This window comes from Bos grunniens, chromosome 1 (genome assembly GCF_055505025.1).
Source record: "Bos grunniens cultivar Pamir isolate PY7600 chromosome 1, Bosgru_T2T1.0, whole genome shotgun sequence".
Classification (NCBI taxonomy): Eukaryota; Metazoa; Chordata; class Mammalia; order Artiodactyla; family Bovidae; genus Bos; species Bos grunniens.
The window spans coordinates 110,424,133-110,568,311 of record NC_141165.1 but is presented as its reverse complement, the minus strand read 5'-3'; the positions used below and the strand labels follow the sequence as shown (position 1 = coordinate 110,568,311).

The 144,179-nt window shown below is 37.6% G+C and overlaps 1 protein-coding gene and 1 long non-coding RNA gene across 2 annotated transcripts in view; both read left to right on the top strand.

Annotated features, from left to right (window-relative positions):
* Positions 1 to 56,463: 56,463 nt before the first annotated feature.
* Positions 56,464 to 108,104, top strand: ZPLD1 (zona pellucida like domain containing 1). Its single transcript, XM_086408541.1, has 10 exons — positions 56,464 to 56,653; positions 80,361 to 80,581; positions 85,561 to 85,742; positions 88,098 to 88,170; positions 92,629 to 92,726; positions 94,140 to 94,220; positions 97,941 to 98,112; positions 100,096 to 100,204; positions 107,126 to 107,155; positions 107,796 to 108,104. Exons 1-10 carry the CDS (start codon positions 56,518 to 56,520, stop codon positions 107,969 to 107,971), a joined length of 1,278 nt encoding a protein of 425 aa, XP_086264667.1. The 5' UTR covers positions 56,464 to 56,517; the 3' UTR covers positions 107,972 to 108,104.
* A 27,291-nt stretch (positions 108,105 to 135,395) lies between these two features.
* The window catches only part of LOC147380067 (uncharacterized), an 18,048-nt gene continuing 9,264 nt past the window's right edge, over positions 135,396 to 144,179 (top strand). Inside the window, exons 1-2 of the long non-coding RNA XR_015169098.1 lie at positions 135,396 to 135,503; positions 143,209 to 143,284. This is a non-coding gene — a long non-coding RNA (uncharacterized LOC147380067). The remainder of the gene's footprint in view (positions 135,504 to 143,208; positions 143,285 to 144,179) is intronic.

Sequence of the window (144,179 nt, the reverse complement as noted above, 5' to 3'; positions counted from 1 at the left end):
TAATGAGAAGAATAAGAGAAAGAAAATAAGAATAAAACATATTTTCTTCCTAACAATTTCTACCATTTTTCATGGCATAAAATTTTTATCCCCTTCAATTCAGTGATAGCAAATGCATTTTGACCTTTGGCTCTGTGTTAGTTTTACTCTCATCAAAGGAATTAATACTGCTACAGGAATTATAAAGATCCTTTGTAATGGGGAGAGCCCCTGCTGCTGCTGCTGCTAAGTCGCTTCAGTCCTGTCCAGCTCTGTGCGACCCCATAGATGGGAGCCCACCAGGCTCCTATGTCCATGGGATTCTCCAGGCAAGAACACTGGAGTGGGTTGCCATTTCCTCCTCCAATGCATGAAAATGAAAAGTCAAAGTGAAGTCGCTCAGTCATGTCTGACTCTTAGCGACCCCATGGACTGCAGCCTACCAGGCTCCTCTGTCCATGGGATTTTCCAGGCAAGAGTACTGGAGTGGGGTGCCATTGCCTTCTCCAGGATAGCCCCTCCATGTTGTCAAAGAAAAACAGAGCCAGCCACTAGTTAAAGGTGGTAAAGACAGTTTATTCTGTAATTTTGTAATAAAGAAAAAGAGACTTCAGTGTGGCACTGAGCTCAGTTCCTCATACAATAAGTACAAGTGAGGATTTATAGCCAGAGAGCAGAGTGAGCAGGGTCAATGGTGAAAGATTACTAAGAGCAGACATCAAGGGTTGTTGGGGGATTCTTGCTAAACCACTTAATAAGATTCTTACTGAAGGCAAGATGACCAGATATCAAAGTGAGGGATAAGAACTTGATCAGAGCTGAAGAGTGATCACATTAATGATGTAGGAATGACTTAGCAGAGTTCTCGCTAAAATTTGATTTAGCAGGGATGGACATGAAAAGCCAAGGTCAACACCCTCTCAAGAGAAAGGCTAAGTCTAACTAAATTTAGGCAAAGAGAGACTCTTTGTCATGGGCAAATTTAGAAAAGAGTAGGAGAGCTCTAATGAGGTATTTTAAGCATTAAAAGCCTTAACATTTGAAGAGCAGGGATATTTGGTCTTTGTTATGTATGGATGTGAGAGTTGGACTGTGAAGAAGGCTGAGTGACGAAGAATTGATGCTTTTGAACTGTGGTGTTGGAGAAGACTCTTGAGAGTCCCTTGGACTGCAAGGAGACCCAACCTGTCCATCCTAAAGGAGACCAGCCCTGGGACTTCTTTGGAAGGAATGATGCTAAAGCTGAAACTCCAGTACTTTGGCCACCTCATGCGAAGAGTTGACTCATTGAAAAAGACTCTGATGCTGGGAGGGATTGAAGGCAAGAGGAGAAGGGAACAACAGAGGATGAGATGGCTGGATGGCATCACTGACTCGATAGACCTGAGTCTGAGTGAACTCTGGGAGTTGGTGATGGACAGCGAGGCCTGGCGTGCTACTATTCATGGGGGTCGCAAAGAGTCGGACACGACTGAACGACTGATCTGATCTGATCTGATGTAGGTTCCTCTATTCAGTCCCCAAAGGTATGTTTCTAGATCTGGGGTAACACAATTGCATGGAGTAGCTCAGTTGGTAAAGAATCCACCTGCAATGCAGGAGACCCTGGTTTGATTCCTGGGTCAGGAAGATCTGTTGGAGAAGGGATAGGCTACCCACTTCAGTATTCTGGCCTGGAGAATTCCATGGACTGTATAGTCCATGGGGTTGCAAAGAGTCAGACATGACTGAGCGACTTTCATCATCATCATCATGTGAGTTACTACTTCTTAATGCTGAGTGAATCTAGAAGTTGACATTATCTACTACTTATTCTGGATACTACCTCACTCACATTTCCTTGATCTTGAATAGGCACTGTATCTCAGTGAAATTACAGCAAATTTTTACTGAAAAATTTTAAATGATTTTGTATTTTGTTTTTATAAGTTAGGCTGTCCCTTTCACTAAGCAGCAAGGCTTTTAAATTCTCACACTTACTGATTACACTTCCTCTAAAGGTATTTGTTAAACCTTTGAAAGTGAAAGTGTTAGTTGCTCAGTTGTGTCTGACTCTTTGAGACCCTGTGTGTGGACTGTAGCCTCCCAGGTCCTCTGTCCATGGAATTCTCCAGGCAAGAATAATGGAGTGGATGCCATTCCCTTCTCCAGGGGATCTTCCTGACCCAGGGATTGAACCCAAGTCTCCTGCACTGCAGGCAGATTCTTTACCATCTGAGCCATCAGGGAAACCCCCTTAAAACCTTTACTTGTTCCAAAGGTATGGCAAACCAAATGATAATGTCCCTTCAGCATTTTTTGCACAGTTGAGTTAATGATGATGAATCACTTTCACCTTAGAAATAAATGCATGTTTGAATGCACTCACACATGCTTTATAGACACATACACATGTAGGTCCAGCAAGAGCAAAGAGGAATAGTTTGGAGCCATTTAAATAGATGCTTTGACTTTAGAAGAAAATTGGAAATTAGAGACAAATATCAAAGAAGGGAAAAAATGTAGGAACTTGGGAGAAACCACTATTTTCACTATTCTCTGACCTTTGGTACATTATTTATCTAGTAGGTTGCAATGAGCTTTAATATTTGAAAAAGGTCAGATTCATGTACCATATTTGAATAATGTAGGCAGCAGTGGTCTAGAGAATTATCATACTTAGATGAGGAAGTGTGATTTTCCAACCTTCTGCCCCTGATTTGTTTGACCTGAGGTGAGTCATTCTCTTCTTTGTCTGTTCTCATGGTGATAATAAGATCTCTTTTTTTCCCTTTCTAATATAGATGTTGTGAAAAATGCAATAATCTTCTAACTGACCTTTCTCCTTTTACACTGTCTTCTGAAACTACCTATATATGAACTTCTGAAAACACTGCTTTACACTCACTCTTCCTATTCAAAAATCCCCATGTCTTCCCATGGTATGGTATTCAAAGTCCTCCCATTTTTAATACCAAGCAATTGCTGATTATCTTCAATGTGCTGTGCACTATTTATAATTTTAATCTTCAGACTATCATGAGCATAGCTACTAATGCTCACACCCTTTTAAATATAAAGAGACTCTTTAATAACACAAGTCCGAAGACAAGCCCATTGGATTCTTGGCTTTTGCTTTTTCTACATGCTTATTCATGCTGTTGCTGTCTAGCTCTTTACAACCACACACACACACACACACGCACACACACATGATCTTTTCTTTAGAACTTTATATTCCCAAACTACTTTCAAAAAGGATACGAGATGGGACAATAAAATTCAGTTATACAACACCATTACATTATAAATAAACAAAAACTATATAAAGGAAGAGAAAACAGGCATTTTATCTCCATTTACTTACCTGTGTTTGCTCTGGCACCACTCCAAGCCTCTTGCATAGCCTGTAGCCGTGGCAACCGACATTTGTATTCCCCCTCCACTGTTAGCCTATACTATTCAAGTGCCATGCTATTCAAGTGCCATGCATAGGGTAGAGTGACTCTTTTAAAACATAAACCACGGTATCTGGTTAAAATATTCTACTGCTTCCCATTATATTTAGGGTAGGATGGCATGACTTCTCTCACATGTCACACTCAGATCTCAATCTTCATCTCTTTCCTTTCCTCATCCACTTCACTTCAGTCATTAATGACCTTCTTAATAATATATCCAGGGTGTTTTGCTTTCATTGTTGACCAGCCCTGGCATGTTCTAAACCTAGACTTTCATGTGAATAGCTCCTTCTCATTGTTCAGATTTTAGCTTCTAGTTTTCTAGTTCTAGGTCAGTATGTATAGACATACACCATCCTTTTTTTAACGACTGCATGGTATTATTCTCATCAATGCAACTTAATTCAGTTAACCTGTCTTCTACCAGTAGGCATTCAGATTCTGCCCAGTGTCTTCTAACTACAAAAATGAAAAATACATCTGCAGTGTGAATGACTACTTATACATATCAACATAATTAAAGGAGATTATTTATAAAAATAATTGCATGAATTAGAATTACAAAACCAAAGGGTATGGCATGATTATTTTTTATAAATTTTGCCAAGCCAGAAAGTTTAATTTTATTTAATTTTATTTTTTACAGCTTTATTTAGGTAAAATTGACAAATAAAAACTATACATTTAAGGACTACTACATTAATGGTTTGATATATGAATACCATATATGAAAATACATGGTATGAAATAATTATCTCAATCAAATTAATGAACACATCCATCACGTCACCAATTTTTTGTTTGTTTGTTTGTTTGAATGTGGAAGACCTATTCTTTCAGAAAGTTTCAAGCATATAATATAGTATTATTAACCATAATCATCACACTGTATATTGTTGTTCAGTCATATCCAACTCTTTGTGACCCCATGGACTGTAGCATGCTGTGTATCAGATCCCAGAACTCATTCATCTTATAAGTGAAAGCTTGTACATTTGACTAACATCACCCCATTTTTCTCTTCAGCCCTTGGTGACTACTGTTCGACTCAGAGATTTTAATTTTAAAGCATAATTCAGTGAAGGACATTTTTAAAGGCAGCATATTAAAAAGCAGAGACATTATTTTGCCAAAAAAGGTCCATCTAGTCAAAGGTTTGGTTTACCCAGTAGTCATGTATGGATGTGAGAGTTGGACTATAAAGAAAGCTGAGTATCGAAGAATTGATGCTTTTGAACTGTGGTGTTGGAGAAGACTCTTGAGAGTCCCTTGGACTGCAAGGAGATCCAGCCAGTACCTCCTAAAGGAGATCAGTCCTGAATATTCATTGGAAGGACTAATGCTGAAGCTGAAACTCCAATATTTTGGCCACCTGATGCAAAGAACTGACTCATTCGAAAAGACCCTGATGTTGGGAATAATTGAAGGCAGGAGGAGAAGGGGACGACAGAGGATGAGATGATTGGATGTCATCACCAACTCAATGGACATGAGTTTGAATAAGCTCCGGGAGTTGGTGATGGACAGGGAAGCCTGGCTTGCTACAGTCCATGGGGTTGCAAAGAGTTGGCGACTGAACTGAACTGAACTGAAGCTAAGGTACCGATAATGTGTAGCTTTATGAAGCTCTAACTTGATCCAAGGATAGAATTTTGAAAGCCTTCAGGATTGGTTGTCTTAAATGATTTTCCTTGATGTGTACTCTTCTCAGCAGGTTTTTAGATATGAATTATTTTCTGAATGCAACCTTGTACATTCATTGTAATCAACTAAAGAATGAGCCAGAGCCTTAGTGGTATGGGATAAAAAGAAGAGCTGACCCCCTGCTATGCACACTGAAAAGCTTGAGCTATATTTTTGGCTGAATCGAGCATCCCAAGCTTCTCTATGGGAATAAGCCAGACTGTTCTATTGACTGAATACTCACTCTCTGCCTTCTCCATGTTCAGAAGGGCAAGAACCAAGGTTGCCTCCTTGTGTTTCTTCTGACTACAGCAAAAAAGGACCATTTTCCCCTTTTCTTCACTCCTTCCACACTTACTGGCTGCACTATTGACCCAAAAATATTCTGTGTGTGTGTGTGTGTGTGTGTGTGTGCTCTCAGTCATATCTGACTCTTTGCTACCCCATAGATTGTAGCCTGCCAGGCTCTCTGTCCATGGAGTTTTCCAGGAATGTGTTGCTATTTCCTCTCTCGGGGATCTTCTCAATCCAGGGATTGAATCTGTCTCTCTTGTGTCTCCTGCATTGGTAGGCAGATTCTTAACCACTGCACCATCTAAGAATACACTACACCTTATAATTTACTATTTGTCTCTTATATGTCTTCCTTCTCTCACTTGGATTGTATGGTGCTCAAGCATAGAAATGTTGTCACACCCCTCTTCTCATTTCCAAATCTCATTCAGCAACTCACTCATTCTAAAACAAAAAGCAGAATGATTATGTTACTGACTATCCACAACAGCTAATAGGATCTGTTCCTCTCTCCATTCTTTGAATCAGTATCCCTTTAGCCTATGCTATTCCAACAGGAGGCTACTGACCCTTAGCAGGAGCTGATTTCCAGTGTGGAATATTTTACTTCCATATGAATCTCATATCAGGATGAACCTGTGACCTTGGCTTGGTTAGCTGTTTTCTAACCAACTGAACCCATGACTAAACAATTTTAAGGTAATATTTCCATTATAACTCATTGTTAAGCTGACTCTAAGAAGAAAACAAACTATAGCGTTGGAGGAAAAAAGCATCAAAAAGTTGCCAGTAAGAGAAAATTGGGGTTATATGGTCAGTCTATCTGCCGTGTCAGCCTCAGTACGCTTCCTCTGTAATGAGCAATGCAGTGATCCTTTTATATATCACAAAAAACTACTGAATTTAAATTTCTAGATGCAGTCATTATTGATGTTTTCATATCCTGGCACAGTAGCATTTGACAAGCCTGCACATTTTTTTTTTGCTTTTGTTGCTGCAGAGCTAAGTGTTTCAATAGTGCATGTGGTGCTAGGAAGATTTTGTTCTGATATTTTTTGGAAGCTTTGCATCTTATGGACACTCAGTCCATCTAATTGACTGGATGTTTATGTGAGATACCTTAAAAGATTGCAGGTACTTCTTTTGGTCTGGTTCCTAGGGAGAGGGCATTGACTGTATATACTGCTCTTTGAAATGAGGGATTAAGCATTTAGGTACCATTATCCACAACTTTTCCAAAATTAGTTTACTTTGTATAAATTTTAAATTATTAAGTTGGGTCTTTAATATTGGTAGTTATTGTTTTGTTACTCCTTGTTGTAAAAAGATAGTCATTGTGTTAGCACAGATTTGATGTAGCCCTTTGTTTATGAGTGGTTAGAATTATTTGAATTCTCATGCTGTTGCTACTCAATATTGACATACAAGCTAAAGGAAAGGGGCAATAAAAAGTAATTATTCAGGTGATTTAGACTCCACAAACCTTTTTGTCTCATTTTAAGTTTTGAGGTTTAGATCTTTTGTAACCAATTTCATCCAAACTTAAGAACATAAGGTTATCCATGTAATAAATGTATTGTTAGCAAAGATAGTTTTTTCCCTAGACGTTTGACTGCTTCCTTTAGCAGCTCTTAAACCAATAGTCCTCTTTATAAGTAACAAATATGTAATGTTTAAAAGCCTTAGTATATTGTGGCATTTCTTGCCCACAATAACCCCATAAATGCTTTCAAATGAACTTAATTTTTAAAATCTTTACAAATGCTTTTGCTTAAGTATTTTACTACTTTCCTTCATTCCGATCTTTGAAATCCATTAAACAGTTCTTTTAATCATTTAAATATCTCTCTTCCATTTATTCATTCAATTCTTTTTATTGAGCATGAACCCTTTCTCATATAATATGAAAACATGTCTGTTGATAAAGCAGTTTCATCTTTGGTTGGGATGGTACCAATACTTGAAGATAAAATAAACATTTTTAGAAAGATTTCTGTATTTCCATATTGGTACGTCAAATAGGATGTTGTATAATGGTACAGAAATTTAGTGCTCCTAATCAGGAATGTTGGCAATAGTAGAATACATTAAAAGCTACTTAAGTAGTTGAAGGGACTTTGCTAAATCCAGATGTGGTGTAAAGAAGTACATACAACACCACAGACTGAAAACTCTGACCATTTACAATGTTCATTTGATGTCCCTCACTTCCAGAGGCAGTAGACTGTTTGATGATTATGAGCAAGCTTCTTTAATGTCCCATCTTATCCAAGCAAAGATTCAGAACTGAAAAAAAGAAAAACAGATCCAGCTCTTTCCTTCAGGTTGGAGTGTGTGAATGTGTTGTCTTCATCCTGCATTGATAAATGTCAAATGTATGAGTGTGTTTTAATCAGAAGCCTCATATTGATAAAAGTTGGCCTGTGAGTTGGGGATAAAACTGAAACAACATTGTTAACTTTTTATTATGAGAAATTTCAAGCACATACATAATAAATAAAATAGTATAGTGAACTCCTGTGTATCCATCACCCAGCTTAAAATATTATCAATATTCAGCAATTCATCTTTTATTTTTGCTTCCACCCACTTCCCATCCCTACTCAATTATTACTAGTAGTATTTGCAGTTCTTTCTGAGTTATAATATAAAGACATTGAAATGTACAGATTTTAGATGTATAATTTTCACAGATAAATACACTCTTGTAACCCCACCTATACTACGATCAGCAGTGGGATCTGTGTTTATTATTGTGGCTACTGTAATTCTGTAGGTATTCATATGGAAGAGAGGGAAATTCTCCTTCCACCTTTGTCCTGTTGCTCTGACCTGGCAATAGGATCTTATACATGGGCTTAAAGAACATTAGATTAATGGGCTTTTGCTTCCAACCTAAAAGCTTTTAAATACTCTTCTTCATAATAGGTTCTGAAATATCCTCCCCTTGTGTCTCTTCAAGGTACAAAGAAGAGGAAATAGCTATCATGAACTGGAGGAGGGAGGAGAAGTAGAATCACCAAGTCCCTTGTTAATCTTCAAGATTTTCCCTTTGTTAGGAAACTGACTGATATTAAAGTCAGGTGATGTATCTCAGACTTTTACCTAAGTCAGAAAACACTTGTTTTTTATTTGATCCTTTGCTTTAGGATTATAACGTGGTAGCTTCATCCTTCCCTTAGATTTCTGTAGCTTCTTAATGAATCAGGAAATTAATAAAATTATAATTTATCCTGTATATCTTAGCTGTGGTCATTGAAGGGACATAAGTGTTGTTGAGTGGAGGTTGAGACTTAGGTGAATATCTGCGGAAAATATTAGAATACGCTAGAGACAATATGGAGAAGGCAATGGCACCCCACTCCAGTACTCTTGCCTGGAAAATCCCATGGATGGAGGAGCCTACTAGGCTGCTAGTCCGTGGGGTCGCTGAGGGTCGGACATGACTGAGCGACTTCACTTTCACTTTTCACTTTCATGCGTTGGAGAAGGAAATGGCAACCCACTCCAGTGTTCTTGCCTGGAGAATCTCAGGGACGGGGGAGCCTGGTTGGCTGCCGTCTGTGGGGTTGCAGAGTCGGACACGACTGAAGTGACTCAGCAGCAGCAGCAACAGAGACAATAAGTAGTGTTGAAAAAATTCTACTCTGTGTTTCTTCTTTCTGATTTGTTCAGCTCAGCCAGCTCAAAACACAATCACTACTGATGATGAAGCCCTTAATTCTATACATTGAGATACACCAGTAATTTTTTTCTTCTGCTGGCACTGGAAATTACAAAGCAACACAGAAGTATTTTAGAAATGAGGTCAGAATTCTTCACTTGTTGCCAAAATATCATTACTTATTCATAGTCAGTGGCTATTTGCAAGGCTGATTATTATAAATCTACACAAAACTGTCTGTATTCTGTGCCATTCTTCAACAATCAAAATCCAGAGTTTCAATAAGGGTGCTCCTCATTTACAAGGTTAATTCCTCCAATAATGATGTCTACATTCTCACACACATTTCAGAGCTGAGAATTTATTGCATAGGGCACAAACTCATTGGATATGCTGTGTAAATAACCTTATTAAGAATGCAGTGAGAGGATATACATTATATTCCTTTGGGTCAGAAGGGTAAACACAGCAAGAAAATGAGGCATTTACCACTAAGTAGCCAAACTGATTTATTTTACTCTGCCTTTTTCATTTTGAACCTTTTGAAGCACAGATTGCCTGAGTACTCTGCCTTCATATAAGCATTCGGTTAGAAATTCTAGAGGGTGTAGAAACTGTCCCAGAGAACAAAGCCAGAGACTTTGTGTTAACCAAAACTAGGATTGAGATAATGTTTTAGGTAAGGGTGAGTTGATAGTAAATTATTGTTGTTGGACAGTCGCTCAGCCGTGTCTGACTCTTTGTGACCCCATGGACTGCAGCATGCCAGGCATCCCTGTCCTTCACCATCTCCAGGAGTTTGCTCAAACTTATGTTCATTGAGTTGGTGATGCCATCCAACCATCTTGTCCTCTGTCATCCCCTTCTCCTCGTGCCTTTAATCTTTCCCAGAATCAGGGTCTTTTCTAATGAATCAGCTCTATGCATTAGATGCATAGAGTCAAAGTATTGGAGCCTCAGTTCAGCATTGGTCCTTCCAATGAGTATTCAGGATTGATTTCCTTTATGATTGACTGGTTTGATCTCCTTGCAGTCCAAGTGACTCTCAAGAGTCTTCTTCGTCATCACAGTTCAAAAGCACCAATTCTTCGGTGCTCAGCCTTCTTTATGGTCCAACTCTCACATCCATATGTGACTACTGGAAAAACCATAGCTTTGACTAGACAGACCTTTGTTGGCCAAGTAATGTCTCTCTCTTTTTTTAATATACTGTCCAGGTTTGTGCTTCTGCTTTTGTGCTCCAGGAGTTTTTGTTAGGATTCCTTATCACATGACAGAGAATTTCTCCTTGCCTCTGTCATCAAAACTCAACTGATCTAGATTGAAGCAGTGACACAGCTCTAAGTAGAGACCAGACCCAAGACAGAGCATGACACACTAACGCTTCAGTATCTCTTATATGTGATCCATATTCCATTTCAACCACAAATGCCTTGATTAAAACAAGTTTCTCTTTATGTTTCTGCCTAGAGATAGCACCCAGTGTAGTAGTTGCCAGTAGGCAGAACTCTTTCAGCAAGCGGTCTTCTGAGACATGAGGTCATGTTTTATGTAACAGAAGGTGCCAAATCAGAGCTGTAGTCTCAGAGCTCTTCCCTCAAGGGCCACTTAGCTTTAGTAGTATATACTTCTCTTTGTCCTTCAATCAACAAAATATTTTTTTTGGTATTTTTAGGAGGCATCAGTGTCTTTCAAGCTTGTAACACCCTGCTATAATATTTATTTACCTGAAAATGATAATGGCTGTTGATTACTATTTTCTGCATTATGAATGTTGTAACTGGAGTAGACTCATAAGAAAAGCATTTAGTAATATGCATGCATGCTCAGTCAATCAGTTGTGTCTGACTCTGCGATCCCATGGTCTGTGGCCCGCCAGGTGGCTTTCTCCATGGGATTCTCCAGGCAAGAATACTGGGGTGGGTTGCCATTCCCTTCTCCATGGATCTTTTTGACCCAGGGATTGAACCTGGGTGTCCTGCATTGCAAGCAAATTCTTTATCATCTGAATCACTAGGGAATCCTATTTAGTATTATCAGATCAGATCAGATCAGTCACTCAGTCGTGTCTGACTCTTTGCGACCCCATGAATAGCAGCATGCCAGGCCTTCCTGTCCATCGCCAACTCCCGGAGTTCACTCTGACTCACGTCCATCGAGTCAGTGGTGCCATCCAGCCATCTCACCCTCTGTCGTCCCCTTCTCCTCCTGCCCCCAATCCCTCCCAGCATCAGAGTCTTTTTCAATGAGTCAACTCTTCGCATGAGGTGGCCAAAGTACTGGAGTTTCAGCTTTAGCATCATTCCTTCCAAAGAAATCCCAGGGCTGATCTCCTTCACAATGGACTGGTTGGATCTCCTTACAGTCCAAGGGACTCTCAAGAGTCTTCTCCAACACCACAGTTCAAAAGCATCAATTCTTCGGCGCTCAGCCTTCTTCACAGTCCAACTCTCATATCCATACATGACCACAGGAAAAACCATAGCCTTGACTAGATGAACCTTTGTTGGCAAAGTAATGTCTCTGCTTTTGAATAAGCTATCTAGGTTGGTCATAACTTTCCTTTCAAGGAGTAAGCGTCTTTTAATTTCATGGCTGCAGTCACCAGCTGCAGTGATTTTGGAGCCCAGAAAAATAAAGTCTGACACTGTTTCCACTGTTTCCCATCTATTTCCCATGAAGTGATGGGACCCGATGCCATGATCTTCGTTTTCTGAATGTTGAGCCTCAAGCCAACCTTTTCACTCTCCACTTTCACTTTCATCAAGAGGCTTTTTAGTTCCTCTTCACTTCTGCCATAAGGCTGGTGTCATCTGCATATCTGAGGTTACTGATATTTCTCCTGGCAATCTTGATTCCAGCTTGTGTTTCTTCCAGTCCAGCGTTTTTCATGATGTACTCTGTATATAAGTTAAATAAACAGGGTGACAATATACAGCCTTGACGTACTCCTTTTCCTATTTGGAACCAGTCTGTTGTTCCATGTCCAGTTCTAACTGTTGCTTCCTGACCTGCATACAAATTTCTCAAGAGGCAGATCAGGTGGTCTGGTATTCCCATCTCTTTCAGGATTTTCCACAGTTTATTGTGATCCACACAGTCAAAGGCTTTGGCATAGTCAATAAAGCAGAAATAGATGTTTTTCTGGAACTCTCTTGCTTTTTCCATGATCCAGCAGATGTTGGCAATTTGATCTCTGGTTCCTCCGCCTTTTCTAAAGCCATCTTGAACATCAGGAAGTTCGCTTACTTCATTTAGTATTATGGTGATCCCCAAATAGGTGTCATACTTATTTATCTTATAATCTGTCATACTTATTTATCCTATAATAAATAAAATTTATTTAGCCAAAAAACACATTTGTTAAATAAATAACTTGTTAAGATGAATTCATTTGTCTTACTCTCTGGTTTGCAGAGTAAGGATAGAGTACATCTCTCTTTTACCCAGCTCTTCAAGGTTTTTGGCTTACCTGATCCTATTCACCCTTGTCCAAAGATCAAGATGATTCCTCAGTTTTCATTATTACAAACCTCTGCCTTGTGGAAGCAGAATGTTTACTTAAATGTTTAAGTTAAATCAGTTAGCCATGTTGACTATCAATAGCAGGAAGCAAAGAAAAATAACAGAATATTTGGGGTTGTCTAGGTGACAGAAATTTTGGTGAAAGGAACAGGAATTTACAGTTTTAGAACTATGGACACATCTTCTAGGGATCTGTGGACTCAAAGCTAAAATATGTTAAATAAAATCTAAAGCAGTTTTTATCAATGTGTCACCTCCTTATTCACTGGAAACCAAAGACAGTTGACCTTTGAACAATGCAGGGCCTAGGGATACCAGCCCTCTGCTCAGTTGAAAATCTACTCCTTCTTATACATGGTTTGGTTCCCTGTATCCAGATTCTGAATCCACAGATTCAACCAACTGCAGATCCATCAAGCAGTATTTACTACTGGAAAAGAATCTATGTGTAAGTGGATCTAAGCAGTTCAAACCCATGTTGTTCAAGGGTCAGCTGTAATATGATTCACTTCATATGGCTTTTGTGGTTCTGATTTCTTTTCTAAACTTTTACTAGACTGCCCCATCAGTGTGAAAGAATAGATGTTCCCAATTCTGAATATTTTTTTTGAAATCTGAACCATTGGTGAAATAAAGTTTCTCTCTCTTTGTGTCTTGTTCAGCTTCTTTAAAAGAGGACTGGGTTGGCAACAACCCCACTACTGGGCATATACCCTGAGAAAACTATAAGTGAAAAAGACACAAATACCACAGTGTTCACTGCAGCACTATTTGCAATAGCTAGGACATGGAAGCAAACTACATGTGCGTTGACAGATGAATGGATAGAGAAGCTGTGGTACGTATATACAATGGAATATTACTCAGCCATAAAAGTAACACATTTGAGTCAGTTCTAATGAGGTGGATGAACTTAGAGCCTATTATATAGAGTGAAGCCAGGAAAAGAATAATAAATATTGTATACTAATGCATATATATGGAGAAGGCAATGGCAACCCACTCCAGTACTCTTGCCTGGAAAACCCCATGGATGGAGGAGCTTGGTAGGCTGCAGTTCATGAGGTTGTTAAGAGTCGGACACGACTGAGCGACTTCACTTTCACTTTTCACTTTCCTGCATTGGAGAAGGAAATGGCAACCCACTCCAGTATTCTTGCCTGGAGAATCCCAGGGATAGTGGAGCCTGGTAGGCTGCCGTCTATGGGGTTGCACAGAGTTGGACATGACTGAAGCGACTTAGCAGCAGCAGCAATGCATATATATGGAATCTAGAAAGATGGTACTCATGAACCTATTTTCAGGGCAGTAATGGAGATGCAGACATAGAGAAGAGACTTGTGGACACAGCAGGCTGAGGTGAAGGAGAGGGTGGGATGAATAGGTAGAGTAGCTTGGAAACATATACACTACCATATATAAAATAGATTAGGCAGTAGGAATTTGCTGTATGACTCAGGGAGCTCAAACTGGGGCTTTGTGACAACCCAGAGAGGTGGGATCAGAGAAGGCAATGGCACTCCACTCCAGTACTCTTGCCTTGAAAATCCTGTGGATGGAGGAGCCTAGTGGGCTGCCGTCTGTGGGGTCACACAGAGTCAGACACAACTGAAGGGACTTAGCAGCAGCAGCAGCAGCAGCAGACAGGTGGGATTGGGTGGGAGGAAGGAAAAAGAGGGAGGGGGCATATGTATACTTATAACTGACTCATGTTGATGTATGGCAGAAACTAATACAATATTGTAAAGCAATTATCCTTCAATTAAAAATAAATAAATTGAAATGTTAAAAAAAAAAAAAAAAAGAGCTCTGGGTTGGCGATGAGAAGGTGTGGACTCCATTTTTACCCTGGTGTAACTAGTCCAATGGTCATGTTGGGTAGTTATTCCCTGTGGGCCTCAGTTTTCTCTTTGTCAAATTAAAGGGTTAGGCTAATAATTTTTATGATTTCTTCTAACTCTAAATTTCTCTACTCCACACAGTTTTTTAAAAATATTTTAATCCTATATAATTATAAAATACTCATTAATGATGATCAACTGTCCCCTCACTTTAAAAATACTAGAACTGGGGCCTAGAAACCTAAGTCTATAATGGGATCTGACAAAAATACCTAGCTTTCTAACATCCATGGGTTGCTTTTATAATTAATGTAATCAGAGGCAGTAGTCATGGAGTTGTACTCTGTGGATCTCTCCTCAAGAAAGTATTTTCAGTTAGATGAGCACCTCTAGCAGCAGGACCTCAGGAAACCTTTCCGAGTTTGATCTGAGGCACTTCTTTCCTGATGATCCTCTGTACCCCACCAAAGAAAGCTCTCCAAACCACCGTCTTTGCTCTGGACCTCCCCATCACACTCTGAGGCTTTCTTTGCCTATTTCTTCTCTCTCTCTACTTCCTTTTCCTTAGTGTTGGACTTGTGTTGTGCCTGAAAGCTTTTCCTGCTCTCTTCTGCTTCTTCCTCTTGTCTTTCACAGGCAATGCCCACCCTAAGCCTCAACCTCAGTGGACCCCTTGCTCTCCTCACTTCACCTCAGCACCTCCTCCAGAGAATCTGAACTGACACATCAGGAAACCCATGCTGCCTTAGAAGTAATAACATATATACCAAGAGATATATTTTCAGGTTTACTTGAGAAGGGCCTTTTTGGTTTTGCTTATTTTTTATTGAAGTATAGTTGGTTTAAAATATTGTGTTAGTTTCAAGTGTACAGCAAAGTGACATATATATATATGTGTCATATACACACACACACATATTTATATATATATATATGTATCAGATTCTTTTCCATTTTAAGTTATTGTAAGACACTCAATGTAGTTCCCTGTGCTATACAGTTGGTCCTTGTCATTTATATATTATATATTGGGTTGGCCAAAAAGTTTGTTTGAGCTTTTTCTGTAGTATCTTACAGAAAAACCTGAAGAAACTTTTGGGCAAACCCAATGTTTAGGAGTATGTATTTGTTAATCCCACACTCCTAATTTATCCCTCTTCCCCTCCCACCTTAACCCTTTGGTAACCTAAAGTTTATTTTCCATGTCTGTGTCTATTTCTTTTTTGTCGATAAATTCATTTATTTTTTAGATTCCATATATAAGGGATATAGTATAATATTTGTCTTTCTCTGTCTGATTTACTTCACTTAGTATGATAATCTCTAGTTCCATCCATGTTGCTGCAAATGGCATTATTTCATTATTTTTATAGCTGAATTATATTCCATTGTATATATATCGTATCTTTATCCATCCATGATGGACATTTATCTTCTCCTCAAATTCTGGGTAATTTTAGCTGATGTACTTTGATAACAATTTTAAAATACTTATTACATTCAGAAGTGCTTAAAGAAGAAGCAATTTTAACTCTAACCTATGGTTTAAATTATTTAAAGTTTAAAGAGAATGCCTAATTAATTCTAGCCATACTTGAATCCACCACAATAATTCAGAACTCATTTTTCTCTTTGAACAAAAGCTTCAAGAATTACATTTGTCAGATATTTATGCCATCAATATCTTTGTTTTGTTTCTACAATGATATGATGACCTTGAACAAATAGTGCAAGTATTATCAGAAATAAGGGCTCAGTATCAACTCCCCCAAAATAAAAACAATTGTTTTCTGAAGATCTCTTTCAATATTCAAGTGTATGATGCTTACTAAGTCTACTCTTCAGATTCTGCTTAGTGTATTTTTGGAGTAACTCATCTTGCAATGCCATTAAGGTGTAGTCTTCCTCAAATTTAAATTGTTGTCAGCACTCATGATAGAGATTGGGAATTATTAAAGTATACTCTTTTAAAATTTTCCACTTAACTTATGATACATACCTCTGAGAACTAATTGTTTTTGTTCAGAGCTCTGCAAGAACTAAAGTTGCTTTAGTTCAGTCCTTTTCATCTGAACTGCTGTGAAGCTGGGCAGGAATACAGATAAATTATTCAATATTTATATAAAATATAAATTATTCAATCTTTATATAAAATATAAATCTCATTAAGTACACAGCCAGTAGCTAAGTCATAAGGAAATCAGTTTGTTAAGAAAATCCAAAAAGTCTTCATTTCAGACATTTATGAAAAATCTCAATTTTCAAAGATATGTTACATATACTATGCTTTAGCAGGTCATCTGTAAAAAACAATTATTTTTCAAGGTTTTTAATCTCCCCTTCACTTTAAGCCAAATCAGTTGAAAGCTACTCAATCTTGTTCTCCAAAAGTTGTTGTTTCAGTGATTGATTCATTTATTCATTCCTCTAGTACTTATCAATGTCCTATTAAGAGCTCTTTCAGGCATGAGTTATAAACCTAACAAAGATTCTGAACTCTGAGTAATGTGAATACCCAATATCAAATGATGAGAACTGTAAAAGAATAAAGGCAATATTAGGGTTTTTTATACTATATTTATTAATATTACCCTGAAAGCCAGCATAAGGTTTCTGGAGCAGAGATTTATCACTACCTATTTAAAGTGATTAATAATGTGTTGTTTCCCTTGTATTATGTGGCCCTCCCTCCAAGGCAATGCTGTAAGAGCCAGATGCTACTCCACACACACACCGGTTCTGAACTGTAGGTGAGTAAGCCCTCCATTCCCCACCAAAAATAAAAATGAATCTGGCTTTTATATAGGAGAGAGGGGCACCTGTCTTCCTTCCTCTTTTGAGAGAGTTTCCTTGAAAAAGTAATGGGGAGAATCCTAGGCCCTCACTTTTTGAAATGTCTCTATAGTCCTGAGTCTCAACTCCCCTTGAAATGTAAACGTGTTCCTCTGGAAAGTAAATCTCTCTGGAGTTCTTATTATTTATTTAATCATAAATTACCTTCTAAGGGTTGCATTGCAGCCCAGGATCCAAGTTTCAAAAAAGTTGTTTCAGAAATCCCTAGCTGTGCATAAATAAAAGTATTTTCTCAACCACTGTACAAGAGGGTTATGGAATAGAGAGCTTGATGAATTCCTTTAGATAGAGTTCTTCAGCAGTGACTTCTCTGAGGAACTGATCTGAAACGAGATCTGGAAGACCAGAAGTCAGCTGTGTGGATATCTATGGAAATGAAACATCTGGCATAGAGATCTTAGGTGAGAATGAGCTTAGAAGCTTTCAATAACTGAAAGAAAACCAGCATAGTTAGCATATCAGTTCAGTGGCTCAGTCGTGGCTCTTTGCGACCCCATGGACTGCAGCACGTCAGGCCGCCCTGTCCATCACCAACTCCCAGATCTTGCTCAAACTCATGTCCATCGAGTTGGTGATGCCATCCAACCATCTCATCTTCTGTCTCCCCTTCGCCTCCTGCCTTCAATTAGCATATAGTGAAGAAAATTGAATGCGGTTATATCCAGAGTTTCCCAGGTGGCGCTAGTGGTAAAGAACCTGCCTGCCAGTGCAGGAGAGGTAAGAGACATGAGTTCGATCCCTGGGTTGGGAAGATCCCCTGGAGGAGGGCATGGCAATCCACTCCAGTATTCTTGCCTGGAGAATCCCGTGGACAGAGGAGCCTGGTGGTCTAACGTCCATAGGGTCGCAAAGAGTAGGACATGACTGAAGCACCTTAGCATGCATATCCAGAGCTGCAGAGGGAAGCCAGATCATACTAAGCTTCAAAGAATGTGTAAAAGATTAGGATTTAATTATAAACGTAATAGGGAAACTCTGGGAGGATTTTTAAGCAATGGGATGCTGGGAGAACCATGAGGAAGGTACTGCCTCCTAATAGTCTAAGTAAAATGAAGAGTTTTGGATTATTTGTTAGTAGTAGATATAGAAAAACTGGAATTGTACTTAGTCATTTCTTTATCATTTTCCCATCTATCAAATGTATTGGATGCCTACTATGTGCTATGAAGATATGTGCAAAGTTCAAAGGACATCACCAATTAAAAGATAAACATGATTTCTGTCTTCCTGAAATCTATGATGCAGTGAGGGGCAGGAAGTATTGTGTTTGGGATTATAGGCAATACCATGGAAATAAGGAGGAACACCTAAGCCAGAGGGGTGCAGAGACACATAAAGCAAGTCTGAGAGTTAAGGTTGTATTCAACTGGGTCACAAAAACTCAGTTGATGTGCTTATTTTATTTTGCTGTATTTATTTTATTTTTCATGTAACACTGAGTCTGGAGGCAGACAGTAATCCAGGGTTATTGTTATGGTGACATGACAGCATCAGGATCTCAGCCTCTGCAAAGCTTTCAGCGTTGTCATCCTTAGTGCAAGGCCATTCTCATATTTACAAAAAAGTTATTGCCCTTCTGGATATCACTTTTAAATTCTAGGAAGGAAGAAAGAGAAAAGACAAAAGGCACAAGATACATGGACTATCTTGTTTGCTCTGTTAGGAAGACAAGGCTCTGAAAAGCCCAACCCTTAACTGTTATGTACACCTCTTCATCCAGGGGTGGTCACACACTCATCTTCAGATTTATGGGAGTGTGGAAAGCTAAGTATTTTTAAACAGAAACATTGCTCATTTAATTAATGTGTATTCATTTAGAAAGAAAGTGAATAGATATTTGAGTATGATTAAAAATGTCAGGCACAGGGATGATTTCTATAGAAAGCAAGAACTGAGACTTGAAAGAAAAATTCTTAGAAGACCATTGAGATACTTACAGGAAAGAAAAAAACTCCTATCACTTAATCTTTTCTTTTCAACTCTAATTTTTATTTTTAAGAGCAGTGATAAGAAACAGTAGAAAAAAGAATCTCTGTGTTCTTCATTATTCGGTGAAGTTCCTGTTAAAGACAGTTCATATTGAAGACAGTGTGAATGTTCCTTTAAGACTCTTAAACTAAATCCCTCTTTCATTGTTTGACTCTTGTCCTTTATGTTTTTTAGAATAACGTGATTATAAAACAGATATCATCAATATTTGTATCTGTTTCTCTTACTTATCTCTTAAATCAGTTTAAAAGTAGGTAGAAACCACTTACTTCAGCTATGACTGAAAAGAAAACCAAATGTAATAATATAGTGAGCTTGGGATAATGCATTTGATCTTTAAGAGATTTTATTAACTGAATATCTATTACAATAGACCTTGGGGTCAATTCGCAGTGAACAGAGTACATGGCTTTTGACAAGAACAGCCCTACATATATCACTGGTCAGAATATTCCACAGGACTGGAAAAGGTCAGTTTTCACTCCAAACCCAAAGAAAGACAATACTAAAGAATGCTCAAACTACCGCATAATTGCACTCATCTCACACTCTAGTAAAGTAATACTCAAAATTCTCCAAGTCAGGCTTCAGCAATACGTAAACCATGAACTTCCAGATGTTCAAGCTGGATTTTGAAAAGGCAGAGGAATCAGAGATCAAATTGCCAACATCTGCTGGATCATTGAAAAAGCAAGAGAGTTCCAGAAAAACATCTACTTCCGCTTTATTGACTATGCCAAAGCCTTTGACTGTGTGGATCACAGTAAACTGTGGAAAATTCTGAAAGAGATGGGAATACTAGACCACCTGACTTACCTGTTGAGAAACCTCAGATCAGGAAGCAACAGTTAGAACCGGACATGGAACAACAGACTGGTTCCAAATAGGAAAAGGAGTACATCAAGGCTGTATATTGTCACCCTACTTATTTAACTTATATGCAGAGTACATCATGAGAAATGCTGGGCTGGAAGAAGCACAAGCTGGAATCAAGATTGCCAGGAGAAATATCAATAACCTCAGATATGCAGATGACACCATCCTTATGGCAGAAAGTGAAGAAGAACTAAAGGGCCTCCTGATGAAAGTGAAAGAGGAGGGTGAAAAAGTTGGCTTAAAGCTCAACATTCAGAAAACTAAGATGGCATCCGGTCCCATCACTTCATGGCAAATAAATGGGGAAGCAGTGGAAACAGTGGCTGACTTTATTTTTGGGGGCTCCAAAATCACTGCAGATGGTGATTGCAGCCATGAAATTAAAAGACGCTTACCCCTTGGGAGGAAAGTTATGACCAACCTAGACAGCATATTAAAAAGCAGAGACATCACTTTGTCAACAAAGATCTGTCTAGTCAAGGCTATGGTTTTTCCAATAGTCATGTATGGATGTGAGAGTTGGACTATAAAGAAAGCTGAGTGCTGAAAAATTGATTATTTTGAACTGTAGTGTTGGAGAAGACTCTTGAGAGTCCCTTGGACTTCAAGGAGATCCAATCAGTCCATCCTAAAGGAGATCTGTCCTGGGTGTTCACTGGAAGGACTGATGCTGAAGCTGAAACTCCAATCTTTTGGCCCACCTGATGCGAAGAACTGACTCATTTGAAAATACCCTGATGCTGGGAAAGATTGAGGGCAGGAGGAGAAGGGGACGACACAGGATGAGATGGTTGGATGGCATCACTGACTCAGTGGACATGGGTTTGAGTGGACTCCAGGAGTTGGTGATGGACAGGGAGGCCTGGGGTGCTGCGGTTCATGGGGTTGCAAAGAGTCAGACACAACTGAGTGACTGAACTGAACTGAATATAGAAATTATACAAAATAAAATTAATTTTAAAACAGTATAAATTATCAAAAGTATTAATTTGATCCCTTCTACATTTTTAAAATTTGTTTCTTTATAATATTTTTGACTGCAGTGGGTCTTCCTTGCTGAGCTCGAGTTTCTCTAGCTGCAGTGCGGTGAGCGGGGGCTACTCTTTGTTGCAATGTGCAGCCTTCTCATTGTGATCCCTTAATTTCAGATTATATGGAGTATTTGTTTCCTGATCCTTCTCAGACTTTGTAGCTTTCATTTCTTAAAAATGGAGAAAGGCATACCTCCTTGACAAACACGAAAATTACTTAGAATGAATATCAGTAAATAACCCTTGTCTATGGAATTTCCATGTGTTGCCAAAGCAGTGATTATAAAGTGACTCTAGCAAAGTTGTTTATTCCAGCAGTGCTCCTTTTTGATTTCAAGATGAGAGCTCAACTGTGGGTCCAGATAGATAAAGAAATAAAATTAATCTTCACAAATAACCTAGCATGATCATGTGATTCAAATGTGGATATTTGGCAGTCTCATGCTTCAGAGAACACAGGAGATGTTGGGTAATGCCTGTGATGAAAAAATCACTACCAAGATGGCACGAGGCAAGGTTTATACAAGCCTAACACCATGAATTGGACATTGCACAAATTATTCTTGGGAACTCATTACATCTGTATGAAACTAATTTTCCAGATTACTGATTAAATTCTTAAAGGCAATAGTTTTAGTGTTAATTTCATGTTTGATAATTTGTAGAGTTCCTCATTCAGTGTTTCCTTTTTCAACTTGATTGTACACTGACTTTATTGAACATTAGTAGGTGGGACCATTAACACAGTCTGACTTTTGGCATCTATAGGCCAGACATTTACCACTGCATTACCACTGTGAAGACATTTTAATTTTTATGTTCAGATAATGAGTAGATATTTGCTTACAGAGTTGTTGAGAATCAGTATTTAAATACATGCATTTCTTTACTTTTGTCTTTATGTTACCATACAGATTATTATTACAGTTGTAATAATTTTCATCTCACATTCTTCATTTAAAGCTGAAATTCAGAATGTGATGGAACTATCTTCATAAATTAGAGAGATACTCAAAAATGTATATGTGCCTTTAATGTAACAGATTGCTAGGTACTACAATGTTTCATCTGTACACACACAAAATATTATATCACTCAGTCAGCTTCTAAAGCTTATTAGGCTCCTGATGGTAAAAATGAAGTGAGCTTTCAGCAATCTAACACTGAGCTTCAGAAATGGTGAAAGCAGGAAGCCACTTAGAGTGTAATCCCCTCTCTGTTAAGAATTCTTTTGGAGAAACAGGAGTTGCTGTTTGGCATCTACAAGTGCATAGGAAAGCTGTTGAGTGGAAATTGGCCCAGGTTTCTGAGTCCTGAATGGATTCCTTGTTTTGAAAGTCTTGCTGCACATACTTGTTTCAGAAAGAGGGTGGTGATGGGTGGTGGGAAGAGGGGTCAGATAAGACTATGAATAGATTTCCGTGATGTTTCAAAATGTAAGAACTTTCACCTTCCAAAATATTTGTTGGGCAAAAGGGAAAGAATTATTTGAACTAATCATTTTTTTAAATAGAGATTAACATATGTTTTAGGAAATAGTTTTTAAAAGACATCAGATCCTAAGGAAGAATTGTGTTCGTTTGCAAAATACTCTTTCAGTGTCCTTAATACATCCATCTATGTTCTTTGTGGGAAAGGAATACATTGTACGTTGGGTTCAAATAACACAAGTCTAGTTTTACATAGACTACACATTTAACGATGGGATACAAAGATGGGAGCTGGAAGCACATTTGATTAGACTTATCCAAAGCTCAGAGAATAGAAAGAAAGTCTTTGCCCAGAAGAATTAGCAGATGATCTAAATCTCCTTTGGGTATGTGGGCTCAATTCAATACTGGTTTGAGATTATTCATTCAAAGAGTATAGTCTCTCCTGAGAATTTAATAAGCTAGGTAAGAATAATCTGTGTCATTCAACTTGAGCATAATAATTTGTCTAGTGTGATTCAAAAGAGTTATTAAGGTAGCTTTTTATCTTTGGGAAAAACAATAGTAACATGGTGTGCAACATCACAGCAGCTGATGTAGACCATTTCCATAGAAAGCCGAATAATTCTTACATTAATCTGACTTCAAAAACTAGCCTTGATGAAGCAAGCATGATTGTATCCTCTGTATATGAGGTAAATCTGGACAGAGAGTGTTACGCACAGAGTTAAGCCTCCAAAAGAATCATTCAGCCAAGAATAATTAAGTTGACCGTAGTAAGATAAATTTAATTATGAATAAATATAAGTTCCTTTATTTTGAGTGCAGGCAAATAAAAACTTGAGAAAAAACATCTATAAAGTTATGAGATAAGGGAGATACAATTTAGCAGCAATATGTATAAAATTAATTGCTGTGTAAGTCAGGATTCTCTAAAGAAGCAGAACCAAAAGTAAAGTATATACTTTTTCTTTTCCTCAGCTCTCTCTCCCTAAATATATATGCCCAGCAAACATAATGTTTGCTGTATGGAGAGAGGTTAGAAGGTAGAACATTTAAAAGCTTTTTTAAAAAATGCTGAAGAAAAATTGATTATTTTTCCATTTATGAAGTTCATGGAGTGAAGACTTTTCCATATACACTGTTTTTCATCCGTAATTGACATGTTTCTGAAGGTCAAAACCATACATAGGTTTAAAAAAAAGTAGAAAATGCTATTTTTGCTCTCTTTCTCAGCCTCTGTTCTAAGGATAGTGTTACAAAATACCTTCCTGAATGTGACAAAAAAATATGTTATGACCAATCTGTTTTGAAATGATTATCATAAAACTAACATCAAGATAGTGCCTGGGGTGTATCATTTTTCCTCTTCATGATAGTGTGTTTTATATGATAAAAATATGTACATGAAACTGTGATTTTGGACTTCAAGGACATTCAGTATTATGAATGCATAAATGGGTATAGGAAATTCACTCTATGACATGGGAAAATTCCACTACTGCTAATTGGGCACTACCGTCTAAAAAGAACAAGATTTTAACAGGAGAGTGTCTCATATTTTTATAGTAAGAAAGTTGACTCTTCTGACTTCTAGACAAGGTGGCAAACTAGTAGCTCAAAGATTTAAATAAGGAAATATTCAGTACCAATATTTGCAAATGATTTAAAAGCATGAGAAAGCACATAAAATTTAGATATTACTCCTTTCCAGATTTGTAATGGTATTCAACAAACAAAAATATTGATCTACTCTTTTCTTGAAAACACTGGGATGTCTGGCAAAGTTGAGTAATGTATTCCTGTATGGCAAGTTTCCTGAAAGAGTGTAACCATTGCTGCCTTGAGGAGAGCTTTGGGCCCTTTCATTCGACAAAGTTCCAGTTTCCCGCTCAATGTGCCCATGTGCCCATTCACCAAGTGGCTCACGCAGGTAGTCTTTGCGGTTTGTTTCCTGTCTTAGGAAAGCGGTGATGCTCACAGTTTAACTAAAGAGTTAAAAAGAGATTCCCACCATCCTCGAATGTGTATTGAACAATTGCAGTATGTGCCTAGCTTAGACATTTCTTAGAATCCTTGGTTTTAAAAGTAATAGGCCCATCTTGTGACAATAGTGATATGATTAGAACGATTTTTCCTACCATTATGTGGCTTTCAACATAGATTTGCTGGAAATACAAACCACAGTTTCAGTGCTTTTATTGGCAAATAGGGCAATATTGGTGAACTGATACAGTAATTGTACTTTTATAGCCATCAGCACTGCAATTTACAATTATTTTAAATTTAATGCTTTTGGTTAGGCATTTCCAGAAATGAGTGTGCCTAAGTAATCTAAGAATCAAGGAAATGCCTTATAAATCTAAGAATAATTTAAAAGCTTTCCTAAAGTTAATCAGACACCAAGTAAAGCTATTTCTGGATTTGATCATTTGTAAATAAACAACCCAAGAAATTGTAGTACTATAAATATTGTAGTAATTATGAACTCTTAATTGAAAGTGTCTAGAATATATCAGTAAATCTTGTATGTAAGGGGAATCTCTAAAAATACCTGAAAAAACAGAGGTTTAAATATCATGTGATATATGACCAAGAATGTAGTAGTATTTCCACTGATGATCTTAAAATAACCACTTCAACATTCCTTTAATGACATTTTCCCTTTTTGTGGTACAACACAATAAAACTTTAGTGTAGCCTTGTAGCTGCTTGCTAACTTACCAACCAGAAATTTATGTTGATCAAGAAGTAAGGCTAATTTATTTGGCTTTTAGACTTTTGAGATTAGAAATATTTGGTTAAATTACTTGTTGAATTGGGAAATCGATTGCACTTATGGGTAAAGCTTGTTTGGGTCCTCTTTCAAGTGTGACTGAATCTGTATTTATAATTTGTCTATAGTGTTGCATGGCCTGAAATCCCATTAGGACATAGAGCTACAGCGGCTTCTGTTAGTACCTGAGAAGCCTGTTACAACTCCCACAGTCCAGCTCGATAGTAAGAAAACTGCCAGGGTGCATCTCTGAGATGCCTACATGCCAAATGAAAATGAATAGTAAAGGAAATTTGTTCAGGACACTCTCTGATGTCAAAAACTATTTTCTGGCTGCTGGTTTAATTGATTGTATATCAAGAAAAGTTTAAAAATTAATTTGGGGCTTTCTGGTGGTCCAGGGATTAAGACTCTGCACTTCCACTGCAGGGAGCCCAGGTTCCATCCCTGGATGGGTAACTGAGATTCCGCATGCTCTGCCATGCAGCCAAAAAATAAGCAGTCAGTGTGTGTATACACATATTTTTATGAGGGGTCATTTATATGAGATCAAGTCCATCTTAAAACAAAAAATAACTCTGAAAATGAGACTAAACATCAAACTTTATCAAGCACAGAGGTTATCACAATAAAATTCTTACTTTATAATACAGTGCTATAGTGGGAAGCTAGAACTTTAATAGAAAATTATGCTAAAACTAGTCTTTCTTATCTTTTCCTTTAACTTTGAGAAAAACATATTTTTCCTACTTTCAAATACATTTTCTGTAATTCATCACTGTCTTTCTTCATTCATTTGTTTATTCAAAATATATTATTGAGTGCCTCATGTAGGCCAGGCTTTCTTCTGAGTACTAGAGAAGCATTGGGGAACAAGAAGAATCCACAGCAGGGATTGCATTCAGGTATGTGTCTGGAGGGAGAAGACTTATCAATGAATTGTTATGAAGTTATTTTAGAAAATAAGTGCTATAAAACTGGATGAGATAAATCATCCAGGAAGCAATTGTATAATACATAGCGAAGCACAGAGGGCACACAATGAGCCCTGGAGGCAGTTCCATTGCTGAGAGAGAACTCTGTGAGACTACAGCAGAAATCAACCTTTGTCCTTTCCTCAATACACAAAGTGCTGGTGAACGTCATCATTCTAGGTTTGACTCTAGACAAACCTAAGAAGACAAAAATCTCACTTTCATGCCACATATTGGAAAGATGCTTTTATTAAATAACAGGAAGAATGCAGCTCTCCTGAAAGCAAGGTCCTAGAGCATCGACTTACGAACTGGGCTCTGTTATTGCTCCATGTGACAAGGGAGTCATTTTACTTTCATTTTTCAGCTGGAGGAATTCAGTCATTGAGATTTTAGTTACATAATCTTTAAAGGAAGTTGGGAAGGAGCCATCTAATTTAAGGAAACAGTTACAAATCAGGGTGCCTCCATAACCTAAATTCAGCCTTTTTAGGAACTAAAGGGTATTGGTCATGTCCTCTGATTATGAAACATTAAGTAAGTCCTTTTCTGGACAGGATGACAGTCAGATTTCCACTTCTGGTGCTATCAGATACTGATGAATATTTTATAAGGCTAAAATTATTCTTTGATACAAGCATATACTACATGGACAACTAAGTATATTTTCAACCAAGTCTCACAGACTGTAAGACAGGAAATCCTGTTAATAAAAGGCTCAGAGTTTTCAAACAACTGGTAAAAATTTCCCCTTGGAAGTCTGTAGAACATACAACATTGCTGCTCACTGCGTTTTTAAAGCAAAGTAGTAACAAATAATGTCAGCCACTTCATCTTAACTATTTTATATCTTCCTTGCTGAAAGCCTCTAATGGAATTACTATCTTTTTAGCTAACCAACTAATGGTAATGGTATTCAATATTTATGAAATGCTCATTTTCAAATAGGATAGAAGCTACTGGTTTTTTTTTTTTTTTTGCTATAAATGACAGAATTTATTAATTGCTACTTGATGTTGCATTTCTATTTAACTTTTAAAATAGTAGAAACCATGGCAGAAACCATGGCATTCAAGGTAAAACCTGAAACGTTACTTGAAAACATCTAACTGAAAAGTTTCATTATAAAGTAAAATAGCCTCTGGAGAATAAAGCTGCAGTTCTGTCAACATAATTCAGTTCAGTTCAGTTCAGTTCAATTGCTCAGTCATGTCCGACTCTTTGCAACCCCACGAATCACAGCACGCCAGGCCTCCCTGTCCATCACCAACTCCCGGAGTTCACTCAAACTCACATCCATCGAGTCGGTGATGCCATCCAGCCATCTCATCCTCTGTCATCCCCTTCTCCTCCTGCCCCCAATCCCTCCCAGCATCAGGATCTTTTCCAATGAGTCAACTCTTCGCACGAGGTGGCCAAAGTACTGGAGTTTCAGCTTTAGCATCATTCCTTCCAAAGAAATCCCAGGGCTGATCTCCTTCAGAATGGACTGGTTGGATCTCCTTGCAGTCCAAGGGACTCTCAAGAGTCTTCTCCAACACCACAGTTCAACATAATTAGGAAGGCCTAAAAAGAGGTTTCTTAGGATCATTTTTATGTTTTTAACCAAAAAAATACAAGGAATTTTATATTGATGGGATTCAAAAAATTGGTAGATTCATGTACCTCATATTTGCTCATGAGTAGAATAGTATTATAACTATGCTTGTTTATGCAGCTGACACCTCCCTGAAAAACATGAACCTGAATTTGTTAGGTATAGAAAGCACCAAACTCTTTTTCAATACTAAATAGGATATAGAAGGCAATGTGAAAAGCCCCTGGCTATTTTTTTTTTTTTTTTAGTAGTTATATTAGCTTTAAATTCATTCACCATTTAGGGAAAGAGGTTGGTTCAGGGGATTTACTAGAAATCTTAAAAGGCTGAACTCTTGGATTTTAATCTCAGTTCACAGAAGCTATAGGCAACTTGCCTCTATCACAGAGGCAACTGAGAATGTAAATGTTAAAGTACCCTGAGCCAATTGAATAAAGTAAAATTTTATAAAGGTATGAGCTAGTGATATTACTGATAAGATAATGTGATTTTTCAGGATAGCCATTATTATTTAATAGCCTATGGAATAATATAAATCTATACAATGGGCTTCAATCTAGCTCACAGTCATTCCTAAGCACAGTAGTACACGAAGAAAAGCTTTACTCTGATCAGAATATTTCAAAAAACTTTCCCCGTGGCATCCAAGACTCAGGTTCCCACTTTTTACTCAAGGAGAAATATAATAGCTATTGGGGTGAAATAAATGAAGTCCAAACCTATCCCAAGGCTCCAAAGCCTGGTGGAGGCCTCTAATCAAAAGCAGAGAATATGAAGCAGGTTCAGTGTCTGGTTCTTTATTCATAATTGGTTCCTATTGGGTTTTTTGCATTGATGGCTTCTTAGTCATTATTATCCCAATCAAACCAGCTTTCACTATGATATTCCATATCCCATTTTCATCGCTGCATGAAGTATAGTATTGAAAGGAACAGGCATCTTTCACGAAGCACAACAGGACATTGATAACCATGCAGATTAACTCCCAATCCAGTCTCAGGTCTTGTTTCTTACTTTATGATTTTTTTTTCTACACCAGCAGACTTTCCCTCATCAGGCTGATGATGGCTCGCTTCATGCATACCACTCGAGACTTCTCTATAGTATAAAATAGAAGATCAAAAGCAGGTAGGAAAAAAGAGGGAATGAAATGAAAATTGAAAGAGATATAGTTGGAAGGAAACAAAAGTTTATAAAAGATGAGCTCAAGTTTCATGTTGGTGATGATTAGTCTTGTAAAACCTTCTGGGGCCTGTGGAAACATCTGCTTGTCTAAAATCCAGTTTTTTTTTTGTTTTTTTTTTTTTTAGACTTCTCATAATGAGCAGCTCTTCTCCCATTTGAAGGATACAGAATTTTCTGAATAAGTGTGGTAGGGCCAGGGATTTGAGCACTCAGCCACACGCCACAGAGCCAGGCACATGGAAGACAGCTGATTCCACCGATCCGAGGACTTGGGTAAGTGCCCAGCACTTAAGCCACTAATGTGACTGCAAATGTTCCCCTTTTAGTAAGCATGGAAATGCATATTAATTTAATAGTGTTTTATGATGCAAGGAAGCCTCTAGTAAAACTCTTCTGATAGTGTGATTCCAGGGACGTGTAGAAGCTAAACTGGGAATTAAATGTACCAAAAGGAAAAACATCTTCCCATATTTGGGAGCAGAAAGATAGAAACAAAACTTTATTTTGTGAACTGTATTCCCATGCATCCAAAATATTTTGATTAAATTTGTAGAAAGAACTGACCTTTTAGGAAACTTCTTCAATTCTAATGTTAGAGCTTCAGGTCAAATGTTGGACAGGTTTTTCCACACCATTGTTTTCCAGGCTTGAGTCCTATACATGGTCCACCAACAATTGGCTTCGGCCCACAGATGTTCCATTAATAGAAACAAGCAGGCAATTTATATTTGAGATTTCTTATCTGAGTTCTATCATACCATAAAATGTTGGCTGAATATGGCATCATCGCTCACTGCAAAAATGATATGATAGTTAAAAATAATTATAATATATTTTTTTAATGAAAATTATTTTAAAGATGAACCTAGTATTGTTAGAATTGACATGGAATCTCACATAACCTGGGAAAAGTCATCCGTGACTTAGAGGGAATGTTGTGATTTCCATTTCTTGGGTGATGTCTAAGGCTCCTTCTTTCCAAGATTGCCTTTGGTAAAACCGGTTGTTTGGGGTGTTAAGAAAGATACCTCACTTCTTAGATTCCAGTGTTGGAGATAATAATCTTTTTGGTTTTTAGGAGTGTGACATTATTTGTTTTGCTACTGTAAATTGGTTTCTCATAATTCATTTTAAGGGCCAAAGAAAAACAATTCTAAACTGTTTGTTTAAATAAACTTGGTAGCAAAACAAAGGAGTTGATTTTAGTTAAAATCTTAATATTTCTTTTAATACACAGTAGAAAATACTTCTTTATTATGCTTTCTTATAAGGCACGTATTAGAACTATTATTTGAACCATTGCTCCTAGTTATACATTTTTTAATGTCCCTAAATGAATTTTGATTTTTCTTCACTGATAGTTATAATGGTTAGAAGAATACATGTCTCTATGTCCATTTTCTTTAGAGATTTTCAGAAATGTCCTGAAAATCAAATATAGTTATCATTCGGTTCAGTTCAGTTCAGTCGCTCAGTTGTGTCTGACTCTTTGTGACTCCATGGACTGCAGAACACCAGGCTTCAGTTAATAGTCATATAATGTAGTAGCAAGATCATGTAAAATATTAAAACAAATTCTACATTCCTTGTAAGACATTTAAAACTTTTGCCCCCTCTTTAAAGAAGGCCTATAATAATATGAGAAGATAATAAAAATTGAATTTTTCTGCAAGGAAATCTTGTTTTAAAGGTAACTTTTGAACTATGAGCAGATGCTCAGACTATTATCTATTTAGTTAAGGTATCAAAGAGAATTACTGGCAATTTATGCTTCTGTAGCTTTTTCAAAAGCTTGAATAGTGTTAAGTTCATTAGGAGAGAATGATAAATCTTCTGCATCATTTAAACACCTATTAGCAGTATTGCTTCAATGAATTCAACTTTTTGTTTAATTTACCAAATTCATGTGCTTTTTCTTTTCCTGTATTTAAGCTGGAATGTAAACTGAGTCAAGAATAAAAATTAAACTTGATCTGGATTGTTATGTTTTGTCTTCATTACAAAATGATATACCTGGAAACCAGACGTAACAGCTTCACTGCTGCTGCTGCTGCTAAGTCAGTTCAGTCATGTCTGACTCTGTATGACCCCATAGAAGGCAACCCACCAGGCTCCCTTGTCCCTGGGATTCTCCAGGCAAGACCACTGGAGTGGGTTGCCATTTCCTCTCCAATGCATGAAAGTGAAAAGTGAAAGGGAAGTTGCTCAGTCGTGTCCGACTCTTCACAACTTCATGGACTGCAGCCCACCAGGCTCCTCTGTCCATGGGATTTTCCAGGCAAGAGTACTGGAGTGGGGTGCCATCGCCTTCTCCGAACAGCTTCACTAAAATATGATAAAGTTAATATTAGCCTGAGTTTACAGATTCAGAGTCATTGATGATTGTTATTAGATATCTTGTTATTTGACTTCAAGTGAGGAAATATAGAAATTTCAAACTCTAAAGACTTCAGTGATGAGGTAAAAGAAAAAAAAAAAAGTATGCCTCAAAAAAGTAAATGGTCAATTCCCTAGTTCAGTAGTAGTTTTCCAAATATTTTAAGAACATTGTAGTAAGTATTTGGTGGTAAAGAACCCATTTGCAAATTCAGGAGATATAAGAGACTCAGGTTCAATTTCTGGGTCAGGAAGATCCTCTGGAGGAAGAAATGGCAACCCACTCCAGGATTTTGCCCGGAGAATCCCATCGACAGAGTTGCCTGGTTGGCTATAGTCCATGGGGTCACAAAGAGTCCTACACGACTGAAGCCACTTAGCACACAATGGCCTTTAACCAAGGTTTACAGAAAAAATATGTTACTGAGAAAACAATATTGGCTGAAAGAAATCCCCTTAGAAATGTACTGTGTCCTATTTCATAGATTTACATGTTGTATGTATGATATCCATATACTAATTGTTTAAAGCAGGATCTCTAAACTCTGTAAAGGGTAGACAGTGACTATTTTAGTCTTTTTGGTCTCAGTCATGACTACTCAAATTTGATATGGTAGCCTTAGAAAAATACATACACAAGTGAGTGTAGTGATATTTCAATAATATTTCATTTGCAGATAATGGAATTTTAAAAAAGTGGCATTGAAACATGTGAAACGTCATGTATGAAACGAGATGCCAGTCAGGGTTCAGTGCACGATGCTGGATGCTTGGGGCTGGTGCACTGGGACGACCCAGAGGGATGGTGTGGGGAGGGAGGAGGGAGGAGGATTCAGGATGGGGAACACATGTATACTAATTAAATAAAAAAAAATAAAACAAAATAAATATTTAGGTTAGCAGAGTAAAATTTATTTACTTTGTAAATAAATTAATTCATACTCTGGATTATCTCTATAAATTCATGTGACTTGTATTCTAATATGCTTTTCTGAGTAGAAGAGGAATAAATGGAGTTATAAATAGCCACCAAAAAAAAATAAATAAATAAAAATAAAAAAAATTAAAAAGTTTTTTGGCCAAACTCCACCTTTGCTTGGATCTTAGTTCCTTGCTCAGGGATCAAACCCTTGCCTCTTGCAGTGGAAGCACAATCGTAACTACTGGGCAACCAGGGAATTCCAAAAAGTCTAGAATTTTAAAATTTCATATAATTTTGGCTTTTCATGAAATGAAAGAAATGAAAGATTTTTTCAATCATTTAAAAATGTGAAAACTGCTTTTGTTCATGATACATACAAAAATAGAGGATGGGTAGAATTCAGCCTACTGTTTACTGAGCCCTGGTTTAAAGCATTAATTTTCTAGAATTCACAGTAGGCTATATGTAAGGAATATGAAAACCAAAATTAGATACATGTTTATTTATGGGCTTTTTTATTTTTATTTTTTTAAGACTCAATGCAGCCAATAATTTATTTATTTATTTATATTTATAAGTAAATACTTTTTATTTTTTAACATAAATTTATTTATTTTAATTGGAGGCTAATTACTTTACAATATTGTATTGGTTTTGCCATACATTGACATGAATCTGCCACGGATGTACATGTGTTCCCCATCCTGAACCCCCCTCCCACATCCCTCCCCATCTCATCCCTCTGGGTCATCCCAGTGCACCAGCCCCGAGCACCCTGTATCATGCATCAAACCTGGACTGGCGATTCGTTTCACATATAATATACATGTTTTAATGCTGTTCTCCCTAATCATCCCAACCTCTCCCTCTCCCACAGAGTCCAAAAGACTGTTCTATGGGCTTTTTTAAAGTAACAAAGTCATATAGAGAACCAACTCAGCAAAGTTAAATTTAGATTAATATGACATTTTGTTATTTTTATTGCTGTGTATGTGAAAAATTCAGATACTGGATACACAAAAAGTTTTGCTTGTTTAAAAGGTAACTGAGACCAAATGAAAATGTCACTGGCTTTATTTGTTATGTTAAGATTTTCTTTAAAATGAGGTTAACTTTAAACTTTCAATAATATTATAGTCATTTAATATGAAATCAAATCATTAGTATAAGAAGGAAGACCATTTATTGTCAAAATGTAGAATTTAAAATATGATATTTGTTTAAATATGCTTATCTAATAAATAGCCAGTGTTCATATAACTGCACTCTTATTGGAACATACCATCATTAAACCACTGAATGAAAATTTTTTGTACATTACATGAATTATACTTTCAAATTAAGCCATTTTCTTGTAGGTAAGATATACTATGGAATTGGAAAGAAAAAAACTCATGGCTAACTTTTCTTTTTGTTTCAAATGTAATTAATAATACTGGATATAAGAAATTAATATATTTGATAGTTTTTAAAATACTAATCTTCTAGAAATTTTAAGTCATTATCATAGAATACATTTTAAAAACTTACCTTTATTAGTGTACTATGTATATTTGTATTCATATGGTTGAATTCTGGCACAGCAACTCTATTTAAGAACTTATTTTGAATAAGTATTTAAAATTTAAGTATATATATCTGCATTTTAAAATTCCTTACTTTATCAATTCTATCATAGAATGTGTTCCATCAATGATAGTGGAGTGAAAGGAGACTTAGGAAGGGACTATAATTAATTAACTTTTGTGGGTTTTAGTTTGTAAAAAATTTAAGAGCTTGGAAATATTATTTACAGGACATAAAGGTATTAGATGAACTTTTTTTTTTTAAAGTGAAGTAATTAAAGCTATTCAAAGAACATAAAAATGCTAGCTGAATGTTTAAAAAAACTTGGAATCAGGTAACTAAATTCAATCAAGTTTTACTCTAAGTTTTATATATTTAGGTGTAATTTCAAATCAGAGTTCTAGACCTAAAATCTCATTATAACCCTGTATACGAGACAGCAAAAGAGACACTGATGTATAGAACAGGCTTATGGACTCTGTGGGAGAGGGAGAGGGTGGGAAGATTTGGGAGAATGGCATTGAAACATGTGAAATGTCATGTATGAAACGAGATGCCAGTCCAGGTTCAATGCACGATGCTGGATGCTTGGGGCTGGTGCACTGGGACGACCCAGAGGGATGGTATGGGGAGGGAGGAGGGAGGAGGGTTCAGGATGGGGAAAGAAGTAAATAAAAAAATTAAAAAAAAAAATTAAATAAAAGTAACCACAAAAAAAAAAAAAAAATTCAGTTCAGTTGCTGAGTCGTGTTCAACTCTTTGGACTTCAGCATTCCAGACTTCCTTGTCCATTACCAACTCCCAGAGCCTACTCAAACTCATGTCTATTGAGTTGATGATGCCGTACAACCATCTCATCCTCTGTCATTCCCTTCTCCTCTTGCCTTCAATCTTTCCCAGCATCAGGGTCTTTTCTAAAGAGTCAGTTCTTCACATCAGGTGGACAAATTATTGTAGTTTCAGCTTCGACATCAGTCCTTCCAATGAATATTCAAGACTGATTTCCTTTAGAATGGACTGGTTGGGTCTCCTTGCAGTCCAAGGGACTCTCAAGAGTCTTCTCCAACACCACAGTTCAAAAGAATCAATTCTTCGGCGCTCAGCTTTCTTTAGAGTCCAACTCTCACATCCATACATGACCACTGGAAAAACCATAACTTTGACTAGACAGACCTTTGTTGCAAAGTAATGTCTCTGCTTTTTAATATGCTGTCTAAGTTGGTCATAACTTTGCTTCCAAGGAGTAAGCATCTTTCAATTTCATGGCTGCAGTCACCATCTGCAGTGATTTTGGAGCCCCCCAAATAAAATCTGTCACTGTTTCTATTGCTTTCCCATCTATTTGCCATGAAGTAATGGGACTGGATGCCATGATCTTAGTTTTCTGAATGTTGAGTTTTAAGCCAACTTTTTCACTCTCCTCTTTCACTTTCATCAAGAGACTCTGTAGTTCTTCTTCACTTTCTGCCCTAAGGGTGGTGTCATCTGCATATCTGAGATTATTGATATTTCTCCAAGCAATCTTGATTCCAGTTTGTGCTTCATCCATCCCAGCACTTCTCATGATGTACTCTGCATATAAGTTAAATAAGCAGGGTGACAATATACAGCCTTGACGTACTCCTTTGTCCAGTTCTAACTGTTGCTTCCTGACCTGCATACAGATTTCTCAGGAAGCAGGTCAGGTGGTCTGGTATTCCCACCTCTTTCAGAATTTTCCAGTTTGTTTTGATCCACACAGTCAAGGGCTTTAGTGTTATCAATAAAGCAGAAATAGATGTTTTTCTGGAACTCTCTGGCTTTTTCTATGATCCAACACATGTTGGCTACTTGATCTCTGATTCCCCTGCCTTTTCTAAATGCAGCTTGAACATCTGGAAGTCCACAGTTCACGTACTGTTGAAGCCCGGCTTGGAGAATTTTGAGAATTACTTTGCTAGCGTGTGAGATAAGTGCAACTGTGTGGTAGTTTGAATGTCCTTTGCAGTGCCTTTCTTTGATATTGGAATGAAAACTGACCTTTTCCAGTCCTGTGGCCATTGCTGATTTTTCCAATTTTGCTGGCATATTGAGTGCAGCACTTTCACAGCATCGTCTTTTAGGGTTTGAAATACTTCAGGTGGAATTCCATCACCTCCACTAATTTAATTTAAAAATTAAAGCCACATGAAAATTAATACAAATAATTTCTAGTGATGAGTGTGTGAATTTGAGGATTTTAATTTAAGTGACATTTTGATGAAATTAAAAATTTTAACTTCATTAGTGATGTGATTCTTAAATTAAGTATTATCATGGTTCTACATTTTCACAGTGTTTTACTATCAGTAGCACTTTTGTAACAAGATAATCATTCATTGGGAAAAGGCAATGGCACCCCACTCCAGTATTGTTGCCCGGAAAATCCCATGGATGGAGGAGCCTGGTAGGCTGCAATCCATGGGGTTGCTAAGAGTCAGACACGACTGTGCGACTTCACTTTCACTTTCCACTTTCATGCATTGGAGAAGGAAATGGCAACCCACTCCAGTGTTCTTGCCTGGAGAATCCCATGGATGGAGAAGCCTGGTAGGCTGCAGTCCATGGGGTCGCACAGAGTTGGACACGACTGAAGTGACTTAGCAGCAGCAGCAGTAATCATTCATTTAACAAACATATCTTGAGAATCTACAGTGGACCTGGCATTATGCTAAATTCTAAATACAAAGATGAATATAATGTTCTTGCCTTCATGAAATTTACAGGTTTATTAAGGGATATCAATGGAGAAGGCAATGGCACCCAACTCCAGTACTCTTGCCTGGAAAATCCCATGGATGGAGGAGCCTGGTAGGCTGCAGTCCATGGGGTCGCTAAGAGTCAGGCACAACTGAGCGACTTCACTTTCACTTTTCACTTTCATGCATTGGAGAAGGAAATGGCAACCCACTCCAGTGTTCTTGCCTGGAGAATCCCAGGGACGGGGGAGCCTGGTGGGCTGCCATCTATGGGGTCTCACAGAGTTGGACATGACTGAAGTGACTTAGCAGCAGCAGCAGCAGCAAGGGATATCAAAGATGCCAAAATCTGGGATGATTTTGACAGCAGGAGGCATTTGGCAGTGTCTGGGATATGAAGTGCTCATTACTTGAGGGGGAGTTCCGGTAGACAGTTGGTAGAAGCCAGGGATGCCTTTAAACATCCTACAATTCTATTAAAACATCCTACAACAAAGAATTTATCCAGTCTAAAATGTCAATAGTGCTGGCTTTGATAAACCTTGTTCTAAGTGTAACACATTTTTAAAACTATTATAGAATGGTGTAAAGACTCTGATGGTCAATTTGACAACTCAATAAGCAAGAACAGTTGTCATGATAGAGGAATATATTGAAAAAAGACCTGTGTTTGAGCTGATTCTTGAAAGGCTGAATGGAATTGGAAAGAGTTCTCCAAACAAAGTCAGCCAAGTGAGCAAAGCTATAGATGTGTAAAATAACCTCTAATTTTTGGGAACTATGCAAAGTCTAGAGTGGGTTGGTTGGTTGGATGTTGGAGTTTAAAGACCTGAAGTTGGGCAGGTCAGTAGGAAAAGGTATTAGAAATGATGAAGCAATTTGAGCAGGTGCATATGATCAAAGCAGTCCATTTGTAGGATTCATCAGCCATGGTGTGAAGTGTCATGATTATTTGAAGAAACAATAAAATCCTACTTCACTTGACTAGAGAAGAACCACAAGAGGATAAGTCTCCCAGTGGGAAAGAAGATTCCCTACTTCTTTTCCTATAAATGTTTTGCTTCTGATTCAATATCTTTCACTTTATTTGTCAGAACTATATCAAAGCAACCATAGTTGAACCTTAACTCATTTTCTGTAGTTTCATAAATATGTTATGTTGCTGACTGGCTGACTCTTGTGGACAAAAGCTGCATGCTGTAACATCAGGTGGCACTGTCCTTCTTTGGAGGTTCTATTTTCAGACTCCTGTTGCAGAGCCATGGTGAAGAAAAAAAATAATCTGCTTACCAATAAAAAATAGACAACTATAAATGAAATCTTAATTGTATCAAAACCTTATTCTTCTGTCTCAGTGGTTCTCAATTTTGGATGCTGCATGCATGCTAAGTCACTTCATTCGTGTCTGACTCTTTGCAACCCATGGACAATAGCCCGCCAGGCTCCTCTGTCCATGGGATTCTCCAGGCAAGAATACTGGAGTGGATTGCCACGCCCTTCTCCAGGGGATCTTCCCAACCCAGGTATTGAACCCGAGTCTCTTACATCTCCTGCATTGGCTGGTTCTTTACCACTAGCACCATCTGGGAGGGATACGTACTCATTAGAATCACTGGAGGGAGAGATTTAGGTTTCAGTATTTCTTAAAACTCCCGAGGTTAATGCAGACAGCTCTGCTATGGATACAGAAAATTAACCTCATACTTTGGCTTTGCAATGATTTCTTTTTAGATTTTTTTCATTGTAAACACATCTTATTTTCATTAAAAGTTAAAATGACTCTTTTTTTTTTTTTTTTGCATACGCCAACTTTCAAGAGTAGCTTTCTGGTTACAAGTGTAACATAACAAGGGGGAACTAGTCTGTAATTTCTTACATGATTCACAAGTTGAATGAGTCTCATGTATGTCACAGAGCAATAACTAGAGATTTGAACATGAAGCTTTGAACAATGATATTTACATTTTCAAAAAGTCTTATTGTGTGCCCGTTTCTGTGATCATGTGGTTCACATGGCTAGTGAGTGTGGTGCAATGAAGCAGGGCTGAGTTTGATCTTCCTATGGCTCATTCCATCTTCTTTAGCCATAGATTATATTCTCTGGTCTAGACAGCACTTTTGAAATTGTTGAGTTTTCTTGGTAAAATGCTGGAGAAAATTGTACGGTGCTACTGTGGTTGTATTGACATGAATTCATTACTGTAAAGAGTAACTAAAAATACCAGCCCCAGTCTTTTGTTTGGGCTTCCCAGGTGGCTCAGTGGTAAAGAATCCGCCTGCCAGTGCAGGAAACATAAGAGATATGAGTTCAATTCCTGGGTCAGGAAGATCCCTTGGAGAAGGAAATTCTAGTATTCTTGCCTGGGAAATTCCATGGACAGATGAGCCTGGTGGGCTACAGTCGATGGGTTCAGGAAATTAGACACGACTTAGCAACAACAATTTTTTGTTTACTCATCAGATAGATATTAATTATCTAATTCTGTGCAAGAGGCTGCCTTTTTTTTCCTCCCTCTATCAAGAAACAGAATCTAGGCAAAGAGGGTTCAGTCTTCATTCTTTATGGATTTACAACATTGTACCAATGAGCAAAAGAGGAATTTATCATTACAAATTGTCTTCTCTCCAGCCCTCAAGGGGTTTTTCAACTGTATTTCTCTTTTCTAGTATCAGTGATCCCTTTGTGAAAAATTTCCTCTAGATACTAACTGCCCTTTAGCTATCTTCCTCATTTTCTCCTTAAATTCAGAAGATTCCTTATATAAGTATTTATCACCTCTACTTCCTTAATATATATTTATAACATTAATCCTCTAAGACATAAATAATGACTCTATAATCCAGCTTTGAGTCCTTACTCAGAACATGGAATATGTTTTCTTTCATCATTGTTCTTGTGAACAGTTAAGGCTGGGAATGCTGTCTTCCTTTTGCTTGCTTCTTTTGTGTGGCAACATGTTTGTGGGTAGGGACCATGTAACCCATGGGTACCATGTTTCTACATTTAGTCTGTAGTCTCTTATGTTTCCAATTTGAGTACCTTTAGACTCTTACGTTCTAAACTCCTGAGTTTCAAACCTCTGACTATAACTCACAGTAAGATATTTTGCATTGTGGACTAGTAAACACACATCCATCTATACATGTACAGCACATACACGTTTTACAAAAATAGTCTATCCACTCCATCCTATACTATCCCATATATAGTATGGGATATACACTATCTTGTATATAGTATGGGATATATACAGCAACATTGTTGTTGTTCCTGACCCACTAATATACTAGCACAGTAATTATTTCAAAAGGTTTTTCTAATCTAAACCCACCATTTTCATCACAGCCTTTGGGTTATAGCATTCTTCTAAATGGGTCAGATAAACTCAAGGGATATTCAGATAGATTGAAAACAAAGCTGTTCTTTGTTTCATTGTTTTGATTTCTGTTTGTGAAGGGAGTTTATTTATTTAGATTTTCAAATATCACAAGAAGGAGAAAATGAGATTATTTTAATGTTTTTGAAAGATCTAATTCCTCCTTTTCTTTAAATCCCATTTATATTTTATCTTTTTCATGGAGTCCTTTAATGAATGGACCACACAAAACACCCACTGAAATTTACTTAGCATTTACGTACGTATTGCTGGATGACACTTTTTGTGTAATTCTTTGGGTCAGAGACATTTGTCATGATAAGCCTTGGTTTTCATGCTGCTCCTGATAGACTGTTAACCAAAATGATCTTAAGAGGTGTGGTCTCCTCACCTCTGAGGATTTATGTTTAAATTTGCCAAAGGTACTAGCTACAATGAAACACTGTCTGGAATTCATCCACTTAAATAATACATCCTTTTGCTCACCTTTTACCTTTGCTCACCTCCTTCCCCTCACTTACCTTTGCTTGGAGAGTGACCATAAGGGCAGTTCACCTTGTCTCTTGTGACCCACAGCTATCTTTAGAGCTTGCTTGGTGCTTCAGATCCCAGAATCCATTTTGGTTTGTGAGAGAGAGCTGAAAATTGTATTTAAAATTATGTCTTTGTTCCTAATTCTGGATATTGTAGGGATATAATTTTATTGGAATCGTGTTCATCTCATCTGGAATACAAAAGCTCATAAGCTATCTTCTTAAGAAGTGATAATTTTCCTCCCCTTCAAACTCTCATTCTCTAATATCTTGACATCATTGACTCATCCTGTAAATGTAAGGTTGACTTCTGCCTTTTCCCCCACTAACTTTCCTTAATAAAAGATGAAATGTCCTTTTTCAAAGGTTCTATAACCCAGCTTTAGGCCATCACTTAGATCATGTAGGCCCTTATTTTACAGATAACAAGAAAGACCAAGAGAAGCAAAGTGAGTTCCTCCTTATCACAGAGAATAAGCAACCAATAGTTTCCTTAATTTGAGTTTTTATTAAGATAAATTGCAAATAAAAAAGGCAAAACCAATACAATATTGTAAAGTAAAAAAAAATAATAAAAAATATAAAAAAAGATATTGAAATAACAGGATAATCTTTAATATTTTTACTGTATTTCCTACACATACAAACTTTTTTTTTGATGAGTCATTTTAAAACAGAAATACTGCCTTTCCTTGAAAGTCAAGATTAATGCTTAATCTTTTCCCTTAATTATGATTTTCGGAGTAAGAGTTTGATATAATAATCACTTCCAGTGATTCATGACTAACCTTTTACATTCATAAAACAGAAACAATGTGGTGCTTATTGAAATGTTTAAATAGAAAGATTTACGTTCTAGGTTTTCTTGGCTTTAACATCGATTCTTGAGTAATGCTTTTGTGCGTATATGCTACTAGATCCAACTACTAAACCTTTGCTGGATCTCATTTCATTATGTCCCAAGTGTTGTACTTTGTGGATGCAATTTTGTTAGCAGATAACTGAGTTAGAGATATTAGAAGTTATTACTATGAAAGCTGCTTTTAGTTACCTCCTTTTATATTACCTATTACAAGCATGCACTGCCTAGCAAAAAATTTAGCCGTTTGGCATCAATTCCCACGTCTAAAACACAAAAGCAGCTCTGTTCACCTCAATGTATTCCTCAGAGTGATGTCATGAAAGTTAATATTACAATCCCCCCCAAATAGTTCAACATGACAAAAAAATTATGAATGTTAATGAGAACCAGGGTTGAAAATGCATTTGAGGCAGAATAAAGCACTATTATAAATTACCAGCAACCTATTTTATTTTGTGATTATTGCTTCTTAAAAGCTTTTGAGACCTTTGAGAAACAAACAAAGATATAGATGCAAGGAGAAATAAAAGTGTAAAACCAATAGCAACTTATTTTCATGTAGTTTTAATTTTACCACTTTTGTCTGTGGAAGGACAGTGCTGTTCAAAAGGCTATTGCCTTTTTGAAACATTATTGAGATTAGGCTGAGAGACCTCTTATGGTTTTATTTCTTATAAAATGACAAGAGATAGACATGAGGGTGTTATAGATGCAATATTTGCCACCTCATTGATGGCTGTAGACAGAGTGAAAAAGGCAGTAGAGTATCTCTAAATCCTCCTGAAATGGTAAAGCCTAAATTCTGATAAGGGAAGTGATTTTAAAAAGAAGGCTCCAGGGAATTTGTCATATTCTCCTACAGTTGTTAAAACGTCATACATTCATTGGCTCTTTATAACTGGAAGTCATCTCACTCATTTCTACCCAAACACTTCATTTCACACATGAAGTAACTGAGGGTAAGGCACATTAAGTGACTTCCCTGAGACCACAATTAGTGATGAAACGGGAACTGGAGCCCAAGCCTATGGTTATATTTATTCGAAGGTATATTAGTGTAGCATAAATGTCACATTATATGAATTAATGGGTAACGTGAAAACAAAAATATCTCAATAAGCCTCTAGAAGGAAGTTGTTGGGGGGCCCAGCCTATAATTTATGATGATACAACAATGTTTTTTCCTAAGAAAGCTTTCATTGCCCCAAGATCAAAAAGATATTGTCCCAGGTCATGAAGAAATCTTTCATTATCCCAAGGTCGTAAGGATGTTCTACATAAATTAGCCTCCAGAAGTCCTAATGCTGATAATGTAATTTATGAAGCTGAAATGTCTCCCTTTTTATTAGAAACTTTCAGAGGAGAGAAACACATATTCAGAATGCATATTCTGTGTGTTTAGTGAAGTTGCATCAAACCGGCATTTATCATCAACAAATTCAACTATATAATCTTGGAGAAAAAAGAAAGCAGAATTAATTTAGAAAGCATGTGCAGTCTCCCTGTTATTCCAGTCAACATATTTATTTATGATTTTATGTAAGTGTGAGAGAGACAACATCAAACTGATATCCCTCACTTGATCTTAGTTCCCCTGTAACTGAGTGTAAACATCTCAAGGTCTGGTATATGATTTTAGTGTTGTAAAGATATGATTCTATTTTGGCTTTTATCATGGCTTCAGAAGCAAAGCAACCATTTGCTTAGTGTTTAGTGTGAAATTTTCTTGATGTCCTATGAGTAATTGAAAATTATATTCTGAAATTTTTAAGGATTAATAAGTAATTAAAACTATAAATGACCAAACTTAGCTATTCTTGAAGATTTCAAGCTCAAATTCTGACTATTTATCTGTAAGTATAAGCAGACTTTAATAGTCATTTTTAATGGGACTTTGAGTAATATTTGATTTCATATGCAAGTAGTTAATTGGTGTACAAATAAGAGGTTGAATACACTATTTTTTTTATAAAATTCAAGTAAATATGTTTGAAAGAGTTTAATTATCTTCCATAATAATCCATCTATATTTAGTGCTTATAATAGACTTTAAAACTTATTCAATCTTACATTTTCTTAAATATCTCAATAATATATATGATCTTGGTAGCATGTCAATTTTACATTAAAAGTCTAAATTGTTTCCTCAGTTACACATCTCAAAAAAAAAAAAAAAAGACCAACTTATTAGTTACATAGAGCAAATTCTCTAACACATTTGCATTATTAAGAATACCAACATGTATAGATTCTATAGCATGAAAAAAACGATTCTCTATTATCATTTTTAACATTTCTATGCCTATGTAATCCTGGGATTAATAGATTCTAACACACTTGGAAAGCAATTATCTTCTAACTGAAATTGCTTAATAGCCAGAGGCTTTGAATGGGACAAATCACCATACAGCATAACCTTATTTACAGTCTTTACAAGGACTTGATAAATTAGGGAAGAATTGTTGTACTCCACATGACTCATCCATCCCATATAATCCACATTTCTAATGTGCTTTGGAATCATGTTACCTATTACTCAGATTTTCTCTCTACAGTCTCAGTCATGCAGCTCTTTTTTTTTTTTTTTTCTGCAAGGCCCCACTGAAAAATAATTTTTTAAAAATTAATCTTTATTGAAGTATTGTTTTACAATGTGCGTGAGTTTCTACTCATAGCAGAATGAATCAGCCATACATATATGTATCTCCCCTCCCTTTTGGACTCCCTTCCCATTCAAGGGACAGTCTCCACAGTGCACTAAGTAGAGTTCCCTGTGATACACAGTATGTTCTCTATTTTATACACAGTATCAATATTGTATATATTTGATTAACTTTTATACTTACGGACTCAAGCTATTTGAATGAATTTCATCTATTGTATTTCTGACTTGGACACAATCTTGCATTTTCTCACATTGTTTGAACTGGTAGGAATATAGGATTCTTACCAATGTAAAGTGCTGCAAGACAGTCAGATTTTCTATATTACAAGAGACTAAAGGGCTATCATAAACTAAATGCAAAGCATAAACCTTTGCATTTAGTTATATTACCTCTTTCATCTCTTTTTTTGGATCTTGGATAAGGGAAATATAAAAAGTATATTTAGGACCTAAAGTCAGTTATTTAACCGTACTGTACTTCAATTTCCTCACCTTTAAAATGGGGGCAATTATAGTACTTGTTTCATAAGTTTTCAGTGAGAATTTAAATAGTATTTAATAATTATTAAATAATGGTTATCATGAGTTTGGGTGAACTCCGAGAGTTGGTGATGGACAGGGAGGCCTGGCATGCTGCAGTTCATGGTGTTGCAAAGAGTCAGACACAACTGAGCTACTGAACTGAACTGAACTGAATTGTTGTCAATAGTAATTATGTAAACAGATAAATTATAAGAATTGATAAAGAATATGATGAACAATTTCTTGCCTAAGTGGCTTATTAGAGCTTTTGGGGGAAAGCTATCAGAGTGAGATTTGTCAAAGTCAGTTCAGTATTCAGTATTACTAACTACTGGTAGGATTTTAGGCAAACTAAGATCTTCCCTGGTGGCTCAAACAGTAAAGAATCTGCTTGCAATGCAGGGAACCCAGGTTCAATACCTGGGTTGGGAAGATCTCCTGGAGAAGGGAATGGCAACCTACTCCAGTATTCTTGCCTGGCAAATTCCATGGACAGAAGAACCTGGTGGGCTACAGTCCATGGGGTCACACAGAGTCGGATATGACCTAGCATGCACTCATGTAGCAACATAGCAAGACCTCTTTCAGTTCAGTTCAGTTCAGTTCAATTCAGTCGCTCAGTCGTGTCTGACTCTTTGTGACCCCATGAATTGCAGCACGCCAGGCATCCCTGTCCATCACCAACTCCTGGAGTTCACTCAAACTCACGTCCGAGTTGGCAATGCCTTCCAGCCATCTCATCCTCTGTCGTCCCCTTCTCCTCCTGCCCCCAGTCCCTCCCAGCATCAGAGTCTTTTCCAATGAGTCAACTCTGCATGAGGTGGCCAAAGTACTGGAGTTTCAGCTTTAGCATCATTCCTTCCAAAGAACACCCAGGGCTGATCTTTAGAATGGACTAGTTGGATCTCCTTGCAGTCCAAGGGACTCTCAAGAGTTTTCTCCAACACCACAGCTCAAAAACATCAATTCTTCGGCACTCAGCTTTCTTCACAGTGCTAATCTCGCATCCATACATGATCTCTTTGGGTTTTAGTAAATGCAGGTGTCAGAAAAATGATTTCCAAGGAATTTTCCAGCTCTAAGGCTTTATGGTGTTACAGGAGAGATGTAAGTTCCCAATAAATGGATAAATATCAAAGTCAGTTGAACAGCATAATATATTTGATAAATGAATGTTACAAAAATCATCCTGTGAAGTACACTCACAGTGTGCTGAAAGGAACAGAATCCTGGGAGGAGAATGGCCAGAAACATTGCTGCTTGCTGACATCTTTTGCTATTTGGCCTCTGGCATTCAGCCTGCTTAGTCATACACACTGCTTATTTTGCCCACATCTGCCTTCCAAATGAGAATTAATCTCAATGCTAAGGTCTCATGTGGCCATCAAGCTCTATCTCCATAGAGATAGAAGAGAAGCTTTTTGACAAATCACCTGCAGCCATGGAGATTGTAGAGCTGTCCTCAGATTGATTTGTTTTCTCAAGACAAAATTGGAAATTCAAATATTATGTTATAGACACTGTGTCTCCGTGTCACTATATACCCCACGTCTTTCCTTACTATCTGTCTCTGTTTTGTTAGTTATTTCCATCATAATGCAGCAAGGCTAACAATGTGGGCATGGTACCAGTTCCTATTGCTGTCTGATTCCTAATGGGTTTTGGATGGTTATGTGCATGGTGAGGGAACATTTAAATGACTTTTGTGTGTTGCACAGTCAGGAAAACAACATTTCCACACCAGCTCTTTTGATCCCTCAAAAAACAGCTATCGTAATACAAGCAGATGTTTGAATGGGTAAAAATAAATCCAGGTGGCTCCATTCTACCCCAGGAGCCTCATACGACTCCATTGGGTCATCTAGGTTTGTCATTCTCCTGATCTTAGTGGGCACAATTATCACATTTCAAGTAGGCCTGAGTTCCAACCACAAACTTTAAACAAACAAAAAATACTTTTCTACCAGGATGATAAAGGGTCAGTGTGAGAGTTGGGGGGAAAAGGCAAGGAAAATCAGTTTCTTTCATAGGAAAAATCAAAGAGAACAGTCTATGTCATGGATTATTAGCAGCTCTGGAGCAAAAGATGTACTTGACTTTAGTTTGAACCTGATCCAGTGTTAAAATACAGATAGCAACAAACTGTAAATACTTAGCAGGTTGCCAAATATGTTCAAAGCAAATTAGAAGTGAGAATAACTCAGGAGGGAAGCAGAATCAGAAAAGTCTCCACAAAGGAGGCATCTGACCTAGAGAAAAAGAGCATTTGAGCAGAGGAGAATGCATATGAGAACAAGAAAGCAAGCACAAATGTGACATGTTCTGGAATTTGTGACAAGAGCAAATGCTGGACCATGTATTGTGTGAAGTTGGGGTGAATAAGGAAGAGGTAAAATAAACTAATAGGTAACATTGTAGTCTGATAGAGAAATGATGAGAAACTTAAACAAAGATGCCAGTAAGGTTGCAGATGGGCTTCCCTGGTGGTTCAGATGGTAAAGAATCTGTCTGCAACGAAGGAGACCCAGGTTTGATCCCTGGGTTGGGAAGATCCCCTGGAGAAGTAAATAGCAACCCCCTCCAGTATTCTTGCTTGGAGAATTCTATGGACAGAGGAGTCTGGTGGGCTACAGTCCATGGGGTTGCAAAGAGTCAGACACGACAGAGTGACTAACACGTTTACACTTTCAAGGTTGCAGATACAGGAGTGAAGCCTTTGGCATCTATGTGAGAAGGAGGATCAATAAAGTTACAAATAACTGTAAAAACTGTAGTTGGAGTTACTGAGTGAAATATAGGGCTAAAAATACAGGAGAAAAATGTGATTGGGTGAAAAGTTAAGGTTTGTGTGTACTGGATACAGAATGCTTAGACTGGAAATACAAGTCTGAATGTTAGGAGAGAGAGAACGGCTGAGAATTTGATGACAAGAGAAGTATAGGGACTGGAACTTTAAATTTCTATAAAGTTGGGAATTTTCAAACATAGACAGACTAGGAGTGTGATTTGTATGGTAGTAAGTGAGAAATCATAAATGAAGGAGAAACAGTATAGAGGCCATGAACACTAGGGCAGGAAAGCATTTCTCAAGGTATGTAAACAACACTGCAAATGTCACAAAGAATCACAAAGTTGCGTGAGAAAGAGGTTGCTGGACTTGGTCATGAGAGGGTTCCTAGAACAAATAGAAGAGTAATTTTAGCAGAAATAAAGGAACAAGGAAACTCCCAGGGGAAAGTGGACAAAAGTTAATGAACTAGAGATTTAGAATGTACTAATTTTTGAAGCAAGTTTCCAAGTAAAGAGACGAGCAGTAGGGCAGTACCTTTGTCTTTTGAGAAGGAGGTTATAGGGGAGAGGAAACAGCCCGGTGAAAGGAGAACATGAAGTGTGCGACAGGTGTCAGTTCTAACCAACAAACCTTTGATTATCTCTTTGCAGAAATTTTGAAAGAGGAAGTATCTCAAATATTCTAGATTATGACCTTGGCTTCCATTTCTTCAATTACCCCTTTTAACTGTTATAACTACTAGAATCCTTGAACACTGTTCCCTTGATGTGATGTTGTATCCTCCGCCCAGGCCTAAGGAAAGGGACACGTTGCAGTTTTTCCACATACCCATAGGCCAAATGGAGAAGGCAATGGCAACCCACTCCAGTACTCTTGCCTGGAAAATCCCATGGACAGAGGAGCCTGGTGGGCTGCAGTCCACAGGGTTGCTAAGAGTCGGACACGACTGAAGTGACTTAGCAGTAGCAGCATAGGCCAAATGTGTCAGTCAGTCTGTTAATGTGTTGGAGTAACTAAATAAAAATTTTAAAAAGGAAAAAATTAAAATAAAAAAATAAACTAAAAGTAGTAAATTATTCTATACATTAGTTACTTTAAAAATATTTATTGTTCTGGCATTGGTAAGGGCATTTAGTCCTATGTATCATCATGTGGTCCTATGGGCCTTAACATGTAATGCTCATCTGTTTGGTCTTTAGGTAGCATCATTGCCCTTGCTGTATCCACCATGGCTGGCATATCTCACATCTTCTCTGTGGACTTTAACACTAACTCTAGGCTTCCAACCTCTTCAGTCTTCCAACTCTGGTTCTTAAAGCCAAGATATTGAGAACCAAAATCTTCTTTGTCTCTGGCAGTCAAAAACTATGCAGTTTTCTTCACCTTGAGTTAAAATAAGACTCTTTGGAAGTCAGAGTTAGGCAATGTTTTTCTTTTAATATAGGTTCTATTCTCATCTTCCTAAAAGGATCAAGAACTGAGGGGCAACAGAGATGATTGGCAGGAAACCCATTCAAAATATTGTCATATTACTCAGGAATTCTGCACGAAGATGGGGAACTTGAGGAATTTCAAGAGTAATTTTGACTATATGAGGTACGACTCATATATGACTATATGAGCTGAAGATCCTAACTAATCAATAGAGTGCTATCCCTCTGAATGTGTAAGAAATATTCTCCTGTAAATACATACTATATACTTTCTTTAGTCACTCCTTGACTTCTTTCCATAGCACTTACCAAATATATTTTAATGTATGCCATTATTGACTTTCCCCTCTCTAGTTGTTAAACTCTGTGAGGGTAAAGACCATGTTTGTTTTGTTCACTACTGGATTAATTCCAAGTACCTTGAGTCTAACATAGAAACTGCTTATAAAAATTTTTGGAATGAATAAATAAATGAAAGAATTAACCAAGGAATACCAAATAGTGGAGTACAGATAGAAGAGGGCTCTTCTATTCTTATGCAAAAGTGTACCAAAGTATGAAGTAATCTTTATTGTTATTGGTACTCATACAAATACCATTGATTTTTTTGGAGGTGGGTTGATATTCAGCCAGAAAATATCAGCACAGTGTCCCTTCTCTTTGGCTGATTACTGTGCTATGCTTGCTCATATGTATTTTGTGTATCACCTCTATTGAGAAATATTATCATTCCAAAATGATCACACTAATAGTCAGTTGTTTAATTAATTGAAGGAAATGAGCATTTAAGATAAATAGCTAAATTATCACTTTATTATTAATTTGTTATGATATTTCATGAAAGGATAAAGAAAGTCAATATACTAATATGTATCTTCAAAGCTGCTTCAGAATAATAAAATGTACACATATCTTAAAAATGAATGTAGTAAATTATTTAAAAAAGAGTTTTTAGAGTGACTTAGTTCAATCTGTCAGTAGCCCCAGAACTAAGGTACAGAATAAATGTTCTAAACTAAACACTGTAGATCATTTAAATGCTATAGACTGCTTGAGAAAACCCTCAACAAAAAGACAAATGAGAAACGCAAGCAAAGGGAAATAAATGAACACTCACTTTGTGTCAGAGAAAATTGGAGTAGGTTTTACTTTAAGGAACAGCCTTCAGCATTCATATTTCCTCATGGTATACATTAGGATCTTTAGAGTCATAACATTTCTAGATGTCTTCTTGATGACTAAACCGGTTTCCTTCTTTGTTTGAGGCATTATTCAGGAAGCACACAGTGTATTTTATTCCTTGCTGAGCAAGACAAGAATGTTCTATGTTAAGGAATGTATGTACAAAATAATATATTTGTTGAAATATATTTCTGATGAAAGTTTTATATTTTCATTTCCCTTTTATTATATATGTTGCCTCTAATGTCTCAGTGCAACACAGAAATAAAGAACATAGAGCTTCAGTCTAGACACCTGATCAGAAAACAGATTACTTTATTAGAGTATTCTTCAAATAGTATTGTCTCTGGCATGGTAAAACTGGTGATTTTGGAGGGTGAGCTAATATGTCTTTCTTCTAGAGGCAAGACCATGTAACACTGTAAAACTTGACTGAGAAAGATAGCTGCCTACCTGTACAGCTACAGTGCTTCTTTGCCTCAGATCTTACCTGGGTCCCATTGGCTCCTTTGAAGGCTAACATAGGACTTTATTCTTTTGATTTAAACTTTGATCTCTTTTAAAATAACACATTCCTTCTCCTTTTCTCTGCAAACTCTTCCATCTATTTGTAGTCAATTAAAGCTTAATCAACTTTTTCTGAGGAACAGACTTGAGTGCGTACCATAGAAGCACCAGAAAAGAGGTTAAGCTCCCTGTAGGGGACAGCAAGTCCGCACAGGTCAGTAAGTGCAGAGGAGGGCTCAGAATGAGAGGATTAGGGTGATCTCCGATGTCTAAGAGCCAATTTCCTATTTTTGTGAATCTGTATGATTAAACAGTATGCTTTGGTTTACTAAAAAATTCACATCTTAGATTGATGATTAAATATTTGAAGAAATGATTTTTGGTTTAAATTTTCTATTTTTTCCCAACTAGAAATGTATTATATAGAGTGGCACGTATAAAGGCAATAAAATTAAACACGTATGAAACTTTGATGAATTGTTTCTGCAAAAGTTATTTCTCAAGAGTAGATAAAGTGCTTTTGAACAGATTCACTTTTTCTCAGGTCACAGGAGTGCTATTTAATAAATTACTCTTCTTGGGTGCTAAGAGCCACCTTTATTCATCTGAAAAGGTTAATGCAGCTGTTAAAAGTGTCCAAGTTGTTCTCAGAGAATAATTTATACACTGAAACTCTGTTTTATTTAGGAAATTCCTAACAAGAAAAGAAAATGCGCAGTACGAATTAAACACAAGTAGTTATAGTAGTTCATAACTGAAGTTGTTTTTTTTCCCCCTGAGCTCCATTTATATGGACTGATTTATATCCCTGACCATGTATAATTTTAGAATTCCCTGTCTTTCACCCCAGGATTTCCTATCTTTCCTTTTACTTAATTTTTTTCCATAGTACTTATTATAAATATACTGTGTTTCACATATAGATTTTGTTTTCTTCTGACTTCCTTCACTAGAATGTAAGTTCCATGCAAATAACTTTTTTTCTGATTGCATTACCTCAGTTTCCCTGGACAGTACTAGGCACATGTAAACATTCAATAAATGAATGTAGGGATAAATCAATATTGATCAAATTTATCAAGTAATTACCAGATTTCCATTTGATGTACCATTGAGAGCATAATTTACCTGTCTCATGATTAGAAAATATAGTAAGAAAACATGGTTAGAAAAGTGCTTTAAAAAACATTCTGATACATAGTCAGCCCTGAACACTCACTGGTACTATCATTAAATCAATTTGTGAAAAGAATACTTTTTTTTAATGACTCATTGCTTAAGTGAAATAGAGTCATGACAATTAAGTAGATATTAAACATATTTTGCCTCAATTGTCTGAATCCTTTAGTTCAAAGCATATTTTAAGAATACATTATTAATATAACTTACTTTTTGAAAAGTAACAAGACAATTAAATTTATTTGACAAACTCCAATTAAATCAAACAGAGTATTAGAATAATTCCAAAGATTAAGCTTGGTTTTGAATTGTGCTCTGCCATTTACTAGGTCTGTGACCCTGGGCAAGTCAATTGAAAACCTTAGGCTTCAGTTTTCACATGTGTAACATGGGTGAAAATTAAGTCTATGTCAGTAATTTAATATTAAACATAGCACAGTACCTGACACATAACAATTCTTGATAAAAGGAAGATCAAAAAAATATTATTAAATGTATAAAATCTAGTGAAAAATGTTTGTGACAAAGCTATCTCAATTTACATAAAATTGAGTGAGGATTAAAAGTGAAATTATTTTTTTCTGACCCCAAGTTTAAGCAAATAAATTTGAAATTCACATTTTGGAAGAAATTATCATTTTCAAAAGAGAACTTAATACAAGAAATACTGACATTTGATGCAAATCACTTAGCATATGACTTCCTTTGTATTGCTAAGTATAAAACACAGAGCCTCTTAGTACCAGTTTAAGGATGCAGGTGTCCTTTTAAAATCAACACTTCTAAATTCCTGAAAAGCCAACATATATACAATCCTCTGCTTCCCTATCCCAATCAAATTTAAACTTATGGAGGTACTGAGTTAGAAAGATGTTCAAAAACCTTATGATACATGTCTTCAAGGTCATTGTTATCTAAGAATGTGTTATTAATGTTTTATTATATGGGCCATTTAGGCAGTCTTGTACAACATTTTTAGCACCAAAGTAGGGGCATTGGATGCCACACTTAGTTATGGTGGAGAAGATGGGAAATGTTTCTGCTCAGGTTCTCTACACAGATTGCTGGAGCCGCAGTGGGAAAACAAGCCTTTCGGGTCATCCCAAGGTAGACCACAGACACTGGGTTCTACCTTGTGATATAAAGCTCAATGAGGTTTCTCGAGCCAGATCAAGACTGGAATACACATGTCTATAATTGTCCAGGATCTGGGAAGCCTGAGGAAACAGGACATTGTGCTCTAATGAGTGTAAAGAGTCTCAGCATTGTCTCCAAATCCCAAGCAACCCCATTTCAGAAAAGAACTTTAGAAACTGTGACAAATAACATCTCCAAGCTTGCTACTACTGTGAGCTGATACTCAAGTTTCCTATGTACAAAGGAAATGATGGCAATAGGGTTGAGGATGGGGAATGTACAAGAAAATAGTCCATCTTGTTTTTAACTTATGGAATATAAAGAGCCTCTCAAAGTCTTGAAAATGCCATGCGTGCTGCTAATGTTACAAGGATCAGAATGTGGATATTGCCTGCATGAGAGATGTGGGTGTCCTTCAAAATTCCCCTGCTTAATGTACCTTAATATTAAAACACAGACCAGTACAAATAATGTTTTTATATAATAATGTGATTCAACTAATCAGGGCTGTTTCTAGGCTGGGGCCACCTTCGTGTCATGCAGTCTAGCACAGAAAAAGGTGGCTTAGCCCAAGGAACACAGGCCCTGTCACTACCCCTCTCTATTGGATTGAGAAAATCTTCCATATGTTCAGACCATGCTATTGATAGCTTACGGTGAACGATGTCAGATTTGTGGTCTCCAAGAAAGATTTAGCTTTGGGATCAGGGGCCAGGCTTGAATACTCAGAGCTTTTGTGTGGCCGAAGTTTTATTACAGTGAATAAGGACAGAGAACGCTTCTGACATAGACATCAGAAGAGCAATGGAGAATTCCCCACTTGCTAGTCTTATCAAGGCCTTACATACTTTTACCAGACTCACTCCCACAACATACATTTTAAATTAACAAGATTAGAACTAACAATAGAAAGGTCTTACCAGACCCACTCCCACATAAAATAACAGAATTAGTCAGAAGGTTCCTGTTAAGGAGAAACATGTCCTTAAGCAAGATACATTGTTGTTATATAATTAGTACAGAGCTTAAGAGAAAACATACCCTTGAGAAATATGAGTTGTTTTGTTGTGTAATCATTATCTCTGGGATTAAAGAAAATAACTTATGTCTTATGTGACTAAGACAAAACAATGTAGAAAAAAACGTTTGTCCTTTTCTCCTGCTCCAGAGCCCTGGCCCTTTCCTCCCTGAGGGCCCCGGACTCCTTATTAACCTACTTAAGAATTAACTCTCTCACTATGTCCCTTTTGTGTTTGTAGTTTATAAAGTCTTATGATCATCTTCTTGATTTTCAAATGTTACATATAGAAGATGCCTGAGGGAGGACTTGAATCTGTATCTGCTAAAATAAAAATCAGTGGGTTTTCTGTTAAAGCAAGCTGCCTTCTACCTCTACCTTCTACTCTTCAAAAAAATACTTATTAAGAATTTTAATATCTATGACAGGCTGTAAGTCTTGTTCAAAGAGTAGGGCTACATCTTTTAGACAACCTCAGATCTGATCTAAAGTTGTAAAGCAAAGGCTTTACTAAGCTGCTGTTAGTGACCTGTTTCAAGTAACATGTGTTTCTTAACCATTTTTGGTAAACATATATGTGTCCAGTTTAGCCTGTAATAATAATTCTCAATTCTTCCACAATGAGGCCCTCCTCTCTGATTTTAAAAAATAATTTTCTTCCTCACAATGCCCATATTATAAAATACATCTATTAAACAAATTGCATTCACTACATAAGAATTTGTTTTTATATAAAAAGATCTATTAAAGGGTACACAATTTTAAAAGCTAAAAAAAAAAATGATGATAAATGGCAACCAAAATAACACTAAATATGTTTAATAACAGATGATGTTTAGGTAGCTTATGCAGCAAACTCTCATCAGAAAGGTCTGGAGTTGAATTCTAGTCCCTCCACTTGTTTTCCATGTCACTTTAGTATCCTGAGACTTATTTTTCTTTTTCAGTACACAGAGTAGTAAAGTCAATATCATCAGGTTATAAACACCTGATGTTTATGTATGAATGAGGGACTATAGGAAAATTATCTGGCAATACACTGCTTTCTTTGTATACAGCATCCACTCAATAAATATTATTTTTCTCCTGTGGGAGAATATAAAAGCTAGAAAGCATTTCTGAATAATAAAAATGACTTGCCAATGAAAATTCCTGAGTCCCTCAGGCTGGGAGACCTCTCTAGATAGAGAGATAACAGTGTGTGTCTCCAGTGCCTTCTAGGAATTAATGGAATTCATCATGAGCAGGAAGTTGTAGAGACTTCACTGTGTGTGTGGTGGGATGTACCTTTCAGACATAAGCTGCTGTCTTTCCTAACAATCTTCTGTAGACTCCAAAAGAACAAGGCTGTTGTAGTCTATCTGAAATGTTCCGAGGAGCTAGACATTGAAGGCATAGGTGTGGTCAAGAGACCCCAGGGTCTGGGTCAGCCATTTGTGTGAGCCTTTTGTTATAGAGTGTCCTACCAGATCAGGCATATGGTTGTTCTTCCAAAAGTCATTAGGTTTGTGTCTGAGTGGTAAGTGACAGTGACAAAGAAGGAAGCTCCTGTTGAATTAATATTTTTTTCTGTTTATTTTTGGGAAGAAACTCGTGCTTTCCTTTCCCACATCCTCACCAATGTGACTTTGTTAATAATAAACATGTTATACTAAAAACATGATTCAAAAGCAAGATGTATTTCCTTCCTTTTGCTAAAGGCTACGCTTGGTCATCTAAGGGCAGATCATTAAGAACAGCTTAGACGTTATTCTTCCCCCAAACCCAAAAGCTTTAAACATGCAATAAATTATTTGAGTAAGCTATTTACAATTTTATTTTATTTTTGTTTTTTATTCACAGATCAAAACCACCAACCCAAAAGAATTATTTTCCCAATGCACAGACTGTGCTCTGATAACAAGCTGGGCACTTCTAGAAGATATTTTAATTCTATAAGGCCAGTAAACGACTTAGGAAAAAAAATTTAAACATCAGGCTGACTGGTATTTAAGTATTAAAGTCAATTTATATTTATTTGTTCAACACATAGACAATTTCTATTATACTCTTCTAAGAATTCAAGGTTTTCATAATTCTATATCAGATATCATCCACTAATGAGCAGTCACTGGAGGAACCATAATATTATTCCACACACAGTATTTTTCTGTTCTCTCTTTGCTTTATTCCTTTGTTTCCTGAGAAAATGATATATAAACCATCAATTTTGAGAAATATCAATATCCTGGGATTCCTTTGCTGAGAAGAAGGATTTCTTGACATTATTTGTTCATTAATAGCTTTGAGGATTCTCTGAAAATCGACTCTTGGGGGTTAAATCCCTCAGACTATGGATATTCTACTTTAAATGGTATCTTTGCCTCCACATCATCAGTCTCCTTTGCTATGCTGTTCTACTCTACCAAATACTTGGTTTGAGTTCTTCCTATTTATAATAAAAATCTTTCATTTACAAATGTTTTGATTTATATCTTAGCTCTTCTACTACAAAAGTATAGCTTTGTTATACTTGGCAAACTGGAGTCAAAGAATGAGTTGAGATCAGCCTCAGTCTTCCCAGCAAGTAAGAGTGAAGGCTGGTGATGTCCACATGAAAAATAACTCTTTTCTAGGTTTTGCAATGGAACAGATATGGTTGCTGTTGCTACTAACAACTAGAGTGCTTCCAGGGTCTGCTCAGTTCAATGGCTACAATTGTGATGCCAATCTCCACAGTAGATTTCCTGGTAAGTCTGAAACCAATCTTTTCTCTAATTGTATCTGTAGAGAGTGATTATGTTTAAATAGAAAATCATTTAAATGCATATGTAAAATGAGGGGGATATCTGTCTTTATTAAGTGGATATTAACAAATGGAAAATGACAAAAGACATTTTTCTGAAGTTGTAATTTATAACCATATTAACATATAAAATGTTCATTGTATTAGTTTATATTATTATAATGGCTGCTCACAGATGTGAAAAATATTAGCTAATGATTCATAAAATTGGGAGAGGCTAATGTCATTCAAAGTTTGTCTACTTGATGGATTTTTTCTCATAAATTAATTCAGACTTTAAAAATTTCCATTATATTCTAATAGATTTATTTAGGAAGAATACTTAGAAAATGATTGTGAAATATTATATAGTACTCAAACAAAATACTCTTCCAATGAAATGTTGGTCACCAAAATACACAGGCCAGCTTCAGAATGCATTTCAAGCAATCCATTAATATTTTGACAGACATGAGACTTTGACCATCTTGATGGATGTGTCCCACAGGTTGTTAAAATCTGCATTTTTTTAGAGGTAATTTAAGGTTTCACTTAAGTATTCATCTTTTTATATCAGCTGAAGTTATAGAGCCATAGTTCAATATTTACAAAAAAAGGATTAGGTAATCTGAAACTATTTTTCTACATATGTATTGCAAACTGAGATACATTCTGTCATGTTTTACATGCTCCTATGTTTGGAGCACAGCAGAGCAACAGCACATCTACACAGAGCAATCAGTAGGTAGTTATTTAGTTGATGTGAAGTATTGAACACAGGTAATCTGGCTTGCTCCAGAATAAAGAAAGAATATGTAGAAATATCTTCATTAGCCCAGATCTAGTAGGAGACTATTTGGTAGGTTAAGTAAAATAAGGAGTTCAGGATGGGGAATGTCTAAAAGCAAGTATACAAAGGTAAGTTCAGGCAGGGTTCTTAATAATTTTGAGTACACAAATGATAGGATTTTTTTTTAACTGTTTTACTATGGAAAATTTAAAACATATTCAAAAGTAGAGATTAGTAAAAAAACAAAAACAAAAACACACACCCATAGTAATCATCCAGCTTCATCAGTTGTCAGCATTTATAAATTTTGTTTCATATGTCTTTCCTACTACTCCCATCCCTAAAATATTTAAAATAAATTAATTATTCATGTTTCATTATATATAAGTGACAAGAACTTTAAAATCATTACACTTATTTAACAAACGTAATAATAATTCTTTAATATCACTCAATATTCAGTCAAGTTGCCTCTAAATCAATACGGTACATTTGTTGATGTATTTCTTGAGTCTGTTTTAATATATAGCATGCCTTAGCTTTCCTAAAATGCCATTTATCTCTGTAAGTAACTTGGTCATTTGTTTCTTAGAATTCCAACACTTTGGATCTGGTTGAGTGTAACTCCTTTGTGTCATTTAACGTACTCCTCTTTCCCTATATAACCTGTTAACTTATTAGAGCTAGAGGTTTGAATAAATAAATGCAGGTTCAGTTGTTTGGGCAAAAGTAATTTGTGTAATGAAAGTGTTTCAACTTTATTTTGTAGGCAGTGAAGAGCCATTGCATCTTTTTAAACACACCTTTTTAAGGATTTTATATGGTCACATTTTATTTGAGAAAGTAGACATTGGGGAAAAATGTGAAAGACAGAATCAAGTTAGAAGAGACTAGAGGCAGAGAGCAGAGAAGGCAATGGTACCCCACTCCAGTACTCTTGCCTGGAAAATCCCATGGATGGAGGAGCCTGGTGGGCTGCAGTCCATAGCGTCGCTAAGAGTTGGACACGACTGAGCGACTTCACTTTCACTTTTCACTTTCATGCATTGGAGAAGGAAATGGCAACCCACTCCAGTGTTCTTGCCTGGAGAATCCCAGGGATGGCAGAGCCTGGTAGGCTGCCGTCTATGGGATCACACAGAGTCGGACACGACTGAAGCGACTTAGCAGCAACAGCAGCAGCAGCAGAGGCAGAGAGAAATGTCACGAAGCTATGGCAAGGGAAGCAGTAGAAGGAGGCAGCTATTCAGAGATAAGTATTTTGTGGTGGATACATCAGAACTTGAGAACTGATTTGATTTGGGAGGTGAGCCAAGGAGAAGACCAGAGGGTATTTTGAAATTGAATAATTGAATGTTGATACTGTTAACTGACACTGAAAGTATAGGGCATTTACATGTTTTAGAAAGGAAGTTTGGATTTGAAAAGAATGACTTTGAAGTACTTTTAGAATGTAGAGAGGCAGCCTCTATCCAGAAATAGGAAATACAGACCTGGTTTGAGGAGAGAGGCTGAAAATGGAAAAAAGCTGTGTGAGAGTTGAATCCCCGTGCAGCGAGTGAGCAATGAATGAGAGACAGGAGAAGGCAGAAGGAAAGGTGTGGAAATACATTACTCTTTAAATAACTTTGGTGGTAAAGAAAAGAGGGGGAATAAGCTGAGCCAGCAATTAAGTGAAAAAAAAAAGGATTTGGGGATTAGAGCACTAGAGACACCTAATCTATTACATAAGAATATGAATCAGCAAAGGGGAAATATTCAGAGACTGGGGATACTAACAAAAAAAATACTAACAAAGTATATACATGAGCAAAGGGAAAGTATTCAGAGATTGGAATACTAACAAAGAAATACTTCATGTAATGAGGAAAGTAAATATGGAAGAGATCAAAGGTACAGGTGGGTAGGAGTTCACTTTGGAAAAGTGGTAGCTATTTACTTGATTTAGGAAAGAAGAGAGATAAAAGATACAGGCTGAGAAGTTGAGAGGTTTTAATTGTGTTCATCTCCTCAGTGAAGTCGGAGGCTTAAGCCCTCAGAGAGGGAGGGGCCATAGGCCTGGCCGAGGCCTGGGAAGGGTAGTCAAGTCTTAATCTATTATGGATGGAAAAGAAAGCCAAAATGTAGGAAGATTGCTCAGTAGAGAGAATATAGCTGATGTTGTAGTTATTATACTTGTAAAGGTAAACTGAACATGTAAATGATCCAAGGAGTGACTAGGACAGCAAAAGGAAGTATTTTTCATGTGAAAGTGAAAGTGAAGTCGCTCAGTTGTGTCCGACTCTTTGCAACCCTATGGTCTATAGCCTACCAGGTTTCTCTGTCCATGGGATTTTCCAGGCAAGGATACTGGAGTGCATTGCTATTTTCTTCTGCAGGAGATCTTCCCAACCCAGGGATCAAACCCGGGTCTCACACATTGTAGGCAGATGCTTTACTATCTGAGCCACCAGGGAAGTCACCATTTTTTTTTTTAATGTGGTAAATTTTAAAAATGATGTGGAAGCTTCCATCTACAGTAGTACTTGCAGATCACCAGCATCAAAATCAGCTGAGATAGTTGTTATGTTTGGACTTCATCACTTCACCCCAGATGTGCTGTGCTGTGCTTAGTTGCTCAGTCATGTCTGACTGTTTGCGACTCCATGGACTGCAGCCCATCAGGCTCCTCTGTCCATGGGGATTCTCCAAGCAAGAATACTGGAGTGGCTTGCCCTGCCTTCTCCAGGGGATCTTCCCAACCCAGGGATTGAACCCAGCTCTCCTGCATTGCGGGCAGATTCTTTACTGACTGAGCAACCAGGGAAGCCCTTACCCCCGATATGTAGTGTCAGAATCTCTGAACGTGGTACTGGGCATTTTTAAAAAATCCTGCAGGTGAGTCTCATATGCATTTTGATTGAGAACAATTGACAATAATGTGTTAGATTATTGAGTCCATTATTCCAGTCAAAAGCATAATCATGTATTAAGGAAATATAACTAAAAACAAAATCTTCTCCCAACCCAGAAATCCTTTCCACTAACATGGAAGATATGAAAACACTCATTGAATTAGCATTAAACCAGAATAGGATATTCAATACAGGCAATTCACTGAAAGTTTGCAAAGGCAGAAAGGAGTCTCACTCTTTTACATAGTCAAGCAGAGACAACAAATTATATGCATATTTTCAAAATAAGTAATAACTGTCCTAAAGTAAGAGGGCTTGGCAGCACCATTTGTCATGTATAGTTCATCCTAAATTTACCTGGTTATTGGAGTGACCATTCATGCTAGTGTATTAGCTTTATCCAGAGAAAAAATAAAATTCTCACATCTTTATGAAAGGAGGTACTTTTGCAATTTGAAGCAAGGTTCCAACTGAAGTTAGGCTCCCAGCCTTCCCAAACTGTGATATAAGGGTACTACTTTCCTTGATGTTTATATTTCTAAGAGATAGTTCCCAAGTCCTTGAGAAAGAAGTCCCTCAGTCATAAAGCTAATTTTCAAAAGAATTTATATACATTTCACGAAGATGAGAAAGTACTTATGTGTTTTCTGATTTAAAATGATCTCTTTATTTTCAACAGGGAAAATTAAAATTTGTATTTGTTCTTACACATTTTTGCATTTTTATTTCTGTTGGGCTTAGACAAGTATCCAAACTTCCCAAACCTATGCATATACAAACACATATTGTTGCAATTTAAAATTTATATTAAAAAGTATCTAAAATTCAGATAAATTAGAAAGCCCAAGAGAGGCTTTAGTTATATGGATATTCTTTTCAAGAATTTTTGCAGCCCAGTTTTTAAACCCATTTTTGCAGATTGCTTGCAAAAGAAGATCAGAGTGAATAAATAAAGCCTGAAGGTTAATTGCTCACTTCCCTCTTGACTTGTGGCTTCTCTTCCACATCAAGATCACCCTTGATGTCATCAAGAGTTCCACAAGCTGCTCAGATACTAAGCAAAGGCCTAGAATGAGAATGAGTCTGGCAAAGGAAGGAGCTATCTAAATGCAAAGTAATGTTAATAATAATGAGAGTAATCATCTCACCCTATCTGACCTTTGCTGTTTCATGATATTAGAACTATTTTCTTTAATTTCCATGGCATTCATCCTTGAGTCAAGGGAACTATCATGGTTTAATTTATTTTAAATTTAAAGGGACACCATTTAATTTTAAAGGTAGTTAACTCTTGGCTATCCAAACTAATAGTAGGGAATAGACTCTTGCCCCACTGACATTATAATTATGCTCTTCCAAGAATAAAACTCAAACCATAGTTGACTTTTCGAATACCAAGGAATTATTTGGCTGCCAAAGTGAAATATACAGGTAAGTCTTTTTGGCTCCTGCAATAATGTACACTAGTCTCTTTTTTAGAAGACGGTGTATATAAGAGTCTGCTAGAGCTTCTAAGTCCCTAAAGAAATCTGTAATGATAAAGGCACAATCAAGGAAAAGATTAGGTTTATGACACCAGAAACTTTGTGACCTGACATTGTTTTATGATGAACTAATGAGTCATAGGAAACTGAATGTTAGTGTTATATAACTTGTCATTTTGTATTCTATTTGAAATAGCACCAAGAAGGAGTAAATACAATACATTACATAATTTTCTCTTTTATTTCTTAAAACAAACCTACAAAACTGTTTTTAATTTTCATTTTACAATACAAAGATTGAGAATTAGAATTTGTCTAGTATTGGGAAGCTAGCAATTGTCAGAGATATAAAACTAGAACTCTTTTCATCAAACCATGATGCTTAAAGTAATTTTGAACACTAAGTTTAAAAAATGTTATCTATAGAAAACCAAACAATCCAATTATAAGTGGGCAAACAAATGAATGGACATTTTTTTCAGAAAAGCTGTATAGATGGCTAAGAAACACATGAAAAGATACTCAATATCACTAATCCTCAAGGAAATGCAAGTCAAAACCACAATGAGATATTATCTTACATTTTTCATAATCGGTATTATGAAAGAGACAATAGATAACAAATGCTGGTGAGAGTGTAGGAAAAACAAGAACACTTGGGCACTACTGATGGAAATGTAAATTGGTGTAGCCCCTACGGAAAACAGTTTTATAAAGATTCCTCAAGAAAGTAAAAACAGTACTACCATACAATCCAGCAATTCCATTTCTGTGCATATTATGTGAAGGAAATAAAATCTTTGTGACAAAGAGACATCTGTACCTGTATATTCACTGTAGCATTATTTACAAATAGCCAAGACATGGAAACAATTGAAATGATTATCAATAGATGAATTGATGAAGAAGATGTGAGATACACACACACACATATGTGCACAATTCAACTATAAAAAGGAGGGAAATTCTGCCATTTGTGATAACATGGATGGGCTGTAAAGGTTATTATATTAAGCAAAATGCAATACAGAGAAATACAAATCTACATGATCTCATTCATAGGTAGAATCCAAAAGGCAAAACCAAAGCTCATAGAAAATGAGAATAGATTTTTTGTTACCAGACTCAGCGGTGGGGACATAGGAAAATGAAAGAGAGTGGTGAAAAGGTACAGACTTTGTAAGATAAGTAAATACTAGGGGTGTAATGTTCATTGGAAGGACTGAGGCTGAGGCTGAAACTCCAATACTTTGGCCACCTCATGTGAAGAGTTGACTCATTGGAAAAGACTCATGCAGGGAGGGATTGGGTGCAGGAGGAAAAGGGGACAACCGAGGATGAGATGGCTGGATGGCATCACTGACTCGATGCACATGAGTTTGGGTGAACTCCAGGAGTTGGTGATGAACAGGGAGGCCTGGAGTGCTGTGATTCATGGGGTGGCAAAGAGTCAGACATGACTGAATGACTGAACTGAACTGAATGTTAAACATGAGATTATAGTTTACACTGTTGTGTATTTAAAACATATTAAAAATTGCTAAGAGAGTAAATCCTAAAATTTCTCATTACAAGGGAAAAAAAGCACTTTTTCCTTGTTTTTTTTTTTTTTGGTATTTATATGAATGATGGCTCAATATTCAGATCAGATCAGATCAGATCAGTTGCTCAGTCGTATTTATATTAAATTTATTACTTAAATTTATTTTTATAATCATTTCACAATTAATATAAGTCAATTCATTATGCTGTAAACCTTAAACTTATATGGTGTTGTATGTCAGTTAGGAAAGAAAGCTTACAGTGAATGGTGCTGGATTCTTGATTTCCAAAGAAGATTTAGCTTTGGGACCAGAGACCAGGCTTGATCACTCAAGAGCTTTTGTGTAGCATGGTTTTATTTAAGTATGAAGAGGGACAGAGAAAGCTTCTGATATAGACTTCCAAAGGGGGACAGAGAGTGTCCCCCACTCACTAGTCTTAGCAAGGGAGCTATATACTTTTTTAGTTGGTTATTCAGTTCAGTTCAGTTCAGTCACTCAATCGTTTCCGACTCTTTTTGACCCCAAGAACCACAGCACACCAGGCCTCCCTGTCCATCACCAACTCGCAGAGTTCACACAAACTCATGTCCATTGAGTCAGTGATGACATCCAGCCATCTCATCCTCTGTCGTCCCCTTCTCCTCCTGCCCTCAATCTTTCCCGGCATTAGGGTCTTTTCAAATGAGTCAGATCTTCACATCAGGGGGCCAAAGGATTGGAGTTTCAGCCTCAACATCAGTCCTTCCAATGAACACCCAGGACTGATCTCCTTTAGGATGGACGGTTGGATCTCCTTGCAGTCCAAGGGACTCTCAAGAGTCTTCTCCAACACCACAGGTCAAAAGCATCAATTCTTCTGCTCTCAGCTTTCTTTATAGTCCAACTCTCACATCCATACACAACTACTGGAAAAACCATAGCCTTGACTGGATGTACCTTTGTTGACAAAATAATGTCTCTGCTTTTTAATATGCTATTTAGGTTGGTCATAACTTTTCTCCCAAGGAGTAAGTGTCTTTTAATATCATGGCTGCAATCACCATCTGCAGTGATTTTGGAGCCCCTCAAAAATAAAATCTGACACTGTTTCCACTGTTTCCCCATCTATTTGCTATTAAGTGATCAGACTGGATGCCATGATCTTAGTTTTCTGAAATTTTTCTGAATTTTCTTAGTTTTTCTGAAGCCAACTTTTTCACTCTCCTCTTTCACTTTCATCAAGAGGCTCTTTAGTTCTTCTTCACTTTCTGCCCTAAGGGTAGTGTCATCTGCATATCTGAGGTTATTGATATTTCTCCCAGCAATCTTGATTCCAGCTTGTGCTTCCTCCAGCCCAGTGTTTCTCATGATATATTCTTCATATAAATTAAATAAGCAGGGTTAATTGGTTATTACAGTAAATCAAAAGAATGTCTCAAGGCTGTATAGATCTTACTAGACCCACTCTCACCATTTACATTTTAAGATGACAGGTTTAGAACTAACAGTAGAAAGATTTTACCAGACCAACTCTCATAAAATACAGTTTAGGATAACAGGATTAGTCAGAAGGTTTTCAAGAAGGAGAAACTCTCCTCAAGAAGGCTACATTGTTGTTATATGATCCTTAGTACAGAGTTTAAGCTGAGTTGTTTTGTTGTGTAATCATCTGCTCTGGGCTTAAACAAAAAACATTTTATGTGACTAAGACTAAGGAATGTAGAGAAAATAAATGTTTGTCCTTTTCTCCTCCTTGAGAATTCCAGATCCCTCTCTCTTCCTCTAGGACTCCGGACTTCTTATCAACCTGCCTAGGAATTGAATCAATTAATTGCATCCCAATAAAAGTGAAATTTGCTAATAACCTCAGATATGCAGATGACACCACTGTTCTGACAGGAAGCAAAGAAGAACTGAAGAGCCTCTTGATGAAAGTGAAGAGGAGAGTGAAAAAGTTTGTTTAACTCACCATTCAGAAAACTAAGATCATGGCATATGGTCCCATTACTTCATGGAAAATAGTTGGGGAAACAATGGAAACAGTGACAGCCTTTATTTCTAGAGGCTCCAAAATCACTGCAGATGGTGACTGCAGCCATGAAATTCAAAGACACTTGCTCCTTGGAACAAAAGTTATGATCAACCTAGACAGGATATTAAAAATCAGAGACATTACTTTGTCAACAAAGGTCCATCTAGTCAAAGCTATGGTTTTTCCTGTAGTTATGTATGGATGTGAGAGTTGGACTACAAGGAAAGCTGAGCACTGAAGAATTGATGCTTTCTAACTGTGGTGTTGGAGAAGACTCTTGAGAGTCCCTTGGACTGCAAGGAGATCTAACCAGTCCATCCTAAAGGAAATCAACCCTGAATATTCATTGGAAGGCCTGATGCTGAGGCTGAAACTCCAATTCTTTGGCCACCTGATACAAAGAGCTGACTCATTTGAAAAGACCCTGATGGTGGGAAAGATTGAAGGCAGGAAGAGAAGGGGAAGATAGAGGATAAGATGGTTGGATGGCATCACTGGCTCAATGGACATGAGTTTGAGTAAACTCTGGGAGTTGGTGAATAACAGGGAGGCCTGGTGTGCTGCAATCCATGGACTCGCAAAGAGTCAGACATGACTGAGTGACTGAACTGAACTGAACTGAACTGAAAGGTAAAAACAGCATGTAAATGGAGAATCACAATAGAAATTTCCATATTAAAGAATTTGAAACATGCTGTGGTAGAAAAATTTATTTAGCTTTTATCCAGGAGCATCTTTACTAAGGAAATCTTTTTTTCCTAATTCAGTTTAGTTCAGTTGCTCAGTTGTATCCGACTCTTTGCGACCCCATGAATCGCAGAGGCCTCCCCGTCCATCACCAACTCCCAGAGTTTACTCAGACTCACGTCCATCGAGTCAGTGATGTCATCCAGCCACCTCATCCTCTGTTGTCCCCTTCTCCTCATGCCCACAATCCCTCCCAGCATCAGAGTCTTTTCCAATGAGTCAACTCTTCGCATGAGGTGGCCAAAATACTGGAGTTTCAGCTTTAGCATCATTCCTTCCAAAGAAATCCCAGGGCTGATCTCCTTCAGAATGGACTGGTTGGATCTCCTTGCAGTCCAAGGGACTCTCAAGAGTCTTCTCCAACACCACAGTTCAAAAGCATCATTTATTCGGCACTCAGCTTTCTTCACAGTCCAACTCTCACATCCATACATGACCACAGGAAAAACCATAGCCTTGACTAGATGGACCTTTGTTGGCAAAGTAATGTCTTTGCTTTTGAATATGCTATCTAGGTTGGTCATAACTTTTCTCCCAAGGAGTAAGAGTCTTTTAATTTCATGGCTGCAGTCACCATCTGCAGTGATTTTGGAGCCCCCCAAAAATAAAGTCTGACACTGTTTCTACTGTTTCTTCATCTATTTCCCATGAAGTGATGGGACTGGACGCCATGATCTTCGTTTTCTGAATGTTGAGCTTTAAGCCAACATTTTCACTCTCCTCTTTCACCTTCATCAAGAGGCTTTTTAGTTCCTCTTCACTTTCTGCCATAAGGGTGGTGTCATCTGCATATCTGAGGTTATTGATATTTCTCCCAGTCATCTTGATTCCAGCTTGTGCTTCCTCCAGCCCAGCATTTCTTATAATGTACTCTGAATATAAGTTAAATAAGCAGGGTGACAAGATACAGCCTTGACGTACTCCTTTTCCTATTTGGAACCAGTCTGTTGTTCCATGTCCAGTTCTAACTGTTGCTTCCTGACCTGCATACAAATTTCTCAAGAAGCAGGTCAGGTCGTCTGCTATTCCCATCTCTTTCAGAATTTCCCACAGTTTATTGTGATCCACACAGTCACAGGCTTTGACATAGTCAATAAAGCAGAAATAGATGTTTTTCTGGAACTCTCTTGCTTTTTCCATGATCAAGCAGATGTTGGCAATTTGGTCTCTGGTTCCTCTGCCTTTTCTAAAACCAGCTTGAACATCTGGAAGTTCACAGTTCACGTATTGCTGAAGCCTGGCTTGGAGAATTTTGAGCATTTCTTTACTGGTGTGTGAGATGAGTGCAATTGTGTGGTAGTTTGAGCATTCTTTGGCACTGCCTTTCTTTGGGACTGGAATGAAAACTGACCTTTTCCAGTCCTGTGGCCACTGCTGAGTTTTCCAAATTTGCTGGCATATTGAGTGCAGCACTTTCATAGCATCATCTTTCAGGATTTGAAATAGCTCTACTGGAATTCCATCACTTCCACTAGTTTTTTTCGTAGTTATACTTTCTAAGGCCCACTTGACTTCACATTCCAGGATATCTGGCTCTAGGTGAGTGATCACACCATCGTGATTATCTGGGTCATGAAGATCTTTTTTGTACAGTTCTTCTGTGTATTCTTGCCACCTCTTCTTAATATCTTGTGCTTCTGTTAGGTCCATTTCTGTCCTTTATCGAGTCCATCTTTGCATGAAATATTCCCTTGGTATCTCTAATTTTCTTGAAGAGATCTCTAGTCTTTCCCATTCTGTTGTTTTCCTCTATTTCTTTGCATTGATCGCTGAGGAAGGCTTTCTTATCTCTTCTTGCTATTCTTTGGAACTCTGCATTCAGATGCTTATATCTTTACTTTTTTCCTTTGCTTTTCACTTCTCTTCTTTTCACAGCTATTTGTAAGGCCTCCCCAGACAGCCATTTTACCTTTTTGCATTTCTTTTCCATGGGGATGGTCTTGATCCCTGTCTCCTGTACAATGTCATGAACCTCCATCCATAGTTCATCAGGCACTCTATCTATCAGATCTAGTCCCTTAAATCTATTTCTCACTTCCACTGTATAATCATAAGGGATTTGATTTAGCTCATACCTGAATGGTCTAGTGGTTTTCCCTACTTTCTTAAATTTTAGTCTGAATTTGGCAATAAGGAGTTCACGATCTGAACCACAGTCAGCTCCTCATCTTGTTTTTGTTGACTGTATAGAGCTTCTCCATCTTTGGCTGCAAAGAATATAATCTATCTGATTTTGGTGTTGACCACCTGGCGATGTGCATATGTAGAGTCTTCTCTTGTGTTGTTGGAAGAGGGTGTTTGTTATGACCAGTGCATTTTCTTGGCAAAACTCTATTAGTCTTTGCCCTGCTTCATTCTGTATTCCAAGGCCAAATTTGCCTGTTACTCCAGGTGTTTCTTGACTTCCTACTTTTGCATTCCATTCCCCTATAATGAAAAGGACATCTTTTTTGGGTGTTAATTCTATAAGTTCTTGTAGGTCTTCATAGAACCATTCAACTTCAGCTTTTTCAGCGTTACTGGTTGAGGCGTCGACTTGGATTACTGTGATATTGAATAGTTTGCCTTGGAAACAGAGATCATTCTGTCATTTTTGACATTGCATCCAAGTACTGCATTTCGAACTGTTTTGTTGACCATGATGGCTACTCCATTTCTTCTGAGGGATTCCTGTTATTTGAATGAGTACCAGTATTTCACAGGAAATACAATAGTTAATCAGCTTATTTCATTGATAGACTTCTTGGGTGAGTCAATCAAAATGAGCTGTCCTATTTTGTGTTAAACTTTGCTTGCCCATTGCACTGTTCTGTGCCCAAAGCCAGGGTGGAAAATGGGATAATTATTCCAGGGAATATGCTCTGGCCCTCTGTGCAGATCAGAAAGGCCAGCACTCCTTCTTTCCTACACAGCAGTAGTGTTTTGGCCCCACGCTGTGAAGAGGATGCCTGCTTTCACTTTGCAGAAGAACTAATCCAGACAGCGATTGCTGATCACATCCTGATTAATCTTCAGTGATAAAGTGCACTGTTCAGAAGAGGAATTCGTCAGCAAGTGCATTGACTGAACGATTCAGAGTCCCTCCCTTTCTTTATTTTAATAATGAAGTTCTTTACTGCATGAAATTTTTTATGTCTTCTACTTGTGTAAATAAAACCTATATTCCTTCTTCTGCTTGAAAAAGTCTGAACTCTTCTAATTCCAAAGAATGTGCAGCAGCAAGTTCAAATAGAAGTCTGCAGTTAGTCTGAGACTGTATATTCATTTCTTACAACCCTGCAAACCACAGCTTTCACTCACTAATGAAAAACAGATGTGGAAAATTGAGGTGGCTAGGTACCTGTTCAATACAGAGAGGAAACCTGAATTCCTAATCCACTTTAAAATCTTCATCAACTGCTGATATTTGGGGTAGATAAAATATCAGTACCCCTTTAAACTTCTTGCTTTTTTAGCACCAAAACCTTAATATTGTATAAAAACTCAGGAGGAGAAGTAGTTTTCAAAAATGAGTTAAAACCACGCAAATAACATCTGTTTTCTAAGCAATTTTTAAAAAGTTTATGTGGTGTCAAATATCACTACTCTCATTTTATAGAGATAGAAATGGAAATAATATATAAATTACTTTTATAATCTGCTAAGATTATATAGTTTTGGAACATCTATTGGAGTACAAGAAATAAATAGAGTTGACCCTCTGTATCCACAGGTCCACATCTGTGGATTCAACCAAACTTGGGTTGAAAATATTGAGGAAAAAAAAATAAAAATTCCATGAAGTTCCAAAAGTAAAACTTGAATTTGCTGCATGCCAATAAATATTTACAAATAATTTACATAGCATTTACAATTACTTACATAAAATTTACATTTGGCACCCTACTCCAGTACTCTTGCCTGGAAAATCCCATGGACTGAGGAGCCTGGTAGGCTGCAATCCATTGGGTCGCTAAGAGTCAGACAGAACTGAGCAACTTCACTTTCACTTTTCACTTTCATGCATTAGAGAAGGAAATGGCAACCCACTCCAGTGTTCTTGCCTGGAGAATCGGACACGACTGAAGTGACTTAGCATAGCATAGCATAAGTAATCTAAAAATGATTTAAAGTATACAGGAGGATGTGCATGTAGGCTATATGCAAATACTATGCACGCTATTTTAATTAAGGGATTTGAGCATTTGTGGATTTTTATTTAATTTTGGTATCCAAGGATGGTTCTAAAGTCAACCCCACATGGATATTGAGGGATGACTGTCCTGTATTTCCAGGTGAGATTTCTATGGCACTATAAGGCAGCATGGGGCTTCCAGGTGGTAACGAATGGTAATGAATCTGCCTACCAATGCAGGAGACCTGAATTCGATCCCTGGGTTGGGAAGATTGCCTGGAGCAAACAGCAACCCATTCCAGTCTTCTTGCCTAGGAAATCCCATGGACAGAGGAGCCTGGCTGGGTATAGTCCATGGGATTGCACAGAGTCAGACAGGACTTAGTGACTGGGCATGAACTCACAAAGTGCACTCTTCAGCTTACAGAAAAGGCTCTTCCTATTGTATTGAATATCCAACATCCGCTGGATCATGGAAAAGGCAAGAAAGTTCCAGAAAAACATCTATTTCTGCTTTATTGACTATGCCAAAGCCTTTGACTGTGTGGATCACAAGAAACTGTGGAAAATTCTGAAAGAGATGGGAATACCAGACCACCTGATCTGCCTCTTGAGAAATTTGTATGCAGATCAGGAAGCAACAGTTAGAACTGGACATGGAACAACAGACTGGTTCCAAATAGGAAAAGGAGTTCATCAAGGCTGTATATTGTCACCCTGTTTATTTAACTTATATGCAGAGTACATCATGAGAAACACTGGACTGGAAGAAACACAAACTGGAATCAAGATTGCTGGGAGAAATATCAATAACCTCAGATATGCAGATGACACCACCCTTATGGCAGAAAGTGAAGAGGAGCTAAAAAGCCTCTTGATGAAAGTGAAAGTGGAGGGTGAAAAAGTTGGCTTAAAGCTCAACATTCATATCATGTATGAAACGAGTTGCCAGTCCAGGTTCGATGCACGATACTGGATGCTCGGGGCTGGTGCACTGGGACAACCCAGAGAGATGGTATGGGGAGGGGGGAGGGAGGAGGGTTCAGAATGGGGAACACATGTATACCTGTGGCGGATTCATTTTGATATTTGGCAAAACTAACACAATATTGTAAAGTTTAAAAATAAAATAAAATTTAAAAAAATACATTAAAAAAAATTGAAAAAAAATTGAAAAAAAAAGCTCAACATTCAGAAAACGAAGATCATGGCATCTGGTCCCACCACTTCATCGGAAATAGATGGGGAAACAGTGGAAACAGTGTCAGACTTTATTTTTCTGGGCTCCAAAATCACTACAGATGGTGACTGCAGCCAAGAAATTAAAAGACGCTTACTCCTTGGAAGGAAAGTTATGACCAACCTAGATAGCATATTCAAAAGCAGAGACATTACTTTGCCAACAAAGGTTCGTCTAGTCAAGGCTATGGTTTTTCCTGTGGTCATGTATGGATGTGAGAGTTGGACTGCGAAGAAGGCTGAGCACTGAAGAATTGATGCTTTTGACCTGTGGTGTTGGAGAAGACTCTTGAGAGTCCCTTGGACTGCAAGGAGATCCAACCAGTCCATTCTGAAGGAGATCAGCCCTGGGATTTCTTTGGAAGGAGTGATGCTAAAGCTGAAACTCCAGTACTTTGGCTACCTCATGCGAAGAGTTGACTCATTGGAAAAGACTCTGATGCTGGGAGGGATTGGGGGCAGGAGGAGAAGGGGACGACAGAGGATGAGATGGCTGGATGGCATCACTGACTCGATGGACGTGAGTCTGAGTGAACTCCAGGAGTTGGTGATGGACAGGGAGGCCTGGCATGCTGCGATTCATGGGGTTGCAAAGAGTCGGACATGACTGGGTGACTGATCTGATCTGATTGTATTGAATAGGTTTTGGTTTCTATGATCAGTTTTAAACTAATGCTACCTTAAAACCCACTGATACAGGGACAATCATATTCACAGGAATACCTGCATCACAACTGCACAGAGCCCTTGTCTGCTCACAATAGATTCACCGAGCTCACCAGTGTCTGCTTTAATTGTTTCAAACAGTGTTCAGGGAATAGTTGCCATTTGAAGTGAAGTTCCTGCTCTTCTGGATACTAAACTGCTATGAATTGTGGAATGGGGTAGAGTAATGTAGGAGAAAAAGGTTCTATTTCTAATTTTATTTCACACATGGCCACCTGAGCACTAAAGTAGACCTATTTGGGCTCAATCTCACAAAGCCTTTCACAAGTGCTCTTTCATTGCAATTCAAACTAGTTAGTTCCTCAGAAAGAAAGTGAATGAGACACACACCCATCCCCTTCATTATTCGGGTCTCTCTCTTTCCTGTTCCTTTTCCATTTAAATCTCTCCCACTTATAAGCATATAAATCTTACAATTTGGTGGGAGTGCTTAATCCCACCAGATGGAACCCATCTAAGGATTTGTTTCTGCGTAATCAAAATGTATTGTGTAGGGGAGAAAAAATAATTTTTCCTTTACCCTTCTAAGTCCTTAGGTGAGGGCCCCTATAATAAAAGAGAGATTAACAGAAGAAAAACAAACAAAAGTTTCGTAACATGTTAATCTTTTTGGGCTCTAAAATCACTGTGGATGGTGACTGCATCCATGAAATCAGAAAATGATTGCTTTTTGTCAGGAAAGGGATGACAAACCTAGGCACTGTGTTGAAAAGCAGAGACATTACTCTGCTGACAAAGGTCTGTATAGACAAGGCTGTGGTCTTCCCAGTCACATATGGTTGGGAGAGTTGGACCATAAAGAAGGCAGAATGCCAAAGAATTGATTCCTCTGAACTGTGGTGCTGGAGAAGACTCCTCAAAGTCCCTTGAACAGCAAGGAGATCAAACCAGTCAATCTTAAGGGAAATGAACCCTGAATATTCCCTGGAAGGACTGATGCTGAAGCTCCAGTATTTTGTTCATCTGATGTAAACAGCCAACTCATTGGAAAAGTCCCTGATGCTGAGAAAGATTGAGGGCAGGAGAAGAGGGCATCAGAGAACAAGATGGCTGGATGGCATCACTGATGCAACGAACATGAACTTGGGGCAAACTCCAGGAGATGGTGAGGGTCAGGGAGGCCTGGTGTGCTACAGTCCATGAGGTCTCAAAGAGTTGGATACGACTGGGCAACTGAACAACAAAACCTCCTATATTCATGGGTGATACTTAGAAAAACTGAGTAACTCCCTGAAATGGCCCAAGTCACCTCTTTAAATACTATCTCCAGTTAAAGATAAAAGAGATGTAGGGGAAGCTGGCTATGGGACATTATCGAGCAAAGCATAGCAAACAAGAGTATTGTTGTTATGCAGATTTAGGTCAGTAGCCTCCATTTTTAAGAGTTTCTGAAGATCTAGTTGTTCTACTCTTCCTTCCTGGTAGGAAGAGGGAGACACACAAATGGAGAGCTCCCTTATAAATGTAAATGTCTCTTTGAGAAGAGTAACTTCCACTTGTTTTCAGGGATTCTCTTATGTATGCTGTTTCTTAAAACTAATCAATTTAAGATAGTCCTTCTGCCCAGGAGGCATATTTTGAGGTAGCAAATTCTTCTCCCTTTCACTTACAACACTGGCATCACATGGGAACTTGTGAGAAATGCAAAAATGAGGCCTCATCCCAGATCTACTGAATCAGAATCTGCATTTTATTAAGATTCTCTGTAATGCATATTCATAAGAAGTGCTGATTGGAGCATGGTACTCATGATGTCTTGCCAGATTTGTGTTGTTACATAACCACAGTATTTATGCTAACCTCAACTGGGTGCCACATACTTGCTCACTGTTAATGACAAGAGGGATTAGCAAATCTATTGCTATTAAAGGGAAGTGATTTGTAAGATGAATTATTAATAATAAAGCAAGATAATTAATTGCTAGACTAATACACTTAAAAAGGCTAAATACCTAAACAAATAGCAAGAATTCATTAATTTCATATTATTTACCATATTGAATTAGAAAATATCTGATGTAGAGAATTTTGATGTTCATTTAAAATTCTGAATCTCGCAATTGGCAGAGAAAGGATAGGATATATGAGTTCTGGATGAACAGTGAAGATGAGCCCATATCATTGTGTACATATTTTCTTTGTGAATCTTGAAAGCTGATATTAAAGAGTTAGACACTGTGAATGCAGTTTGTCAAAGAGTTTAATTAAACATATTTTAATAGACACTTCCTGAGTATTTGTTGGGCACTCTGACAACACCCCGGAGAAGGCAATGGCACCCCACTCCAGTACTCTTGCCTGGAAAATCCCATGGATGGAGGAGCCTGGTAGGCTGCAGACTATGGGGTCGTGAAGAGTCGGACATGACTGAGCGACTTCACTTTTACTTTTCACCTTCATGCAATGGAGAAGGAAATGGCAACCCACTCCAGTGTTCTTGCCTGGAGAATCCCAGGGATGGGGGAGCCTGGTGGGCTGCCGTCTATGGGGTCGCACAGAGTCGGACACGACTGAAGCGATTTAGCAGCTTAGCAGCTGACAAAACCCACAGCATTTAATGATTTCATAATCTAGTGGAGAAACAAATATCCACTCTCAGGAATAATGTATGCAACTTTGTAGACCCATAGGGTAATGTGGAATAGGGCAGAAGAGAATGATTATATATCATTGGAAAGATGAAGTCTTATAAAAGGACACCGTAGAAATTACTTTTCTGTTCTTAGCCCACTTCTATTACCTGACTGCTATCAATGAATATTTCATCTATTATTAATTGATATACTGAGTATTGATGATTATCAAGTTTATAATTCTTACTCTTTACTATCCTCTAAATATTAGAGGGAGGCCTGGTGTGCTGCAGTCCATGGGGTTGCAATACTCGGACACAACTGAGCGATTGAGCTGAACTCATAAATTATGAAGCAATAGACTGGTCTAAGGATTACAAAGTAGTCCTTTTTCTCAAAGAGATCACAGTCCATAATGGGAGATAAGTATGGTGCACATTTACAGAATGATTGGGCAGATAGTGGAGTGGGATAGAAAGAGAGCCTCGCCCATACTAGCTGATAAGGAACAGTTTCCTGGAGAAGATGGCACTGAGCTGAATTTTGAAGTATCAGTAGGAGGTAACAACATAAAGGAGTGGAAAACATAGCACAAAGGGGACAGCGTGAATCAGGACACAAATGTGAAGCAAACATGCTCAGGCTGGTTGGGAGCTGGATGATTCCATTTTCCTTTGACTTTAAAAAGCAAAGAAGTAAATGGTGGGGAATGAGATCAAGTAGCAAGCACACAGGCAAGACCACAGGAAACCTTCCCATGCAAAATAATCTCTGTAAGGTAGCAAAATATCTACTTAAATATGAAATCAAATTGTCAACTACTAGAGCATGCACTGAGAACTCTATTTATGCCTAGGGAAATAGAGAGTGAGTACCACTGCCTTATTTGGCATACCATAAATGTATGGAAGTGAATAGATAGCATTAAATATGTCACAAGAGAGATATCATTCCCTTAATTTAAACCAATTGAAGATTTGATCTTCTTCACCTTTGTTCGAGAGGAATTAATTGATGCCTGTGCTAGCTTAACAAGGGCAATGATTGCTTTGTCCAGACTTTGTGCTCTCTTTTCTGTTTTATAACTGGAGACTAACCTGAGGAATGGAACTGAATTTGCTACAAACTGATCCCACTTGGAGAAATGATAACAAACTAAAGACTTTACATTTTAAGAAAGGGACCTGTTCAAATCCATCCTAATCTAGCTTTCTAAAGACTTGTCACTCTCCAGAGAAACACATTCTTCCCTGGTTGTATATAGTAAAGACATCTATTCAGCACACCTTTTCCATTTGTGAGGCTTTGAGGGAAGAAAAAAATACTACTTCATGTTGCCAAAGGGCACTTCTTTGAGTAGAGACATTTTTTTAAGTTGTTAACAGTTGCTCTCAACAACAAATTTTTTTTAGCCTTTTTATTGTCCAATCTCTGGCCAGAATTGCAACAATCCTTTGAACAATCAGTTCAATTCAGTTCACTTCAGTCGCTCAGTCATGTCTGACTCTTTGCAACTGCATGGACTGCAGCATGCCAGGCTTCCCTGTCCGTCATTAACTACCAAAGTTTATTCAAAACTCATGTCCATTGAGTCAGTGATGCCATCCAGCCATCTCATCCTCTGTCGTCCCCTTCTCCTCCTGCCTTCAATCTTTCCCACCATCAGGGTCTTGTCAAATGAGTCAGCTCTTCATATCAGGTGGCCAAAGTATTGGAGTTTCAGCTTCAACATCAGTCCTTCCAATGAATATTCAGGACTGATTTCCTTTAGGATGGACTGGATGGATCTCCTTGCAGTCCAAGGGACTCTCAAGAATCTTCTCCAACACCACAGTTCAAAAGCATCAGTTCTTTGGCACTCAGCTTTCTTCACAGTCCAACTCTTACATCCATACATGACCACTGGAAAAACCATAGCCTTGACTAGACGGACCTGTGTTGGCAAAGTCTCTGCCTTTTAATATGCTATCTAGGTTGGTCATAATTTTCCTTGCAAAGAGTAAGTGTCTTTTAATTTCATGGCTGCAGTCACCATCTGCAGTGATTTTGGGCCCCCCAAAATAAAGTCTGTCACTGTTTCCCCATCTATTTCCCATGAAGTGATGGGACCAGATGCCATGATCTTCATTTTCTGAATGTTGAGCTTTAAGCCAACATTTTCACTCTCCTCTTTCACTTTCATCAAGAGGCTTTTTAGTTCCTCTTCACTTTCTGCCATAAGGATGGTGTCATCTGCATATCTGAGGTTGTCGATATTTCTCCCAGCAATCTTGTGGGATTTCTCCCAGCTTGTGCTTCTTCCAGTCCAGCGTTTCTCATGATGTACTCTGCATATAAGTTAAATAAGCAGGGTAACAATATACAGCCTTGACGTATTCCTTTTCCTATTTGGAACCAGTCTGTTGTTCCATGTCTAGTTCTAATTATTGCTTCCTGACCTGCATATAGGTTTCTCAAGAGGCAAGTCAGGTGGTCTGGTATTCCCATCTCTTTCAGAATTTTCCTCAGTTATTGTGATCCACACAGTCAAAGGCTTTGGCATAGTCAATAAAGTAGAAGTAAATGCTTTTCTGGAACTATCTGGCTTTTTTGATGATCCAACAGATATTGGCAATTTACTCACTGGAGTGCATCATTGAATATCTTAGTTTCCTGCTCTCTGGGACTTTCAATTTATTGAGAAAACAATTATGCAAATGTGTATGTGATTCAAAGTTAATATGATAGTATAGGAACAGAGTAGCATACTTTAGGTTTGGGATCATGAATGTGTTTGGGAAAGAGACAATGAAACTTGAAACCTGAGGGGTGAGTAGGAGTTTCTCAGACAAGGACTGGGAATAAGAGAAGCATCTATGGAGGTGAAGAAGACCATTTAAAGGTCTTATGTAAGCTTTATTAGGCTTTTTAAAGTGCTCACGGTATTTTATTGAGGAAGAACATATAAAATAACATATACCAACTTTAAGCGCGTGGCTTAAAAATTTCACCATAGGTTTACACTCATTATCAACACTCAGATTAAGACAGAGAACAACTTTGTCACCCTCCAAATTTTCTTTATTTCCCCTATTCTAGACAGTTTCCCTCCGGAGGTAACCACTATTCTGGCTTCTGTCACTTAGATACATTTAAAGAACTGAAAAAAGTTCAATGAAATGGTTGTAGAGACCGAGGGGGATAGTAGAGAGGAGATGAGAATGCAGTGGTAGGTAGGTGGCAGGCCACAGAGAATTTTGAGGAACTGGTTCAAGATTTGAACTTTTGGCTGGAATGAAATGAATAGCTGTTGAAAATCTGCACAAAGAAATAAAATGATTAGATTCACTTTTAGCAGTTGTACTAAACAGAGGGCATTAAGAGCAGAATTAAAGGAACCAGTTAGGAAGTTAATGTAATATTCTAAGAGAAAAGATAATGGTTTACATGTGCAAAGGAACAGCATGAAGATGGAGAAAAATCAACAGATTTAAGAGCTAATTTGAAGTTTAAATGTTTGAAATACTTAAACATTTGTTAAAAAGAACTCATTATTTTAATAAGAGCACCATTTAAAAATTATAGTTGCATTTGAACAGCTACTGTCATTGAAAGCTAATAGATATATTCTCAAATTTAAAATGGTATTTATTATATTCTATCTTGGCACAGTATAACTTCACAATGAATTCATTTTATTTTCCACCTACAAAGGGAATGTTGTTTGGAGTTTACCATAAGAACTAGTCTAATATTTTCCTTTTGGCCATAAACAAGATTTTCCATCTTTCTTTCACTATGAGAAAATTTAAAATTTTTTGTATTGAGTTTAAAATCATAATCAAACATAGAAATTTCCATTTTGATTTATTCATGTCCTCAAAATATGACTCATTTTACTAACAAAAACCAGTATGGAGAATAAACACTCCAAAGAAACATGCCATTGAACATTTTTACCCTGAGGTTAGAACTGATATATTTAAGAAAATTTACTTTATGCTAAAAAATCATGAGTGAGATTTACATATTACTTAGATCATTAGCCAAAAATATTTTATTTTGCTTGTTTTACCTTTTTGGAACAATTAGGGTGATTTCTCCAAATAACCTAATCCAATTTTGTTTTTTTTTTTCACATTTTGAAAACCAATTGTATGTTTCAGATTCTTTATCCCAGTGGTAATAGCAAGAGTGGTAAAGAGTAATAAGGTTACTGTATTAATTTCCTAAGTTTGCTGTAACAAAGTGCCACAAGAGAGTGACTTGAAACAACAGAAATTTATCATTTTCCAATTCCAGAGGCCAAAAGTCCAAAATCAAGGTGTTAGTAGGGCTAAGCTTCCTCAGAGGCTGAACAGAATTCTTCCTGGCATCTTCCTGGTGGTTTGCTGGTGGTCTTTGCTGTTCCTTGGGCTTTCAGGTGCATCACTGTAATTCTTTGTCTTCACATGGCATTTTTCCTGTGCCTCTGTCTCTTCAAATGATAACACCAATCATATTGAATTAGAAACCCATCCTATCCAGTATGAACTCATCTAAACTAATTACAACTTCAATAACCCTATTTCCACATAAGGTCACATTTTGAGGTACTGGGGGTTAAGATTCAATGTATCTTTTTCTTTTTTTTTCCTGAAGGGAGGGAAGTAATTCAACCTGTAACTGTTACCAAATCCAAAAAAATAACAGCTTCTGCCACTGCGAAATTACCTAGCAGCAATTGAATTGGCCATTTTTTACATATATTGTCTTCATTACATGTAGAAAAATAACTAAATAGATATATGAAAATGTTGTGCATGTATGTGTGTGTGTGTGTGTGTGTGTAGGCATGCCTGCTCACCTCTATAGACCTGGAATGGATCCCATCACTGATAACTCATGGAATCATGGAAAAGTGCAAATTTGTCTTACGTTTTAATGCTGAGCTCATTGCTTTTATTCAGTCATAGTCACTGGAAAATTTTTTTAGGATTGACTATGCATTTCTGAATGAAATATCAACAGGTTAGTTTTCATTTTCTTCCTCTCTAGCATAGCTTAGTAAAATAAAACAATCTGGATGGATGGCTTCTGTTTCTATATCCTGGATAAGATGGGTTACAAAACACCAAGGTGCTCAAAACTTTGGCTTAGGAGATTTCTTCCTTACACTTGGGAAAATGCATCGTTTGTAGTGAGTCTCTCTACTCTAGACATGTGTTCTAAATAATTCAGTTACTTTCTTCTGAATTTCCTCGAGACCTAATTTTTTCCACTCAATTCTCCAACAATTATTTTACACCACTTGACCAACATTTAATGCACATCCACTGTATACCAAGCACTAGGAAACAGAGATGAAATATAATATCTACACTCGAAGATCTCTCCGGAAATAACAAAGTCAACGACTGCTTTTACTGGGTATTTATCTTAATACTTTCACAGTGGATTATGGTGTGTTCAAGTATACAAGCCAGTTAAACAGACAGAGGGGATGAAAATAACTCAGAGGATGTTAAAGTTATTCTTGGACCCTGTGCTATGCTTTTGTGACTTGTTTGTTTTTTATATTTTTTATTTCAGCTGAGAGAGATATCAATGTCTACTGTGGGGTCCAGGCCATTACAATGAAGATTAATTTTTGCACAGTTCTTTTCTCCGGTTATTCTGAAGCAGACCTGGCACTGAACGGAAGGCATGGGGATTCCCACTGCAGGGGGTTCATCAATAACAACACCTTTCCTGCTGTGGTCATTTTCATCATCAATCTCAGCACCTTGGAGGGCTGTGGAAACAGTTTAGTGGTAAGATTAGAGTGAAACTATGTGCTAGGTTTGGCGATCATAACTAAAAAAACCAAAACAAAACTCCCCATATCATGAAATACTCAAAAACCCAATCTATCTTTTAAGAACAAAACCCCAATAAAACTGAACAAACCACTTTCCTTTGCCTGTTTGAGGCTTCTGATCCCAAACGTATGATTTCATTTTCCAGTAGTGGTTCTGTTTATTGTAGCTGGTGGTTGAGGGGCCTGAGATTAACTGTGCTACTCTAACCAGCATTATTTTGTATGAGAGACACTGAGGAGTATTTCTCTACAGTTTTTCATTAGCTGTGTTCCTCATGCTTTTTATGGAAGTATCTTTTATATTCCAGTGAGTTTGGCACTGAATCACTTGGCCTATTATTTCTTAGTGACCTCGTTCAGGAAGAAAGATGGAATACGGAATGAGAGAATCATCTAGGTATCGTGTTTACCATTGAATAAGCCACAACACTGTTTTGTAAAAGAGGGCTGTTAGCATTTCCAGCATGAGTTTCTTCATACTGTGGATCTATCCTTTGAATTAAAAAATGCTTATCATATGAAATCTTACCCATGAAATCCCTGCAACATGCTCCATCCAGTCATTGTGAAAATTAAAGCACCACTTCAGATATTTCTACCTTGAATGAGAGCCACTTATCTACACTATTCATTTACTTATTCATGTATTGAATACAAAAAATAGAATTATAACAGGCATTCACTCTCCTGGGACTTAAAAGTTAATTGAAGTAAAAGATAATTGTGATTTGGTGGGGGTGTTAGGCTAAAATTTATTTAAAACAGTTTTTCCTTTTGCTTGTTTAAATATAGTTTTATTGGTTAATCCTAGCAAAGACAAAAAGAAGATTCATTGAACATGTCCACTTAGGCCAGTAAAGAAGGAGAGATTGGCTTTTCCTCTTGATAAGTTATTGTTTGGGACTAAGGGGGAAAGCTTGATTATTCTAAGGACAGAGCTTTTAAGACCTGATGGGAGATAGGAGACAGGAAAAAGGGATTTCTTTGAATCTCCTTTATCTTTTCTCAGAGGGCAGTTAGAATATTGTGCCCATGACAGTTTCCAAATATACAGCTTGAGTATTGTTGACTCTTTTTATTAAAAACGTTTATTCATCTCTCGCGGTTGTGTGCAGAGAGGTTATGAAGTGGGCCTAAGGGACAGTGAGGGGAAGTGAGGCAGGTTGATTATTATACATCCAAGTTTCCTTGTGGAGGGAGGGAGGGAGGGGGAAAGGAAGGGACAGAGGGAAGTAGGGAAGAAGGGAGGGAGCTCAAGTGGAGAGAAGCAGCGCAGCCTCTCCCCTCAAGGACTTTGCTTCAGGGAGCTTCCTATTCTCCATTTCAGTCTTATCTTGCTCCCTGTTGCCAAAAAAAGAAAACAATTCCAGAGAAATGCCAGGCAAAGCACCCACATGTGTGTGTGCATGTGTGTGTGTGTATGTATCATTTCTTTGTGTGTGTTTTTTTTTTAAACTGAATGAGCCTGGTATGTAATGTACATGTATGTTTGTGCACATATACTTTTTTTTCATAGATAGAATTTGCATGTTTAGCTAGCCAGTCAGGCAGGCAATGTGTAGAGAGGAAGATTTACTTAGTTTATATTTTTGTCTTAGATATCACCAGCTTTGGTATCTGCTCCAAGGACAGTTCTATATGGGAAAAATTAAGTAGACTACTAAATCATATGGATTAGAATCAAAATGTTTTTTCATAAGGGTTCTGGTTCTCTTCATGAATCAGTTAGATAATTGCTTCAGCTTTGCCCATGTGCTCTTAGGTCCGTGTATAAAGTGTATTCTCTTGTTGAAAATTAAATGTTATAGGTCTCCATAATAGCTGCTAGAATATTAATTGATCATCATATTGTATTTGACATGGGGGGAGAAGTTCAACGGTATTATGACAACCAAGAACATTATTGATGTCAGAATTGTTAGTTCTCCATGAGCACAGGGGAGGCTACCCTTCCCAGCCCCTTTGCAGTTAGTGAGGGCTTTGTAACTGGTTCAGTCCTGTAGACTCTTATTGGACTTGACATGTACACAGCAAAAAGCCTCTACATGACCTACTAGCTCCGGCATTTTCTGTCTTAGCAGTACTAGAAGCCACATGCTGAGATGGCAGTGCTACAGGGAAATAGACCCAGTCTGAGGCAAAAACACTGTGTAAACACTTGGAATGGAACCCCCTTTACCAAACTATATTGGACATGTAGCATAAACAAAAGGTGAACTTTTGTTGTGTTAATATACTGAGATATAGGGGTTGAATTGTTACTCCCATATTACATAGCCTGTGCTGACTCAAATAATATGTTACCATGGTTTAAAAATCCTCAGAGTTTAATGATCATAGGCCCATATAAAGTTTGTTTCACTGGAGAGCCTGAATTTTGACAAACATACTGCTAGTAGTCACTGTTGATAAAAGAAGTATTCAGGCGACCCTCTACTTGGTAATTCACACATGAGAACAGAGAGCCTGGGCAATAATAACCTTAGAGCTGAGTCACTTAGTCATGTCCGACTCTTTGCAGCCCCTTGGACTGTAGGCTGCCAGGCTCCTGTGCCCATGGAATTTTCCAGGCAAGAATACCAGAGTGAATTGTCATTTCCTTCTCCAGGGATCTGCTGAACCCAGGGATCAAACCCATGTCTTTTATGTCCCTGCATTGGCAGGTAGATTCTTTACTATCAGTGCCATCTAAGAAGTCTAATAGGCAGTCATTCCTGTATGTCATTACCATCTGAGTGTTTTAAGATATTGATACCATCATCAGAGACAGAATTCATCCAAAATCCTTGACCTCCAGGTTAAAATATGTGACCGTGAGCCTGTGCTGTGCTATGCTTAGTCTCTCAGTCATGTCTGACTCTTTGCAACCCCAAGGACTGTAGCTTGCCGGGCTCCTCTGTCCATGGTGATTCTCCAGGCAAGAATACTGGAATGAGTTGCCATGCTGTCTTTCAGAGGATCTTCTCAACCCAGGTCTCTCACATTGCAGTTAGATTCTTTACCAGCTGAGCCACCAGGGAAGCCTAAGAATACTGGAGTAGGTAGTCTGTCCCTTCTCCAGAGGATCTTCCTTACTCAGGAATCGAACCAGGGTCTCTTGCATTGCAGGTGGATTCTTTACCATCTGAGCTACAAGGAAGCCCAACTGTGAGCCTACGGCTTCCCAATAAAATGTATGATGTCAACTTCACCCAAACAATATTTCATCAGGAAAACCTTCATCTAGTTATAGACTTGAAAAACATCTATAACTATGGTAACATAATTTAAGGCCTCAGTTTTTGAAAGTCTTCCTTCTTTGACTTATTCTAGATATTTCAGACTTGGAATTGCAATTTAAATGTTTGAATTTTCTATTAACTTTTTAATTAAGATATTAACATGTAATAAAATAAGTGGGAGAGGATGAGATGCTTAGATAGCATTAACAACTCAATGGACATGAATTTGAGCAAACTCCGGGAGACAATGAAGGACAGGGAAACCTGGTGTGTTGCAGCTATGGGGTAGCAAAGAGTTGGACATGATTTAGCAACTGAACAACAAGAATAAAATCATTTGTGTTAAGTGTAACAAAAAATATTAACAATTCCTTAAATGATGTTTATTAAATTTTAGTGGAATTGGAGAATCCAGTGAAAACTGTTCAGTCCCAAGAGAATACACACATGGACAATATTTTTATATAAATTCTAGAAGTTCATGATCCCTCTGCATCATCCCTGTGAACTATTGCCCTGAAAGGAGATGAGAATCTCCATGTACCAGAGGAAGACCCTAGGGAGATCGATCATCAGAAAATTTGTGACCTTCATTCATTTGTTTAAAATTTATCTCAGGGGTCCCAGGATGCTGTTGTCACTGAAGAGAAAAAGGCAAATAAGACCTAGAGGGTCCCTGTCTGCAAAGAGCTCTCTGATTATGGATGGAGGTGTGCTGAGTCAGACCACTCATGCGCTATGACTGCTTCTGTGAGACAGAAAGTATGCGGGGTCGGGAGAAGTTCCCAAGGAAGACGAGATCCAGGGAAGTAGGATATGTTGTGGTGAAGAGGGCCAGAGAGGAGGCAGTAGTATGCACAAATGCTAGAGCAACAAGGGCCTGGACGCTGGGGCGTTACTAACCAAGAACGGGAGCCTGGAGATATGAAGCTAACACTGACAACAAGGTCATGCTAACAGGGGTCTTTTAGTCCAGGCCATGAAATTTGGCTTTACCCGTGAGTATTTTCAAATTACTTGCTCTTGCACAACAAGTAACATATAGTTTCTCTCCTTTCTTATTTATGAAATATGAGTAAACCATCTCTGGTAATATGAAGCTTTATTTATTTAAAAGAAATATATGAGTCAGATAGAGAAAGACAAATATGATACTGCTTATATGTTGAATCTAAAAAAATGTTACAAATCAACTTACGTACAAAACAGAAATAGAGCTACAGATATAGAAAATAAAGTTACAGGTACCAAGGGGGAAAGTGGCAGGCGAGGGAAAAATTGGGAGACTGGGATTGACATATGCATACTACTATATATGAGATAGATAACTAATAAGAATCTACTGTATAGCACAGGGAACTCTACTCAATACTCTGTAATGATCTACATGGGAATAACATTGAAAAAAGAGTAAATATATGTATAATCGATTCACGTTGCTGTATCACAGAAACTAACACATTGTAAACTAACATTGTAAATCAACTATACTTCAATAAAAATTAATTAAAAAAATTAAATCACCCTCTTATTGAGAGAAAAAAAGACATATGATCACTTAGAATTATGTGTGTATAATTTCAAAATTATGTCATGTTATAGTTGCAACAGCCCCTGGAAATGATCTGATCTAATGTTTTATTTTGCATATGAAATGCCTAGATTTATGAGTAACTATTTAATCACTGAGCTTGACCTACAATTCTAACAGGTATCCACAGTTCCTGGAGTCAGTGCTTACGGAAATGCAACTTCAGTACAAATAGGAAATATTTCAGGATATATTGATACTCCAGACCCACCAACAATCATCAGCTATCTACCTGGGCTTCTTTACAAATTTAGCTGTAGTTATCCATTGGAATACCTGGTTAATAATACCCAACTTGCTTCGTAAGTCGCATTTTATTCTTTTCTCATGTTGTCTTTTTATTTGGGTCATTTTTATCCTTGAGGAACTTACAAAGATATTAATAGCAGGATTTGTTGAGAAAGTTAAACTGAATCTAATGGAAACTGTATATGGTCTTATGTATCTATCTACTTAAGGCTATGGTTTTTCCAGTGGTCATGTATGGATGTGAGAGTTGGACTGTAAAGAAAGCTGACCACTGAAGAATTGATGCTTTTGAACTGTGGTGTTGGAGAAGATTCTTGAGAGTCCCTTGGACTGCAAGGAGATCCAACCAGTCCATCCTAAAGGAGATCAGTTTTGGGTGTTCATTGGAAGGACTGATGCTGAAGCTGAAACTCCAATACTTTGGCCACCTGATGCAGAGAGCTGACTCATTGGAAAAGACCCTGATGCTAGGAAAGATTGAGGGCAGGAGGAGAAGGGGATGACAGAGGATGAGATGGTTGGATAGCATCACCGACACAATGGGCATGGGTTTGGGTGGACTCTGGGAGTTGGTGATGGACAGGGAGGCCTGGTGTGCTGTAGTTCATGGGGTCACAAAGAGTCAGACATGACTGAGCTACAGAACTGAACTGAACTTATCCATCTATAATGATTATTGTTTTGAAGAACATCAACAGTTCAGTTTTAATCTGTTCCCTAAATTAATACCAGCTCATGTTAGTCAAATATTTGCCTTTGGTTCTCCTGGCTCCCTTCAGAACTGCCCAAGAACCCAAGAATCCTGGGGGCTTATGCAGTCCAGAGGATCTGTCATGTTTCCAGTGCGTAGATCATTCAGTCACTGTAGTGTTGGGTCCTGCTTGGGTTCAGTCTCTGCTGTCTGTGCTCACTGTTGGACTGCTGCCTCAGAATCTGAGGTCTCCATGCCTCCTGCTAAGGTGTCCCCTGCACAGATGCTGATGATTCCCAGCAAAGGTGGTATCACTCATAGCCAAAGAGCTTCAGACATGGATTCATTGCCCAGGTGGCTCAGTGGTAAAGAATGCACCTGCCAAGCAGGAGATGCAGGCTTAAAATCCCTGGGTCAGGAAGATCTCTGGAGGAGGAAATGGCATCCTCTCCAGTTGCCATAGGAAATCCCATGGACAGAAGAACTCGGCAGGCTATAGTCCATGGGATCTCAGAGAGTCATATCAGACTTAGCGACTAAACCACTACCACATTCATTCATTACTCCCAAAGCACACACTCCAAGACGTGTTTACATCCATATTGCAATATAATCATATGGATTTGTGAAATATTTTTGACAAAATGGGGTGATTAAATAAAAACTTTCCCTCTTCAGCTGTAGGGTTTTCTTTCACAAAAGTGAAGTTATTGTTTAATCTCAGTCATAAGGGAACAGGGAGGACACATTTTGCTTCAGTTTAAAAAATATTCATAGATAATTTAATGGTACAGTTATGATAAATGGCTTGGTCAAAAGCAAGATTTTGATGTAGAAAACAAGAAAAGAAAGGCATTGAGTCAAAAAGAAGCAGGTGCAAGAGAAATGGGTCATAGTCTTTCACTCTGCTCCCCTCAACTTCCTCACTAAATTCATTCCTGAACTTCAGTGCACATGGATATGCATTCATTTAAATGGGACTTCCCTGATAGCTCAGTTGGTAAAGAATCTGCCTGCAATGCAGGAGACCCTCAATTCCTCAGATGGAAGATCTGCTGGAGAAGCTAAAAAGCTACCCACTCCAGTATTCTGGCCTGGAGAACTAGTCCATGGGGTCGTAAAGAGTCGGACAGGACTGAGCAACTTTCTCTTTTGGAGAAGGAAATAGCAACTCACTCCAGTATTCTTGCCTGGAAAATCCCATGGATGGAGGAGCCTGGTGGGCTATAGTCCATGGGGTTGCAAAGAGTCGGACAGGACTGAGCGACTTTACTTTCACTGTTTCTTTATTCAACAAATATTTATTATACACCTAATATGTACCATGCAAAGTTCTAACAGTGAAAAAAGTAAAACAAAATTCCTGGTCTCATGAAGCTTGTATAGAAATGGAATTGATGAAAATGTATTCACATTAGATTCAGACTTTATTGGAATGACTTTTTTTTCCTGCAAGTCTCATATAGGTAATAAAAATGTAAAAAAAAAAGATTCCTTTATAAATAAAAAGATCAGAAAGAGCAGTTTGCCTTTATTTAGTCCCTCTTGCTTTCTGATTACTTATCTGTTCAGTGTTTTAAACAATATGCTCTTTCCAGACCTAGTTATGTCAGGATTGCTCAAGAATTTTGGTGCCTTGAATCTAACATTAAGGTGTGATTGAAGCTGTTAATTTAAAAATCTCATCAGTGCCTCTCTTTTCCTCAATCTGTTTTAGGTCCTCAGCTGCTATTTCTGTGAGGGAGAACAATGGTACGTTTGTCAGCACTTTGAACCTGCTCCTTTATAATGTAAGTTGATCGTTGAAGGATGCTATTTTTTTTTCTCTCACTGTTCTGAGGAGCCATTTATGTGAATGGCTTTCCTATAAAGATCCACCAAAAGTTACATTAACCCTGTTATACTTTGGTAACATTTATTCATCTTCACCACCATTTCCAAATATCTTAGTAATAAAGGTATGCTAACGATTCCATTATTTTCCAGAAGTTGATAAATGATTTAAATTTTACTTCATATATGTGATTCTGCATAGTTACTCCAAGTGTCTATCTACATTTATATGTATATATTTATTTGTGTGTGTGTGTGTGTAAACATATTCAGGGTCAAGATTTTGGAAATAATATATATGTGATAAAAAGGTAGGAAAAGTCCAGACGATACTTCATTTGAAGGCAAGATACTTGGTGTTCAGTGTGTTACCATTCCCAGTGTGGGTTTTGACTGTTGTCAATTCTGTCGTATCTGAAATAGTTTGGGTTTGACTACATAGTATTGCCTAAACTTTTGTCATATAAATATTGACAGTGGCAGCAAAATGTGAAAAATATATGAATTTCTATTTATAACTCTAACGTTAATCCCCCAAATGATATTTTCATGTTGATTAAAAATTTTATTCATACATTTTAAATGCCTGATTTAAATATCAATTTTTCAATATATCAACCAACATTTTTGTAAATTATGAATCTGATTTTTACATTATTATTCATGTCATCATGGCACTGAGTTATAATTCATGCAACTGATTTAAAAGTCAGTGCTTTATACTTTGCATATAATGAGCTATAAATATTGTAGTAGGACACTTTCCAAAGGCATTTAAAAAATCATGTTTATAAGTTTGTAGTCTGACACCACAGAGTTCTAAACAACAAATTAAAATGTGTTGGAATGAAGATTGCCTTTCTGTCATTTCTAAACTTTCTTCTGCAAGGAGAAGCGGCCAAGATACTTGGTTTTACAATACTCAGCAAATATGTGCCAATATTCATTCCCAGTATGACCAGATATTTATTATTGTTGTAAGCAATATTTTTAAATTGGAAAGTTTCTATCTGTTAATTTATATGTGTAATCTTTCTGAGATAGCACTGTGATGACTGCCTTGGATTCAATATTATTTGTTCCAATTGACTGAAACAAAGATGAGAATTCCTGATCAAAAGAGTGAAAAATATACTCACATGACATCTAAGGATACCACTATTTTCTGTGAAATTAAGCTATTCTCTTAATAAAAATTTAGAAGTGTGGACTTGAGGAGAGCTTTGCTATTAAGCTCTTTCCTTTATCATTAGAAATAGTATAGTAGTCCTATTGTTAAACTACACCTAATCCTTGAAAGAGTTCCTAGAATCTTAGTGCCAAATGAAAGCCTATAATCTGATGATAACCTAAGATTTTAATTTGATGGTTAAAAGGTAATTATTTGATATGACTATAAACAAAATACATAGTATCAAAATCATTCTCATTTTTAACCAATTTGCAATGATATTACTAATGGTTGAATTAACACATTGAAATTTAAAATTTGTTTACTAAACAGTTATTTAATAAAATTCAACCACTTCCCTACAAACCAGTTTTTTTTTTTTTTAATCAGCAGACTATTTTTTAAGAGCAGTTTTAGGTTTATAGAAAAATTGATCTAAAAGTACAGAGAATTCCTATAGACCTCCAAGGCCTACATACAATTTCCTTTATTACTTACACCTTGCATTATAGGGCATGTAGCATATTTCTTATAATTTATGAGCCAATATTGATATATTAAGTAATTTTCATAATTTACATTTAGGTTAATGCTTCATGTTATATATCCTATGGGTTTTGAAAACTGTGAGTGGCATGTGTCCATTATTGTTGCATCATACAGAAGACTTTCACTGCCTCAAACTAGTTTTTTAACTTGGCACCATTGTAGTATTTTGCCATCTTTCAGGACATTAAAAAAAACTGGCAATTTATACTGGAAAAGAATTTTTGTTATTGTTCAGTCACTAAGTCACGTTTGACTCTTTGCAACCCCATGGACAGCAGCATGCCAGGGTTCCCTTTCCTTTACTATCTCCCGGAGTTTGCTCAAATTCATGTCCATTGAGTCAGTGATGCCATCCAATCATCATCCTCTGTCGCCCCCTTATCTTCCTGCCCTCAGTCTTTCCCAGCATCAGGGTCTTTTTCAATGACTCGGCTCTTCATATCAGGTGGCCAAGGTATTGGAGCTTCAACTTCAGCAGCAGTCCTTCCAATGAATATTTTGAGTTGATTTCCTTTAGGATTGACTGGTTTGATCTTTTTGCTTTCCCAGGGATTCTCAAGAGTCTTCTCTAGCACCACCATTTGAAAACATCAATTCTTTCGTGCTCAGCCTTCTTTCTGGTCCAACTTTTACATCTGTACATGACTACTGAAAAAAAACTATAGTTTTAACTAAACAGACCTTTGGTATACTTTAGTGAAATTATCCAAAACCATATTTATTATTTGTTTGGAACTCTAACACTTAGCTACCCAAATGTGATTTTATTGCAGCATTTCAAACTAAGTATTATGTTACAACCATTTGGGGCCATATTTTCCTATTTTACATGCAAAGGTTTTGATTTCTAACCCTTGGGAATTATGAAAAGTTATATTATTTACCTACTACTTTTATTCTGTGGTTAGCTATTTGAAAAGGAAAAGTTGTACTGAATATGGATTCAGTACAATTATTTCTGTGTGTTATGGGATTCATTGAATGTACTTATGAAAATTTTACTTGTAAAAAAATGACATTATTGATTTTGTGATTTCAATATGTGCAGTTTACTTCGAGTTGACCTTGGCCCTTATTCTTACATAGTATAAATATATTAGTTTTCTTCTCTGTGGAAATTAAGTGAGGATGATTTTGAATTTGAATTGCACCTAAGTAATAGTGTCTTCTGAGCAGATAAAGAAACAGAGTAAATCTAAAATTGTGCTATGGTAATTATGAATTATTTTTAAAGTTGAAGAAAAAATCTAAAATAAATATAATTGATTTTAGGGACAATATTTACTAACAGGAGTAAGGCAATTATACAAAATAAAATCTAAACATTACTGTTTAGAAGAATTTTAGGAGAAAAAGGTGATGATTAAGATTAAACCATAGCTGAGTCATATCATTTGCAAATGACTTTGTAGTATAACATTTGTAAAAAAAATGAAGTAAGATCCTTTGGGACAATACTGATGCAAGTACAAGATGAATGAGCCATAATAGTCGATGAAGTGTGTATAACTTGAAGAAGTTGGAAAAGGGAGCCAGGAAGAGAATTAATTAAAAATACTACCTATGAGAAATGGTTAGAGGAGCTGTTATCATTTATCACAGAAATCTAGAAAATAAGTACAGCAAATAATCCTTCACTTATCAGGCTTAATTTGGGAATGAAATGCTTCACATGAATACAACCCTTTCAAAAGTGAAGCATCCAAGTTACTACTGCGTTAAGTTTCAAAATTCAGTATCTGTTGTTTCTTCTCAGCCTTCTGAAACAGAGTGAGCTCTGTATTCTGCCTTTGCTTGATGATACTGAGATTTCATTAAATATTTCCCTTTGCTGCAAAATAGCTTTATCTTCAGAGTTACTAAATTTGGGGGAAACAATTTGCCTCCATGATAAATGATTTGACAACTTAGATTTTGAGTTTCTTCTTTATTCTTCATTTTTTCTTCTGCTTTTCTTTACTATCAATTTCTAATTTACTGCCTTAATCTACTGTAAATTGGGGAATTATATAAATAAGCTCTGCAGAATTGATCTAAACTAACAGTAAAAGGTAGAAATTAAGCCCTAAGACACCCTTCTGTAAGTCCTCACCACGTTATCTAGTACAGGAATTCCATGGCATGCATTTTTGGCAACTTGGAGAACACACTGGTCCCTTTTTTGTTTTTGTTTTCAGTTAAATTATTGTAATTTAAAATTGCGAGATAAGTGACTTTGGGTTAATGAGAGATTATTAAGAGTACAAAGATTTACAACTCCAGTGGCAAAGGGCTTAAACTGAAGCAGATATAATTTAAATAAACTGAATATTAGCTACTAATATAATTTAAATAAATGAAATATGAATTTAAATAAACTGAATAGTGATAGTTGAATATTAGCCAAACTAAATACTAACCTCTTACTAGTAACCATTGCATGTAATTTAAATACATTGAACATTAATCATCATAAATGATAAACTATGGACATGAAAAGATTTATGCATGGAAGTGAGTTTGTTACTTGGATATGATTTAAGAACAGTTCTGCCAAAAACTAGAGGATTAACTAGGTCCTTTTAGGAGATGGTTCAGTAAATTTATGTTGATTTGCTCTCTCTTTTTTTTTAATAGGCCATTATTGTCTTAAGTAAACGTGCTGTTGTTGGGAAGGCAATGACGGGTTAATTGCTTATTTATTTTTTATCATTAGGATTCGACCTACAATCAGCAGTTAATTATCCCAAGTATAGGACTACCTTTGAAAACCAAAGTATTTGCAGCTGTACAAGCCACTAATCTGGATGGCAGGTAATTTCAAGCTCCCATCTTTTGTTGGTTAATACATTTTGGCTGCCTAAAGCCTGATGTTGGAGAAGGCAATGGCACCCCACTCCAATACTCTTGCCTGGAAGATCCCATGGAAGGAGGAGCCTGGTAGGCTGCAGTCCATGGGATCGAGAAGAGTCGGACACGACTGAGCGACTTCACTTTCACTTTTCACTTTCCTGCATTGGAGAAGGAAATGGCAACTCACTCCAGTGTTCTTGCCTGGAGAATCCCAGGGACGGGGGAGCCTGGTGGGCTGCCGTCTATGGGGTCGCACAGAGTCGGACACGACTGAAGCGACTTAGCAGCAGCAAAGCCTGATGAATCATAAAGTTAGCTTATTCACAAAAAAAATATTGTCATTGCCGCATCATTTAGGAATGCCTAATAAATAGAAATAAATTATAGGATTAAAGGGTGATACTTTAAGTCATTAATTGGAAAATAACATTTTTTCCCTTAAAGAAGGAGAGATAGTGATGGGAAGAGGGCATGGGGAGAGCTCTGGGATACCAGAATATTCTGCTTTTTCATTGAAAGGTGATTAGTCAGATACAGTAATTTTGTGAACACGTGGTCTGTACATTTTCTATGTACACATTTTCTATGTGTGTGTGTCCGCGTGCTCAATTGCTCTAGTCATGTCCGACTCTTTGTGACCCTATGGACTATAGCCCACCAAGCTCTTCTGTTCATGGGATTCTCCAGGAAAGAATACTGGAATGGATTGCCATGCCCTCATCCAAGGGATCTTCCTGACCCAGGAATTGCACCTGCATCTCCTGCATTTTCTGCTTTACAGGTGGATTCTTAATTGCTGAGCCACAGGGGAAGCCATCCTATGTTTGTGCTAATATTCAATAAATGTTTATTTAAAATAACAAAAGAACTCTGGCCCACAAATATATTTAACAATCCCCAGAAACATCTCTTCAAAATAACCAAATAAGTCATTTCGTCTGATTCTTAGAAAATCCAGGATGATCAAAATTGAAAGGAAATTCAAAAGTAAAGATCCAGTTCTACCTTAATAAAAAATTGTAACATGCATATGATTTATTTTGGGTTTCTCGTATATTATTATTTAAACTTTGCATCCTGAAGAGATTGGTGGTCTTGAGAAATTTGGTTCTACTTTGCCTTCTCCCTTTTTGTCTTCTTGGCATTTCTGTTCTTGGTTTTATGTGATAGTTGATGTGCAATGGCAATCTGTTGCAGACTTTTAAACATTCTGAGTTTAGGAGAACATTTTATTAAACTAGAAGTCTCAGGAAATAATTAGTTAAACAACTATATTCCCTGGAGTAAATGTTTGTGAATATCTGCTTCCTTTGGGTTAATAACTAATATCCAAAGGAGACTCTGACTCTAGATTATTCTCCCTTTTCCTTGCAGATGGAATGTCTTAATGGATTATTGCTACACGACCCCATCAGGGAACCCAAATGATGATACTCGATATGATCTCTTCCTTAGGTAGGTGTCTAAGTCTTGTATTGATAGCAATAATTCAATTGTAGATAATTCCAATAGAAAATTGAAGACAGATGAATTACAAGGTACTTTTATAGCTTTTAAATTTAAAGTTCTGAACATTCTGAACAAAAATTAAAATATAGTTGGAAGTGTAAACGTGGAGAACAGTTTTCAACATGAAATGCTGAAAGGGCTATTGTTGGATGAAAGTTACAAGTAAGTTTGGCACATCAAAGATGTTTTATTCATGTTTAGGTCATACGGGAATATTTCATTGTCTTAGGAAAAGCATGGTTAAGAGATTATTGGCAATAAGAGAAAGGCAGTGACTATTTTTATGAAACTAGACTGTCTCATGGTATGTCAAAAGGAGAGTAAAATTAAAGTAATGGTCTAGATAATTTAGACCCCATAATGCTTTTCTTCATTTATCAGCATTTAAAATGAAAACCTACCACTTTTTTTTTTTAAATCAGATGCAATAACTTTGACTTCATTCCCCAATAGACAGTGATAGAGTGAACGTAATCTACATTTGGGAAAAAGGGACATGGATCATAAAAACATTCAATCATCCTAGTTCCTTTTCAGCTTTTTTATCTGACAGGAGAACAGACTTGAGAGTCAAGCAATGGCTTCTAATCATGCTTATAAAATACAGTTGGCTCTGATCACTGCTGCTTATTGACACATGATGGGAATAATATGATGGGAAATCAAAAGAATAAATTTTATTGGTTAATCAAGGTTAAGGTGCTACTCAGAGTGTATGATCAAACTGACACTCATCCTATTGCTGGAAGTGTTCATTTGGTTAACATTTTTGGGAAACAATATCCTTAAAAAAAATTCTTAAAAGATTTCATATCTTTTGATTCTACATTTGTGAGTTAGGAAGCATATTCTAAAAGTATTTATCATCTTCTTGTCTATCAGTGCTATTTAGAATAGTAAAAATAGGAACCAACTGCATGTTCAGCAGCAAGGAAAGGGGTAGGCGAATTATGGAGAAGCAGCAAGTTGAAAGCTCACGTAGGCATTATAATCACACAAAGTTATTTATAAAATAGAAAAAAAGATTTGTTCTATTTTATCTCTTTCCCTTCTGTCTTCTCGATAGTCCTATCTTTATAAATATGTGGTTGTTTACAATTTAAATGTATTAAAATATGAAATGAAAGAATTAGCATACACAATTGTACAATTGACCTCATTTATATATTATAGAAAAGAGTGTAAGGAAATATTAATACATCAAAAGATTCACCATGGTTATGTATGCACAATGAGATTGTGGATCATTTTGCTTTGACATTTTTGTTTTTCTATAATCTATAGAAATTTCACAATTTCTATAATCATTGCATATTATAATCTGGAATATGATCGTTAGACTTCTAGTATGACTATTGTTTCAGCTTAGTTCTTTCAGTTTTCTTCTTGGAAACTATAGAGACCGAAATCGTTCCCCAAATGACATTTTCAGTGAGATTAGGACGAAAAGAAAACCTAGAAATTACAAAATATTTGTTAGTGTTGATAAAATTAGTTAATAAGACCAAAACATACAGTATAGGAAAAGGCTGGGAGGAAGTGGTGTGGGAAGAGGTGGCAGGAGAAGTGGGGAAGAAAAGTGAATGCTGAGGGTGCCAGTGCCGTAGAACCTAGAAACAGCCTGGAGAAATGCACACCTACAAGGACAGAGACTCATAAGCTAACTGAATCGAGAAAAAACAGATGAACAAAAAATTTATAAAATACAAAAGAGAGGGGGAAATCTACAAGGAAATGAGAAGGATATGATACTACCAGAGGTTGCAGTTAATAGACACTCTAAAGTTATTAAGAAGTATGATATTATGTGAGGCTAGACACGTAGATAAAAATTTACAATACTCAGTTGAAAATAGATCCAAAGCATGGTCATTTATTAGGTGATCAGTCAGTTCAGTTCAGTCGCTCAGTCGTGTCCAACTCTTTGCGACCCCATGAATCACAGCACGCCAGGCCTCCCTGTCCATCACCAACTCCCGGAGTTCACTCAGACTCACGTCCATCGAGTCAGTGATGCCATCCAGCCATCTCATCCTCTGTCTTCCCCTTCTCCTCCTGCCTCCAATCCCTCCCAGCATCAGAGTCTTTTCCAATGAGTCAACTCTTCGCATGAAGTGGCCAAAGTACTGGAGTTTCAGCTTTAGCATCATTCCTTCCAAAGAAATCCCAATAGAGTGCGATAATATGCAAATCAGTGGGATTGACAGAGAGTTTTAAAAACAGTGCAGGGCAGTAGATAATCATAAGAAAAATAAAGTATGAGATCTGTACTTTGCTCATTATACCATGATAAACTTTAAATGGATTATTAATTTAAATGTAAAAACTACAGATATAAAAGTGATGGGAGAGAAAATGCAAAATATCATTAGAACTTTGGAGTATGGAAAATCATCTTTAGCCCACATACTAGAAGCCATAAAATAAAACATTTAAAGTTAAATTATATAAAAATAAAATTTCTCAAACATATGTACATAGGCAAATGCACACACAGACACACACACACAGTGAGGACTGGCCAAAGCCAAGCAACAAAGTAAAACAATTCACAATTTATATAACAAACAAGGAACCACATTTCTTAAAAACCAAGGATTTAAAGGAATCAGAAAGGAAAGGCCAATAATACAATTAAAATTTGGGCAAAAAACATAAACAAATTTCAGATAAAGAAATACGAATGGCTCTAATATATATGATAAATGCACATATCCATTCACATTAACAAAAAGCTGAAATAATATTACATGATGATGGTTTATTGTCCCTGTCAAATAGGGAATAATCCAGAATTTTATGCATATACTTTGTTGATATAGCTCTGAGGGAAATTAAGTATTTTTTATACATTACTGGGACAGTACAAAATGTGGCAATACTTAGGGCAATATGGCAAAGTCTGTTGAATGATCCTTACAGACATATAAGGATATATGTAAGATATATATATATAAGATAAGATAACCCTGCACATTTTCCAAATGATGCATTGTAATGCTGTTCATTATTATTTGTAAAATTCAAAAGATTCAAAACAAAGCAAGGAAATATACATGGGACACAGGTTTTGTCAACTCCAGCACATGTGCATGATGAAATAGTATACAACTGTGAGAAAAGATGAAGGAGGGTCTCTATTGATACAGAGAGATCTCTAAGTTACATTGTTAAACTTTAAAAAGGCAAGATACAAAACAATATAGAGAGTTTGCTATGATTTGTTTAAGAAGAGGGGAACATTGAGAATATGGCTTCTGTTTCTACTTGCATATGTCCTGTGAGGCTGCAGTAACATGTGAGATCACCTCAGGCAGGTTTGTGTGTGGGCGTGCAAGGGCATGGACAAGGGCAAAGATAGATGTTTTACTTTGTATATTTTATGCTGTTTGGATTTTTCAACATATAAGGGTATGATTCCTCTAAAATTTGGCAGAAATATTGTAATCATAAACTGATTTGTTTAAATTTTATGAACTATGTCACTCCTACTTCTGTTGAGTTAGCTTATTTTCCTATTACAAATCTGTAACACGGCATAATTTTGTTAGCTCTTAATGTAATGGGCGCTGGGGAAACCCTCTTAATATTGCAGAAATTAATGTACAAGTCATGGTGGGTTCGTACTTTCCAGTATTAATTGTTGTCACTTTCTCTAACATGCAGCTGTGACAAAGATCCTCAAACTACCGTCATTGAAAACGGCAGAAGCCAGCGGGGCCGCTTTTCTTTTGAAGTGTTCCGATTTGTGAAACACAAGAATCAGAAAATGTCTACTGTCTTCCTGCACTGCGTTACCAAGCTCTGCAGAGCTGATGACTGCCCCTTCCTCATGCCAGTAGGTTTTTGATAACTTTATTCTGAACTGTTGTATTAAACTAAGCTGAAGGTTATCAAGTGTTAGGAACTTATTTCTACATAGAAAGTGAATATGCATCAGGTCAGATAGTTTGAAGTACAATTTTTTCATTCATCCAGTAAAGATGTCTTGAATACCTACTTTGTGCCAAGCATTATACTGGGAATACAGAGATGCGTGCATGAATTCTGAATTTAATTAGCTTAATTGTTATAAGCATGAGATAGTCAAGGAATAAAATATGACAAAATGTTATGATGCAAAGGCAGACATATATATGCGTTGTAGCAAAAGGCACTATTCATCATTGTGAGAGAGGTGAAACAGAAGAAGATGAGAGACTTGATTGAAGAGATGTGATTTTGAAGACAGAGACATTCTACACCAAAAGATGGTCAAAGCACAGACACAAGAAACAGAGTAACCTGCGAACTTCCAGTCTCAGTAGGGCTACGGAGAAGATCAGAGGATGATGGGCAAGCCTGTGGTGGGGGCAGCACTGGCACTAGAAAGGTTGATTGACCAGATGGCCAGGGAATCCCTGGTATTAAAAGATAAAAACTATAAAAGACGTGGATCTGTACTACATATCTGTTAGTCACTCAGTCATGTTCGACTCTGCAATCCCATGGGCTGTAGCCCAGTAAACTCCTCTGTCCATAGAGTTCTCCATGCAAAATTACTGGAATGAGTAGCCATTTCCTTTTTCAGGGGGTCTTGCCTATCCAGGGATTGAAACCTGGGTCTCCAGCATTGCAGGCAGATTCTTTACTATCTGAGCCACCAGGGAAGCTCATATAGCTGCCACTAAAATATACACCCATTTACTAGTGAAGAAATAAAATTCTATTTCTGATAGGCCCTCTAGGATCATACCAATATTAACATGGATTAAATAATGGCAAGCCAATCTGGTATTCTTGCCTGGAAAATTCCCTGGGCAGAGGAGCTTGGTGGGCTACAGTCCATAGGATTGGAGAGTTGGACATGACTAAATGACTGAGAGTACACACACAAACTCAATATTAACCTGAGAAAAATGCAGCCATTTTTTTTTGATTTAAAATAGCTTTAATGTCTGTATAGTCAACGCTATGTTTTTTTCAGTAGTCATATATGAATGTGAGAGCTGAGTGCTGAAGAGTTGATGCTTTTGAACTGTGGTGTTGGAGAAGACTCTTGAGAGTCCCTTGGACTGCAAGGAGATCCAACCAGTTAATCCTAAAGGAAATCAATCCTGACTATTCATTGGAAGGATTGATGCTGAGGCTGAAGCTCCAATACTTTGGCCACCTGATCCAAAGAGCTGACTCATTGGAAAAGACTCTGATGCTGGGAAAGATTGAAGGCAGGAGAAGGGGACAACAGAGGACGAGATGTTTGGATGGCATCACTAACTCAATGGACATGAGTTTGAGCAAGCTCTGGGAGATGGTGAAAGACAAGGGAAGCCTTGGGTGCTGCAGTCCATGGGGTCACAAAGAGTTAGGCATGACTGAGCGGCTGAACAACAACAAGCTTTAATGTGTTTATATGTGTGCTCAAATTCATGTATTTCTTTACAATCATTGATTATATTCATTCTGTATCAGGTGGGGTTAAATGAAGAGTCTGCATTTCCTTGGCTCTGTGCTGACCAATTTTTCAGGGAAAAATTTATTAAAGGCTTGAGAGAAATAAAAGTAGAAAAGTTTGATAAACACATCTCTTTTTCAGGAGAGCTGTTGAGCTATGTAAATTAATGAGGTGATGCACAATTACATCAGAAGGAAATAAGAAATGTGGCCTAAGCCAGGATAAGAAACACTGTAGCAGTTATATGCAAAGTAATTAAATGCACAGAAGTAACTGAATAAAATTAAACATGTGGTATCTCTTCTAAAAGAATCTGCTTTCCAAATGGCCATAAAGAACCAATTTAGTGCTGGTGTGGAATTTCACTTCTTTTCATTAACTCCTTAGGTTTGCGGCCACAGAGAAAGGCGAGATGTGGGGAGGAGGACCACTCTGAATCCCCAGAGTATTTCTGGAAACGCCGTACTCTCTGCGGGTCCCATCATTACTCGGAGTGGTAAGAGTGCGCCTCCTTTTGTGTGTAGTAATAGATGGTTCCAAAACGGCTTGTTCTTTGGCTTATAGGCATAACTCAAAATAGTTCCTAAATAGCATTAATTAACTGTGAGACAAGATAAATTGCTAGACAACTTTAATTTCATGGTAGTTTCCTCTTTATTCAACTGACTCACAAAGGGCAATATTGTCTTTACCACATTTCCCTTCACACATACACACACACATACACAAACACACACACACATACACAAACACACACACACAGTACGCTTTTGGACATGTTTCATTTGCCCATCCAGATCTACTCTGCCCTTCCCAGCCCCTCTCTGACCTAAAACACTTATCTCTGTGAACTGCATCTGCTGGATGGATGCCTTGCCAAGTATAGTTTCTGGTTGGACTAGACCCATAGGTGGCACTGTCAGAGGATGGGTGTGAGGTTCACATGGCTCCCACCAGACAACAGTCTCCATTCAACTACTCTCTCAGAGTTCTGGAATCTCTCCCTTTAACCCATAGTCCTAGTAACTTGACTTTCTCTTGTGAATTCCCTCCATCTTTATAAAGTGAGTGAAGTGAAAATCTCTCAGTCCTGTCCTACTCTTTGCGACCCCATGGATTGTTCATGGAATTTTCCATGCCAGAATACTGGAGTGAGTATCCTTTCCCTTCTCCAGGGGATCTTCCCAACCTAGGGATTGAACCCAGGTCTCCCACATTGCAGGCAGATGTTTTACCAGCTGAGCCACACGTTAAGCCCAGGAACACTGGAGTAGGTAGCCTATCCCTTCTCCAGGGGATTTTCCCAACCCAGGAATCAAATCAGGGTCTCCCACATTGCAGGCAATTCTTTGCCAACTGAGCTATCAGGGAAGCCCCCATCTTTATAAATTGTCCTAGTCGGTTCAGTTCAGTTGCTCAGTCGTGTCCGACTCTTTGTGACCCCATGAATTGCAGCACGCCAGGCCTCCCTGTCCATCACCAACTCCCGGAGTTCACCCAAACTCATGTCCATCGAGTCGGTGATGCCATCCAGCCATCTCATCCTCTGTCGTCCCCTTCTCCTCCTGCCCCCAATCCCTCCCAACATCAGGGTCTTTTCCAATGAGTCAACTCTTCACATGAGGTGGCCAAAGTACTGGAGTTTCAGCTTTAGCATCATTCCTTTCAAAGAACACCCAGAGCTGATCTTTTTTTTTTTTTTTTAATTTTATTTTATTTTTAAACTTTACATAATTGTATTAGTTTTGCCAAATATCAAAATGAATCCATCACAGGTATACATGTGCTCCCCATCCTGAACCCTTCTCCCTCCTCCCTCCCCATACCATCCCTCTGGGTCGTCCCAGTGCACTAGCCCCAAGCATCCAGTATTGAGAATGGACCGGTTGGATCTCCTTGCAGTCTAAGGGACTCTCAAGAGTCTTCTCCAACACCACAGTTCAAAAGCACCAATTCTTCGGCGCTCAGCTTTCTTCACAGTCCAACTTTCACATCCATACATGACCACTGGAAAAACCATAGCCTTGACTAGAAGGACTGTCCTATTAAATCTCCTTAAATTACCAGTTTGAATACCAATTGCTTCCTTCCAGGATCCTGAATAGTAATAGTATGTAAATACCCCTACCAGTACACACATTTGTGCTCTTGAATCTAATGGCCACAGTTGTTTATATAATACATTCTCATATATACAATTATCTGTGCATGTGCGTCCATACACATACACTTACAAACACTCTCCAAAGGGATACTGCTTTTATGAATGTGAACTCAGAGACATCCAGAATTACTTGGATCAGGATTCCCCAGCCTCTGGGATCTAATGCCTGAAGTAGATCTGAGGTAAAGCTGATATAATAATAATAATAAAAATAAAGTACACAATAAATGTATTTCTCTTGACTCATCCAGAAACCATGCTCCTATTCCAACCATGGTCCATGGAAAAATTGTCTTCGATGAAACTGGTCCCTGGTGCCAAAAGTTTGGGGACTGCTGAGTTGGATGAAACAGACATGCATTATAAATAACACACACTGAAGTCTGAAAAATTGGTTCTAGTTCAGCTTATGTCCTAATAAGATGTAGGACTTGGGATATTACTTCACTTCCCTGGGAAAATGTTTCTTTATTTCTTTATTTTTAAAATAAAAGTTTTGAAAAAGTGGACTTTCAGATTCTATCTAACTCTATTGTTCTAAATTTGTCTAAAAAGAAAAGTGGAGTTCTGATTTGGATTATATGGTAATCATTTTTCTCCATTTTATATTAGGCATAGGTTATTATTATGTTTCAATTAGATTATCTTTACCTTTTCTCCCATACCTCCTATCCCAAAGTGAAAAGAAAGTTTCATCTGAAAGAGATAATTAGGAAAAAAGTCACTTGGTTCTGAAAAATCCAGATAATTGCTTTAATTATTTACCTCTTTGTGTTTGTGTAGACATATTAGTAATTAAAAAAAGCAAACAAACTAATAGGCCATTTAAAAAATTCATGAATTTATTAAATATAAAATTTCAAACTTAGTTCATCCTCTTTGATAATTTGGAATATTTTGAATGGTTTGAAAATGACTGGTTTGTGGTTTGTCAGAGGCCCAATTCTTATCTCTAGCTGTCAGAAATAGCTCATAGAATTATGCTGCATGGAAACTCAGTTCTTATTGCCAATAATTATGAATGCTTTTGAGTAGGCACAAAGAAAAATATTCTTATTTCTATAGAGCATTTCAGTTTGTTGTAAGAAAAGAACCTTGAAAATCACATCTCTCTGCGGATGTTGAGATGTAGGAAAGTGGATCACTTTCTTCCTTATTAACCTCCTTGCTTCTTTCTTACATGGATCAAATCATACTAATGATAACAAATTTTAAATACTTTGCAATTATAATGTAGGGCTTCTCTGCTGGCTCAGTGGTAAAAAATCCTCCTGCAATGCAGGAGACCCAGTTTCAATCCCTGGGTTGGAAAGATTCCCTGGAGGAGGAAATGGCAACCCATTTCAGTATTCTTGCCTGGAGAATCCCATGGATAGAGAAGCCTGGTAGAGTCCATAGGGTCCCAAAGAGTTGGATATGACTGAGTGACTAACACTTTCACTTTCAGTATAATATAATTTTAAAAACAGATCAAAATTATTAAGATATCCAAATCCCAGTAGCAGTTTCTATTCCTACTGTAGCTAACCAGCTATCCAGGTTTATAAGTTTCACCCATATCATGTCTAGTCATCCAAAATATCTATGTTAAAACCTCAAAGAACTAATGCTTTTGATAACAGTACATCTGATGTCATGCCTGAATTTCTTCCTTTCCAACTGAGACTTATTTCCACCTCAGAGATGACATTTATTTCCCAAAGCACTAAGATTGTCTCTTAGTCACCTTGGTCTCTCTATTGGTACAGCTCCACAGGGTCATGTTTAAACTTCATTTCTTTCTCACTCTCTGTGGATTTATTTATCATGATTTTGATAAATAACAGTAGGATGGTCTTTATTTGGATATCATGGTGGCCTCACTACCTAGAGGACCATGTACAATAATGTTTTTGCTATAATACTATAATATCCTTACAATTAAAAAACTTTAATTCCATGTAAACACTGTAGACTCTGGAGAAGGAAATGGCAACCTACTCTAGTATTCCTGCCTGAGAAATCCTATGGCTAGAGGAGCCTGGTGGGCTACAGCACATGGGGTCGCAAAAGAGTCAGACATGACTTAGGAACTAAACAACAAATGCAACTCAAAAATCAAGCCATATCCATCCACGGGCAAATTCTATATAAATTAAATGTCCAGCTTAATGATCAGGGATACCTTATTCCCTGAGTTTCGCTTTATTTTTACCTTAGTTCAGCTAGAATTTCTCTCTGCAGATCCTGTGACTTTCAAAAGCAAGTCTAATTTCAGGCATGATTTCCTCTCTTTAGAGTTCTCTGATACTTGGAATTTTTGCTCTGTTTACTCATTGAACCACTCCTTCCCATAGACATCTGTCTTGGATCAAGTTTAAAAAGTTGTTAAACCTCAGAACTTCTGTCTTGTTTGTATTTTAATGAAATCAAATCCATTCTGGTTATTTTTTACCCAATATTGTTTATCTTTTGTTAGCTGATTTAGAAAATTATATACATCCTCAGAATTCAAAATCCTCAAAGTTCATGAAATGTTCTTATTTTAGGCTCTAAAAGGCTATAATTATTTGGTAGGGAAATGCTTATCATGGGGTACAATTCTGGAAATTTAAAGGTACAATCACTGAAAAACAATAGTACCTAATTTTTTAAAATATAAATTCCTGTGGAGAAGTCCAAGCCAAACACTTGTTAAACTAGGGTCATTGAGTTTCATGGATAGGGAATAATTCACTCTAGCCTATTTATTTAGTCCCTCCATGGACAGCAACTCTTCTAGGAACTGGAAATAAAGCAGAGAAGAGGCCACAGTCCTTGCCCTCGGGGATCTTAGAATTCAAAGGTAGAGATGAAATGGCTACTCCATGACACAGTGGAGAGTAAAAACTTCCAAGGTTCTCAACTTGAAATATGTGGTTCCTTTTACCACATAGGTAATTGAAGACTTAAAAAAAAAGTTTGCTTGTGCTAAGAAAGGAGAATATTCATTCTGTATATAGCTTTGTACAGATGTTTACGTTTTCCATCTATTTCAGCTACTTATCTGAGAGAAAAGCAGAGAATGACAATTTATCTGCCACTTCTGGCTTTTAAACAGCTGTGGTATTGCTGCTATCACTTTCCTGCTATGAGTCCTCAGCTAGCTATGTGTTTTTTTGAAGATCTCCCCAGGTTTAGATTTCCAATCTGGTCAAATTCCATAAGATGACTTTTAGTGTAGAAGTGTGTAAGACCAAGTTGGTGTGAGAAAAAAACTGAAATGTGTGGTGATAGAAAGTTCCTGGAAAATCACTACCACCTCTTTCTAGACAGAGCTTTGATTTTCCTTTTAATTGCAATGATCCTAACATTGCAGAATGCCAGGAAACAGCAGATAACGGATAACCTTATTCTCTCTGACCTTATTTAGTATCAAGTACACTTGCAAACAATATTCAAGTGTTACACATTCTGATTTCAGCCATCTGCCAAAGGTAGGATGCTTTCCGTTTTTCAGAGTCCTGGAACCTGCAGCGCATGTAGCTCCTTCGGCACTTCTGTCTCCACATGGAGATTTTGTCCACATCCAAGTCCTCGTGGGTGACAAGTGGGATGTTGTTCTTACAAAAGTGCTGGTAGTAACGTAAAAGATGAGGGGATATTCTGATTTCTTCTGTGAATCTGAAAGTGCAAAAAATAGGTCATTACAGTCATGGGACTTTTGCTTAATTTGAGATATATACCAGGAAGCTTTTCATTCTTTAAGAGAAACCTTTTTTAAAATAACAAATAAATGTAATTCCTAAACAAAGAATAACTTTTAGAAAGGAATTTTACAGCATTAGATATTCTCTTCTATATCCTAGTGAGGCATCTCATTTTGGGAACATGGATCTTTTGGATCAATTAATCACAGTGTGCAAATCCTATCTGTTTCCATGAGAAGCAGTTGTCCTTGTAGGATAGTGTTAGTTGGAGGTAAGGATTTTCCTAAACATGTCTTATAATGAAAACTGATATTTTTTTCTATTTGTCCTATAACAATGCACTACACCATTTAAAGAATACTATGAATGAGTGCTCTATTTATTTTGGACATTGTACTTCAGGACCAAACAGCAGAACCATCATTTCTGCCAACACTCATATGTTTGGAAAGAAATGCCATCAGCTGTTTTATAAACATCTCACAAGCTTCTCCCATCAATTGTTTCAAATATTAATCCTAGAGTTTTGTCACTTGAGATATTTATCTTTTTACTAAAAACATTTTTCACACTTGCTAGTTTATATTATTTTAGGAAAAGGATTCTGAAACTAAGCTTTTATTTAAGTGTATGTTTATTATAAAGGCTGTGACAGATGGAAGTTTCTTCATCTGTAAAATGGGAGTAGCAATAATATCTAAACCATATGGCAATTATGAAAATAAATGTGATAACATATGAGATAGCACTTTGTATACTGTGTGGCATTACACACATATTAATTATAATAATATTTATATTCCAGAAGCACTAGCCAACTGCACACACTTTGTGATTCAAATAATACAGGCACACATATACACCCACATGTTTAAACACAAATATAAAATCCACTTGTTGTATAAGTTCAAGGGTTAATTGCTATATGATTGAAAAATGGGTAACAAAAACTGGGAAACCAAGTGAGAGTGGTCACTGCATTTGCTGTGTTTGTCAGGGAAAAGTGAAGAACCAACAGCTTCAGTCTCTTAACAAATGCAAATAATTACAACTCAAGCTCAAGAGTCATGTTTTCCTTTCATTTAGTTATTAAGTATGAATTTATCTTCTGGGAACTTGATGTTTTCTGCAGAATATGATGGAAAAATCAGCATCACTTAAAATAGAGTGGCACTAAATAATGAATATTTCTCTATAAAAGAATTAAATAGCAGGTTATACGGCTCTAAAAAATGTATTAATAGTAGATGTTAACAATTACTTCCCCCACTAACCTGACTAGAGATATAATAATAAAGTGAAGTCAGCAGGAAAGAATTTAGCATAGTATGTTGTACGATTTTATTTGTACACTCAGAGTAGTGTCAGAGTATAGATATGGAGGAATGGATAGATGAAGAAATCTTGGACATGTGGAACAGGAAATGAGAAAGCAGAGAGTCTAGGAGCCTTTCATTATTGCCTTTCCCAAGGAGCTTGTGGATGAAGGTGAGGGGACATATAGGTGAAAAGCAATTACAGAATTAGACATTGGTAAATATTTGGAGACACAATATTACTTTCATTTCTCTCTTCTTCCCCTCAGATGAGACACCGACCAACAATTCACAGCTTGGTAAGATAATTAAAATATATTGAAAGTGAAAGTATAATTTTTTAAAATGTTAAGTATTTTTTGGTAATTAGTTGCAAAACTGTCATCAACTAAATATAATGAGCTCTGGTTTTACAAGTTTATTGCATTTTAAATAACAGTTCACTGAGAATTTCTGAACTCATATGCAATCTGTTGGTCAATTTTTATAACATATTATAAGTGAAATTTTTGGCTACTCAGGGGATACCAGGCCTCTAAATTGTACAGTCCTTTGGGCTTCCCTGGTAGCTCAGATTGTAAAGAATCTGCCTGCGATGCAGGAGACCAGGTTCAATCCCTAGGTCAGGAAAATTCCCTGGAGAAGGGAATGGCTACCCAATCTGTTATTCTTACCTGGAGAATTCCATGGACAGAGGAGCCTGGCAGGCCTACAGGCCATGGAGTCACAAAGAGCTGGACATGACTGAGTGACTAACACTTTTGGGTAATGAATTGAAGTCAAATAAATTGTAGCATAATCTGATGCTACTATTGTAGCATAGTCTGATGCTATTATTCTACAAGATACTGCTGACAGAGGCTTTGCAGGCATAAATTGGGATAAGTTAAGATAAACCTGATGTTGGACCTTTCTATTGAGTGTGTTTATTACTTGCAGGTTCTCCGAATGAACCTCCTTTTCAGCTGAACGCTGTCACCAGTGCCCTGATATCAGGAATGGTCATTCTGGGAGTCATAAGCTTTTCCCTTCTTCTGTGCTCACTGGCCCTGTTACATAGGAAGGCACCCACCAGTTTGGTGTTGAATGGCATACGCAACCCAGTCTTTGACTGACTGTCACAGGCCCCAGCTCTCGAGAAAGGGCTTCACTGACTCTACAGTGTATGACTGCAGTTGAATGCCAGCCAGCATTTGATATTTGCAGGCTGGATAGAGTGTAGCTTGTTAGCATAACAATAGTGAGAGAATTTTGATAATATTACTTTTGTCACATATGTTTGTGGTCAGCCCTATTTGTATGGCACCTCTGGGTATACTGACAATAAGCAAACAACATTCAGGATTTAGATCTTACAAGATCTGTCATTATTTCATTTCATTTCAATTTTCTTTTGATTATTGGTTTTGGAGAGAAAAGGTGGCCATAGGAAAAAAAATTGTTGCATTTTATCCCCTAAGTATTAAAAATTATTGTGATGGCACTTAGATTTGCATATATAGTCCTGAAATGAAAGTTGTTTTTTGTTTTATTCAGATAACTGCAGCTTGGGGATAGGTTTTAATTGGATTAGCCAATTTGGACACCTGAGATTTAATTTCTCATTCTATGACCTCCTACATTTTTGGGTGATTTCCATGTCTGAAAACATATATTAAAAAAAACAAAAATAAAAACTCGGGTAATGTATCCTAACCTGGAGGGAGCATCCATTTTTGCAGCGAACAGTAAAAGTAGTTGTAAGCCTCTAAAGGATACTAAGTGACACTTGATCATTATTCATCTGGTAGAAGAAGCTGTGATCAGTTTTCTCCTGGTTCAAGCAAGAACATCAGCACGTGTTCACTCTGCTCCCAGGTAAACCCCTCAGCTGCTTCTGCAGCTGTGCAACAACTGCAGATTATTCTTAATTCAGGAACCATCATGTGGGAAAACAAATAGTAATTGTGGGAGAGGACATTGTCCCCACACACAAGCATAGTGTTCCTATGCGGGTTTTTAACAACCTAGGTTCCTTTCTTTCCCTAGAACAAAGAGGAAACAGGTTAAATATGTTTTGCAGAACTTTGTTGGGGTCTGCATGGGGGAAAAATGTTTCTTTTCTTACAAATTTCTCATGTAGAGAAAACATATAGTCTGGAGGAGGCCTACTTTTTCAGAAATAGTATTTTCCTCTAATAGTAACCCACAAGAAGCATTTTATTTTTTTTCAGTTTTGGAAAAAGTTTTAAAAAGCCAACTTTTAAACCTATATTCTTACAGAAAAAAATCAACCTTTCCTTTGTCTAATTTATTCATGCAGTGGAGCAAATAAAACAACTCAGTGATAAACACCAAAACCTAGCACATGCAGCTACTCAAAGTGCTGTTTTAACTGTAAAAACTGCTGTAGAGACTAGTTACTATTTAATATTTGTGACCCATTATTCAGGACTCAATTTTACCAAACAAGTTTGTGATGCAAAGCAATATGCAAGTTTATATTTGTTTTAAATGAAGTGCCTATGCGCTAAAGTTAATAATTAAATCAGTTATCAAATCAAAAAACACCTTTTTTCCAATTTTCCTGAACAGTTTAGAAAAAAGTATTTGTATTACACTAATTAGCTATAGAGTAATAACTGCCTCAACTTTCTCTTTCAAGGAAAAGACACGATCAGAGGAAAGTGGGATCTATAAAGTCTCTGGATAATTTCTTCAATATAACAAAGTCTAAGACTTAAAAAGCCAATCTCCTCTTCCTCATGTTACTTCAAACTAACTTCAAAATGATTGAAGTAACCATTCTGAACTTTGTCTGTATTAGCAATTTATTTACTAATATAAAGGGAAAAATCTTACAAAAAAAGCATGAACCATGCTATTTATATGACCCTCCATATACATGGATAGCATTGGAATATTCTGGTAAATCTGTTTCAGATACTGTAAATGACTTGACATTGATCTAAGTATTAAATCCCGTGAATAGGACATTATATCATTGAAACTGGTTTGTCAGTTTGGTTTTTGTGTGACTACCATTTCAGTTGTTAACCTTTCAAATTCTAGACACTGTTCTCTAAAACAGAATAATGGGCATATCAATTTGCAAGCAACTTAAATTACATATTATTTTTGCCACCTTTAATGTCACGAAGGTGAGGTCCAAAGCTATAATGAGACAAACCAGTTTGCTTTAAATAACTTTATTCTTATATACCTGCAGTTATATGTAGCATTTAGTTATACTGAATATTCCAGTTGTTATAGTGTGAAAACCTTACAAAATATGTGCAAATATTCCTTCAGTTTTAATACCTCAAACTGTTTTTTGCACTTCAGGGGTAAGGTGTGATGACATGTAAAAGATGATTGTTTAATAAAATAATTGTAAATGAATATCTTTTAAAAAGTGACTTTTTTGTTGGGTGTTTTTTATTTTTTTAAGATATATTTCTTGTGTTGTTTTTAAGTTATAATGGAAATATATTGTGTCCTACTCTCAACATTTTATTCCTACTTTTACCAACTTTAAGAAAGATTAAACTTGAAATAAGCTGCCTAATGCAACAGGGAAGGGCAGTAGCTCTGGGCGAGATGAAGCCTGCCCTCTCCACCCTGAGCTTCAGCAGCCCTGTGATGGGAGCATATTCATGAGATCAGCCGAGGGTAAAGAAATACTTTACCTTGAGTTTGGGCTCTGATTAAAACTGAGCCTATGGTTTTTTTTGTTTTTTTGTTTTTTTTGAAATTCTGAGGGGAAAGTAAAAACTGGAAAGACAGGAACTCAGCTTCAGCCCAAGGTTGCATAGTCTCTCATGACAGTTCTGTCAGGGTCTGGCTGTCATTCCTTGTTTTGGAATATGACACAGAGCTGAGGAGAAATCCTTTTCCTCACTTAGGGAGAATCCAATCTTACAGAAGTGAGTACTTCTCTGGGTCCTCAACTATTGGCAATTAGCTTTGGGAGCAGCACAGACATCATGGTCCATGAAGGAGCATTATTCCCTCTGGAGAAGGTAAGGCAGAGAATTTCTAGAAGTTAGAAAACAGCAGCAGAGAAGTATATGGGAGACATTTGTTTGCAAACACACATGAGGCATAGTCTGAAGGATTCTCAGAGCACTTGGCAGGAGAGAGCTGTAACAGGATGGAGAGCCTTCTGTCAAGGCAGTGGGGGCTATTAGGCTAGCACACATTTGCTTTCATTTTATATTTATAAGGGAAATAGCAAGCTGACCATAGATCAATTGCTTTCAAAAATTAAGTTCCTCAATTATTTATGAGTGGGGAGACATTTAATACAAAACAATCCAAATCTGTAATTTAAAAAATATATATACTTGGGTAGTAAACAAAACAAATACCAGGATTAGCTGGTGTTTTAGGGTTCTCCAGAGGAAAAGAACAAATAGGATGTATGTATTTAAGGAATTGGCTTTCTTTATTATGGAGGCTGACAAGTCCCAAGATTACAAAGGGCAAGATGGAGACCCAGGCGAGCCGATGATGTGTTTCCAGTCTGAAAGGCAGCAGGCTCAAGCCCCCAGAAGAGCTCTTGTTTCAGTTCTAAAGGAAGGACTAAACCAGTGTCCCAGTTAGAAAGGCAATCAGGCCTTCCTAGGCCTTTCAGGGAGGAATTTCTCCTAGTCATGGGAGAGATAGACTTTTGTTCTATACTGACTTTCAACTGAATAAATGGGGTCCAACTCACATTAGGGAGGGCAGTCTGCTTTACTTGTGTATTCAAATATTAGGTCTCATCCAGAAACATTATACAGACACACCCAGGGTAATGTTTTACCAAATGTCTGGGCAAGCTGTGACCCAGTCAAATCGACACAAAACGAACCATCACAGCTGGTAAGGTTGCAAACATACCATCAATATGTGTCACACTACTAAAAGAGAACACGTCCTAATGTTCTCTTTTTCGGGGGAACTAAGGAAATGAATAAATACAAATAGCACACAATTTGATAATCTCCACTTGAAATTATTTTGAAATATTTAATGTCTTGAGGTAGGGGCTTGTGAGCAGGGGGTTGTCTTTTACCTTAGCTAAAAATACAGATCAAATAGAGAAAAAACAGGGCCATGAGTTGGTGGGCAGCAATGTGCTTGAAAATTATAGTGAATTATCTCCCTCCTCTTATCAGGAGAAACAGAGCAGAAGAAGACCTGGCATCAAAGTACTGATTGGATCTACATCCTGCAGGCTTGGCATTGAGGGTGCTGGGAGCCAAGGAGTGGATTGAGGGAAATCATCAGCTGTGACAACAGGCCAGAAGCACTAAGCAACATAAAATAGCAAAGCAGAATAATAGGAGCAAATGCAACAAGGCAATTGCTGAAATCTGGGAAGACAGGCAGCTTCTCAGAGGGTATGAGTTCACTAAAAGTGAAAATGTTAGTTGCTCAGTCGTGTCCCACTTTTGGGGACCCATAAACTGTAGCCCACCAGGCTCTTCTGTCCATGGAATTCTCCAGGCAAGAATACTGGAGTAAGTAGCCATTCCTTTCTCCAGGGGATCTTCCTGACCCAGGGGTTGAACCTGGATCTCCTGAATTGCAGGCAGATTCTTTACCATCTGAGCCACTAGGGAAGCCCATGAATTCACTGGTAGAAGACAAAAAACAAATCTCCTGGAATTGTTACCCATATTCCTCATGACAGTGACTTGTCTCCTCCAGATGCTCAAAGGAAGTGAAAACTTGATAAATATAAATTATACTTTCATGTTTCTGAGAATACCTTGCCTGATAGCTTATAAAAAGCACTAGTCTCTACAAATTTGAATGACACAGGAGAACTAAGATAGCCTTGATTAGTACCACTTTTTGCTTAGATAGAAAAGAGAGAACTCATTTTGGGTTCTAGACATAATATTTGGAAATCTCTGTTCAATAAACTTCACTTAAAAAGTGCTTTGTATTCTTGGCAAAGTGAAATTGAGAACTCAGATTTTCTGCACAGTTCAAACATCCAGTTCCTTTTTGACCTGAGGATCTGGCTATTTTTTGTTTTACTTAAATTGCCAACATAATCACCTCAATTTTCTCTTCCATTTTCCATGTTGAAAAGAGAAGTGACATCACTCTATGGAAGTTTAGTCAAAGGCAACTTGGCCCAGATGTTGACATTAGTTTTCATCAGGAGCTTAGCTGTTTTGGGCTTCCCTGAGGGCTCAGATGGTAAAGAATCCACCTGCAATGCAAGAGACCCAGCTTTGATTCCTGGGTTGGGAAGATCCCCTGGAGAAGAGAATGGCTACCCATTCCAGTATTCTTGCCTGGAGAATTCCATGGACAAAGGAGCTTGGCAGGCTACAGTCCATGGGGTCACAAAGAGTCAGACACAACTGAGTGACTGAACTGATAACTTTTTTAGCAATGCCCAAAGTGGAATCCATTACTAAATAATCCTGCTGGTTTGGCTAATCAATTAACACTGGAAGATGCTGGGCGAGTTTGGGTTTGACAATTTCATGCAACTCTTATAAAGGTCCTGAAGCTATTTTTCCCTTAGTACTTAGTTTTCTAACTTTAGAAATTATTTACCACTTGGGGATTGGAACTGATTTTATTTTAAAAGCTATTGATTTGCTAATATATATTTTGTTGTTCATAAACCAAGATGGCAGAGAATAAGGCAGAGTGCCCACTAAGAGAGAACTGAACAAATTTTATCTCAAATTCTCTAAAGGTAAGTCACAATTTGTTTTTGCATCACACTCACTCTCAAAACTCAATATGGAACAAAGGTTATTCACTATCTCTCATTAAAAGATTTTTCAATATTTTAGTTTTGATACTGCCTTCTTTCCAGTTTGTCAACAGATCCATAATGAGAATTTCTCTTATTTCACACTCCATAATCCCTGGTCTGCAGCCCTTGTCCTATGGTCCAAAATGGAAAAAAGGTCCAAAAATAGAGATAAAAGCCATACACACACCGTAAATACTTTAAGGAAATTTCATGAAAGCTGCTGCTGCTGCTGCTAAGTCACTTCAGTCGTGTCCGACTCTGTGCGACCTCATAGACGGCAGCCCACCAGGCTCCCCCATCCCTGGGATTCTCCAGGCAAGAATACTGGAGTGGGTTGCCATTTCCTTCTCCAGTGCATGAAAGTGAAAAGTGAAAGTGAAGTTGCTCAGTCGTGTCCGGCTCTTAGCGACCCCATGGACTGCAGCCTACCAGGCTCCTCCATCCATGGGATTTTCCAGGCAAGAGTACTGGAGTGGGGTGCCATTGCCTTCTCCAGGACAATTTCATTATTTCACTGGTTGGAACTTAGTCACATGGTCACACTACCAACACGGGTGTCCCGGAAATGTACTGTGGGTGTTCATGTGCCCAGCTGTTGACAGAGGATCTCACTTAAACCTATGTTACTAAAATAGTGTCATTATTTACTCACAGCTTTAAAACATTAAATATATTGATGTATGTACAAAGACTTTTATCACCATTATTTTTAATAAAAATATTAGATGCCACAAACATTTCTAAATACAGAATTCTTAGATGTATTATGGTACTTTGCTGTGATTTAATGATATGTAAGCACTAAAATCAGTTATAAAAATCCTTTGTGTGCTCAGTCACTCAGTTGTGTCTGACTTTTTGTGATCCCATGGACTGTGCAGCCCACCAGGCTCTTCTGTCCATGGGATTTTCCAGGGAAAAATACTGGAGTGGGTTGCCATTTCCTTTTCCAGGAAAAAATCTACCCAAATAGAAAATGCATATATGACAGAACATGAAAAGAAGCAGAATAGAATAGAAGGGGAAGAAGTGGAAGAAGTGACATACTTTATTTTCTTGGGCTCCAAAATCACCACTGATGGTGACTGCAGCCATGAAATTAAGAGATGCTTGCTCCTTGGAAGGAAAGCTATGACAAATCTAGACAGTGTGTTAAAAAGCAGAGACATTACTTTGCCAAAAAGGCCTGTATAGTCAAAGTTCTAGTCTTTATGGTAGTGATGTATGGATGTGAGAGTTGGACCACAAAGAAGGCTGAGCACCAAAGAATTGATGCTTTCAAATTGTGGTGCTGGAGAAGGCTCTTGAGAGTCCCATAGACAGCAAGGAGATCAAACCAGTCAATCTTAAAGGAAATCAACCCTGAATATTCACTGGAAGGACTGATGCTGAAGCTGGAGCTCCAATACTTCGGCCACCTGATGCAAAAAACTGACTCATTGGAAAAGACTCTGATGCTGGGAAAGATTGAAGGCAGGAGGAGAAGAGGGCAGCAGAGGATGAGATGGTAAGAAGACATTTCCAACTCAATGGACATGAATCTGAGCAAACTCTGGGAGATAGTGAGAGACAGGGAAGCCTTATGTGCTGTAGTCATGGGGACACAACTTAGTGACTGAATAATAGCAACATATATAATATGAGCTCACACAGAAAAAAGATAGGCAGGAAATTGATAGAAAGGTTAACTATGGTCAGTTCGGGAAAGTAATTGGTTTTGAGATTAGCCTTCCTATATTACTACTCTCTAACATGTTTTCTTTTTTTCTGTTTTTTTTTTTTTTCTTTTTTGAGAAAGTATCCAGATAATTTAAACTACCAGAAGGTAGTTTCAGTGGTCTGGTAATTTGGAAGCTGAAGAAAGTGTTTTGTCTATATTATAATTGTCTATAGATAATTGTATCAATTCTTGGCTTTATTTCATCTACTGAAAAAAAAAATTCTTTGAATGTAATCTAATGAACATTTAGGAAGAAAACAAAAATCCAAACCTTTCTGAGAGACAATGGAAATGCAACTACTCTATTTACTCTAAAACAATTCTAACATTTTACTCAACATGAAAATGGTCTGCAAAGTACTTAAGATTATACAGTGGAAGACACTAAGCAAATTTGGGGAACTCAGGATTCCTGACGAGAATAAATGAGCTGTCTTACTTGTTTTTCATTTGTGCATTTGTTTCTCCCATATCACTAGTATTCATTATGGTCACACAGCCAGGCTCACAATGAAACTGAGTTTATGCTCTGGGAAATGCTGGAAAGCACCATCTTCATTATGTCAACAATGAAAATTACGTTTGTCCACGTTCTCTAGAGCTGGTGGCTGAAATGTCTGAAAACAAAATGCAGGCATTTTCCCTCTCACTCTGGGGGAAAAATATACCTACTGACATTATTATTATTATTATTTTTACTAATAATCTGTTTCCCCTTTGCCCTTTAAGACTGAGAAAAACTGCATGTAATGAATGCTATTTGTACATAAAGGCAATTTCCAGAATAAGTATAATGCCACAGCCTGTCGATTCTTGAGAGAAATGGCTTATGAAACATTATCCCCTTTAGCTGAACACTACTCATATTTTGTAATGAACAAATGACCATTTTCTGTGCATTTTTGCCTTACCCTGTCATCTCATCAAACCCTGAAAATTGCTTTGTTGTTGTTGTTCAGTCACTAAGTCGTGTGCCACTCTTTGGGACCTCCTGGACTGTAGCATGCGAGGCTTCCCTGTCCTTCACTATCTCTCAGAGTTTGCTCAAACTCATGTCCATTGAGTCAGTGATACTATCGAACCATCTTATCCTCTGTTGCTATCTTCTCTTTCTGAGTTCAGTCTTTCCCAGCATCAGAGTCTTTTCCAGTGAGTCAGCTCTTCCCATCAAGGGGCCAAAGCACTAGAACTTCAGCTTCAGCATCAATCCTTCCAGTGAAACTTCAGGGTTGATTTCCTTTAAGATTGACTGGTTTGATCTCCTTGCAGTCCAAGGCACTCTCAAGAGTCTTCCCAGCACAACAGTTCGAAAGCATCAATTCTTTGGTGCTCGCCTTATTTATGGTCCAACTCTACATCCATACATGACTACTGGAAAAAACAGAACTTCGACTACACAGGCCCTTGTTGGCAAAGTAATGTCTCTGCTTTTTAGTACACTGTCTAGGTTTGTCATGGCTTTTCTTCCAAGGAGCAAGCATCTTTTAATTTTGTGGCCGCAGTCAGCATCTGCAGTGATTTTGGAGCTCAATAAAATAAAATCTGTCAGTTTCCACTTTTTCCCCATCTATTGACATAAAATGATGGGACTGGATGCCATGACCTTAGTTTTTTGAAACTTGAGTTTTAGCCAGATTTTTCACTCTCCTCTCACACCCTCATCAAGATGCCCTTTAGTTCCTCTTCACTTTTTGAGAGGAGAGTGGTATCATCAGCATATCTGCAGTTGTAGGTGTTTCTCCTGGCACTCTTGATTCCAGCTTGAGCTTCATCTAGCCAGCATTTAACATGTTGTACTCTGCACAAATAAGCAGGGTGATAATATACAGCCTTGATGTACTCCTTTCCCAGTTTTGAATCAGTCCATTGTTCCATGTCCGAGTCTAAGTGTTGCCTCTTGACCTGCATACAGATTTCTCAGGAGACAGGTAAGGTGATCTGGTATCCTCATCTCTTGAAGAATTTTCCACTTTGTTTTGACCCATGCAGTCAAAGGGTTTAGCATAGTCAATGAAGTAGAAGTAGTTTTTTTTTTTTTTTAAATTCCCTTGCCTTTTCTATGTATGATCCAAGGGATGTTGGCAATTTGATCTCTGGTTCCTCTGCCTTTTCTATATCTAGCTTGCACATCTGGAATTTCTTGGTTCACAGACTGCTGCAGCCTAGCTTGAAGGATTTTGAGTATTACCTTGCTAGCATGTGAAGTGCAATTGTACATTAGTTTGAAGATTCTTTGGTGTTGCCTTTCTTTGGGATTTGAATGAAAACTGACATTTTCCACCTGTGGACACTGCTGATTTTCCAAATTTGCTGGCATAATGAATGTAGCACTTTAACAGCATCATCTTTTAGGTTAGAAAGAGCTCAGCTGGAATTTCTTCACTTTTAGTAGCTTTATTCCTAGTAATGCTTCCCAGCCGCTCACTTGACTTCATACTACAGGATGTCTGGCTCTAGGGGAGTGACTACACCATCCTGGTTATCCAGGTTATTAAGATCTTTTTTGTATAGTTGCTCTGTGTATTCTTGCCACCTGTTCTTAATCTGTTCTCCTTCTGTTAGGTCCTTCTGCTAGTTACCCTTTCTGTCCTGTATTTTGCCCATCTTTGTTTATATTCCCTCCATGCCCTACTCAGTATCCTTTGGTGGCCAGGACTCCATTATAAAAAAAGCAGTAAGGTCTGAATTCCTGCACCTTTCAGGGAAAAGGCTGTAGCAGCTTCCCTGCATTAACTCAAGAAATCTTTGAGTTAAATTTTTTAAAGCAGAGATCTTTTCTTAAAATGTCAACCAGTGACAGTATCTTCATATATACCCAGAGGGTTTGAAATAATGCCTTGAATACTACATGGTTTTTTCTACATTGGTAACTGCAGAGTTCAAAGGGATCACATCTTGCCTCAGCCAAAAATCATCGTTTTTCTTTCTTGGAATGGGATTCAGAGAATTTTGGGGACCCAGAGGCGCGGGGTTGGGCAAGGCCAAGCCCCTGGGCACCAGGCATGCTAGGGCCCGCTCAGGAGAGCTGCTGGGAAGAGGGTTTAGCTGCTCTGTGCATCAAGAGGGACAGGCAGCCGACTTGAGGGACACGTTCTTTGTCGTATGGCGTTACAAGACTGCCATCTTTACAGACGCCAAGGAGTTAGACGTCATATAGAAGCCGCAGCGCATCTTGAAGGGCCCCGTCAAGCCGCTGCCAGACGAGCTGCGCCAGCTTCTGGACGCCTGTGAGTGTGGCTCTCAGGCCGCCCTCTGTGGGACTAGCCTTCGGGGCAGAAGGAGCATTTGAGGCCCTGTGCATGGAGCCCTTCTCCAGCTCACCTGAGCTGCGGATGTGATCACTCAAGAAGCAGCGCCAAGGAGCAAACAAGCTGTGCAGTGAGAGACCCTTCCCTCACCACTCCTTCCACCTACCAACACCCACGTTCCGTGCCCCCCACCCCCCACCCACGTGTGCATAAAACAAATTTGGGTGTCTAAAAAAAAAAGAAAGATTATTCTCTTAATCCCATCAGAAGAAAGAAAAATGTATATCTTTTGCTCTTCATTTTAAATGACTTGCCCCAATATCTGAACCCTGGGCTAACTCTAAATGCAAGGCGAGAAGCAAAGAATAATGTGCTGTTTTAAATGTAGATGGAAGATAAGATGTTGAGGCTAAATTTTAAAACCACACCAAGATATAGTCATTCCCCTCTCACATTTAAATAATGCTCACATTAAATAATTGTTCCAAAGGAACTGTCAAATGAAACAGTCAGTTATAGCTTTTCCTAGCTGAGCTCTGACAACCATAAAAGTCTAAGGCTTACAGTGAAGCTATGAAAATAATTTTTTAAAAAACTCATTTGCAAAACATGAGCAAAACCTTATTTCTATCTGATATTGGCAGAAAAATGAGCAAGTTCTACAATATTGATTAGGTGAAGCTTTCTAGATTATATTGATTATGCAGGGCTAGCTCAAGGAATCTAAACCACGTAGGACAAAATTGAGTTTTGAGGACCTATGCATAAATTGCAAAGACACAGGCATTATTGTTTTTAACTTTTATCTTAGATGATATCTTTATCTGTGCTTTCTACTCTCAGGGAAAATGTAGAATTGACTATGAAATGCAGAAGCTCTGAAAATCAGTGCTTAGAGCTTCCTGGGGGCCTTACTTGAAGTCAAGAGATTGAGCACCTTGCTTGTAAAACAAGTTGCTCATTCCTGAGAGCTGATAGCACATCATGGCCAACATTGGTCTGGAATAAAGAGAAATAAACTGGAAACTTACAATAACCCTAGAATGCTAGTCCTGGATGTATGATCCCCTGACCCTCACTTGTCAGAAATGGAATTTCTCAGAACTCAGTTCAGATCTATTCAGTCAGAAACTCCAGAGGTGGAACCCCGTATTTTCTATTTAGCAAGCTGTCTAGTTGATTTTGGTGCTTTTTAAAGTTTGAGAACCACTGCTTGGAAATAAGCTTGAAGGCAATTCCAGAAAGCTGAAAAGAGATGACCGTGGATATATGGCATCATCTGTATAACCCCAAACAGAAAGAAGGAGCCACTACCTAGTGTGTGGAGCTCTTAACACCTCGATTAAGAAGTCCTCTATTATGTATAGCATTTTGACTCGAATGTTTACAATTATCCATCATTTATGATTACCGTGGCTGATTCAGAACTGGCTGGGCAGGTGTGTACCTTCTCCCTTATTTCTCCTTGCTTATTATCTATGCTTAGTATTTTACATGCTTAGTGAAAGGGGATGAACATTCCAGATTGAGGAGGATGGTTCTTTGGTCAAAAACGTCCACACCCCTGAATTCCCCTGTACCATATTCTTTAAGGACAGAGAGTGCTCCAGAATTTGGAAAGTTTTTATTGTCTAGATTGTGTTGATTTGGTCTCTAGAAATATTCTGTAGTAGAAGAAAATAGGCAGACCTGATTTCAATCAGTTGTAACTTGTTAGCTGTATGACCTTGAGAAAGTCATTTAGGTTCTTTGAACTTCAGATTCTTTATCTAGGAAAGTGAAGATTCTTATACCAACTTTTGGGGTTAATTTGAAGACTAGAGATAATCTGAAATGAAAGTCACTCAGTCATGTTCAACTCTCTGGGACTCCATGGTCTGTAACCCATCAGCCTTCTCCTTCCATGAAATTCTCCAGGAAAGAATACTGGAGTGGGTTGCTATTTCCTTATTCAAGGGACTCTTCCCCACCCAGAGATTGAACCCTGGTCTCCTGCATTGTAGGTAGACTCTTTATTATCTGAGCCACCAGGGAAAGGCCTGCCACTTGGAAGATATTAGACCCTCCACTCAACTTGATTTCCCCTTCCTTTTGCATCTTTGTTGGCTATTATTGTGATTTCTGATTTAATTTTGTTTCTAATAGGGTGGTGAGAAGTTAAGAGCGTGGGCTGTGGGTTTGAATCCCACATATTTGTGTTTTCCTCGTGTGTACAGTGTGAAAAATAATACTGTTTACCTTCACAAGGGAAGGGAATAAATGAATATAAGGTGCTTTTCAAATGACTGACAGACAGTAAGCATGCCATTAATGTTAGCTATTACTTTTAACCTCATTCCTCAGCCTGTTGTGATTTCACTTTTATTTATTATTCTGCTTGTACCCTGAAAATAGTACTTTAGTGGAAAGAAATCATCTATTCACTCATTCATTCAGCAATTATTTTTGAAGATCTACTATGTGACTGAACTGAACTGTGTGAAAGGACTACAGCAGGAATAGATTGCTGCCTCAACCTGTCTGTTCAAAATCTGTTTTTAAAGACGTATTTGAATTTACCACTTACTTTTTCTCCAGGTCTCCAGGTTAGTTTTCTAATCTGTAAAACATGGATAACAATAATTCTTTCTGTATCCATGTTAGAGTGTTGTAAATAAAATGAGATAGTAAATGAGATTCCCAAAACTGAAATGAGAAGCCTCAAGACCTTACATATATAATCAAATCATATACAAATAGCATAGCATCAGGGTAGAGGAATACAACTACTGCTCCTCCTTTCCAAACACATCCCCCAGCTTCCTACTTGTATTTTCTTTAACAACCTTCGTGCTCTTAGTAGGATGAGATGAGTGAGAACAAACTATTTAACAAGTATGAAATAAAGTAGAAAGGCCAAATTCACAAGATTTTCCTCTTTTTCAAAAACTTAAAGCTCTAGACACTACTGTAATGTTGCATATTACCAAGGCTATTTGTTAGAAAGAAAGTTTATCAACCACCAAGATAACACTCTGGAAACGAGGGCTGGATTCTTGCACCCTGAATGACATCTGAGTGTTGGGGGAAGTGTGGCTCCTTGACTGCTCCAGGCTGCTGAAATACAGGTTACTACAGATCCACTTCGGAGCCAAGAAACATGGCAGTGATGAGGGCCCTTTCTCCCTCAGGGCTGTGATGACAGGGTCTTAAGTTTGACTTGCTGCTTTTCAGATTCATTGCTGCTGGATCTTTGGGAACTCCCTGGACATCTGTGTGTCCATCAGGGCGCACACTTTCCTGTTACTTGTCACCTTCCATGACTGGATTCTAATTCCTGACTTGTTCTCCATTTTCCTGACAGCCTGCATAGCACTTTTCTCTGCCTCTGCTCCTATTAGTTGCTACCAGGTCCTGTCCTGCTGTTAACTAGAATCATGAGCTGCATTGTTCCTGACCAAAGGTGTCACTCGTATTAGAAGATTTCCCTCTGGGCACTCTTCTTTCACTTCTCCCCCATGGAATTTTACACCAGCCCAGCTTATGTCTAACTCTGACCATGGTTTGATTTTTAATTTTAGATGGTTAGCCTTCAGGGGAGTCACTGCATGTAGGTTCTTAACCGTGTGCATTTTTGGCTTATTTCTTTTACGCTGTAGTCTGCTGAGCAGTTTCAGAATCTTACAGCCTGGAACACGTGGGTCAAGGCAGGGAATCTATTGAGGAGAAAGGGTCATTTCAAACTTTCCTAAACAGCAATTTAGGAGACCCAAGCCATTCAAATCATAAAATTTCTAAGAAGGCAAGCAAAAATATTGTTAATTAAATGTTTAATCTTTATTATAGCTAGCATATTAATTTTAAGTAGTTTAAATTTATAGCACAATTTTATGTATGTGTGGCATGTAGCCTTTATAGTGTAGAGTGCCCTCTTGTATATTCCATGCATATAGGGATGCTCATTTTATTGGGCTCTGAACATCATTTTAGCATTAAAAATATGGAAGAATTTTATGCTTGTTTTTATGACATCATTGGCCTCAGCTAGTCTTACTTTTATGCCAGTCTCTTGACAAGAATACAGCTCCCAATTTCAACATTGTTTCTATGGGAAAATACATAAATACACTGTCTTTCATGAACATTTGCTTGTTTATAATTTCAATAAACCTAAAGGACAAAGACCTAGGTTTTCTTCTTTCTGTTAGAACTTTTTTCCTCTTTATTTTTCCTTTTGGGGTAATGATTTCCTTTTAGGTTATGTGGTCATGCCATGTGGTGGTTGAACCTTTTACTGTGAATGAAGCATTCATTTCCTGAGTTACTAAATTCTTAGGAAACTAACGTTCTTAACAATGCATCTAAGTATGGGGGGTTGTTGTATATATAAATGTATTACAACCAAGAAAAGAATCCTTAATTAGAAAGCAATTTCATTTTTAAAAAAAACTATTGAAATAGAAAATAAAAGTTGATTTAAACCATATCTGTCTTTTATTGTTGGCACTTTAACTGCTCTTCTCTCAGTAGATTTTAGTTCACAGTCTTGTCCAGAGATCTAGATTTTATTTGGCCAGTGAGGCTGAAAACCCTCTCCCTGGTCATCTGGAACAAGATGGAATCTGACAGATGCAGCTGCAGTGCATAATATTCTCAAAAACACTGAACTTCTGGAGGTTGATAACAAAGTAAGTTGTACCCAGGGTCTTAGGTAACATACAAAGCAGTAACAATTGGTGATATACCAGAAAGAATACTGAACAAGAAGTTGAGAGACTGACATTCACTTTGACAAATCGTAATTTCTCTAAAATTCCATTCGATCCCTTATTTTTGTGCTTTATTAATTTCCTGTTGGAAATGCAATCAGTATTTCTTCTACTTCATGTGTCAAACTACTTTAATACATTAACATTTTAACAAAAGTGGTATAGTTACATGTAGAAACATATGCATTGCAGCCTTAAGTTGTCTGTCCTTGGAGAGAGGGTAACTGTTAAGCCTAACTATGAAGATTTAGGTTAAGCCAGCAATAAATATAATTTGGTATTTTAAAACTCCCATCTTCAGACTTTATATAATAAACTATACATGCTAGAATAATAAGATCTTATAAACAGCAAACATATAATCATTTTTTGTTTGCACTTAAAAGCTTTTAATTTTATGTCAGTTGTTGTCATTATATATTGTAAGAGGCAAATCCTCAAAACTATCTTTCTATATAAATGAAAAGTCATATATATTGGGTGACTATTTCATTTCATCCATGTGCTGTTCATTTCAGTCCAGAGTTAGCAAATATTTCATACGCACACACTGAAATCTCTTATAGTCCAATTTTAAGGTTGTCAGGTATTCTGATTTCAATCTGACTTGACCAATTAAAATTGCAATTTAAATGGTTAGATTCTGCCATTAGATTTTTAATTACCTTCAATTCTATCAGAGTGCTTCCAATCCTTTGTAGCAGATTCATTTCCTGCTTTACCAAAAAGACAATACTCTAAATAGGCTTTTTGCCCTGCTGGTGATTTCTTTCTCTGCAAAGAATTTTAACACATACTGTTGTTTATTTCCTCTCTTACTCAAGGACAAATTTATGTATAAAATAAGTAACACACCATACAAAGGAAAGACAAGATGAGAAACATGATAATATTTACCTTGTGAAAAAAGATACTCATAATTTCTTTAATATATGTGACTGAGCATGTTTGTCATTTTAACTAGGAATTGTAAATGTTCATAATAGTATGACTCTCCATTGTTAAGCCCTCCTTTGCCTAGGTCATTTCAAATACAACCTTACTCTAGAGAATATAATTATGTAATTAAATACATAGGAAAAAAGAAACCTTCACTTACTGGCCTCTGGTTTCAAACACAACATTGAATTAAATCATAGAGAATCCATCTGAAATGTATACATGTACACTTATATAAAAATATACTGTAAAAGATGTAGCAATAGAAAGTTTCATTCTTTTTCTTGATGCTATCACCAGGCATTTCTGGGCAAGTCATTAATTGCTTCATGCCATCAAGGACCGTTTAGTTGACTGAAGCAATAACCTTCTAAGTGGCCTCACTGGCTGGAAAGATTTGTTAGGTTCCAGAAGAAGCCCATGATAGTTTATACAGGAGTGCGAAAAGTCAGGCATGCTGGAAATGATTTTGTTACTGCGTCTAATAACTTTGAGAATATGAATGTTATTATATGTGAATAGGTGATTAAAGGAAAATGGTTTTCTTTCCTTGATGCTTGAGGATTTTTGATGTAACCAGTGTCCAAAAGTGAAGGTGACTCTATTATAATGCTACAGCATCTTGGCAGAAAAGCGTCCCATTATTTGTAAACCCTTTTAATCAAAATCTAGTGTGACAAGAGATCGCCAGTTTCTCTAAACTGGATCTGTTGCCATTATAATCAATTCCGACAAGCTCCTGGCTCATTTTTAGAAGGATGTACTGTTTATCCTTGAATCAAATAATAACCTAAAAAAAGCCAAATTAAATTTTTTATAAGATCTGCATATCTTACATAGGAAATTCATATATAAACAAAGAGTTTGCTTCTGTGCCTGTCACTGACTGGTATTACGGAAGGTACTACAAGCTAAAGTGGTTGACAGCTTTGGATTTAGGCAAATCTTAGGTCTGCCACTTGCCAGCTATGTGATCTTACACAAACTTCTTAATATCCCCTAAACCTCAGTTTCCTCATCTGTGAAATGAGGTGACCATATGTGGTTGTGAGGATTAAATGAGATTGTCTAATACAAATTTTGAACATAGGACCTAAGACTTAGTGTGTCCTAAATCCTTTGTTCCTGGTGATGATGGTGAATAGCTTTCAACTCAAACTGAAGTTCTTTGATAGTTTTCCCTTTGTCCATATTCAAGCAGTAGTCAGACCCTTTAATTCAGCCTCTACAGTAACTCATGCGTGCATGAGTGCACAGTAAGTTGTTCAGTCATGTCTGACTTTTTGTAACCCCATGAACTGTAGGCTGTTAGGCTCTTCTGTTCATGGGATTATCCGGGCAAGAAAACTGGAGTGGGTTGCCATTTCCCCCTCCAGGAGATCTTCTCGACCCAGGGATCAAACCCACATCTCCTGCATCTCCGGCATTGGCAGGTGAATTTTTTACTACTGATTCACCGAGGAAGCTCACAATATCTTATATCTATGCTTTATATTTAGTCCTAGCTTTCTGCTCTGTATCGGCCTGTATTCAAATGAGAGTGTGTGCAAGAGAACTTTATAAATTCTAGTAGACTAAAGAATTATTGGTTATTTCTAATATTTTATTGCAACTTCCCAGAACTATGGTAATTTATTAACAGGTATATCTGCCACTAGTCACTTCACATTCTAATCCATTCTTAGCAGTGCTACCGTAGGTATGTTTTGAAGCATTTCTTTTTAGATCACTACTTTTCTCAAATACTTTATATCTCCCCTAGGCGTGATAGGGGAGATGAACAACAATCTACTAAAGTGGGTCATTGCCTCTCTTTTTAACCTTGCCTTCCAACATTTCCCCTTAAATACCACTAACAGTCTTCTCTTCATCACTTCAAAAGATGTCTTCCTCTGAATTTGTTCTAACATTGCCTTATATGAATGGTTAACTAAGTAGTTCTAATATTTAAAGATTTATATTTATTGAGGTATAATTGAGATATAACATTATATTCATTGATGAATACTTAGGATATTTCCATATCCTGGCTATTGTAAATTTTTCAGTGAACATGGAGCTACGTATATCTTTTTGAGTTAGTGTTTTCGTTTTCATTTTGATAAAGACCCAGAAGTGGAATAGCTAGAGCATATGATAATTACATTTAAAATTTTTTAAGGAACTTCCTTGCTACTTTCCATAGTGGCTGCAACAATTTACATTCCATTATATACATCATAGTTGATTCTTTAATTGGACAAATATTTATTGAAAAAAATTTTGTATGCTTTCTCTCTGTACTGAATGGTCTATTACTCTCCCGACTACTTAAATTCCTATCCTCCAAAGCTTTACTTAATTTTTTTTAAAATTTAACTTTCTTGCATCTCTCAGGTGGGAATCCACCTCTTCTTTACCTGTTCTCCATTTTCTAGACTCTATTTATATTCACTCTTTCTTCTTAGTTTGCCATTTATGACTTAATCTGAGAAGTCTGGAGGACGAAGACTGGGTTGTTATTTTCCCTCCACCCTCCACAGTACCTTGTGTAACATCTTTCACAAGGAAGGTGCTAAATTAGGAGAAAAGACATTGTCTTTTTCTCTATAGATGTATTTGCTAATAGTAACCTGCAGTAAAGGAATAGAGGGACAAAAGATGCAGCAGCAGGCAAACTGAAGAAAAAAATCCCCCAATATCCCCCCCAGAGGACATAAAGATTGGCTTTGATGCTCCCTTCTCTTTTTTCATGTACTCCTCTTAGTCTGTACATTATTTTGATATTTGTTTTAACCAGAATTTGCCAGGATAAAAATGGTAGGTGAAGGCCACAGATGAAAGATGGAGGGAGAACAAAGTTTCTTCCCAAACCAAAGTTCCACTGTGGACTGAATCTTTGTAATGAAGTGTCTTACTGAGATGTATGACACATCCGCACTGTCATACAGCAACAACAGAAAACACACCTATAACTCTATTTTTTTTTTTTCCATTTGATGACGACTGGTATTAGCCTGATGGGGTCATTTGGTATTCAGAGTAAGGTGAAAATTCACAGAACAACACAGCCTTTTCTTAATGGCCATTGTCCTCATTTTGTGCTCCTACCTCTACCCCAGTATTTTGTGGTTTCTCTTTAGCTCCAAATTGCTTTGTGTGTGTGTGTGTGTGTGAGATGTGGAAGACTGAAAGATTCAATTAGAAAATACTTTATTGGCCTTCCACACCACCAATGTGTAGGATTATCAGTGTTTACCACAAGTACCAATTAGGCAACATTGAGAGGATTGCTTCAGTCATCTCAAATCTTCTTTCATCCTTCATGTAAATCACTGTGAACTCTGCAGAAGATGTAATGGGAAGGGTCACTTGGGAATCACAACAATATTGATAGCTCTGGGTAAGATACTGTTATAAATTTTTGTTGTACCTCTCATAGAGTAATTAACTGGATAAAAAGCATTGTGCCTTAAAGAATTTTAAAATCTAGGGAGAGCCATTCATCTTTCTAAATAAATGAATGAAATTGGTCATCAGCTACAGTTGTATCTCACCGTATGGACAATAAAGACTAGTCATCTTTATTGTGAGAAATGTAATATCTTAGTCCTCCTGTTTTAAATTCCACTTAAATAAAAGAATAGATGGACTGAAAGATAAAGAAAATACATTCATCCTCAAATTAGCAATTATACTGGTTAAAACAATAAGTTTGTTGTTGGCAGGTCGCCTGACTGACAAACTATTAATGAACAGAGTGGAGAAAGCATTACCTCCCCACCCCCACCACATGCATTAAAATGTTGTTCTGGGTTCCTTGGTTCCTGAAATGGCCCTGGGGTGATGGCTTTCATTCTCCCGACATCACATGAGTTTTACTTTGCGTCAGATTGGGAAAAGAGATGTATTGAGTGCTTTTGTTTCTGTGACCAACTCTTCTCCTTTCATTAAAAGGTGCATTAAACACAGTTTACAGGGATATTCAAATCACACAGGTTTTCTTTTTAAAGTTTTCCACTTGATGGAACAGAACAACCATATCAGAATACATTGCCATTTGTACCAAATCCACTGTTTCAGAAAGATATTGCCTGCAAAACTGCTGCTAGCTATAAAATGAATAAAATATCAATGCTGCGCTACAAGTTACACACCAGATGTAACCAAGCTTTTCTGGAAACTATATCCACCAACAGGAGCTATGTGAGAAATTGGCCTCGAGCTCTTTCAGTCTCATACACAGGACTCTAATTAGAATGCTGATAAATACTTCAACAACTAGTATACAGAGTTGGCATTCTGTGGTTTAATTTATATAATTCTTCTGACATTCTCTGGTAGGGAATGATAAACCATACTGCTGATATCAGGCTTTCATGAAAGCAATAACAACATTAGCCAAACTCTATTTACAAAATAATTGCATTAAACCTCAGTCATGAATATGCCTGCAAATGCTGAATGAGAACAGCTTGGATAAATGCAACTGATAGATACTCATCTCATATAACTTTTAGTTTTTAGTTTTAGATTCCTTGACTTTTTATCCCTTTCCTAAAATGCTTTACTATAACCTGAAATATAGACTGATGTGGGCTTTACAGTCAGTCCTTTTTGCCTACTCTTGTTGAGATACACCGGGATTTTGCATATATAGGAAAAAGCCCCTTTATCATGGTAATCAAAGTCTATGCCCCGACCAGTAATGCTGAAGAAGCTGAAGTTGAAAGGTTCTGTGAAGACATACAAGACCTTCTAGAACTAACACCCCAAAATGATGTCCTTTTCATTATAGAGGACTGGAATGCAAAAGTAGGAAGTCAAGAAACACCTTGAGTAACAGGCAAATTTGGCTTTGGGATACAGAATGAAGCAGGGCAAAGGCTAAGAGAGTTTTGCCAAGAGAACACACTGGTCATAGCAAACACCCTCTTCCAACAACACAATAGAAGACTCTACACATGGACATTACCAGTTGGTCAACACTGAAATCAGATTGATTATATTCTTTGCAGCCAAAAATGGAGAAACTCTATACAGTGAGCAAAAACAACACCAGGAGCTTACTGTGGCTCAGATCATCAACTCCGTGTTGCCAAATTCAGACTGAAATTGAAGAAACCAGGGAAAACCACTAGACCATTCAGGTGTGACCTAAATCAAATCCCCAATGATTATACAGTGGAAGTGAGAAATAGATTTAAGGGACTAGATCTGATAGACAGAGTGCCTGATGAACTATGGACGGAGGTTCATGACATTGTACAGGAGACAGGGAGCAAGACCATCACAAGAAAAGAAATGCAAAAGAGCAAAATGCTGTCTGAGGAGGCCTTACAAATAGCTGTGAAGAGAAGTGAAAAGCAAAGGAGAAAAGGAAAGATATGCCCATTTGAATGCAGAGTTCCAAAGAATAGCAAGGAGAGATAAGAAATCCTTCCTCAGTGATCAGTGCAAAGAAATAGAGGAAGGCAATAGAATGGGAAAGACTAGAGATCTCTTCAAGAAAATCAGAGATAGCAAGGGAACATTTCATGCAAAGATTGGCTCAATAAAGGACAGAAATGGTATGGACCTAACAGAAGTGGAAGATATTAAGAAGAGGTGGCAAGAATACACAAAAGAACTGTATAAAAAAGATCTTCATGACCCAGATAATCACGATGGTGTGATCGCTGACCTAGAGCCAGACATCCTGGAATATGAAGTCAAGTGGGCCTTAGGAAGCATCACTGTGAACAAATCTAGTGGAAGTGATGAAATTCCAGTTGAGCTATTTCAAATACTAAAAGGTGATGCTGTGAAAGTGCTGCACTCAATATGGCAGCAAATTTGGAAAACTCAGCAGTGGCCACAGGACTGGAAAAGCTCAGTTTTCATTCCAATCTCAAAGAAAGGCAATGCCAAAGAATGCTTAAACTGCCACAAAATTGCACTCATCTCACTAGTAAAGTAATGCTCAAAATTCTCCAAGCCAGGCTTTAACAGTATGTGAATCGTGAACTTCCAGATGTTCAAGCTGGATTTAGAAAAGGCAGAGGAACCAGAGATCAAATTGCCAACATCTGCTGAATCATTGAAAAAACAAGAGAGTTACAGAAAAACATCTATTTCTGTTTTATTGACTATGCCAAAGCCTTTGACTCTGTGGATCACAACAAACTGGAAAATTCTGAAAGAGATGGGAATACCAGACCATCTGACCTGCCTCCTGAGAAATCTGTATGCAGGTCAGGAAGCAACAGTTAGAACTGGACATGGAACAACAGACTGGTTCCAAATTGGGAAAGGAGTACGTCAAGTATGTATATTGTCACTGTGTTTATTTAACTTATATGCAGAGTACATCATGAGAAACTCTGGGCTGGATGAAGCGTAAGCTGATATAAAGATTGGTGGGAGAAATATCAATAACCTCAGATATGCAGATGACACCACCCTTATGGCAGAAAGTGAAGAAGAACTAAAGAGCTTCTTGATGAAAGTGAAAGACCAGAGTGAAAATGTTGACTTAAAGCTCAACATTCAGAAAATTAAGATCATGGCATCCAGTCCCATCACTTTATGTCAAATAGATGGAGAAACAGTGGCAACAGTGGCAGACTTTATTTTTTTGGACTCCAAAATCACTGCAGATGGTGACTGCAGCCATGAATTTAAAAGATGCTTGCTCCTTGGAAGAGAAGTTATGACCAACTTAGACAGCATATTAAAAAGCAGAGACATTACTTTGCCAACACAGGTCTGTCTGGTCAAAGCTATGGTTTTTCAGTAGTCATCTTTGGATGTGAGAGTTGGACTATAAAGAAAGCTGAGCGCCAAAGAATTGATGCTTTTGAACTGCGGTGTTGGAGAAGACTCTTGAGAGTCTCTTGGACTGCAAGGAGATCGAACAAGTCCATCCTAAAGGAGATCAGTCCTGAGTGTTCAGTGGAAGGACTGATGCTGAAACTGAAACTCTGATACTTTGGCCACCTGATGTGGACAGCTGACACATTTGAAAAGACCCTGATTCTGGGAAAGATTGACGGCGGGAGGAGAAGGGGATGACAGAGGATGAAATGGTTGGATGGCCTCACTGACTCAATGGGCATGAGTTTGAATAAACTCCTGGAGTTGGTGATGGACAGGGAGCCCTGGTGTGCTGCAGTCCATGTGGTCAGAAAGAGTTGGACACCACTGAGCAACTGAATTGAAGTGGACCAGATACAACCATTGATTTTATTATGTAGTTATTTATTTGGATTATATATATATATTTTTTTTAAGGTTTTTTTAAATTTTTTTATTTTTTAACTTTACAATATTGTATTGGTTTTGCCATGTATCAAAATGAATCCACCACAGGTATACATGTGTTCCCCATCCTGAACCCTCCTCCCTCCTCCCTCCCCATACCATCCCTCTGAGTCGTCCCAGTGCACCAGCCCCAAGCATCCAATATTGTGCATCGAACCTGGACTCGCAACTTGTTTCATATATGATATTATACATGTTTTGATGCCATTCTCCCAAATCATCCCACCCTCTCCCTCTCCTACAGAGTCCAAAAGACTGTTCTATACATCAGTGTCTCTTTTGCTGTCTCGTATACAGGGTTTTTGAAATATATGTGTATATATTTGAAGTATAGCTGATGTAGGTGGAGCTAGTGATAAAGATCCTTCCTGCCAATGCAGGAGACACATGAGATGAGGGTTCCATCCCTGGGTTGGGAATATCCCCTGGAGGAGAAAATGGCAATGTACTCCAGTATTCTTGTCTTAAAAATCCCATGGACAGAGGAGCCTGGCAGGCTACAATCTATAGTGTTGCAAAGAGTTGTACACAACTGAGGCAACTTAGTGCACACACATTTGAAGTATAGTTGATGTAGAATATTATATGTTACAGGTGCACAATATAGTGAGTCACAGTTTTTAAAGGTTATACTCCGTTTATAGGCAGGCTTCCCTGGAGGCTCAGATGGTAATAAATCCCCCTGCAATGCGGGAGACTTGGGTTCGATCCCTGGTTTGGGAACATCTTCTAGAGAAGGGAAGGGCTGCCCATTTCAGTATTCTGGCCTGGAGAATCCCCATGGACAAAGGAGCCTGGCAGGCTACAGTCCATGGGGTCACAAAGAGTCGGACAAGACTGGGCGACTTTCATTCCATTTATAGTTATTATAAAATATTGGCCAAACCCCCTGTGTGGTACAGCATATGCTTTTAGCTTATTTTATACCTAATAGTTTGTACCTCTTAATTGCCTCCCCCCTTCCTTCTCCCCTTGGTAACCACTAGATTGTTCTCTATATCTGTGAGTCTGCTTCTTTTTTGTTATATTCACTGCTGCTGCTACTGCTAAGTTGCTTCAGTCATGTCCGACTCTGTGCGACCCCATAGACGGCAGCCCACCAGGCTCCCCCATCCCTGGGATTCTCCAGTCAAGAACACTGGAGTGGGTTGCCATTTCCTTCTCCACTAGTTTGTTGTATTTTTTTAGATTCCACATGTATGTGATATCATATAGTATTTGTCTTTCTCTGACTTATTCCACTTTTTGAACCTTACTTGTGTTGTACTCTTTCAGGTTGCAAAGGATAGAAAGATATGAAAGTTTCTTTTCATGATATGAGTTTTTGGTCTGGATTCACATGGAGGAGTCATGGAAGTGTTGAACAATGTGTTGAACTTTGTTCAACAGATACATAATCAGGTAGATACATAATCAGGCCTCATGGAGAACTGGAAGTCGGTAAGAATGAAAGCTGCTCTAGTGGTCCTACACTGGAGAAGAAAATGGCAACCCACTCCAATATTCTTGCCTGGAGATAACCATGGACAGAAGAGCCTGTTGGGCTACAGTCCGTGGGGTCACAAAGAGTCAGACATGACTGAGTGACTAACACAGTGGTCCAACAATAATTCTAGTAATGTATTATCTCCATGTCAGTTTCACATTCTCTGTAATTCTTTCTCTACTGTTACTGCTATCGAGATCAGGCTACCTTCTGCTTTCATTTACACATGGTTCCTCCTGTCTCATGGCTCCAGTTCATTGCAGAGTTTCCACATGTCTTTCCATCTGTGCTACTATACATTCTATGTTTCTTATTTTTTATTCAAATTTCTCAGAAGAAGGGATCTAATCAGGGCAGATAATTATGGTCCAGCAAGGAATACCTACAATAAGTAGATGTTTAACTATAAGACACACATCACAGACTAAGTCACTGTAGGGTTGAGTGCCTTTGGTTTACGGGTTCTTCAACTATAACAAAGTGTTGAGGTGATATGTTCCAAAGAATATTGACATATGTATTGGAACTGAATATCTTTGGTTATGGAGAAGACCCTTGAGCTCTTTTTTAGCCCTTGAAAAAACTTAGGTAATGAAATTGTAGACCAAATCATCCACCAAAAATATAGTATATAATTGTTCATTTGAACTTGGTTTGCAAGAGATTGAAACTGTCCTGCCACTCTATAGGAAGTCAGGTTTAAGTACCCTAGAATTTTTAACTTAATAGTTATGAGGGGATATAGATGGTCTTACCCAAAGCTTTTATTTCACAGTTGAAGAATAGACTAAGTGAATGGTCTGAGATCACACAGCTGATTAGTGTCTATCTGCTACATTATGAATTACTAGTTAAATGGGTGCAGAAAACATTTTTCCTCTAGATTTTGTGTTTTAGCTAAAACACTGAGAGCAGTGCTTCTGCATACTGACAGGGAAATCCTATTAGTTTCGAGTGATTTCTTCACCACTTAAAATCCTTAATCAACAGATCAAAGAAAGGCCACAGAATTCATTTGAGTTATTGACAAATGGCTGAAATAGCTATATTTCTCCACATTAAAATACTTAAATTCATTTATTCCTCCATGTTTATACACACTAAATTGTAATGCCATTTTACGTTTTTCAAAGGATGCGATCATACTGTGAGTCACAGCATCAATACAATTCATAATTATGCTTTCTTTTTGGTTTATTTCATGGCCACATTGAAGCTTGGCAAACGTACATGCAAGACCTTAAGCCAGGAATTTGCAGCACTGGAAGATTTCACATATTCTGATTACCCTTTATTATAGACATTGTTATTTATATACTCCCAATTACAATTTTGTAATGTTACCTTCCATGGAAAATATATCAGATTAAGCCAGCCTTTTAAAGTGTAAGAAATTAAATCAAACTGAGAAATCCTGGGGTATAAATTATATCCACTTAGGCAATTTCAAGCGCCCAGGTTAAGTGATAAATGTCTTCCTCTCTCAGGTTCACCCTTTTATCATCCCTGTGAAGCTCAGCCTGTTAGATTCCTATTAGATTCACAGTTCTTGAGAAAACAAAGCTAGCCTTTGAGCTTCATTTGGAGGGCAAACTCCTAGAGTAAAGATAAAACCATTTTGCATACCATTTACTAACACTACAAGCCGGACAGAGGAGAGAAGGGCTTTGCGGGTAGAAAAGCGATAGTGGAATCTTATTATGAAGGAAAGAAAACCAATACATACAAATACACCTGTTGGAAATAAAACAAAAATCTCTCACCCATCAAATGACCACTCCAGCCAGCAATTGAATTTAAAGCATTTCATAGAGCCATCCTAAGCTGGCAACAGTAAATTACTGGATTCAAATATGTTGTTGGTATTCAGAGTCTCAGAACAGTCCTCAAGTCTCAGCTTTGCTCCACTTATGGTCATATTTTCAGTGAGTTATGGCCAACAATCACCTAATATGTTTTAACTGTCAAACTTTATGCAGTTGGTAATGATCCTTCCAGAATGGTTTCTGTGGCCAATGAAGCTTTCACCCATAAACCATAGACTTCGGAAGGAAACAGGGAATAACCAAGGCATTTTGTGTTTGTATTTGTATTCATTTGGATACAGACCCATACTTCCTAATGGTGCATCCTTTCATTCTCTAAATGTCACTCTTAAATGCTAAGGTAGTACATATGGCTCTGAATAGCACTAAGAATTTAAAAACAAAACTCTTGTCCTTTTTATATCTTGGACTATGATTATCAACTGTAGCCAATTAGGACAAAGACATGGGGTAAGTCTGAAACTGAGTCCTCCTACCTAAACTCATAGTATAAAATTATAATATTCAGCAGGTGTAGCATAGTTCATCAGTGGGTAATTCAGTGAAGCTGTTCTCTTCAGTGAAGTTAGGATGTGATCATTGTTAGCGGAACCCAGCTATGGGGAATCTGGAAGGCAAGGACCCACCATCCATCATTTGGATCACCAGGTATGAAGGCAAACTTACAAACCAGGGTTTATGAACAAGAATCCAACCTCAGGAAGATGGAGTTTAACTGACAGGATTATTCAAAGTGAAAAGGGCAGAGAGGTGGATTGGGGGTAGTGGTTGTGTTAATAACACCGGCAAGAATGGTAGCAGTCATAGCTAAAGCTCTTTGGAAGGAATAATGCTAAAGCTGAAACTCCAGTACTTTGGCCACCTCACGTGAAGAGTTGACTCATTGGAAAAGACTCTGATGCTGGGAGAGATTGGGGGCAGGAGGAGAAGGGGATGACAGAGGATGAGATGGCTGGATGGCATCACTGACTCGATGGACGTGAGTCTGAGTGAACTCCGGGAGTTGGTGATGGACAGGGAGGCCTGGCATGCTGCGATTCATGGGGTCGCAAAGAGTCGGACATGACTGAGTGACTGATCTGAGCTGATCTCATCTGATATACCAGGTGCTTTGTGAAGTATTATTCCATGAACTAGCTCATTTACTTATTACAATAATTCTGTAGATATTGTTATTTTCATCCTGAAAGAAAGGAAACTGATGTCTTATTTGCATTTTTATCTACCATTTCAGATAGGCATCTTGAATCTTTGCCCCTTGGATCTTTACCTTGATCTTTACCCTAAGAGACAGACAGAAGAGTGTTAGAGGGAAGTTAGAGTTAAGGAGAAAAGTGAGGTCAAATTACTTTTTCCCCCAGGTCCCTCTCTATCAGGTCATGTCAGGCTGCCTGTGTCCCTCATTTCATAGAACATCTGCTACTGAAGTACAGTCACTAGCAATGTGACATGCCACTTGCCATACTCTAGTAGGGAGAGAGAAAACCGAACACCAAGTGATGCAAAAATCCAGCTTGTGGGGCAGGAACTTAGATCTCCTTTGGCTGTGATCATAGACCTGGGTGGGCTGGATGAACTAACTAGGGAACTAACTAGCTTTATCTGTGATGTCAGGAGGGCACCACAGACTCAGGCAAGGCACAGATGCAATTAGACTCCTCTGAAGATTGTACAAATTTGACTCTCTACCTACTGGGAAACATTTTTTCCTCTTATTAGTTTTTCTTTTATCTAATTGTTATGACATCATGATACAGTGGGCCTTTCCCTAGGAACTTTGAAATAAGGAAAATCTAATTGCTCTGAGTAAAATTTAATGTCAGTTGAGCTGAGAAATCCACAGAACTGCCAAAGAGACAGACTAGCTCTTAGGTCTATAAGATTTGATAGTAACTCTCCTAGGTATGTAAGATTTGATAGTAACTCAATTTAGTATGCTTCTCTTGTGGCTCAGATGGTGAAGAGTCTGCCTGCAATGCAGGAGACCTGGGTTCGATCCCTGGATTGGGAAGATCCCCTGGAGAAGGAAATGGCAACCCACTCCAGTAATCTTGCCTGGAAAATCCCATGGATGGAGGAGCCTGGCAGGTCCAGTCCATGGGGTTGCAAAGAGTTGGACACGACTGAGAAACTTCACTTCACTTCACTTTCAATTTAGTATGTTAATATCAGTTAAAACAGCCTCTAGGACAAAGAAAAAGAGAAAGGTAAAAGGGGACTAGATCCACGTTGGCACAGTCTGGTTTAGTGGAAAAAGATCTTTGGTTAATGATTTTGACTATTCCTGGCTCTTTTGTCAAGACTGTCCCTATAGGAGATGGTGGCTTTATATGAATATCCAAGTTTTCAATTGTATTCTCATTAAGGAAATGTTTGGACTTCTCATACATTTTGTCTTTAGGGAAATAATGTGTCAGCTAGAATTGAGAAACTGAATTAAGTAGATTTTATACTAAAATAAGTCACTTGTCACTCTGGTTTTATTTAATGTTTTGTGAGTTCAGTTAATACAAGTCTGCAGCTGAGAGACAGATTATTGTATGTGTGCTAACAGACAAGGCTTCACTGTCTTCAAGATGAAGGGCCAGGGGCTGCCATGGGGAAATTATCAAGCTAATCTCACCCCACAAAGCATTTTGGGAGGAGGGCAAGTTGGTTTTCCACAGAGAACCCCTACTCCTCTATGGTAATCTGGGGTTTTGCTTATTATTTTTAAAGGTGTTGAGTATCCCTAAAGTGTCAGGCATTTTACTTTGTACCAGCAACATAGTGGTGATCCAAGACACAGCCCTGGCTGTCAATGACCTTAGAGTCAAGTGAGATTACAAGCGTGCAAGTCCTCTTCTGTCTTCTGTTCAGTTCATTTCAGTTCAGTCTCAGTCGTGTCCGACTCTTTGCGACCCCATGAATTGCAGCACACCAGGCCTTCCTGTCCATCACTAACTCCTGGAGTTCACTCAAACTCACGTCCATCGAGTCAGTGATGCCATCCAGCCATCTCATCCTCTGTCGTCCCCTTCTCCTCTTAACTTCTGCCTACCAGAGACTACAAACACTAAGGATGATTTAGACACATGAGATGCTTTGGGACCTGTGTAGATAAGTTGCTAAGACAGGAGGAATATCTCTTGGTTCGTAAAAATACTTGGTTACCAAGTAAGCTTCTGTTATGGCAGGAGTATATACAGTTCTATAGCATCGGGGATTTATCCCTGCTTGCTCCCTCTGATTTGAATGTTCAGAACTTGCCAGGTGTCCTGCACCACCCTCATATGGACTGGGACTCAGTTCCCACCTTGCTCCTTACCATAGACATGTACCCCTGCCTTCTCTTATCCCAAGGCCAGAGTAGAACCAGATGTTCTTTTTTCCTGGAGGGGAGGCCTCTAGGAAACATCCTGTCAACTATTATGAGTGTTGATATGTAAATATTAAAAAACAATTATTTCCTTTGGTGAACAATTCCATTGGAGAAGGCAATGGCAGCCCACTCCAGTACTCTTGCCTGGAAAATCCCATGGATGGAAGAGCCTGGTAGGCTGCAGTCTATGGGGTCACTCAGAGTTGGAAACAACTGAGCGACTTCACTTTCACTTTTCACTTTCATACATTGGAGAAGGAAATGGCAACCTGCTCCAGTGTTCTTGCCTGGAGAATCCCAGGGACGGGGGAGCCTGGTGGGCTGCCGTCTCAGGGGTCGCACAGAGTCGGACACAACTGAAGCGACTTAGCAGCAGCAGCAGCAGCAACAATTCCATTAATTTATCCATTAATTCATATTAAATATAATATGTCTTTGGAACAAGTACTGTATGCAAGACTCACCAGTTCTTTCCTTTTACTGCTTTATTCTAGAAAAAGAGATAAGCCACATCTTATTATTCTATTTAAGACATTTATATCGATTGCTTGTGGGAACGTTGAGGCATTAGGAGCTTTGTGTGGTAGGTGGTATTGAGATAGATCTTGAAGTAAAAAATATGCTTTTACAGGCAGAGACAGCAAGGACTCAAGACAAGGCAACTATAATCATAGGGAGTAGGAAAGAATGCTGGCTTTGAAATCCACCTGGCCTTCTAGACTAGCTCTGCCAATTATCATATCTGTGACCTTAGAAAAGTCAATTTATCTCTTTCAAGCTTCCATTTTTTTTTTCTAATGAGCAAAATGGGATAAAAATGTATATCTTTACACAGTTGTAAGGATTATGTGTAATGATGAATGCTAAAGATTTCTGTAAACTTTAAGTGCTATATAATGGTAGGATTTTGTTCACACACAATTCATGAAAGAAAAGCTCAAAGGAGTAGCATAATGTGTTTTAGGAATTCTAAGTGTCTTGGCCATAAATTCTGTTTAGGTATTTAGGCTAGTTCTCATCTGAGTGACCCCAGAAAAGAGTTATCTTTTTTCTCAATTACTCAGCTGGAAAATGGAAATGCTAATTTCTACACACCATGGAGTATGTTATGGAGATGCTGTGATGACTAAAATAACTGGACATGGAACAACAGACTGGTTCCAAATAGGAAAAGGAGTACGTCATGGCTGTATATTGTCATCCTGCTTATTTAACTTATATGCAGAGTACATCATGAGAAACGCTGGACTGGAAGAAGCACAAGCTGGAATCAAGATTGCCGGGAGAAATATCAATAACCTCAGATATGCAGATGACACCACCCTTATGGCAGAAAGTGAAGAGGAACTAAAAAGCCTCTTGATGAAAGTGAAAGTGGAGAGTGAAAAAGTTGGCTTAAAGTTCAACATTCAGAAAATGAAGATCATGGCATCCGGTTCTATCACTTCATGGGAAATAGATGGGGAAACAGTAGAAACAGTGTCAGACTTTATTTTTTTGGGCTCCAATATCACTGCGGATGGTGACTGCAGCCATGAAATTAAAAGACACTTACTCCTTGGAAGGAAAGTTATGACCAACCTAGACAGCATATTGAAAAGCAGAGACATTACTTTGCCAACAAAGGTCCGTCTAGTCAAGGCTATGGTTTTTCCTGTGATCATGTATGGATGTAAGAGTTGGACTGTGAAGAAGGCTGAACACTGAAGAATTGATGATTTTGAACTGTGGTGTTGGAGAAGACTCTTGAGAGTCCCTTGGACTGCAAGGAGATCCAACCAGTCCATTCTGAAGGAGATCAGCCCTGGGATTTCTTTGGAAGGAGTGATGCTAAAGCTGAAACTCCAGTACTTTGGCCACCTCATCCGAAGAGTTGATTCATTGGAAAAGACTCTGATGCTGGGAGAGATTGTGGGCATGAGGAGAAGGGGACGCCAGAGGATGAGATGGCTGGATGGCATCACTGACTCAATGGACGTGAGTCTGAGTGAACTCCGGGAGTTGGTGATGGACAGGGAGGCCTGGCCTGCTGCAATTCATGGGGTTGCAAAGAGTCGGACACAACTGAGCGACTAAACTGACTAAACAACTGATAAAATGCAAAAAGTGTTTGGAAGTGAAGAGTTAACATAAATAAGCTCAACTGAGTACATTTCTGCAAATATCACTCTACAGAGATTTCTTTTAATGTGATACTGTTTTCTTTTTAATCGGAAAATAGGAAACATTTGACAAAGCTCTTGAAATGATGGCAGATTAAGTAAATGCATTAAAATTTGATCTACAGTAAGTGACTGTCTCCTTTCAAAAACTGTCAACTTGGTTTTTAAAAATTGCAGTATTCCAGTACTTGATTTGGGTTAATAACCATCAGAGCCATTTCGGGGTTTGGAGACAAATTTCATTTTAATATACAACATTGGCATAATTTGGGAATGATGCTTATTTCAAAACTAAATTCCTAATGTAAATGTCTGAAAAAACCCTCTATAAAACCCAACACAGAGGAGTTATGTCCTCTTTACAATGTAAACATAGTCTAAAATTGCAGTAAAGATATAAACATAAGACTTTTGCAACAGTCATGTGTAAATGATTGCATAATTCCTAATGTTTTGTCCCTTTGTTTTCCAAATGCTACCTTTAAACTCTGCTTAATCTGTTTCTCTGACAGTCTGTGGTGTTGTATGACATATACTGAAGAAGTATTTTCTTCAATATTGCCATTATGAGCAACATGTTGCCATATAAGAAAATGCTATGGGCAATGCTTATTTGAATGGCTTCTAAGACAACACCTTCAGTTCAGTTCAGTTCAGTTCAGTTGCTCAGTTGTGTCTGACTCTTTGTGACCCAATGGACTGCAGCAAGCCAGGCCTCCCTGTCCATCACCAACTCCCAGAGTCTACCCAAACTAATACCCATCGCATCGGTGATGTCATCCAACCATCTCATCCTCTGTCATCTCCTTCTCCTCCCACCTTAAATCTTTCCCAGCATCAGGGTCTTTTCAAATGAGTCAGCTCTTCGTACCAGGTGGCCAAACTGTTGGAGTTTCAGCCTCAGCATCAGTCTTTCCAATGAACACTCAGGACTGATCTCCTTTAGGATGGACTGGTTGGATCTCCTTGCAGTCCAAGGGACTTGGACTTGGACTTGCAGTCCAAGAAGTCAAGAGTCTTCTCAAACACCACAGTTCAAAAGCATCAATTCTTCGATGCTCAACTTTCTTTATAGGCCAACTCTCACATCCATACATGACTACTGGAAAAACCATAGCCTTGACTAGACGGACCTTTGTTGGCAAAGAAATGTCTCTGCTATTTAATATGCTGTCTAGGTCGGTTATAGCTTTCCTTCCAAGGAGTAAGCGTCTTTTAATTTCATGGCTGCAGTCACCATCTGCAGTGATTTTGGAGGCTCCCATCCAAAAAATGTCTGTCACTGTTTCCACTATTTCCCCATCTATTTGCCATGAAGTAATGGAACTGGATACCATAATCTGAGTTTTCTAAATGTTTAACTTTAAGCCAACTTTTTCACTCTCATCTTTTACTTTCATCAAGATGTTCTTTAGTTCTTCTTCACTTTCTTCCATAAGGGTGGTGTCATCTGCATATCTGAGGTTATAGATGTTTCTCCTGGCAATCTTGATTCCAGCTTGTGCTTCCTCCAGCCCAGTGTTTCATATGATGTACTCTGTGTATAAGTTAAGCAGGATGGCAATATACAGCCTTGACATACTCCTTTCCCAATTTTGAGCCAGTCTGTTGTTCCATGTCCAGTTCTAACTGCTGCTTTCTGACCTGCATACAGATTTCTCAAGGGGCAGGTCAGGTGGTCTGGTATTCCCATCTCTTTCAGAATTTTCCGCAGTTTTTGTGATCCACACAATCGAAGGCTTTGACATAGTCAATAAAGCAGAAATAGATGTTTTTCTGGAAATCTTTTGCTTTTTCAATGATCCAACAGATGCTGGCAATTTGACCTCTGTTTCCTTTGCCTTTTTCTAAATCCAGCATGAACATCTGTAAGTTCACGATTCATGTATTGTTGAAGCCTGATTTGGAGAATTTTGAACATTACTTTACTAGTGTGTGAGATGAGTGCAATAGTTTGAGCATTCTTGGCATGCGTTGCCTTTCTTAAGGATTGGTATGAAAATTGAGCTTTTCCAGTCCCATGGTCACTGCTGAGTTTTCCAAATTTGCTGACATGTTGAATGCAGTACTTTCACAGCATCCTTTTAGGATTTGAAATAGCTCTACTGGAATTCCATCACCTCCACTAGCTTTGTTGCTTCCTAAGGCCCACTTGACTTCACTATCCAGGATGTATCCATTGCTCAGGCAGTGTATTTTTGTATTAATTGAATCTTGGAATTTGAAGACTCCAACAGTTGTGTCCTTTTCTCTGAAGCTTATTTCTGCCACCCTTAGTCACGTTAATGATGATTCATCTCCGTTACATGATGATGGTAATGGCAGAGTATGCCTGGAGACACAATTCATAAATGTCTCAGTTTCAACATTGAGACAATGCAAAAAATTGTATATGCAATGAACTCCCTATATTCCTATGTATTGTACTTCTTCTCCATATTCCATGATAATGTGCCTGTTTCTAAAAGAAAAAAAAATGGGAACAGTGAATACAAAATCCAGTTAGATACTTATAAAATTGGTAAAATTGGTTAAAGGGGAGAATAAAAATGAATATGTTCATGATTTTGTTTACATGTATTTGGTGAAATAGTATAAATAAATAGAGCAGGGAATTCCTGCCTGATCCAGAGGACTCAAATTACATTGCAGGATTTAGAATTATCTCTTGAAATTACTTTGTAGACAGTTAACATACTTCAGGCTAAAGCATCCACCTTTCTCTCTCACAGGCAATAAATGCTAAATAGTCTAAGGTCCAAATTAGCTTTTTTCACAATTCAAATTCACTGAAATATTTAATTACCAAAGCTTAATTTTGTTTTGACAGGAGAAAAAGAGAAGATGAAGCTCTTCAGGACAAAAATCCATCTGCCACCAGTAACAGCCTTTGTATTTAAAGGGCGGTCAGTGTTAACATGACTTTCCTTCCCTGTACTATTTTTGTGTTTCAGTTATTTGGGAAGAAGGGCATTTAAAAATGGACAACTATCAAAATATGATGCAACAACAACAAAGAAATAAACTTCATGGACTTTGTGAGGAGATAAAGGGAAAATGGAATATGGTCAATATAGGGCCTCTCAAACTTGCCCCACGTCTTCTGTGTTGAACAGAAATGAATGGATATTGGTGATATTTAGCTTCGTAGTAATAATGACTGGAAATGTTAACATGAATAACATTACTGCATAAACCACATTTGGAAAAAACATCTCTTTGAGACAGTATTACTTTGGCTGCTCTTCAAATGAGCAGGAACAAATGAGGCATTTATACAATTATTTTTTTTTCTTACTCAAATCAAGCTAAATCTCATTAAGAAATGATTCTACCAAAATGAGCCTATGCAATTAAAAATAACTTAGAGATAATATTTTTGACAAAAGTTGATGTTCTATATATAGATGCACTTATTTATCATGGAAAATAAAAATCAATTTTCTGTTAAAGGGCCTTCACTCATGACTGAGGCAGGTTAGATCTAATGAATGCAAATACATTATTTCTTTTTTCTGCCAGGAAGTTCTATTATCAAACAAGGAAGTAGATTAGTGAAACCTAAATCCATTTGATTAAAAAAAAATAGCCCCTCCTCTTTTTATGTTGCTCATCCCATATATGTATTTTTAAACATATAACTGCAATTTGGCTGCTAATTATTTACAAGTCAGTTGGAAAACCTTTAATATGCTACTTTAAATCAGATACAGGGAAAGAGTGACTCAGTGATTTGAATCAAATACAGGAAGCCTGGCAATTGTGGAACTAATCTCTGTTTTGCCCAATTATCTGTGACTT

What these genes read in the sequence shown, in the direction of transcription:
- ZPLD1 (XM_086408541.1), top strand. Translation starts at nt 56,518, where the DNA reads ATGAAAAATAACTCTTTTCTAGGTTTTGCAATGGAACAGATATGGTTG. An exon ending in GCTGTGGAAACAGTTTAGTG is followed by an intron (nt 80,582 to 85,560) that starts GTAAGATTAGAG and finishes CAATTCTAACAG; the next exon opens with GTATCCACAGTTCCTGGAGT. An exon ending in ACTGCCCCTTCCTCATGCCA is followed by an intron (nt 98,113 to 100,095) that starts GTAGGTTTTTGA and finishes TTAACTCCTTAG; the next exon opens with GTTTGCGGCCACAGAGAAAG.